At 38.7% G+C, this 102,849-nt stretch overlaps 5 protein-coding genes and 1 pseudogene across 6 annotated transcripts; 4 read left to right on the forward strand and 2 right to left on the reverse strand.

Annotated features, from left to right (window-relative positions):
* Positions 1-7,729: 7,729 nt before the first annotated feature.
* On the reverse strand, positions 7,730-41,661 carry LOC102236098 (calpain-5). The gene is made up of 13 exons (XM_005809312.2): positions 41,516-41,661; positions 34,492-34,665; positions 27,359-27,490; positions 19,635-19,843; positions 18,238-18,430; positions 16,991-17,184; positions 15,386-15,463; positions 14,431-14,626; positions 13,167-13,289; positions 12,873-13,069; positions 12,444-12,565; positions 10,342-10,478; positions 7,730-8,559 (listed from the first exon to the last, which is right to left on the reverse strand). The coding sequence occupies exons 2-13, from the start codon at positions 34,654-34,656 to the stop codon at positions 8,377-8,379; spliced, it is 1,929 nt and encodes a 642-aa protein (XP_005809369.1). The 5' UTR covers positions 34,657-34,665; positions 41,516-41,661; the 3' UTR covers positions 7,730-8,376.
* Positions 22,567-23,107, forward strand: LOC102235595 (olfactory marker protein). Its single transcript, XM_005809310.2, has one exon. It carries the CDS (start codon positions 22,631-22,633, stop codon positions 23,105-23,107), a length of 477 nt encoding a protein of 158 aa, XP_005809367.1. The 5' UTR covers positions 22,567-22,630.
* A 4,882-nt stretch (positions 41,662-46,543) lies between the features above and the next one.
* LOC102235845 (hepatocyte cell adhesion molecule-like) lies at positions 46,544-56,998 on the reverse strand. Its single transcript, XM_014472615.2, has 7 exons — positions 56,829-56,998; positions 54,792-55,133; positions 51,196-51,477; positions 49,854-49,947; positions 49,560-49,627; positions 49,417-49,490; positions 46,544-47,582 (listed from the first exon to the last, which is right to left on the reverse strand). Exons 1-7 carry the CDS (start codon positions 56,911-56,913, stop codon positions 47,433-47,435), a joined length of 1,095 nt encoding a protein of 364 aa, XP_014328101.1. The 5' UTR covers positions 56,914-56,998; the 3' UTR covers positions 46,544-47,432.
* A 1,045-nt stretch (positions 56,999-58,043) lies between these two features.
* Positions 58,044-62,800, forward strand: styxl1 (serine/threonine/tyrosine interacting like 1). Its single transcript, XM_005809304.2, has 8 exons — positions 58,044-58,264; positions 58,370-58,431; positions 58,965-59,067; positions 59,157-59,290; positions 60,663-60,811; positions 60,897-60,994; positions 61,275-61,387; positions 62,558-62,800. Exons 1-8 carry the CDS (start codon positions 58,162-58,164, stop codon positions 62,690-62,692), a joined length of 897 nt encoding a protein of 298 aa, XP_005809361.1. The 5' UTR covers positions 58,044-58,161; the 3' UTR covers positions 62,693-62,800.
* An 845-nt stretch (positions 62,801-63,645) lies between these two features.
* On the forward strand, positions 63,646-72,087 carry LOC102233610 (transmembrane protein 120A-like). 2 transcript variants are annotated; one of them, XM_005809303.3, is made up of 12 exons: positions 63,647-64,031; positions 65,116-65,234; positions 65,824-65,955; positions 66,562-66,621; positions 66,697-66,792; positions 66,908-66,997; positions 67,953-68,018; positions 68,140-68,201; positions 69,046-69,138; positions 70,449-70,513; positions 70,615-70,683; positions 71,418-72,087. In XM_005809303.3, exons 1-12 carry the CDS (start codon positions 63,954-63,956, stop codon positions 71,529-71,531), a joined length of 1,044 nt encoding a protein of 347 aa, XP_005809360.1. In that variant the 5' UTR covers positions 63,647-63,953; the 3' UTR covers positions 71,532-72,087. The 2 variants fall into 2 exon arrangements, with proteins under 2 accessions (XP_023197497.1, XP_005809360.1); XM_023341729.1 differs by lacking the exon at positions 65,824-65,955 and having other exon boundaries at positions 63,646-64,031.
* An 18,936-nt stretch (positions 72,088-91,023) lies between these two features.
* Positions 91,024-92,605, forward strand: LOC102219192 (annotated as a pseudogene).
* The last annotated feature ends 10,244 nt before the right edge of the window (positions 92,606-102,849 follow it).

Genomic DNA, 102,849 nt, shown 5'->3' on the forward strand with positions numbered 1-102,849 from the left:
GAACTGATCTGCAAATTCATGGCAATCAAAGTCGTGCAGAATTAGTCCCTTATAAAGTAAAATAGCTCCATATTTACCTCTTATGAGGAAATGCAAAGGCCATCATTGTTTCTTTAAATTGTATGTGTTAAGATCATCACGCCATCTCTTTTGATGGACTGGTTGCATTTAAGTTCAAATTCAGAGCCAATATGTGGCTGAGACACAGCTGATGAAATACTGATAAAAGATACTTAACTGAATCAACCTAAAGACTATTTTCTATCTGGTACCTTTACAAAATGTAAGTCGCTGAAACCATCAAATGTCATATGTGGGGTAACAGAGTCACCAAACCAAATCCATTTCAACTCCAGAAGCCTGGAAGTGAGTTCAACTAGTCGCCATTTCATTACATATCAAGGCAAGGATGATGGATGTTATATTTTTATCTATTTTTAAAAACGTGATTTAGCATTATTTTTCCAAAAAGGTGCAACAGGTAAAACGTTACACTAATAATTTTGCCCCAATCTCCATTAAAAAGGAAAAAATCTGCATTCAGTTCAGTGGAAGAAATCCCATGATTTAAGGTCCTAATAATTCACATTAACTAACACAAACTGTGGATGATTCACTTGTAACTATAAAGGACTGATATTAGTGTGAATCAGAACAAGGATCAAACCACCTATAGACTGAGTTGCTGCTACTTTTATATACATACTGCAAAATGCAGATTACTGCGTAGAAAATATTAGAAAACTGGATACTGTCTCAATGCATGCAAGTGTGCAACAAAGGCATTTAATTACACACAGCATGTTTATCAAAGTAGCAACAGCGAATTATGTTTGCCAACTGTCTGAAGGAAAATCATCAATCCTGTGATTCGAGGTGAAACAAGGAGATCTGAAAGCGTTTTCTTTGTCTTTTTTCTTTTTTTGCTACATGCATGGCCGCTTTTTGAGTCATATAAAAGTCACCACCGTTCAGAGAATTTGGGCTTCATTTAAAAACCTGCCTTGGAGTGACCATGCAGAAAATGCTTATATATGCAGAAGACTGAAGCAATATAGCAACTATCAAAAACCACACTCAAGGTCCAGACACTCCAGTCGAGCTTGGTTAGTAGCTGGACGGTTGGCGTGTGTGTGTGTGTGTTTGTGTGTGGGGGCGTGTGTGTGCGTGTGTGTGTGTGTAGTTAACAGTGAAAGCCGTAACACTTTTGGCAAAAAAGTTCATATTATGCAACAATTATAAAGAAGCATTGCAGTGAATAAACAAAGCAGGACACAATGGAGAGCAAAACATTTGATAAACATTTTTGTACCAAAAATTTGAGAACTCACAGTTCATAAGACACAACGCAGCGTAACGTAACAGGCCACATGTCTTTTTGGCACTGCTGTGGCACATGATCTTAAAGAAATATGCCTGAAGGTACTCTTATGATGACTGTGGTTTCTACTAGAGGTGCACCAATAAATCAGCCACAATTTCCTTCATTTTGGGAGATGAAAAACTGATGTTATCGTTCTGAAAATTAGCCTCTGTCTCCTTAAAGTATTAACAACAGTCACAGACTTAGCGACTTTGACACTATATTTACCGACTTTTCAAACAAAAAAAACGAAACGGGCAGGTCAGGATTTTTAAAGATCGTTGATTGGCCAGAAAAGTGCAATCGGTGCACCCCTAGTTGCTACAGAAGGAGAGAATATAAAGGCTTAGAAATGTATTTTCATGGCATTGTCTGAACATGAGCTGATAATTATCTCATTATCTCGAGATAACAAGGTGAAAACATATTTTACACACTTTGAAACTCTTCTTTTTCTTACATTTTCTTCCCATCAGAAGAAAACATCACTTCTCTTTTGCTTCTGACCAGACTAACTATTGTTGCTGCCTTTCAGCCTAGTCATTTCCCTTCTTTTCCTTCCATATAGAAAGTACACCTGGTCCAGTGTAACTTTCTGTTTTTTCCGTCTTGTTGTTCTGTCCTCTCAGCAACCAGCCAGACAGTTTTTCCTTTCCACTGTCACCTCATGCGTGTCTCTTGGTTGAGTGTCCTTAGATGTAAAACATATGATCAACTACATTTTGGATGATTGCTTTTTAAAATTTGGACTGAATTGGACTCAATTTAAAGGAATCTGCTGAATTGATTTAAACTGAATTTTGACCAAATTGAATCCGATATAACTGGAAATCATCTGTATTTTTAACTGGTTTGTCTTTTGGAGTAATATTGCTTAAACGTCTTTGGAAAAGCCTGTTACCTCAAGAAAATCAAGACTGCTTTTAGCTTCAGTAGTTAGTCTTTACATTTAATATTCAAATTAAACCAGTGAGGGATGGAGCAGCGACTTCCTGAGCACAAATCTGAAATATTAACACTGTTAGTGGTTCAAAAATGCTCATTATTAGTTTTTAATTTTATAAGTAACTCATTGATGATTAATCAGATGTTCTGAAAGTAAACAGATTCAAAGGCGTATTCTTATTTTTGTGATTTACAGAGTAAAAACTGTCCAGCTTGGTTTTAAGACCAGCTCGACTTGTTCACTGCCTCTGGTTTGTTTTTAAACGTCTTTGGCTTATTTTGGTGCTTTAACCTCAGTGAAACAAATTAATTAACCTAATTAAATGCTCAGCCAAATGAGTCCTGACTGATTTTACGGGATTTGGGGGTTGAATGTAGAGAGACAACATAAACAGGGGGAGCAACAGGGAGAAGACAGGGTTATGTTTAAGGCGTCCTAATTTGTGCTTCCTTCATATTTGTGATTGAGTCAGAAATCTGAACGTGCAGCTGCCTAATTTTCAAAACTTCAACCAGTTACATTTGAGGCATTTAAAGTATCTTCAGTTACTTTTTAACCCAGTTATGTCGCCACCTGACAACCATTCTCTTTCAGGACAACCTTAACGCAATATTCTGTTCAAAAATAAAAACAGAGCTGCAAGAAAACAGTTGAAATATTATTCAGGACCAGTTGGCTTAACCAGAGCAGAACATGGCAGCTTGAGAGGAACTTAAATCAAAAACTACCAGGTTCTGCTCCATAAACATATTTTTGTGCATTAAATGCTAAACTCTGTGAATAAAGATCAATTTGACATTTGGCACGACTGATTTCCCACTACACACTCTTCCTCCATCCCTATAGAAGTTATTAGCTGTTGGTTTTGAGGACAATGCAGTATTATGCTAACAAGGAGATGCTAACAATGTTCAAAGTGCTGTGAAAAAGCGTTCACCTTCTTAAATATTTCTCGTTTTTGTCATATCTATAAGTTTCAGATCATCAAATAAATGTCAATATCAGACAAATATAAAGTAAAGGTAAATAAACAATGTAGTTTTCAAATGATTGCAATAATTAAGTTGAGAGAAACTATTCAAAAATATAATTCCCTCTTGTTTTATCATGACTAACTCAATTATTTTGGGTCAATCTAACAAAACATAACCAGGCATGCCTTAACTATCTGACCTGTAGATAAAAAACAGAATCTGGTAAGGACTCAGGTGATCCTTGTCTGATATTATAATTTGCTTCATGATCAGAAGCATCTAAAACCTCTAAGGGGGCAAATCCTTTTCAGCCGCACCGTTCAGTGAGTTCAGGCTACCTCATACACTGAAATTTCAGCAGAACTTTATGAATGTGGGTTTTTCCGTGTTTTATCCTCGTCTTTGTGAATGAAATCTAAACCAATCGATAAGCGTTTGGTTCTACAGGTCCAAACGCTGGAACCGGCGCAGCTTCCACTTCCTGTCCGACTGAAAACAAGAAGGAGCACAGCGAAGAGAAGTAGCACCTAGAGAGAGGTCAACAGCTGCTGCTAATGTTCAGACGCTAGAGGCTTTATGAATGCATAACTGTAATAAGACATAGCTGCTGCTTCAAAGCCTTCCATGTGATCCGAACCGGACGAGGGTCATCGGATGTTGACATGCTGACTCCTCAAAAGCGAGCGTTTCCATGACGATCCAGATAGAAAGAATGAATAGATATCGTAACAGTTGAGCTGTACCGTACAAGGCCATGAACATATTGGAAAATAAGTCATGCACGACACGTTTATAGGGATGCTGTACACAAAACAGGATTCCTTCACATGGAAAATCTAAAATACTGTGGCAGGTTAAAACCTGCAGAAACCTCAGGCCGTTTATAACACTCGGTCTAAAATATCAAGATTCAACAGGAACTTATGATATTTATAGTGTGGGCTGTAAATATGAAACATGGAAAAAAAAAACAGAGTGGGGAAGGAAGGAAAGAAGAAAGAAAGAAACAAAGAAAGGATGGTAGGAAGAAAGAAAGAATGAAAGAGAAGAAGGAAGGAAGGAAAGAAAAAAGAAAACAAGGAAGGGATAGCTGACAAATTGGGAATAAAGTTTTATAAATGCAAATATTCTCTAATTTTCCCAGACTTTTCCACACTGTGCAGGAACCCTGACAATAACTGGACTGACCAGTTTAAATAACACCATGTGTGACCACTGCAGTGATAAAACAAAACAGAAAAACTGATGTGATAGTTTCTCACAAGAGACTAGCCTTACATTCAAAGGAAATGCATTGATGAAAGATTACAGTTTAAATCCTAACTTCTAACAACAAAAGAAATAAAATCCAGCAGTGCATAAAACTCAAGACTGCACTTTTGAGTCAACAAAACCAAAACAAAGTTCATCAGGAGCGAAAAGCTCACACCGTGTGGCCACTTGACCGATGCAGAAAGAGTCATGGTTAACAAGAGAGAGATCCGATCATCCATCCTGCCGAGACCGAGATGATGGCACAAGCTGATTGGCAGAAACGTCTCTGCTGATAAAAACTTCCTGTTTCTTTGTCTTTTAAGTTAAAGTGCAAGGTGTTCTGCTCACACCTTCCCACAGAAATATGTCTTCCAAATACAAACAGGATCAACAGATCTGCATTCACCCACATCTGAAGCAAGGCGGCAGGAAGCAAGACAAACACACAAGCTGCGTTTCCAACCACAAACTTTGACAATATTCCACTAATGTTGAAAAAAAACCCCACAATTTCATATTTGTTGTGTTTCCATTAAATAAGAAACATAATTAAGAATCTCACGTGAAGAAGTTTGTTAACGCGATAAGTCATTAAAAAACATGCCACGCAAATATCATCCAACTACTTCCTGTCGTCTTCTTAGTGGTTTGCACCACTGGCAACATCCGGTTGTTGACCATGTGATTCATGTGATGTGAAAGAAGTGTTTCCGTTGCAATTTTATGACTGAAAAACCAGCTCATCTTAGTGGAAAAACAAGTTTGGTTTTGTCTTTTAAATTGGTGTTTTCTGCTGCAGTATGTAACTTTTATAAAAAATATATTTTTTGCACATTTGTTGAATCTGTCGCTGTCGTGACAGTATGGTATGAGACAGATAATCTGAAAAAAAAAATACAGCTCCTCTACCTTCTACCAGCGCTAACCAGAAGCAGCCAATCAGAGCCAGGAGGGGGTTCTTAACGCTGTCAATCACCCTCAAGCTAGCTAGGTGATGCTGCTTAGCATAGCCCCCAAAGATGGCAGATAAACTGTTTTCTTGTAACACTAAGTTGTTTCTCCACCATTAGCACATTTAGCAGGGAGTACATGAGGTTGATTGACAGCGCTAAGATCCTCCTCGCTCCGCTTGTTTGTTTTTGGTCTAGAGCATTGCATTTCTTCAGACAGCAATAGTAGCTCAGGGAGGAAGTGGAGGAAATTGATCTTTCCACAGTTTGTTTGTCTCATATTATATTGTCACTACATGATAGTATGAACAAATATGAAAAATAAAACATAATTTTTTAAAAGTTACATACTGCATGCCAGTTTTGAAAATAATTGTTTTTTGATCAAAAGTTTGAAGTGGTTTTTTGGCTGTTTCTAAATGTGTTTATTTCACAAAACTGCAATAGAAACACGCATCAGACGAGTCACATGACCAACAACTGGAGTTTGTTACATACTGCAGGTTTAGGTTAATTTATGATCAATGGAAACGCAGCTGGCGTCTTCTCAGAAGCATGGCCGCTGTCTTCAGCGAGTCTTTCGGGTCGACCCGTCGGACTCTCGTCAACGGAAGCATCAGGCAGTGGTGTTGCCATTAAGAGATGAAGTGGCACACGGGGTGGTGGTTTGTGGCTAGGCCAGAAGGTTCTGAACGGGACATTAGAGAGCGAAGGGCCTGGCTCATCTTTGGTCCCATAAAGCACTTGGTTTATGTCAAGCTGAATCTTTGCACTCCAACGTCGGGGAAAACAGGGGAAACGATCAGGAGCCCCGGTTGCTAAGCTACGACTGGATATATGTGCAGCACAGGCAGAAACGTTTTCAAGCCATGCAGTTTGCAGATCGTCCAGAGCAACCGGCAGCGAGTTTAGAAGTGACGGGAGACGAGGGAGGCAAAGACTTTACACGTAAGCGCAGGAAAAGAAAGCTCCTGGTAGAGGGAGGAAATAGCTGCTGTTGGCTTTTCTTTGTAAAGTTCAGGCTGGATGCTCTCTGAAGCAGCTGCAACCTGACGAGGAGCTGAGGCGTCTAGGCAGGGGTATTGAGCTCTGACAGGAAGGGGGGCAGGTTGTAGATCAGACGGTGCTAACACTGAAAACAGTTTTCACAGAACTCCTCCCCCCGTCTCCTGAAACAGGAGAGACAGACTCAGCCTTAAGGCATTGCAGAGCCCTTGGAAAGATTGGCACATGCATGGAGAGTGCAGAAATGTGTGCATAATGTATTGTATGACGAGGGCAAACTCAGTTTGTAGCAAATAATTTTGGATAATTCATTTAAAGGTGACCTATTATGCTTCCATGAACAGGTTAAGTCTATGGCAGGGGGTGACCAAAACTGGCAAATTTAAACTACTGGAGGACCACAAAATTCAATAAATGAAAAATGCAAAAATTTGTTTTATGGGATCATAAAACAAAAACTATTGCTCAGCAATAGTTTTAGTGGTCTATGGGCTGTAAAAAACATGATAATTACAGTTTTTGCACTAAATCATTCTTAGATAATGAGATTTTAGTGTGGTCAGTTCAGATGTTTTAGGGCCTGTTGTGACTTTAAATGACAGGAAGGGGGGACAGGAGGCTGAAAAAACGCAAGCAGATGCACAATTATACAACTGTATATCTTTGAAAAGCAGAAGAGGATCCTTCCGCACAACAAACAAAAATGTGTTGCCACTGCACGGTCTGTTTCCGAAACACAATCCGTACCGCTGGCTAACTTGCGCATGCGCTGAAGAAAATACTTCTGGATCATTCTCAAAATATACATTAATATATTCATTTGTATTAATTAAAAAACTACTTATGCTATTTTTCTGGGCTATGTTATAATTCTCTTAATGAATAATACATTTTATAATTTGGTTCATAGATTATTATTCAGTAATTTTATAGGAAAGTAATAGGACTGAAGGAACTGTGAGATACTTATCCTGGACAAAAAGGGACCTTTACCTTCATAACAATCATATCTTTTATGAGATTAGCTAAAGGTGTTATCAATTGTACAAGACTATATCCCAATATTACTTCATCAAGGTTCAAACATTTGATTCACAGGTACAAACATTTACTGGAAGGTTTTTGTTTTTTTTAGAAAATAGTCTTTCAAAATCCAGTAATACTGTTTTTATTCTTATTTTTAGCTATTCTCTTTAAAACATGTACTATTTACTTTTATTATAGTTTATAATAACTATAAATATTTTTTATTATTGTATATTTATTTATATATAACATCTACAATAACTCTTTGAAAATGTTTGAATAAATAGCAGTTATAACAACATTTCCTTTCCCTGTGGGATCAATAGAGCCTTTTTGAATTGAATTAAATTGAATTTTTCTTTCTTGGAAGTATTTATTTTAGCACATGAGCAAATTAGTTGATAAATAGATCGTGGAGTAACAAGTCAACAAGAATAGACTTGTCTTTTCCAGCAGTGTTAAACCCAGAGGTTGGGAGGTTTTTGAAACTCATAAATTTAGTTCCAAAAAAAGTTTTTTAAAGCGCTTGTGCTGTTTTCAGAAACAGTTGAGACCCAAACAGAAGGAGAAAAATATGAAAAATGTGAATTTTGCATAATAGGTCCCCTTTAACTGAAGCTTTCCGGCATCAAAACCTGTAGAGTGGTCCAGTTTCAGATAATATTATGACAACAAATAACATTATCCATTCTATTCTAGCAGGAATTTGTTAAAACATAACCTTTATGGCACCTTTTACCTACATGTACGGACCAGGTATTTTGAAAAACTCCCCAAAAAGAAACAGCAGGGAAACAAAGTGAAGGACAGTGAGCTCAGAAAGATGGGTGAGCCTCCCCAGATTCGGTAACGAGCTCGTCAGATGTTGTTGAGTGTGGTGGAGGTTAAGAGGCGCACAGTGAGCATGCCCGGGATGTCGTTGTCCTGGCGACTGCCCTTGTCACGGAGGTGAAGCGTGTGCTGCTCCTGCCGCTCATTGGGCTCGCTGAACAGGACCACCTGTCCCAGGAAGGTGTCCATGATCATGTTCTTGTTGTAGATCTGAGCGCCACTCATGGGAAGCGAAGAGAAAGGTGGGAAACAGAAAAGGGTAAGAAGAGGGAAAAGAGAGAAGGAGACAGCAGATAGAAAGAAATGTAAGAAGAAGAAAGAGAGCTGCAGAGATTTGCAAATGAAAGCGTAGACCCAGAAGCTTTTTAAATTTGATTATGTGACAAACAAAATATTTTATTGGTACTTTATGTTATAGCCCAACACATAAGCAATAAAAAATCGCATGGTAAAGCTTCTCACTCTTTTCTACCAAAGACTGCATGACAAATATTTAAAATGTCTTCCAGTTTGAGTGTTTAATGTTCGTTAAAAATTAAAGTTTATTGATCCTTGAGAATGTGAATTGGCATTATGCCATTACTTTTATATTATTTGAAGATGGGCTCAAAACAGCAATATTATTGGTTATTGCAATAACTTCTGGAACAATTTCCAGCACAATTCATTATTGTGACAGGCCTACTAACACATACAGTTGAAACCAGAAGTTTACATGTATCTAATAAAAATACAAATGTTTTTTCTCTCTGTCTGAAGTTACATCATGTTTTTATTACTTAAATGCCATAATAATGGCAACCAGAATATGTCAGAAAAGTATTTGTTAATGTCAATATCAATATCACTTAACATACAGAATTATTACTATCTATCTAACAATTATGACATCATCTGAGACACCTCAGATGATGTCATCAGATACATCATCATCACTTGATGTCATCAACTATCAGAAGCTTTAAATGCTTCTGATAGGTTAACTGAGACATTTGATTTAATTGGACGTTCACCTGTGGATGTATTTTAAGGCGACTCCCCCACTCAGCTCCTTTAGACTAGTCAGCAGCAATTAGCAAATACGTGGTGGATCTGTACATCTGCTGAGCTCATCATACGAACTAGTATTCAGTTCAGTGATCTGTTATGTTGTTTACAACTACTGAGGATTGTTTTTATGACTTGCTGAAGGCAGTGTCAAAAAGAGCAGGAGCTTAAAGATGCCCAAATTCAAAGCATTAAATTGAGAAGTGTATTTTTGTTGCCATATTTGATATATACACATTTTTTATAACAACCAAGAGTACTGGTGATACTTGATCGTGCAATAAAATTACACTAGAAAATACACAAAACTGTCCCTTTAAATAAACTCAACCGATTTAAGTTGTTGGATATTTGTGCCCTTACTTACTGCAAAATAAAAAAGGAAAGCAAAGAGCATGATTATTAAAAGTTGAATACTTTGTGTTGTTTCTAAGATTTTACATTTTTAGATATTAATGTCTCAGTAAATTGTAATGTTCATTACAAGAAAAAAAACTTCAAGCACCTGTCCAAATCGGTACCATTCTTTGCAGTCGAGCGACGCAAAAACATCAGTTTAGGGGCAACAAATATCCCCAAGGCCGCATTTTAGACAAGTTGAAATTTGTTTTAATGTCTTTTTCAGTTTATTTTCAAAGATATGCTATCATGGGATAAATGTCAAAATTGTTCATAATTTTTTCTCTCCATACAACCCAGCTCTTATTCCCCATTTGACTGTTATTAAATGGTTAAATCAACAATGTCTTCTTTGTAAATATTAAACCTTTCAGTTCATGTTTTTTTTTTTGAAACAGCAGAAACAGTTTGTTTCTAAGTATTTAGAAACCGTTGAATATTTAGTGTCTAGGCCTTGAACTGCTCGTTGCTGCCGCAGACAAGCGGACTGACCTGCAGCTTTATTCTAAACCAGCCTGGGGTGCTGAATCAGCAGTGAGCACTCACCTCGATGTGGATAGCTTCCTTGGGCTTTTTGCGATAAAACAGGCCTTTGATGTCAAAGTTTGGGCAATGTGTGTCTTTCTGAACTGGTGAACGAACCCTCTCTCCTTCACAGGTGATTATCACGTAAGAATCCACAGCTGCAAGAAAAAAAGTCAGAAAATTGCATAAATATTTGGATACAGATAAAAGTTTGATTATGATCTTAACCTAGTCAAAAAAATACACTGACAATGCTAGATTAAAGAGGTTCAAATATGACTTGACAATTATTTATCTGTATTTGTTGTTACTATGTATTTTGTTCACAATTAATGAGTTAAGAGGTTTACAATGTAATTAAAATTGTGATAAATAAAAGTCCTAGAGATGATATTTGCATGAAATCTACTTGAGTTGCACAAGTCAGATTGCCAGAGACTGGAGCCAGTTTCTCCCGATCTGGCAGGGCAAGTACTGAAAAAAACTGCTTATTTCTTTGCTATTTATTAAATGCATCCAAACTATTCTCAGATATGTTATCTTTGAAAATAAATGGCATTCTAAGCCTTTTAGTATTTTAAAATGCCCCTATTTGATTCCAATTCAACCTGCATTAATTTTAAAGCATTTTAATAACAAGACAGTTGGCCAAAGTGCTGCACACCGACAACACAAAGAAACAATAAAGAATAAATAGAAGTAGCAGTAAGCCATTACTTCAAACTGAGTTACAATCCAGTAAAAAAATCACACATTTTAAGAGGAGACTTTAAAACCTGAGGAAACTCCAACAAGCGGATACAAGTGGCCGAAATGGGTTTTCTCCATAGGGTGTCTGGGCTCTCCCTTAGAGTTAGGGTGAGAAGCTCAGTCATCAGGGAGGGACTCAGAGTAGAGCCGCTGCTCCTTCACATTGAGAGGAGCCACCCGGGGAAGACCCAGGACCTGCTGGAGGGACTATGTCTCTCGGCTGGCCTGGGAACACTTCGGGATTCTCCCGGAAGAGCTGGAAGAAGTGGCCGGGGAGAGGGAAGTCTGGGCCTCCCTTCTGAAGCTGCTACCTCCATGACCCAACCCCGGATAAGCAGAAGAAAATGGATGGATGGAGACTCCAACTGTCTGATGTTAAAAAGTAAATAATTTCACAGTTTAGGTTAAAAGTTATTCTTAGGTTTTAAAGGTTGTTGACTCTTCAGTTATAAAATTCAAGAGGGGGATTCTTGGGGGATTCTTGTTGCAAAGTGATTCGTTCTTAAATGTTTCCAAGTTATTTCCAGTCTTTCATCACATTTTGACTGTACTGAAATAAACCGGATTAAAATAGACCATATTTGCCTTTTCTATGAAGCATTTTTTGTAAATAAAGCTCTTTAACTCCTTTAAGTAAACTGCAGATTTTAATAATGAAGTGGGCTTCAATTAAAAGGCTTAGTAAAGCTACTACTAAAATGAAATCAGTAAAAGAAAAAGTATAAGGAATGGCAGCCAGGAGGCGCTGTGGTACCTTTTGCTTCATCCTAAACACTGTAGCTTTGTTCAGGGGTTCCCAAGTATTTCCAGGCCACGATCCCCCAAAGAGCATTAACCTCTTGCTGGGGACGCCCTTTGCTAATCGACACACAATGCTACAAAATATGTAAAGAAACATCAACTGTTAGATGGCCCTGAGATCTGTGGCAGAAAATGTTTACTATCAGATAATATATTATGACTCTATCATCAAATAACACAAATTTTCATTAGAATATCCTCTCTTTCAATAAGAAAATATGTAATATTTTAGATTAATTCCATAAAATTTTATTTTCTCTCATTTTTTTCTCGTCAGAATATTTTAGATTTCTTGCTAGCGATGCTACCTTGAGAAGAGAAGCAGCTTGATGAATCTGACCAGCAGCCAATCAGAAAATGAGCATCAGAAATAATGTTCATATGATTTATTTTAACTTATTTTTATTAACAAAAAAAAACACACACACACAAAAGAAAACAAATATAACATGAAAAAAATTTATGGGATTAAATTGTTTTTTTTGCATTTTTTTCCTAATTTTCCCTCTAACTTTCTACGGTTTCCACAGCGCCCCCTTGAGGACCCCACTCAGACTACAGCTGCTGTTTACCTCCGTTGGTGTCCTGTCCCTGAAGCCCCTCAGCACTCACTACATGGACCTGAGTGACCAGCTGAGGGTAGCCACACATCCCTGTCCAACAGGTCTGAGGAGGATCGTCCAGAGTCAGCTCTCTGCAGAGAGAGTTTATTGAAACACTGAGATATTTCAACCTGAAGGTGTTTCTGCTGCTGCTTTCCAAAAAAGCAACAAGCACTTTCTATTAATTTTTAACACAAACAGAAAGTATAAGCATGCAAGGTTTATGACATTAGAAACAAAATGGATAAGCTCATTATTTCTGCATCTTTAATGAGTATTTTTGTAGAGATTTAATAGTTAAAATTTAAATGACCATAGAACCTGGCAAAGATCAAACCGTCTTTATAATGTCTCAAAGAGGTTGAATTACAAGCTTTCTTGGTCGCCCCTCATAATTACTTGCAATCTGAAGGCACATCAGTGAAGACCCGGAGTAGAAATTCTCCCTGCTGCCCGGGGTCAAAGGTGGTGGGGATGATGACGTATCGACCTTCCTTTAGCTCCTTCCTCAGGAAGACACAGCGCGAGTTGATGTAAATGGAACCGGCTACTTTCTGCTGGGCTGTGTGCATACGGTACTTTCGATTCAGTTCCACCTGCAGATTGACAAGATGTTGTAGCAGAAGTTTGGAAAAAATAGAAGCAGTCGTGTTTTTATTGGGGGGGTTTTCTTTCTTTTTGTGGTGTTTTTACCCGGTGAATATCGAAGCCGATAGCAAGATTTTCCCCTTTGCCTTCTTTGGGTGTGGCTCTCTTCTCTTTTTGCTGCAAGCAGATCAGCACCTCGTCCTCCACCTTCTTCACGTCAAACACATACTGGTAGGAACAAAACAAGAATCTGTTATTACCCTCTGCAGCTGGTGACCAGCGATGAGTTCAGCTTCTATGCACCTCAAATCTGGAACAAACTTCCAGAAAACTGCAAAACTGCTGAAACATTGAAACACTAAAACTAAAACCCACCAGTTCAGAGTTGCTTTTAAACCATAATAAATGGAACATTAATCAACATATTTGATTTGTAATTTTGATGGTGGCATTTGACAAAACGTAATGTTTGTAACGGACTGATTTACAATTGGTGACTGCATGATGTGTTTATGACAGATTTTAACTAGGAAAAAATGTCATTGTTGTTAAAAATGAATAAAAACAAAGTTAAAATGTAACTTAATTTAAACTTAATTAAAATTAAGTTATATTTTAATTTAATTTCAATTAATAAATTAATTAGGCAGAAAGGTATATTGTTTACAGTGCATTCAGGTTGAGCTTTTTTTTTAAACCAAGTAACTAAGTAAAGTAATAAAAACAATATTTTTGAAAATAAGTAATCAGTAAAGTAAACATATAACTGTCTTGGGGAATTAAACAGTAATTAGCAACTAATTACTATATACAAATAAGACTGGACATAATAAATTAATAACAATGTAAATCCCCACAGACATGCGGTCAGTATCAACAGATAGTACGTCTGATAGAATATTCAATAATTTCACTGAACTGCAAAGAATTCTGGGAAATGTAGGCAGAGGAAAGTTTTTAGCTGCTCAACTTCTCATGGCCAGGTAAGCTAGGTTGGTGACATCAGCTAACTCACTCACTCTTTGGTTACCTAGCAACAACCTGGTGAGTAACAAGTAGTTTCAAGTTCTCTCCAACTTCAGTTGCCTAGCAACAACCTGTTGCGCAAATTGCACAGCAGCAGTTTCAGGGTTTGCCACCGTGCCTCATAACTGCTTAAACATAAAAATCAGCAGCATGGAGAGAAAACTGGATGAAACAGGGAAGTTTGGCACCACCGGTTTGGCAGCATTTCTAATATTTAAAACAAAAAACTGATCAATAATTATCAATGTCAACTGATATAAACCCCTTATATCGTGATAGGTTTTGCAGCCATATAGTCCAGCCCTCTTTATAAGTAACTTGACCAACACTGCTGCTGACCGACCTGAGGGTTCTGCAGGAAGGTGGTCTTGTGGTTGATGCAGCCTCCGGATCGGTTCCGAAGAGGGTCTTGGCGGTGAATCCAGGACCCCCTCATCACCTCCTCCTCCCAGGTCTTGTGGATGCTCAGGTAGGAGGTGTTGATGAGGCGGCAGAGGATCAGGTCAGTGAAATACTGGCAGAAGTCATCAAAGTTCATCCTGCAGCAGTACAGGCAAAGAGGAGAAGATAGACCGGAGAGAGTCGAAACCGGCTGGAGGAAAAGAGGAAGTTCTTAAATGGGTTCAAAATGAAAGGAAATCAGAGCAAAGAGGAATGTTAACAGGTTACAACGAGCCTTTCAGCCTAAATGTTTTGGCTCATCAAACAAATATCAGCCAATGATAAACTAAAAAAGCAAAAAAAAGCTTTCTTTATAGGCTTAATTGGTTAAACAAAAAATCCATCCAGACCAACTTTGCTCTACTTAAAATAGCAATTGATTCCCTTGTTCAGTCATGAATTAACATTATTTTTTCACAAGCGAAAGCCTGATTTACAAACAAAAGATATGCTGCAGTTACTTTTAAGTTGGAATAAGTTTTCACTATATCGTCAACCAGAAATAAAAAAAAGCACAAATTATCATTTTTTTTGGAGGGAATTACAGTTCATATGAAAATCTAAATTGGCAGTACAGTAACTAATGTACCAAATAGTGCATCTAAAAATGCAAAAAAATAACATTTCAAGCTGATTTGATTCAGTAGTGTAATATAAATGAATATTTATCATTTTCCACAGTATTAATTTAACATTATCACTATCCAGAAAATCTTCACTTCTCTCTGCATTACACCTAGCAATATTAAAATCTTTTGTATTTAATAGTACTATTAGCAGTATTGTGTTGCAGGATCATCAGTTTAACCCATGATAGTCATATTGGTACAAAGTGTTAGAAATATTCTGGGTCTCACCAGAACTCGCCGTCATCCTGCACGGTGACGCCCAGCTTTTCTCTCTCACTCTTGCTCACCTTGTTCCACTCCTCAGAGCTGAAATCAGCAGGAACACATGCACCTCATTGAAGCAAACCTGCACTTTATTATTTCACACACAGTCTATCGCAAATATTACAACACCTTGTTTTTTCTTCTTTCAGAGTTGTACATTAAATGAAACTCAAAATAAATAAACTAAAAAGTAACATTTTACCGTATCTGACTTGCTTTAATACAAATTAGTTCTATTTATAAAGTGCATAGAGTTTTTGCCGACTCCTTTGTTTGTGTTTTTTCCAAATGTTACAAAATAGGTTCAAATTAAATGGGACAGGACGTTTTAAGATCAATAAATGATGAATAAAAGACATTTGATAGATTTTAATTGTTAAATGAAAAAAGTTACTGACTGTTTCAGACAAATTAGCATGAAAATGTTTTTGTTCAATATCTAATTGACCTAACTATCTAGATATCTACTACAACTACCACTTCTGCTACCAATAATACTAATACTACTGGTAGTAGTAGAGATAGCAGGTATACTACTACTGCTTCTACTGCTAAACTGATACCACTACTGCTGCTATTACTAATACTTCCATTACTACTATATCAACTACCACTGAAGCTACTATTAAACAAATAAATAAGTAAATGAATGAAAGCAAATAATGCATGAGTCACACATGATAACATAAAATGCTCCTGCTACTACTACCACTATTTATACTCTTACTGCTATTACATATAGTAAATAAATACAGTGAATCATTCACACGACACAATGAACTGCTTTAGTTTGCATAGCTCAAAGCTAAACCTGAATGTCTGCTGTGTGTTCACGGCTCTGGGGAATCATTATAACTTCTCTAAGTGTGTCTCTGTTTATGATCGACGGCTCCCTCCTAAAAGCCTTCCAGCCTCCACTCAGCAACAGGTTTGATCGAACCTCAGCTAAATAATTCAGCGACAGTCAGTGAATGAGATGATTCACGTTGCCTTAATGACATCTGTTTCTTTCACCCCCATCAATAATTCATATTCCATTATTACCCAGACTTACCACCTCCCTGCTTGGTTTCTGCAGAGGAAGGTCCTTCATGTGAGTGTTATCTGTTCCTCAGTGGAGCAGAGATGGACGAGTGAAGCAGAAATCCTGAAACCAGCCGTCTGAAAGGGCCGAATTCACTCCCTGTTGTTCCCTGGGAGGCCCATTAGCTTGATTGCATTTCCATTTTTCAGTGTCTGTGTGACATTTCCCACTGTGTTGCCCTCTTGTCTACAATGTGTGCATTATTTATGGGCTGATCTCTGTCCAGTCATCTGAGATTTGCTCATTCTTTTCATGCAGTCTCTTAGAAATTAGCGTGTCAAAGTCAGACTCAGAGGAACATCTCACTTTTGGAAATTAATTCAGAGAAAATGTTTAGACCGTTGCACAGCAAGGTCACATATTAAACGATATATTCATTGTTTCTCCTCCTTTAACAAACACAGACAATTCAGTTATATCAAATTATGACAGATGACAGCAGCTTCAAGAGTTTGAAAATGAAACATTTGCAGCATTGTGTTTACCTGTCACTCCACGGGCCGCTCCACTCCTTCTCCCCCCAGGGGTTCCTCATGCGGATCATGTGCAGCTTCTCCGATTTGAAGAAGGCCAGCAGTCCGTGACCGAGCCGCACCTTCCGAACGTCTGTCACGGCATAGGCGTGGCCTTTGACTAAACCGCAGTCCAGCCGAGCCTCCATGTCTTCCACTGTGGTCGCCTGGATGAACGAAAGAATCAGGATTCTGGAAGAACCAAAAAGCTAAAGACAACATGATCCTTTACTCTGTGAAATCCATAAGAAATAAACATCTGGGTCAGTGGGAAGATCTTTGTAAAGCTTCTATGTTGGAATGTTATTTTCTTTCTTTAAAATTTCTTTTCAACATTTAACATCAGTAATTGTCCGTTACTTAAAAGTAAAGGTAAATGTAACATTATTTATATAGCACATTTTCAGCAACAAGGCAATACAAAGTGCTTAGGGCTGCAACTAATAATAATTTTACAAAATTATTATTCTATTGATTAATCCCATAAGAAGAGTTTTTTTTTTATTATACTCAAATGCAAAATATATGTATCTTTTCATTCAGTTTTGGCTTAATTACTGCTGTGAGTATGTTGTTCTTTCAGCATTTGTATGTTCTAGTTAACAATTAATCGATTACTAAATTAGTTGACAGTTATTTCAATAATCAATGCATCATGATTAATCTTATTAATCGTTTGATGCTTACACTATATAACATATTTTATTACCCACCAAGATAAGCACTCTCTCACAAGTAGAAAACTACAGATGCTCCTGGATTCTGAAAGTATGATGTCATAAACTTTTAGTTCCTAGAAGTCTTAATGCCGGATATTTCGTACATTATATTACAGAATATTTCTACTAGGACAAAACGATTAATCGGAATAATCATGATGAATCAACAATTGAAATAATAGTCAACTAATTTAGTAAATGATTAATAGTTAACTGGAGTGTACATTCACAAAAAACACCATTTGATGAAAAATACTCAGAGCCACTCAGAGCCGTAAATAGGGAAAAAACTGAAAAAAAAAGTCAATATACAGTACTTATATTGTACTGTATATAAAGCTTAAATGAAAACTCTGGAGAATGTGCCAATTTTTTTACCCCATTAATCAATTAATCACTAGAATAATAGTTAGTTTTCTACAGAAGCAAGCTAAGCCAGATGTCTGATGTCAGATGGGTTCTGAAGCTTTGAGCGTTCAGTGAAAGACGTCGTTAGCTCACCCTGATGGAGCAGCTGATGAGGCCGTCTCTGTTGTGGACCTTGAGTACTCGTTCAAACAGCTGGTTACGAGACGCCTCATCTGTCGCCATCTGACCCTCTAGAAGGTCCACAGGCTCCGAAACACCACCTGTAAAATCCACCAGGGCGTCTGCTGTGTTTCCCCCATCCAAGGCCTCGTAGCAGCCGTAAACCCTGCAGGGAAAGAAGTTCAAGTTCAAGTTTATTTGTAGAACATTTCAGCAGCAAGGCAGTTTCAAAGTGCTTTCCATCATCAAAACATCATACAGTCACCAATTGTGAAACAAGCAACAAACATTATATTTTGTTAAATGCCATCATTAAAATCATCAAAAAATACACATCAAATATGGTGATCAAATATGTTGATCAAATATGGTGTTCCATTTGCTAGCTCTAAACTGGTGGGGTTAGCCTTGATTTAAAGGAACTCAGTGTTTCAGCTATTTTTGCAATGTTCTGGAAGGTTGTTTACTTATTTTTATTTAATTCAAATTCTTATTTACAAATTCAATCTTTGTTCCAAATTTGTGGTGCATAGATGCTGAAAGCTGCTTCTCCTCTTTTGGTTCTGGGGATGCAGAGCAGACCAGAACCAGAAGACCTGAGAGGTCTGGAAGGTTGATACAACAACAGCAGATCTTTAATGTATTGTGGTGCTAAGCCATTTAGCGATTTATAAACTAACAACAGTATTTTGAAGTCTATTCTCTGAGCTATAGGGAGCCAATGGAAGGACTTTAAAACTGTGTGATGTGATCTGTGTTCCTGGTTTTAGTCAGAACCTGAGCAGCAGCGATTTGGATCAGCTGCAGCTGGAGAATTTATTTTTTAGCCAGACCTGTTAAGACACTGTTGCAATAGTCAATGCAACTAAAGATAAATGCCTGGATGAGTTTCTCTAGATCTTGCTGGAACATTAGTTCTCTAACCCTGGAAATGTTCTTCAGGTGATAGAAGGCCGACTTTGTTACTGTCTTTATGTGGCTCTGAATGTCAGAGTTCATCACAACTCCCAGATTTAAGCCTGTGGTTTTTAGTTGTAATAACTGAAGCTGTGTGTTGACTCCCTATCATTCTTCTTTAGGTCCAAAGATAGTAAATTCAGTTTTGTTTTTGTTCTGATGAATGATAGTTATGGCACATCCACACATCGATTTGTTCTAAGGATCTGTTCAGTGTTTAGATGGGTTCAGAGTCACCTGATGTCATCGTAATATAGAACGGTGTTTCATCTGCATATTTATTGCAACTAATCTTATTTCTTCTTTCAGGTATGTCCCGGAGGACTTACAGCTTTTAATGTGTAAAACTACAACGTAAATCATCAGCATCTCGCCTCGTCTGAGGCTGAATATCTGCTGATACTGATACTGACTTGGCGTAGGCCTTTTCCACCAGGGCGCTCCAGAACTCGTTGCTGTCATTGGAGTGGCAGTAGACGAGCTGGTTGTCTACTGTTGGCAGCCGGTCGTCAATCACAACGTCCACCCACTCACCAAAGCGCCAGAAGCGGAAGTGGAAAATCCCAGCATACGAGTCAGGCTTTTCTGTGTCCCACTCCTGCTCCTTCCAGTCCGGAATGACCTGGAGCAAAACGAGGTGGAAGACACGGTGTGAGCAGAGGATTCAGTAAGATCACGTTCCGTCACTTCTGCTGATGCATTTAGAGTCGGTGAACTAATTTATACACTTACCTAAATTATCACACCACATCAATTTTGTAAATTGCGCTCATTTTATTTATTTCTTTTTTACAAAAAACCCTAACCCTAGAAAAAATGTTAACAGAGTAAACTGGAGTCCTAATTTGACATGCCAGAAGTAAAATGCTGTTATTATTAGACACGCACTGATCCGATATTAATATCTATATCTGTTCCAACATTGAAAAAATTCTAAATTGGGCCAGCTTATAAGGGCAGCATATTCAGTCTAATTGTCTGGTTTGTGCTCTTATTATTTATTCTACTTTATATTTACAATTCATAATCTCACTTTCTGAACCATTTGAAAGGTTTGTTGCAGTTTATTTTTTACCTTGTGTGACCAAGGTAGTCAACATATTGTTTTTGTCAGTTTCTTTATTTTTTCTTTGTTTTCTTTCTTTATTTTACATTGGTGGCTTGAATAAATTGCTTTTACATGCTGGAAGCATGTCTGACCAACAAACATGCTGGTACATTGAAGTGTGCTGTACTGGTTCAGAGTTCTGTAATAAATTTGTAATTTATGTCGGTTAACAAAAAGATATACGTTAAGTCAATTAAGCACTGTTTTTCTTTATTTGATCACTATCAGTAAGTGAACATATGAGCTATGCAGAAAGACAATGACGTCAAAAAATGGCTCAAAAAAGGCAGGGGAACTTTTCAAAAGGGTCATACTGGTTTAGACTTTTTTTCTCATCATTGAAAACAGTTTATTCTATATAATCAGGTTATCTTTGTCTGATATTAAAAAACAGAAAGAAAAGACATATTTAAGGGAGCAAATACGTTTTCCCCAGTTCTGTACAGACAGTGGTGGAACCTCCAACACTATGAACAGTGAACGACAGCAACATGTGAGCGAAGTGACAGGCCTCCAGCGGGTGTCCCTGGAGATGTCAAGATGAGCTAACTGAGCAGCAGCTCCTGTCAAACCTCTCTGCAGGAGGCAACTCTGTGCCGATGGAGAGAATCCGGCCCTCCGCTGCTCCAGAGCAGGAGGAGAGAGACGCATCACAGTCATTTGGTGACCCTTTGGATGGTTATCATTCATGTTTCTATTGCCCACTTTATCTATCTTGGCTTTCATCTGTTGTGCTGAAGCAACAGAACTCTGGGAGTGAGGTGACCTATTACTCTTCCTTGAACATGTTAGAATAGATCTTTAGGCTATACAAAATATATTCATTACATATTTTGCACAAAATCCTTATTTGATAATGAGATTTTAGTCTGCTCAGTTCTGCATATTTTGAACTGCTTCCAGAATGTGCTGTTTTAGGGCCTCTGTCACTTTAAATCCAAATAAACTGCTACTGGCCATTCCCCCCCCAATTCAACATTTACAATCACATGAAAAAATGACTTCAAAAAGATACACAAATGTACAACCATGCATCTTTGAAAAGCAGAAGTGGTACCTCCTGCACAACCAACAAGAATGCAGCAAGTTGCTTCTGGATGGTAGGTCAACAAGTAAACACTTGTCTTTTCTAGCAGCCATTGTACAAAGCACACAGCGGTAAAACCAGCTGACCAAACATGCAGGAACTCAGCATGGGTTGCTAGGCAACAGGGCTGTACTTGATTGGAGTTGCTATGTAACAGGGCTAGGCTTGCCAAGTAATCAAACCAAGCTAACTTTACTTGGGTTAGCTAAGTAATGGCGCAGTGCCCATTAAATGTAACTTAATCACAAGGTTTTTAAAGATATTAACTAAAAAACATTAACTTATTGCTAAAAAAATGCTTGATGGATTTTTTAAGGACTTGGGCAGTTCTTAGAAGCAGTAGTATGATGGCGTATTGTAGATAGAGAAAAAAAGGCACAAATGTCCAGCAAAAAACTTGGAAATTTTTAGATTAACCTCATAAATGTTCTTAGCAAAAACGTGGATATTTCAAAAGTTTCAAGAGTCAAAGATTTTTGAATTTTGAAACTCTGAAAAGCTCTGAAAAGCTTTTTTGCTAGAAATTTGCTAGAAAAAGGGAGCTTTTTCTAGCAAATTTTCAACTTTTCAAATTCAGAAATTTCCTCTTCCTTTTTCTCCCTCGATGATGGCACTAATATGCCATCAAATTACAGTAGTTGTACAGTAGGGAGCCAAATGGAAGCAGAAAAAAGTGCAAAATGGAGATTTTGTATAATAGGTCCCATTTAAGACTGAACAGAAGTACACAGTGATTTGCATTCCCCTGATATTTCTAAAGTCCCAAGAGGAATGAACTAAAGTTTTTTTCTCATCCTTTTCCTCTTGACCAAAATCAACACATCAGGTACTTACTGCCTTATTCATAACAAATATCTGCAAAGTGAATTATAAGTTTGCGCAATCCAGATGGAACTTTATGTTCTGGATGTGCTGCTGTAACCAAGCGAGCAAAGTCAAAAACAAACGTGTGACAAACAGTTCTAAGTACAGCTCCCAGCGGGCCGGTGCTGAGCTCTGCTTTGAAATGTAATTAGATCCTGTTTTCTCCTGGCTCATCCGTACCCTCCCTCTGTTCTTTAACACTGCTTAGGCGTGAAGTCATGCAAACTGTGGCAGTCAGCAGAAAGAGACGGAGATTAAGAGATAGTGGACAGAGAAAAAGTCCAGATTGGACACAGAAGCCGATTTTAATCCAGCCTGCAGTTGTTGTCGACCCCTAGTGCTGTGGGAGGATGTCTACAAAGACTGAACTGCATTTCCGGCTGGACAGCCAGCTGACAGAGGTGATGCGCCTGCGGGTCCAGTCCCTGCAGCAGCGCAGCCAGAAGCGGCAGGAGGGCGAGCGCTTGCTGAGGCCCAACGAGGCTGTGTACCGGCTGGACTTCTCCAAGCAGTCGCTCCGCTTCTCCCACTGGACGGTGCGGCTGGCGCAGCCAGGGCGCCTCACCATCACGGCCACCTCGCAGCTCTGGACGCCGGATCTCACCAACCTGATGACGCGCCAGCTGCTGGAGCCCGTCGGTGTGTTCTGGAGAACGGCTGCCGAGGACGCGCCCGCTCAGTGCTACGAGGCGGACGCGGCTGAGTTCGGGGAGAGGATCGCAGAACTGGCCAAGGTGAGGAAAGTGATGTACTTCCTGTTTGCTTTTGGAGAAGGATGCAGCCCTGAGAGTGTCGACTGCTCCATCACCTTCATGGTGGACACTTAAGACATGCGACGAACTGAAAGAACTCAAAGTTTTACCTTTCTTGTGTCATAAACTAGTCATGACACAATTTTATGAATTGTTATTTTGTGAATTCAAGAACATTTGGGACCAAATCTGTTGTTTGCTTTTTATCTCTGCAGCCATTAATGATGGGAATAAATACAGTTAAATCAAATAACAACTGTGTCCTGGTTTTATTTGAAGGGTTCATACACTTTTCCCACAGTAAAATTAAAGCACTTTACATTTTCAAGGTAAGTTTTCAAACTTCTCCAGTACCACACTTTGGAGATAATAAAACAATAAGAGCCCACTCTTATTGTTTACAAAGACTACAAAATATGATAAGGGCCACTTAAAAAAGTGAACTGACTTTTATTTTTAAACTTAGAATTTACTTTAATCTCAGAATTTTGACTTTTGTCCCCATAATTTTGACTTTAATTCTACCAATATTCTCAGAATTTTGATTTTAAACTCAGAATTTTCTTATATATATATATATACTATATATATATATATATACACATTTATATACATGTACTGTATATATACATGTATTCAAACCATATATACCTAACAGGTCCAAGACAAAAACACAAATTTAACAAAAACAAAATCCCTCAATTTCAATAACTTTGTTTAATGTATGAAATATAAGATGATCAGTAAGTCACTGAGTCTTTTGTAATAATTAATATAAATTACATTGAAACAATTTAACCAAATGGTGTTACGGTAAATGACGTAAAAGACAAACAAAGAAAGTTAAAATAATTTTGGTAATGCCAACTGACCTAAAACAAGTCAGATTTAACTTCAGACAGTAAGAAAACATTTATCTGTGTCTTTTTATTAGATGTATAAAAAAATTTGGTTTCAGCTGTAAATAACATTTCCAAACTTAGGCTTTTAATGAATCAGTACATTGCACTTTGTTACAAAACTGTTCAGTTTGAAAATTAAGCTTTATACAGAAATAAAGCACTTTTCAAACATTGAAAGCACCTAGTAGAAATTTGAGAATTTTCCAGGCTTTCAGATGCCTGTCTGATCCCTGTATTTGTCATTTCGTGGGTTGAGAGCTGAACCAAAATGTTCCTGTCTGATAAACATTCAGCCCGGAAGGGTTTCCCTCAGCCCGGTCCCACATGAGGAAATGCACAGAGACAGAGTGAGTATTCCCCAGCAGATGAGCAAACCGCCACATAATGGTGACCCTGACAAACAGGAGGAAGAAGGAAGCTCTCTCCCTTCTCCTCCTCCCTAAGGCTCACAATGGCTTCTACAAAACGCCTCCGGCTCTGCTCAGGAACTGTGCTCGAGAGGCGCCTGAGAACATGTGAACGTGTCACAGATCAGGTGAATCTCAGCTCATTTCTTGTCAGCGATTGATTTTGTTGAAGCACAAGAGGCTGAGGCTGGTTTCACCCAAAAAATGTCAGCGCGCTCTCAGGAGTCCCAATTAAAACCATCCCGCCTGCAGCCTCTGAATCCATGAATATGGATTATAGTTCGGTCTCCTCATTGCTATGCATCGTTCTGCTCATTCTTGCATGTCACTTGTTGACCAAAACACAAATTGGACCGAGCAGGACTGTATTTTAGCGGTGGCTGTTTTTTAGTTCGATGAGCCTAACAATGACCAGGAGAATGCTGCTTAAGTTTTCATCAGTGACAATTAGTTTAGTAGAGCATCAAAATATTCAACATAGCAAATTATTAATGTCTGATTTAGGAGAAAAATATTTATTGAAAGAATAGTTCAAAGATGTAAGCTAATAAATCCTCTTTATAGGTTTTCTGTGGCTCCAACGTGAGTTATATTTGTATATTCACACTTTAATGACTAGATTGGCTAGAATTTATGATTATTAATAAGAGTAAGAACAATACAATGTATACAATATAATTATTATTTATTTTATAACAAAGTTTTTTTTTATTCTACTATGTCTACTGCTATTGGAATGCTATAAATAATAATGTTGATAACAAGAATGATGTTGATATAATTTATATTAATATAAAGTTAAAAATAATATACTTACAATAAATAATTACTATGTTATTTGCTTGTTTCACAATAGCTGGCTGTATGTTTTCATGATGTATCTCTTTGAATGGCCTTGTTACTGAAATGTTCGACACAAATAAACTTAAAATAAATACATTTTATTGTGATTACATTTTTAATACTACTATTATAATTATTCTAATAAATATAATGATAATAATAGCTGTAATAATAATTGCAATTATTGCATAGAATAATTATTATTCTGATTAATGACAATGTGTATACAATTATCTATTACTACTACTATTTATTATTACTATCATTATATTCCTGACAGCACATTGGCTGGAACACATTATCTCTATTATTTCTAAAAGGACTACATCATGTTTAATTGCCTTCTGCTTCCTTTCTATGTTAACATTATTAAACATTTTCGCCCTTTAGCGTTTAGTTGTGTCCAAACCAAGTGAGTAAAGATACAAAGCAGTGCTATCAACAGTTGCGACTGGGATTCTGTCATCTGTTTCTAAAACAAACAAAAACGTCTCTCAGGTTCTTTCTCTTCATGCAGTTTTGTCACGAGACAACCAACAGCGGAACAGTTTTATTCCGGCTTCAGACGAGAGTTTCAGCACCTCCTCGGAGGGCGTGAATGAGTTGAAAGTCAAATGACAGTTTGTCAGAGCGCAGAAGAAACTAGATGTGCGTCTAACAGAATCTCCTCATGAAGGTTTGTGCTTCTTTTAATTTCACACATTAAAAGCACATTAATGTGCTGATTTCACATTAAAATTGAAATCAGCTAAAACATAAGACATGGCCAGTTATTAATCCAGCCTACGCTAATCTGTCTGCAGCTAATTCAGAGTTTCACAGGGTTCATCGATCCATCTGTCACAATGCATCGTCACTCTTTCTCCATCCACTTGTACTGGCTGCTAGTCAGAGCAGTGTAAACAATCATCTGCAGGTTACACCCTGATAAAAATCACATTTAGCCTGAGAGCTTCCAGTTTGTCCTCAGAGACTCCACACTAGGCAAACCAGGGAGGCGCTTTATTGCTCTGATCTTTACATTGTCAAATAATGGTTGCTAATGGATACAAGCATTCATTAGAGGATAATTAAAACTGCACTTTAGCAAAGTATTGAGTTCATATATTGTACATCTTCAGAAATGTTTTCCCTCAATGTGATCATCATTAATGGAAAGAGACAGACATGGGATTATATCTACTTTTAGATATAGATACTTTGATCCACGAGGATAAACTTTGATAACCTTTTAAAATGTTGATATTCAGGTTCCTGATGGATCTCTGAGGTTTTTTAAAGATGATTTTCAAAGATACTACTTTGATATTTAACTTATTTTTTTGTTGATCTGCACTTGTTCATTTTTAAAGTCACACTATGGTGGCCCAGAAGGGTCAACAAAGTGCAAAAGCCAAAATGCAACATCTTACGCCTCAATGGAAGATATGTTAAAAAGGAAGTTACTGTAACTCCATTTTAGTAAACTTTGTTGTAGCTCTCTTTTCCTATGTTGTTTCTGCTTGCTGATGCACTGTGGCTTTTGTTTTTGCTTGTTGTTGTGTTTGTAGCTCTGTTGCTTTTGTTGTTGTGTTTGTTCCATTTGTTGTTGCTTTTGTTGTTGGGCTGTGGCTTGGCCACTGTTTCACAAATGAAAATGTGTTGTTATAGTCACAATGGCGCAGTTTGTAGCTGCATGGAGTTTGCGTGTTCTTCCTGTGCATGGGTTCTGTGGTGGGTTCTCTCCAGGTACTCGGGCTTCCTCCCACAGTCCAAAAACTGTCAATTCTCTCTAAATTCTCCCTAGGTGTGTGTGCATGATTTGGTTTGCCCTGTCTGTCTCTGTGATGGACTGCCAACCTGTCCAGGGTGACCCCGCCTCTCGCCTGTTGACAGCTAGGCACCAGCACCCCTCCCAACCCCAGTGGGATAAGGGTGTAAGAAAATGGATGGATGGATGTTATAGTCACAACTAAGAAACGGACAGGAAATGATTGAAGCACTACAAAAAGTCCAAAGAAGAAGTTTGGGATATTTTGAAAACCTGTTTATAGATACAACTTTACAAGACAACCTTGCTCCAGAAAAGTATAAATACATTTTTGCATTAATTTAGTTAAGTTTAGCTTCATCCATTGTCATTTGAAGACAACCAAAACAGCATGAAGTTAAAGCCCGCATTCAGAGACACTTACTTTTTGCCACAGAGACTCTCTGGATGCCAGGCTGGAACAAGCTGCAACAAACCAGCAGTTGCCCAACTGTCCCTGATGTAGATCATGTGCACTGATGCCATCCACAAACAGGTGAGGGTCCTCACACAGTTCCTAAACACAACAGAAAACACTCAATAATTGCTCCATTTATTCATGGAAAAAAGCTTTCAGCATTTCTGAATCTATTTTAATGACAGAAAACATTTCTCAAAAATGAAGAAACATCAGGTAATTAAAACAGATGATCAAAAGTTACACAATTCAATACATCAATAAGCTTTTACATAAATATTCACATGTGATAATATAAATAAGTGTACAGTAGTTAACTGTTCATTTAATAGATGAATGCATTTTCTAAGATTTTTTTCTAAAACAAAAATTAATTAAAAAATTAAAAAAATATATTTAGGGTTCCAATGTTTTCAAATAAATATTTTTTGAATATAATACCAACAAATACATTTCTTATAAGTTAAAAGAAATATAATTAATAATTTTTTCATCTATGTTATTATTTCATATTTCTGTTTAGCAGCATATCAACTCATTCTATCTGTGAGCCTTAGTGGGCGTGGTTAACACTGCTCTGGGCAACATGATTGGTCTGCAGCTCAGATGGTTAACCAATCGGGTAACGTATTAGCATTTTGGTGAATGACGGTTAAGTGATTAAGTTATTTTAAGACAAACTATCGGGTGGAAATTGAGAAATGTTAGATAAAATACTGAAATACCCGATTTTAAACATGTAATAAAATAAAATCTCACATAATTCTTTCAACATTTAAATATTTTATTGTGTTTTTAATAAACTTAATAAACATTTTAATAAATGACTGATACATGTGATACACACTGGTAGTTTCCCCCCCAGTACACCAGCCTAATATTTAACATTTTTAAGTATTTAAGTGTTAAAATAACACCAAAAGAAGATCAATGTATGATTTTGGTTTTTGTTTGATTCAGAGCTGTAATGATAAAAGCATAAAAATAGATTATTGAGGCCAGTTGATAAATCAGAGACAGACCATCTGTCCTCATGCACCGTCCTGTCACACTGCTGACCTTTTCCACAGGAGTAGAAGCTCAGATTTGCATTTGTGAAATCACATTTCCTGCTGCTTCTGTGACAAGGTTCATTTTTCAACAACAATACGCAACGACTGAGAGCCCTGAAGACGCACTTAATAAGCTGCTGGACGCTTACACCTACCCACACTCAGAAAATATAAAGTATAAAGCAGAAAATATAACCCACACATACACACACACAATCACACTCCCCATGGTTCCTGTGATAGTGTGTGGGATGGTTAGCTACTACAGGAAGTGAGCCGCCAGCAGCCTCTCAGACATACAAACTCACAGTTCTTCACCGTTTTGTTTAAAAAAAACCCAAAAAACATGTTTTAAGATAAATGTAAAAAAAACCACTGCAATGTCCTGGAGGGACTGGTTTATACAGTCAGAAGAAAAAAAGTTATTAACTGAACTGCTGCTCAATAAGACAAAAGTACTTGTGGGAATTGGAGGTAGAAACTGTGCACTGTGCACCGTGTTTCTCTTCTTCTCCATCCCTGCCAGTAGTAATTTCAACAAAACTATGCATCATGATGGCAGCAGCACTGCATGCTAATTGGGAGCTTTCCACTTGCTAAATAGAGCCAATTATTGTCCTGGTTTCTGCAAAACTTTGTTCTGGCAAGGCGTGCAGAGACCCTGAGAGACATGCAGAGGCCTTAGCGGCCCAACCTCCTCACAGAAATGTTTTATTGTGCCATAAACGGAAGAGATGTCTGTCTTTTACTTTCTGGAAAAATACTCCTGTTCCGTTGCAGTAAACTGCAACCCAAAACAACACCTGAAAAACGAAGAAAGTTGGTTGTGCAGAAGGCTTTACTAATGCTTTTCAAAGATGTATGGTTGCATATTTGTGCATCTTTTTGAAGCTATTTTCAAGTGCAAGTGTAAATGTAGAGTTGGGAGGCAAAGTCAGCAGCAGCTTATTTGGCTTTAAAGTGACAGAGACAATAAACAGCCCATTCTGAAAGGAGCTCAAAATGGGCAGAACTGGGCAGACTAAAATCCCATTATCTAGGAATTATTTTGTGCAACTAAATATAACAAATATAACAATATAACAGGTCTATGTTGTCCATAGACCTAACTGGTTCAAGGAAACATAATAGGTCACCTTTAAGCCCAGTGTGCAGCTTTACTATTAAATACCAGCACTTGTACTAATGTATAATGTCATGTGTATACACACAAAGGGCTAGCACCACACATTCACAACTTATACAGGATGCAAGCAAGGTCAGCCATTTGCTGACTCTGCAAAGCTGAATTCTGCCAAAGCTAAGTTTTAATCAGAAGCAGAGGCCACTGCAGTGAGGTCTCGACTGACTCCCTCATCCCACGTTACATTCAGTAAAGCTGGGTTACACTGAGGGTACAGCGAGTAGGAGTGACGTATGGCCACCTTACATCTGAGTTAAGTTATCGAGGCACGTTTCTTCTTCCTGTCCGCAGCAGCATTGATTCCCAGAGACTGAGCAGCAGTGAGAGCTCCCTGTGGTGGCCCGCCGTCCACAGACAGATGCAGGTGGAAGAGTAATAGGGTATCGATCAGCGCCCGGCCCTGTAGACACTAAAGTGATGTGAATACTGTGGCTGAGCGCAGCCTTGTCAAACACCCTGCCACTAAAGACTTTCTAACCAGTTTCAGAGCCTTTTTGGCGCCATTCATCAGCCGAGCCCAGGGGGGAAAGGATCCATCAGCCTCATGCAACGGTTCTGTGCAACCAACCCGCTCTATTTTTTTCATCTTTTATCTGTTTCTGTCTCTCCTCCTCTCATTGAATATTTATCTCTCTGGAATAGGGCTGGGCGATATGGCTTGAAATGAAATCTCAGATTTTTTTCATACCAGATCTGATTTTTGATTTTTATCAATTATTGTTCTCACTTTCTTTTCTAAAAAAGAAATTACAAATAACATAGTTGGGGGTTTTTTTAAGTGACTTTTATTTCAATCAACCCTTCCATTAGTTGTTCAACGACATGTTGGGCGCCACGACATTACTCTGAAATATGGCAACCCATTGATGGAAAAAAAATCCAGATCTTCCAAATATTAAATCTTCAAAAGCTAAAAATCAATTTATCGATAAAATCGATTGATCGCCCAGCCATACTCTGTAAATATCCTGCTGCTTTTTGGGGACAAATGTGCAAATTAACTCGAAGAACAGCAGCCCAGAACCTTGTGAAGATTTTAAAACAGAGTCATCATCCACAGTGAAACATGTCTTGTACCGACATGGGCTGAATGGCTACTCAGCGAGGATGGAGCCAAAAGACACATGATGGCATCAGGAGGAAAGAACATATTGAAGTAACAGGAAGTTAAAGCTTTGGCTCAGATTGATCTTCCAGATGGACAATAACCCTCAGCATACAGCTAAAGTGATTGCAAAGCGGCTTCAGGACAACAAAATCAATGTTTTTTCCATCACAAAGCCCTGATTTCAAGCCTATAGAGACTTTGTGTGGCCTACAAACCTGATCCAGGTCACCCGGTTCTATCAGGACGAATGGGCCAGAACTCCAGCAAACTATTGAGCGAAACTTGTGGAGGAAAGTTCGGAGGCAACGCTAACAAATACTGAGAAAATGTATGTAAGCTTCTGATTATGAATAAATAAATATCTGACATGATGTGAATTTTAAACAGAAGGGACAGATCCTAAGTTGAATTAAAACAAAGCCTAATCCTTAATCTTCCCAGCTTATTTTCTGAGTTTTTGTGGCCCCACCTGACCTTAACGTCCAGCCAGAGTTGAAATGCACTTCAGGCTAAGTCTGAGGGCGGGTGTGGAGTGTTTAAAACAAGCTTTTCCCAAAACCTTCATTAAATTTTGATGGTTCTGAGCATTTCAGTCCCTCAAAGGCACTCTTTCCTTAAGTAGTTTAATGTCTAACTTCATTATCATGCACTCCCCACTGAATAATACAGTACATCCAGAATGAGCTTTTAGTGCCCGTTGGGAAGAACAGCAGAGCAATCCAAGATCTGTTTTTGCGTTCACTGCACTAGTATCAGTAAGTTAAGGAGCCCAAATTAGTCAACTTTATTGGGTTATAATGCTACATCAGGGACTGTGCCCTAGACTAGCATCTCTTATTGGTGTGTGATCTTTCCTGAAAATGAAGGCCGCCTGTCAAGGTTAGTGTCTCTTTTGAGAAGGTTTTACCCGTCATACAGACCCACTTCTGCATAAAGACCTTTGCCCACATTAGCACATGAAGAGATGGCAACTTAAATCAGCAGGAAGCAAGCATAAGCAAGAGAAATGAATATTTACGAATGCAGTAAGGCTGCTCGCTGCAGAAAGTTAGGAAAGAAGTAAATACTGGTTGTAGCAGTATATTCCAAAACAGACAAAGGGGTTATGGAGGCAGATAATGAAACACCACATGCATGAATTTAAACTATGTGGGATCCTATCTGTCCACAATTTTTCCTTCAGCTGAATTTTCCTTTGCTGTGCTTGGATATGAAACTCAACGAAGAACTTTCGTAGCTTGCCCTCCTTGTGGAGGGTTTTCATTAACTGGTAGCCATATTCAACTCAAATTCAAAAAAATACTTTATAACCTTTTTTTACATATTTGTCAAAACTGGCACCATGTTGTGACGGCCCTGCGGTGCGGTCCTGTGTGTGTGCTGTGTAGTGCAAGCTGTTTATCAATTAGGTCCTTGATTGTGGGAGGTGCCTCCAGACACCGGGATGGTATATAAAGAGCGCCGTTCCATTAATCAGGGTTGTGGCTGGCCGACAACAGAACCAGGCGCAGACGAGATCCGGATCTGAGGCGGTGCTGGCACATCTTGTGTTTTTAATAAATGCCTCTGAAGGGGTAAAAACTGTTGCTGGTTGCTGTGTCCTCCCTACTTTTTGTTGCGGCCATCCGAGCCGGGCCGTAACAATGTCGTGACAGTACAAGACAAACAGTGTGAAAAAAAAATTAAATCAATCTCTGCTGCCTTCCCCCAGTGTTAACTAAAAACAACCAATCAAAGCCAGGAGGAGGGTCTTAGCGCTGTCAATCACCTTGTGTAGTGCCGCTCTTCCCCCTCTCACACCTTCCCTCCTTGCTCTCTGCTATGCTACAGCTTCTTCCTGATAGAGTCTGGAATGGTAAGCTAGACAGCATAGCCACTGTTGACAATGGATAAATAATGTTCCTGTAACAATAAGTTGTTATTGTGCCTACTTGAGGATGACATCACGACATGGTGATGTAAAACCATTTTTTTAAAAATATAAAAGTTACATTCTGCAGATTTAATCCCAAAGGGAAATTAAATGTATTCAGGGAAAAATGCTTTGTGAGTAATAAAGAAATATTTTTCCAAATATGTTAATGAGGTCAAAATAATCTAAGTCAATTGACCACTGAAAAAAACAAAACAGCAAAAAGTTATTTTTGCTGTTTTGTTTTTTTTATTCTCCTAAAACAGTAAATGCTATTTTTTATGAAAAAATCATAAACTTTGGACCTTTACACCAACAAACACAACAGAGTAAGTGACGACACAAATCATCTCCCACTGAAAACGGAAAGAAATCCTCCTCCTCCCGTGCTCTCTCCCTTCTTCCAGTTTTACGTCTGCATGACTGACATCAGCAGCACAGACCAAAACATGTAATCTGTGTGACCCAGTTTCCATGGCGATGCACGTTGGCAGAAGGAGGTTACACCATCCAGAACCACGGCCTGCTGCGCGAGGGGGATAACAGCGGCAGGGGACTCGGCTTGCAGAGTCCTGAGGCCCTGCATCTCATATCATCCACAGCTCCAATACATCACCGGCTTATACACAAGGAGAGTGCAGTGGAGCAATTACTGATTACTGCTGAAGTTAGCGGGGAATCAAAAATGATTAGTCATACTGTAGGGTTAATAATCTCCAATCCTGCAGGGACCTTAAGTACTGATAGCTGACTCATTTTGATGCTTTTAAGAGGCAAAAATACTTCTCAGAATTTATTGCAGGTTGCATCATCAGGAGACCCACACATGCATCACATTTTGTTTTTTATAGAGTAATAGTAAGTCTTGCTACACTGGGTGCAAAATTCAACTGAAGGTGTTTGATAGCTGTGAAGATGTCTTTGCATTTTCAGAACACAAGAAAAACCTCTATTTCAATCATAGAGTGTCATATGAAAGACTTATTCACCAGGAGACAGAATACTTCCAGCCATTTTCACATAATTAACAAATGAATTTTACATTTCCTATCAACGGAACATAGAAACACATTTATGATCTGCAGAAAAGACTAAAACAATACATACATAATGCATATGCATATAAAGCTCTCTGTACTTACTAACTTCCTTTAAGCAACCATTATCGCAGCATATCTCAAGCTTGTAAAGATGTTAAAGCCTGCATTTAAAAAGAACCCTGAATATGTAAGTCGGATTACATGTTTGAGGAAGAAGAAACGTGAAATTCCTCTCTTATTACTCCTTCCTGTATGCATACAAATACAACATTTATTGCTAGATAAAGAAATATTCCGCGCCGGGGATCAGCGTTACTTGCTAAATTACTGGGATTTAACAAATCACAAAAAATATTTACAATTGTGTGAAGAAATTCTGACACTCTGCCTGAAACATTCGGTTATATGGAAATTTGATATCAACTTCAGAAATACTGAAAAATTAACTAACAAATCAAAACAAAACTTGAAATCAGCAGTACACTTGGTCTGTTTCCACTGTAATCAGTGCAATCCCAGAATTCAGAAACAAAGTTAACATTCTTGTGCTAACAAAGGTTAGCATAAGAATGCCAACATTTTAAGTTATGTTCAGAAATCTAAGATTAAAGTTTAAAAAAAATTCCAGTAGTCCTAATACTCTGTTGTAAATTTGTCATCAAAATTTTTATGCTAACAAAAGTTGCCACTGGAATGTCAAATTCATACCATTCTTGAACTACAGTCAGCTGGGCCACAAAAAACTGTTCAAAAGGGCCACAAATGGCCCCCCGGGCCACACTTTGGACACCCCAGACCAACTCACCTGAGGCCTCTTCCAGACCACACGTCCAATCCTGTTGCCCTGGTGAAAGAGCGAGTCGTCAGTGGCGGGGAAGCGGGGGTCTTCAAACAGGAGGCCACTCTGCAGGCACTGCCTCTTCAGGGTGGAGTACTGCTGCCCCTCAAAGGCCTTCACCGAGGTAAACATCCTTCAGCCCTGAGGGGAATCACACAGGTGACAAGGTCAGATCATTTCCTCTACACTGTAATATATACAGATGCTGCTTTTCCATCCTCTACATTCACCTAAATGCGCAACATGTCATCATCTCTGCAGCAGTCTGAAATACCTTCACAGTGGAAACAAAAACTCAATGAGCTCTGCTGCCCTGAGCGCAGCCTCGATTCACCGGGTTAAACTGATTAATCTGTCGATTCAATGATATCCTCTGGGATCTCATTACCGCTGCTGAGCATCGAAGGAGCTGAGTAGACATTGATCAGCTCAGGGCATGCAGAGGGATAAAGAGGATAATCAATACGGAGCCACTGGATGAATGGTTCCATCACTACCTACATTTATAGGTCAATACACAAAGGTAAAGGCCTTCTTTTACTCCCTCTAGGGGGCGCCACAGCAGGTGTCACACCAGCCATCATCCATGAACATTGTCTATGCTCTTCTTCTTCTCCAGCCTCATATTCAGCGTCTGTCCGAAACATTAATAATAAACATTTGCGAGGCCCATCGGCTCAAGGAACAAAACTGTGTAGCATTGACACAGACAACTTAGTTTGGATCGTCAGGTACTTTGTTACTGAGAACCTGTAATAAAGAAACAGTTGTAAGGAGTAATCGATAGCGATTTGAAATGTTTTAACCAAAGTAAACAGGAATGTTAGGAAATATCATGTATCCAGTTTGCTTTTTAGGTTTTATTTTAAAATGTTGGCACTTGGGATTGAAACATTAAGTAAAGAAAGGACCACGTGTGGATATCAACCAGAAAGCAGTCCTTATTGTTAGCAATAACAGCTGCCATCAGTATGATCAATGTTTCACTTTAATATCATGAAAGTCTAGTTCACCTAGCTAACAAGCTAGGTGACTTTTTGAGCAAGTGATAAAGTCAATTCCTGGGGGAGTGGGAGGTTGCAGTTGGAAGCTAAATCTGACAGATGGCCTTACTGTCTTGGCTCACGGCTGCGTTGGGGGAAACCATGCTGTCATCTGGCCACTGTGGAGAGCCAACAGCATTACCTGCAGAGAATGAACCCTCAGAGTCTACCGGGCCAAACACAACAACAACCACCTCTGCTGCAACCCGAGAGTAAAGGATGAACTGTCAGTCGATACTGTAATTAACACAGCCATGCTAATGAATCTTTGTGTCTCAGATCTTCTAAACCTTCAGTAGTAACCAGTAGAGCTGCAGCCAAACAGCAGGAATCTGGAAGCACTAATATAAAACAAAACATGTTTCCCCTTTAGCTACAGATGCACCGCTTTTTTCACTACCGACACTGATATCTGAGGTTTGTATTGGCCGATACCAATTCAATATAAAAAAACAGTGCTAAATTGACTTGAAAATAACATCAATATCGGTTGATATTAGTCATTTTTTTAACATATCGGTATCGGCCAGATAAATAAATAGGCGATATTTATTTTTATTTTGTTGCTGTGTTTCTGGTTGTTGTTTTCCCCAAAAGTGTCAAAACTGCAGTGAAATATATACAATGTCAGTAAATATCGATTATTGGTCACAACTGCAATATTAACATCAGATATCAATGTCAGTCCAAATTTTAATATCGGTGCACCCCTACTAAAAATCTTTCTTTTTTTTAAACACAGACATAAATGTACAGAATTACAAATGTAATAATTACTCTGCACCAATACAGCAGATTTAAATGCACCAATAGCTTCACAAGCTTAGTCAAACATGTAAAAACAACTTTTATTTCTTCACAGTGCAATAAGGAATATAACAAATAAACATTTAAGAAACTGACAAAAACCAAAGGTTGACTACCTCGGTCAAACACATAAAGATAAACTGCAACAAATCTTCTTTCAAAAGTTCAGAAAGTGCAATTACAAATTCTAAATATAATGTAAAGTAAATAATAAAGCATGATGTCAATCAAAGCACAACGCACAGAGTTAGAGTGAATATGCAGCTGGAGTGGAGACAGATGTTGGGTAATATTTGATCCATGATGATTTAGACTTTTGACTTCAAGGGAAAATAAAAGGAGATGGGAGAAAATTTCATGGGAAGTTGGTAAAAAATAAATGGCTCCACTTTAAGCCTAACAGGACTTCAGCAACCGGTTTGATGTCCGACACATTTATATTGTCTAAACTCGACAAAATGAATCCTTGCTGGTCTGGTCCTGCAAAGAAAGATAACAGACAATAAAGAACAGTTTGAAAGACAGTTTGGCTGAAAATACAGCACTAAAACTAGGTGCTATTACTGCAAACTGTTGATCTCTGACAACAAAACTCTCACAATTGGAAGGTAAAACCCACTTGTCCACTTTCATTCCCCCTATTACTTACTAAACTGCATGAGAAAAATGTCCTCTCGTGAGGTGAGGGAGTCCAATGCAGAGACTGCTGCAGCTCTCGTCAACCAGCTGCCCACCTAGACAGAGCAATGTTCTGCTCTGACACAGACTCACAAACATAAAAACTGAACACGAACGCTAAAACCGGCAACAAATGGCCGCCGCTTGGTTGGTTCCAGGCTGTTGGTCAGTAAATGTCCACACTGATCTTATTTAAGTGCCTCATTCTGGCAGAAGTGTCACACAGAAGGGATAATGGTGTAACTGAACCACTAACATGGTGAATACAGACATAAACAACTGTAGTGCCTTCTAAAAGTAGCCATGCCTCTTGAACTTGTTGACACATTACAACCAGGACCTTAACATATTAATTTTGATTAATTCATCACATATGTTTTAAGGTGTTAAAAACGTTTACACAGACAATCACTTTTTCTTTTAAACATACAATGTTTCCAGTTGGAATCTTCATATCTGCGTGTTTCTGGCACTCCCAAAAATCTGATGCACAAGCGACATTGGCAAACAACCATCCACTGGGGTTTAATTTTTGCTTAGAAAATGATCTGATTTGACACTGGAAAAGACTATTGTTGTGTTAAAGTTTTGCTAAAACAGTTAGCCTATCAGCAAAGCCATTCTTAAAATTTTTAATCCAGTCCCACCACTAATTTTATTATACTACACCACAAAGGCGCAGTACAATATTCACTTCATAATGTGAAGAAGAAAAGTCACACATAAATTGGTGCCGACAAGCTTAACATTCTGAAACTGATTGAAGATTGGGTAGTTTTGAGTAATTTTAAAGTTCATTTATGAAAAAAACAGGAAATACATTGATCTGTTATGAGTCAAGAACAACAATCATCAGCATTCATAAGGAGACATTTAACTTTAGGAGCCCAGTTTAAACTTTGCAATTATAAAAACAACTCTTTGCAAGAAAAGAAAAAAATGCAATGGTTCAACTTTCTGATACATCTTAGCCACAAGATGGCACCAATGAGTCATCTGAGCAAATCATTGTCAAAAGAAAAAAGTAGCCCAAACACCAGAGCGGCCTGGGCAGCACCATGGACAGCTCCTGTGGGATTCCTGAGCCCCAGTGGCTCTAAGGAGCCAACCTCGACAATCCACCACTTACAAATCACACAAAAATATTTACTGTACATCTGAACTCTCCATCCCCTCCCTGAAATATGGTGTTGGCAGTATCAGACTGTGGCAGGAACAGGAACCTGGTCAGTGTCGGTTTATCACATCAAATCCCAAAAGTGTAAACACCGTACTGTAGATTCTACTCTGTTCTGCACAAATTTTATAACATATGGAAATTTGAAACAAAAGCTTTTAGTTATTAAACATTTTGAGATAATAAATTTAAAAAATGGGTTAAGCCAAAGACATTATTAGCACACAAGAAAAACCTCTGTGTATTTTCTTCTGATGTGGATGAACCATAATTAAGAATCTAATTTGTGCCAGTAAAGGTACATAATTAGGTGGAAAAGTAATTATATTCAAATCAAATTCTAGACTTTTTAAGAATTCACTCGGATATTATTTGCTGAGATGTATCTTAAATATACTGTACATATACTTCAAATAGAAATATTAAACTCATAGCATCAGATTGTAGCTATGGTGACACAACTATCAAACTATGAAGATGATTCTTTGCACTTTTACAAAGTAAACTTGCTAATTAAATAATAAATTTAAATGTTAAACAATTTAGGATATTCTCACTATCTCTACTGAAAATGTGAAGTGAAATTTAAAAGGGTGGTACAATGTGTTTGCAACGTCAGTTGTTATAACGTGCTATATACGTCAAACATAACTTAAGAAATTTTACTTTGAAAAGTGACACCTTGAAATTGCTGTCTGTCTCTTTAAGAAGCTCCTGCTCTTTCCGACACGCCACCTTTAACACGTCATCACAACAAATCTCCTCCATGAAGCTGTTTACAACCATTCTTTGAAGCATTCTACTAGTAGTTCCTATAATGAGCTCAGCAGATGCTGAAGGAACTCAAGACTAGCCAGGAGGAGCTGCGTCTCAAAGGCGGGGCTAGGTCCACCCAGGCATTTTCCACAGCCAAATGGTTGCCATGGGGATTAAAGGATTTTTTCAGACATGCATGAAAGAATCAAGGCAACACTGCAGGTTTGTTTTTGATGAGGGCATAACATCATAACATGATGTAACGCTCAAAAAAGTCAATTTTATTAATATTGAAAATGTAACTTTACTATTGTACAACATATTAATAATAATATGCATTTATCACACTGTGCTACACTTCCTTTGATGATTGTGATGGTTTTTGCCAAAATAAAACTGGTGATAAAAAGAGTAATTTGATCTCCTGAAAAGAAGCAAAGTCTGGATATGACACAGCAGATGCAGCTGGACCTCAGTGGTTCCCCACAGTGGGAGCTTGTTGCTTTAACTGTTTTATTCTGGGTACAATGTGGCCATGCTGTTGCTAGTGACTTCAGGCAACTCTCTGAAGAGACAGCCTCAGCACTGATGTACAGCGAACATAAAGAACTGAATCCATAAGCCTTTTTTCATCTTTAGAGCCACGATGCATAACTCACACTGATAAACACAAAGAGCAGAACTAATAGGAATGATCTGTATGTTTTGTTGCTGAACTGCAGGTGAGATGGCACAAAGAAAACTGAACTTCAATGTAAAATAAGAGACCATGGAATGGCTCAATAATAGTACACAGGATTCCTATGGATTAATGGATGTTTTGGACAATAAGAAAAGAAATTAAATATGTAATTATTTTTTTATATAATGATCCTATATTAAAAGATACTGATCTTTTAATATAGAGTATATAGTTAGCATATAACTATATACGCTAGTTATACACTAACTAGCGATTAATAAGCGATTAGTCGATTTAGTAAGCGATTAATCGATTACTAAATTAGTTGACAGTTATTTCAATAATCGATTCATCACGTTTAATTTGATTAATCGTTTCAGCCCTACTCAATTTTATGTCCAAACTTTTCCATTAATCAAATTTCCATATGCTTCCTGACATTTCCCGACTCTGTAGGAAACCTGGATGAATAAGAAAGAAAAAAGAAAGAAAGAAAGAAAGAAAGAAAGGAACAAAGAAAGAAAGGAAGAAAAACATGTCTGCCACACTCTGTGTCACTTGTTGTCAAGACAAAACATACTTTCCCTGTGAGAAACAATGACTACAACTGTTGACAGAACGGATGCAGGCAGCAGGAGGCAGCTGACTGTGGCAACATTCTGGTCAGAAATCAGAAAGGAGAGTGTGTTCTTGTGTTAGTGCTGGGGTGACTTATTGAGTCTGCTGCTGCTGACAGACTGATTACACTCAGAAGTGAACAGGGAGCAGTAATGCACCAGTATATACCACGGACAGGGAGGGAGGAAGGGATGGGTGCGCCACACCATCCCTGATCCAAACCAACGCAGCCACTGCCTCCGCCACCACCAGCCCAACCCCACTCCCCTTCTGCATCAGAGAGGAGGGCTATCCCAGCTTCCAACCCTCCCAGCATCGTGATCTCCCCTCTGCAGTATCTCCTCATGTCAGCTACCAGGGTTTGGCCCTGGCCAGGTCCACTTTGGTAACTTATCTAACTTTAACTGCTATTATTCATACATTTTTTCTGGCTCCAAAATACCACAAATAACTATGTAATCGTCATTTTTGTTTCCTAACCAACAATCTTCAGACATGTTATTTCTTAATATTTACATGGATTTAGTAGGGGGTTTATAGGTTTTCAGCAGTTCATAAAGGACATAACATCAATAAATTCCTCTAAGAACTGAGGCATGAACATTACTTCTCAGTACTGCAGAATAATGACTCTAAGAAATATTAATCAATTACTCCGTTTTTCTGCAGGATACAGGTTCCTCACCATCATATATAAAGTTCCACTTTGAAGGCAGAACTAATGAGGTGTTTTTGTTCTCTCAGAGAATTACCAATATTATAAAATTGCTTCTGCAAATAAATAGCTGTAGCAACGGTGGATTTGTTTTGGTAGAGAACTGTGCTGCTGAAATATTCGGAGCTGCAGTTAAACCATCATCACACGCCTGCGTATGACACAGAATACAAAAACAAGCAAAGAATCTCACAAGGAAAAGCAGAAGAGGAGGACTAGGGGGTCCTGCTATCCAGGATGCATAATATGTGCCGCTATTTTGCGCATCGAGGCGCACCGATCCTTTCACGCCGGTGAAATGTGGTGCTAAAATAAAGCCGACCCCTAACCTGCCCCTTCAGTTTTGGCATAGCAACCCTTGTGCAGAGAGTGTATAAATCAGACTGCTACAGGATGTCAGGTCTGCAGAGGTTCGTGCGGCTCACCGACCGCCGCCTCTCCATCTCCAGTAGCCCTTTGGAAAGCACCTGGCTGCCCGGGAAAAGCAGCACGAACCGCAAGCACTGAACGGTTACCTGAACCGAGGCCTCTCCCGTGGCAACGTGGTTCTCTCTCGGGACCTCCTCCGGGGGCAGGGGGAGGGGGTCCAGCCGGTCCGGCTCGCACTCTCCGGGGGGGCTGCTGGGATTCCTCACCACGCTCTCTCTGGTCCTCTGACGGAGCTCCACTCCAGCGACAAGCCGCTGCGCCGCAACAGGAAGTCCATCTACCCAGATTTCAAAATAAGACACACTTTGTTGCCTTTATCATCATTTTAGTCGTCAAAACCAGTTTTAAATAGTAAATAATGTCGGTGACATCGACAAAAAATGTTAAAATAAAACACTAAACACTAAAACTAGCTATCTTTCTAATTATAAAATGTATCTCTTTTGATTTTCAAGCAGCACTTTGAGACACAACTCTATAAAAAAGGGCTTTTTCAAAATTGCCGTTACCTTTACACTCAATTATTTTAATTTTAAGAGTTTATTAATAGATAAAATGCAGCAAAAACAACAAATATTTACCAAGCAGGAGCGGTTGGCAGCTAACCTAGCTTCAGAGCGACAACCTACACTAATTTTGGTGCGTTCAATTCCTACACAGATATTAGATTTTCCGAGTTCCATGTTATAAAAAGTTAGATAGGAAGAATTCCACTTTATTAAGCCCGACATTTTTTTTTTCAATCATTGCTTATCATATTTCAAAATTCAATAAAGGTTCCTCTCAATATATCAGAATTATTTCAATAGTTTATTTCAAAAAGAGAAACTCATACATTGCCTAGACTGATTCAAACACACAGAGAGACATATTTCAAGGGTTTATTTGGATCATTATGACTTATTGCCGATAAAAAGCCAAAATTGCGGAGGTTCTCAAAGGAAGTCTTCTGTGTGATCTGCCTGAACTTGACGGAGGTCTTCATTTCAACCGGAGAGGAGGTTGCGCTGGGGGGGTGTTTAAATGATGATGTAGGATGCTTACAGCGCATGCGCAGACCTTACAGGCCTGCTGTAATCCCCTCTGTCACAAACGACCAGAGGATGCAATATGCTGTAATTAAAGAAATAAAGTATCCGACTAATTACAGTCTTCCACGTGGTTTACCTCTGTCTGTGTGTAACATCCGGGCGCAAATAAAAAATTTAAAATGGATGGTAAATCACAGCATATTTTTTTATTTCTGCTTAAAAAAAAAAAACTAACAAAAAAATGGCAGTAACTAAGACATGAAAGCCAAATATAGTGGCGGATCAGTGTGACCAGGTTACAAGGAATTCCAATTTTAATCTGAAAAAATGTTTATTTTTCATCTCTACACGAATCCGTTGAATATTATTGTTTAAAGCAAAAATTGAGGCTCAGAAATGAATGTAAAACATCTCACATCTGAGTTGTTTATAAGGAGTGATCTTAAACCAACAGACAAACCAATGCAAACAAACATTTCTAGGTGTATCACTAATTATAAGATTGATTTGGCATGTCATTTAACTGTTTTTAAAGACTTTTACTGTGAAACCTTTTCAGTTTGTAAGAATTTTCTTTTCAGTGACTTTGATTGCACTGCAAAATTTCAGGTGGTCTTCAGCTATTTAAGTAATTCAGTATTTTTATTTACTTTTTTTTTTTACCAAGTCAAGTTAAGCTTCAGAAGCTCCTGAGATCAGTTCTGAATGTGATACTCAGTACAAACCCATTCAATAAATTAGGATATTATTGAAAAATTGATTTATTTATGTAAGTCCATCACCTAGTGAAAAACATTATATAAATGAACAAGACAAAGATTGATGTTTTAGCACCTTTATTTGTCCTAATGAGGATGATTGTATGATTAAATGTGTTATAAATTCATAAATCAAAAGGCGTTTCTAAACATGTTTTCACTTGGCTGTCTTGTGTTGTTGTTGGTTTTTTCTCTCTCTTTCTTTTCTTTTTTTTTTAAAGAAAACTCTTTTAACATTGGCTTAGAAATAAGTTTGTAAATGATCCTGATTCTGCTGGGTTTGTTTATTGCTGTATAAAACCTAAATTTAGGCATATATACGGTTTCTAATTGTTAGAAATTGACATTTTGGTGCAAATTTGGTCAGAAGTGAAAGTATCTGGATGAGTTAAAGAGTGGTTCACATCTTGAAAGGACTGGAGCGAAACCAATAACTGGATATTTTCTACCCTGAAATATCTGAGTTGTGAAACGAGCTGTGAAAATGGCTTCAGGCGCCACCATGTGGTACATCATGAAAGTCATTTCCACAACTAAATCAGGAACGCTTGTATTATCATGTCATGCCACTCTAACCTAAATAATTGTGCTTGCCTCTCCAGACTGAACCAATGACAGCATGTGAAAATGAAGCATGTGGAATCGATTCAGCCACTTATAACTGTGTTTGACCCTGAAAAGAAATGACTGATGCCTTACTTTGAACGCCAGCAAATATTTCTAGATAAATTCTGGAATAATTTTAGTGTGTTGCTCCAAAGCCTCAATTTATTTGTCAATTTCGTTAATAATTGGAATTAGAAATTAAGTTTCTTTCATAAACCCAAACAAGTTATGTTATTTCAAAACATATCGGAGCAATTATTTTACTTCCACCTTCAGATCTTAATGCTTTCTGCTTTTTCCCCAGTAATAATTTATCCTCCTCTGCTGATGCTCATCATCAAAGGATAATTGTGAGACTTCAGTGCATTTTCTGTCAATCATAAAAAAGTTGAGAAACATCAAAAATAAATATATAGTGCAATAATTACCATTTCAATTCTATATATTACAAGAAACATACCTAAGAAATGCCCCGTTTTGTTCCCCATTCTTATGATTTCCAACAGTGTGATGATTTGCTTCACTTTTTTATTTTTTCAGTCAGCAATACAGAGTTATAACTTAAAAGGCAGAAATGTCCTCTGATCATTTGCTGTCTTTTTTGTTCTCATTTATATGAATGCCTCGTTCATATAATACCAATTTAGAAGAGTATGGGAGAGAAAGAAAGAAAAAAAACTTGTGCATAGCAGTAAATAGATGTGTATTGTTAAGGAATGGGGGGGATAGAAAACAAAACAAAAACACACACAAAAAGGCTGATTAATACATTTGATTCACTTTTTAAAAAAATAAAAGAAATCACAACAACCTGAAGTAGATTTAAAAGAAATTCAGTTCATAAAAAGAGAGAAATAATACAGAATATAATACAAAAATACAATTCTCTTTTAAATTCAGTTTTAATTAACCATCTTTAAAATTCAAATTGAAGGTCATGTGAAAACATATGAATATTTAATATAAATTTTAACAACACTGGGAAATTTAAGCAATATAAATTAAAAAAAGTGAAGAGAATACCTTTTAATTTGTTCTATAAAATGTAGTAAAAAAAAAAAAAATCAGTTTTTGTCTGGGAAGAAATCAGGACACGATAAGATTCACTCTAACTTAGACCTTGACCCAGACTAGGTCAAAACTTTGACCTAGTCAAAGCCCTGATCTCTATCCTTTTGTGTGGTGTCCTAACTTTTTCACAACCATTCATTGCTTCGCATATTTCTAAATTTCCATTAACACAAAAGACACTACAAAGTTTTGAATTTCCTCATACACAACATGATATGTCACACATGCTAGAGAAGTGTAAACAATAAATGTCTTTATCTTACTGACCACTCTGCACCTTTATGGAGATGGATGATGGGAATGTTAGAACTGGTCAAATGTAATTCTGAAATCTGCTGAAATGTGTAATTTTCCTGTTGTCTGAGCTTTTTACTGCAGTTTTCCAGGAACTAGTAATAAGGAAAACCTGAAGGATACAATTCAAAGATGAGCCATAAACGTAGAAGTATTCATACAATTTAAACTTTTTCACATAATGGTCATCGCTTTATGACCACTAACTTCAACCTATTTTTGTGCATTTTATGTGATAGAGAAACACAAAGTAGTGCATAATTTGGACACACATGAAAGGTGAATAATTAAAAAAACCAAAAAAACCATGAGCAACCAATTAAAGGCACCTTAATAGTAAACAGATGGAGCTGTTATGTTTCTGGACTCAGAAGTTTTTTTTTAGAGAACTTAAGAGATAAACCATGTAGACCAAAGTTTAAAAGCAGAGTTAGGTTCCAAATCGAGCTTTGAACATCTCCCAGTTTCCCAGCAACTTCTCAGTTGCCAGTACGTTTGTGCATCATGCAAGTGAATGTGCACAATTCTCTGCTTTTTCCCACATTTTGAGTTGCTTATGCCATGTTGACCAAAATGAACTCCACGGGTCAATTTTGACATTTAAGCATAAGTTGGTCATATGAGCCTCAACGTGGAAAATGTTTGAACACGTTGTGATAATATGCTAAGTATATTATATTTATTTAGGTTTTCCTATATTGGGTCAAACTCTGTGCTCATTGCCATGTATATTCATTTATGATCTTCTTGTGTTCTGTTCTATGGATTTCGGTTTATCCTCTAGTTCAGTGTTAATATGTCCCTCCCTTGGTTTTTAGCTTAATTGTTTGTTAATTATACACCATTCCAACATTTCCTCTGTATACAGCCTCACTGGCTGTAAGTTTTTATATTATTTTCACCTTTTTATTATTGTGGTTGTATCTTTGACTAGCACTTATTTAATTTTGTTGTGTATTTATTTATTTTACTTTGTACAGAACTTTGGTCAATGCAAGGAGCTGTTGGAAGGTGCTGTATAAATAAAGTGTATTATTATTATTTTATTATTAATAGGTTAATCTGCCTGTTTTTCTGGTGCAAGTTCTGTAGGTTTTCTGTTTTAATGATTAGACTTTCATTATGCTTACCACAAGTTCCTGCCTGCAACTTTGGTCCTACTTTCAACATTTAAAAACATGTACATGCACCACTCTTAACCCATGATGAAACACAGTGGTGGCAGCATCATGCTGTGGGGATATATATATATATATATATGTATATATATATATATATATATATATATATATATATATATATATATATATATATATATATATATATATATATATATATATATATTGTTGGCAGGGACAGGAAAACTGGTCTGAATTGATGGGAAATGTACCGTAACTAAATAAAGAAAATCCTGGAAGAAAGCCTGTTCGAAGCTGCAGAAAATTTGAGATATAATTTAGATCAAAGCATATTTATGTGTTAAGCGGCCTAATCAAAGCCCAAATCCATGGCAAAACTTGTAAGTTAGTGTTTACTGTTGCTCTCCATCATATTTGACAGAACCTGGGACTGTATTTGAAGAATAATGCCAAAAATGCAATTTCTCAATATACTAGAAGTTGTTCAGAGACGTACCCCAGACGACCTGCAGCTTTAATTAGTCAATTACAGGACAGGAGTGCCCAAAGTATGGCCAAATTATTTTGTTTGTCCCTGTACTTTAAGTCAAGAATGTTCAAAATTTGGCCAACAAAATAGAAAACAACTGATGTCCCCCAAAAAATGTGGAAATCAGCTCTTTCTTTTAATAGTGCAACAGTCCTAAACCTTTTTTCTTTTTTTTATCTTTAATAATATACAGATTTCATAAGTATTTTGTTCATTATTGAGCAGGTCAATCTAAGCACATAATAATAAACACATTTTTGCACTCTTTATTTATTGAAATTTGCGAGCTTTGGCCGCCTGGGCGAAAAGTTTGGACACCACTGGTCTTTGTGTTGGTCTGTTACATAAAATCTCAATAAAACACCCTAAAGTTTCTAACTGCGACACTGCAAAATGTAAAAAAAAATCTCCACCAGTGCAAATACTTTTGCAAGATGCTGAGTAACAGATCTTTAAAAAAAAAATGCTTACATTTTTTAATTGAGTTCACAAAAACTCAAAGTTAAAGTTTTGCACGAAGGCAGGCACCAAATGACCTGCTCCTTCATCTGGTATGATGAACAGTTTATGAAGTTTCAGACACACTTTGGGAAGGAGCCGGCTTGAGTTCCACCTGACCGCACAAGGGAGTTTGTGTAGTTGGGGAAAGTTGTGTAGGATGGAGGGCTGTCCAGTTCAGAAGGAGACCCAATGCTGTTGCTGGACGAGTCGTCCACTGAGGGTTCCTACAAAACAAGAGCTTAGTGGTTCATCTGCAAGTAATGTAGACGAATCTGATGAACCAGATACTTGCAGATGAGTGAGATTTTTAAACACTTTCAGATATGAACGAAAGCGTTACTGTATTTTCACTATTTATTATTTACTAAATAAACTGAGTTGACAAAAATACAAAAAATGTGTTAGCTGGTGATTTGGGAACACATTAGCATTGTCCATTATTAAACTTTCACAAATCAAATAAAGGTTTCACAAATCTAAACTAGGTTTTAAATATTCTGCTTTTAGTGAAGAGTACCAGTTCAGGGACAATATGGCTAAAAAATGTATCATTATACTTTCCACAAGTTATCAGTCAAGACACATAGATACGTTTTTTTTTGTTTTAAATATCTGAAATATTTCTAAACTGGTGGTGTGGTCTTGTTTTATCCACAATTTTCACTTCATGCCGTTTTCTACTTTTAAGCAGTTATGCCGAACGGTGGCAAAACCTTAAATTGCAGCAGCGCAAATTAGCTAGTTGTTGCTGGTAACCAAAGAGTGAGTGAGTTAAGTTGAAGCCAGGGGCCATTTGTGGCTCCTTTTTTTGTGTCCCCCAACTGCACTTGAAAAATGTGCATTTGGGGGACATTCTAGAAAGTTCATTGAACTTTCTATTTTTACTAAAGGTAAAATTACGACTGACATATGGCAACGGAAAATTTTAAGTATGACACAAAGTATTCATATTTTTATACCCAAGCTTGTATAATAAATAAAACAATTTCTATCCAGGGACTTTTACTAAAAAGCCAACTTTGCCACAACTAATTCAGCTGTTATTTAATTATCAGCTAAATTTAGGAAGCGAAAAGAAAAGAAAGTGACCCAAATCCTGCTTTTATAACTGAGAATAAATTTGTTCAACAGAGTTTAAAAGAATTTGAAAACTAGATGTGTTTCTTTTAATACATTTTTGACTTGACAAATTTGGTCAACATGACAAAAATTTTGAACACCCTGATCGAGTCAATGTTTGAAAAGTATGAGTACTGAAGCTCTTAATCTACAGCAATTTAAAGATGCTCAAGGTAAATTAGGTGGAAAAGCCCTTTAGCCATCTGACGAATCGGAAGTTAACTTAATCTCCGTAAGTTACAATATATTTATCCATGGTGTAATGTTGGATTAAGGTATACTCTGTCAAAAGAACACTTGTAAATCCATCTAACGTATATTACTTTCAGGTATTGTAAATGCTATTTACTTTTCTTGATAAAAGAAACGCTTCTTTAAAAAAAACACAAAGTACGAGTCAAAGGTCACCATCTAGGTGTGCTGTTAGCCTATCCAAGGCTAATGCTAGCCTATCATTGCTAGTTTATAATTAATTTCTGAAGTTACATCTCCGTCCAGTTGATGGCGGTAATGCACAAAGTCTGTAAACTGCCATAAAATGCAACAGAAGAAGAAGCTCGCTAGTTTATAAGCAAAGCAAGTACGCTAGCTGTTAGCCTCGTTTTTTTTTTTGTTTTTTGTTTTAAGTTGCGTCCTGATCCACACTCCATACCAGTAGGTGGCGGTAATGCACACCATTAAGTTGCTTGCCAACCGCCATTAAAAAAAAAAAAAAAAAAAAAGAAGAAGAAGCTGTTAGCCTCTCTACAGCAAATGAGTAGCCGTTTTCTCATTTGATAGCTATTCATAAATAATTCCTATTTTTATGCAATACATTTCAGTGCCTGTTAGCATAGTTATATTTAATTTTCAATCTCCCCCATCACAAAAAGATAGTTTTACAAAAATCGTTCTGTAGTCTAAAACAGTAAATAAGCAGAATGCTGAGAAGAGTCATACCTTTTGTTGGAGGACGTAAAGGGAAGTTACTGCTTTTATCCCATTATGCTCCGTCATTTTGGGAAGCACATCATCTGTAAAGGAAAACACATCTTACACAAGACGTCAATTTTAGCTGCAGTCTCCAGAAATGTTATATTTACCTTTCTGTTTAAGCTGTGTATGACGAGAATGACCATACATCCTGGACTTTCTAGTTTCCTGTCTTGACCTTAGATTAAAAAACAAACAAAAAAAAAACATTGGTAAATATGCAGTGGACGTACATTTGCATTTTTACAGTTGATGGTCTATGGAGCTCAATTGGGGTCATAAAGTTTGTTCAAAAGAAAAAAAAAACAGTTTGAAATTAAAAAAAGGAGATTTTTTTTCTTTTTAACAAACTTTATGACCCCAATTTAGCTCCATAATGGTTAATTAACAGTATCACAGTTTACTTTTTAGAAGGAGTCCAGCATGCACACACTGTCACCAGGGTGATGAGGATGAAGATTCCTCCTGTGGAAAGCATGATGTAGACTGAGCTTCTTCCTGGTGACAAACGAGAGCTACTGAATAAATATTTACATAAATGAGACTTGTTTACTTTAATATTTTAACATCTAACCCAAAATCTGACAGTAAAGCTGCTTTTACTACGATGCATGCTCTGTCTGTGATATGTAATCCTGAAAAATGGGGACATTTCCATGCCAACCTCTCCAGTAGAGGGCACCAAAAGCTTGTCAAAGGTTTTGGTGCAACATCCCGATTCTGGTTTGAAAATATTTGATTCCAGTGATTTTCCCTCACAATGTGTGTAAGTTGTAGTTCTAAGGATTCTTTTATTGAACAACTGCAGAGCTTTCAGCCCATCTTTCTCTCACGTTGGTTTCTTGTGACCATGTTTGCTACTTGCAACAAGATCTTTAATGGTTCTGGCATCGATGATCCAAGTTGCAGCCCTCTTCCTATCTCAAAATTTGCAAGAAAAATTCTGAGATTTTGAGATTAATGTCTGAAATTTTCCAGAAAAACAAGGAAACTTCTGAGCTCCAAAAGTCCAAAAATTGGGGAGAAGAAACCAAAGAATTTTCAGCTTTCTGACCTCAGAAATTTCCCCCAATTTAAAAAAAAATATTTCTGAGATTAATCTCAAACTTTCTGAGTTTATCATTGCCAGTTTTTGACTTTTGGAGCTCACAAATTTCCATGTTTTTCTAGAAAATTCCAGAGATTTATCTCAAAATTTCTGTCTTTACTGTAGAACATTTTTGGACATTTCGAGCTCAAACATTAAAAAAAAAAAAAAAAATTCCTAGAAAATTTCTAAGATTAATCTCAAAATGTGGGGGAAATTTACTCTTCATTTCTTTCTTGTCTACAACAGCCCTAGTACACCATATACTATATTCACATCTATCTATCTATCTGTCTGTCTGTCTGTCTGTCTGTCTGTCGATATAGATATACAGTATGTATGCTCATATATACACCCCCTGTAGGGAGTGGAAGTGATGAACAACTTGGGTAATGTATCTTTTGCAGTGTCCCTGTAAAAAACAATGTATATATTGCATTTGTATGACTTTTCGGAGTCAATTAAATCTCCTTTTTTGGCAAAATGCTCCCTTACCTAATAATTGTGATTTCACAAAGTAAATTTGGAGGAGTTTACTCTGTGAATCGTTTCTGGGTTTTTCAGTTGAACCATTTGTGTCCCTGTAAAAAAGAATCATACTGGCCATGTCAGCATGTCTAGCATACAGGCATAACTGACAAAAGTATGTTGTTACTTACTGTACACGGCCAGTCTGATTGGCAGGCTGGTCATGTTACCCAGTGGGTTCTCCACGGCGCAGCTGTAGATATCCTCATCAGTCATCAACACTCGACTGATGGTCAGGCACTTCTGATCAGGTGACAGGACAAATCGTGTTTCATTGGCCAGGGGTTTCCCACCTTTAAACCACTTGTAAGTGGTTCTGGTCCCGTTGTCATGAGAACAGTTAAGGACAAAGTTTTCGCTGAGCTCCAGGACGGATGAGGCCTCCATGTGGATGTATGGCCTGGATATAGGCTCTGGGTGAGGGTGAGAGCAAACACCAACATTCATTAATATAAACATGTATGGAAATGTAAGCATTTAACTTTCTCAATATTCTGCTAATGTCGAAAAAACACAATTTTGCAATCACAGTGTTTCCATTAATTAACAAACGCAATTAAATTACCATGTGAATGAGTTTGTAAGTCATTAAAAAACACGCAGTTCCATCAACCTCCAACTACTTCCTGTCTTCTTCTTTGTCTTTTCCACCAGTAGTAACATCCTGTTGTTGATTATGTGACTTGTGTGATGTGAAAACAAAGTCTCCTTTGCTGTTTTGTGAAATAAACCAATTTTGATACAGCCAAAAAACCCACCGCATGCGAGCGCCAAAACTTTTTATCAAAAAACAAAAGTTTTTATTAAGCAAATTTATTTTCATAATTAAAATTTACGCATTTATGCGGTCAATGGAAACTCGGGATACAACATGTGCTAACAGTGATGGTTAGCTGGCAATTAATCAGTGTTTCTCTACCATTTTCTGCTTGTTCCATGCTTGTCAAAAAATTGAATTGAGGTGGTCGTTGCATTTACAAAAAAATAACATGTTTGAGACAGGAAAATAATTTCCTGTCTCAAAGGCAAACATGACAAAATCATGTCAGATAAACATAAAATTCAACAACCTAGCGTTAATAAAATGCATTCAAGTTGAGATAATGTGATTCAATTTAGTCAGACTGATCTCCCGCCGAAGAGGGTCCAGCGAGATCAGGAGATCACGCGAGATTACGGAAGATTACGTGACACAACTGTCGTGCGCCTGGGAAAACTTCATGGCGGCTTTTCAAGAGAAGCAGGGAGATTCCTGGCGTGCATCTAGTGAATTTGAGAATTAACACAGACAGGTCCTTGGTGGACCTTAGTTGTTGGAAGTATTTTACCATGAGTCAGCCAAACTATTTTAATGTAAATCTTTTATTTAATGAAATGTGAAATCCCCCCCCAATACTCCACCCTATTTCTCATAGGACGTTGATCAAGGTGCACAAATGGCCATAGCTGAGACTGTGTTGGGAATCTTCGTTATTCGACCAAAGGGTGCAGAGCCTGCTGATGCCCATGTGGATGTTGGGATTGTCCTGGAGGGGGTGGAAGTGATGAACAATTTGGGCAATGTATCTTTTGCGGTGGTGATGTTGCTGGGTCTTATCTATGCACTTATCTAACCCTTACCCTAACCCTTATACTTTTGAAGTTCTGCAGAAAATTGTTCTGGAATTGGATGAAAACAAGCTATCCAACAAAGCACAGGTTCTCAAAACGCAACTCTCCTGCTGAGAAACTTGCTACATGATTCTCCAAAGTTCAGGAAAGCGTCATAAGACCAATCAGTCTTTAAAGACTGCAGTCGAAAACGAGATTTAAATTGTTACAGTTCTCAAAAGTTGAAGAGCAAATTTACTGACACTTTTTATTTTGTCAGGAATTTGATTTCTATGCTCAACAGTGATCAACACAGCCCAGTTTTGGCTGGAAAAACAAAACTTCAACCTTTTGTTGTTTTTTAGTTACACATTAAACTACAGATGTTTGTACAAATCTAGGAATGTGAGCATTTCCATCATCAATGTTCAAACTCAGCTGTTTTTTTTGTGCTGTGTTATTTGTTTTTCTCTGCACAGCACTTAAGAGCTGTGGTAACTGAACTATTTTGAAGTTTCTTGTTACTAATTAAACACTGACTCTAAAGGTTTTGTTTAAACTATTCATTTAAACTAGCTTAAATGCATGTTCAAGCGGGTTATCGTATGGCAAGAGTTTATACCTTTTGTAGTAAAGTGCCTGCAGTGCACATGTAAAATAAAATTGATAACAATTTTGAAAATACAGTTCTGTTGCACCTTTTCTAATTGTTGAGTGTTCTTTCTACCCTTTCACAAAGTCCTGTCTTAAAACACTTCATTTAATAGCACTTAAAAGAATTTACATAATTCAATCATGGAAAGGATTTCCACACAATTCAATAGCTTTCTTTTAGCATGAAGCATGTTTGTTGAGCTAACTTAATTTTCATGAGTTGGATCAAATTAATGAAGTAGTGTGAAGGTACCACTGTAACATAAGTTGGTTTCAACTAGATTTACATTAATCTTAATCAAGTAAAGTCAATTATTTGGTCCAAAACATTGCAAAATAGTTGGGCTGGCTCTTTTAAATTACATTGGGTCCAACTATAGTAAATGAGTTGAATCAACCTTAATAAATTAAGTTTACCTAACACATTTGCTTTAAATTGGAGTAGCAGAATTACATAGCGCTGAAATAAAGCAATCAGGTGGAAATCCTTTCCATGATTTTTTTATGTTCGTCCAAAGAGTAATTTTTTTGAGCGATAAATGTAGGTTTAGATACTAGCAGATAACTTCCTCTTTGAATTAATGCGTCTCAAGCAGCTTGTTCTGTCTCTCATGAAACAAACATGTCATTAATGGAGTTCAGTGAACTCCCAGCATTCCCAGCATAGCGTATCCCACCTACAGTAAGACCAGAGCCAAAAACAGAATATACCTCAATGGACATTCAGAACATTTAAACATCTCCAGTTGGAATGAAAACTTTAGAAACTGAAGATTTTGTTTCAATGCAGTAAGTTTGGGAACTCGGAAAGATTGCAACATTTTATTAATTCTCAGTGTCATATTTGAAGAATACTTAGCAGAAGAAAATACATTCGACTTATGTCCAGAGTTGAGCATAATGGTTCCGGTCCAGCCATGTTTCTCATTTTCCTCTAAGGAAACATAAATGGCATGGAGATAAATTGGGGCCATAGGGTTTGTTCAAAAGAAGAAAAACAGATTTGATACCAAAAAAAGCTTGAAACTGAACAAAAAAATTGTTTTAAGTTCAATTCAATTCAAAAATATTTTATTGATCCCAAAGGGAAATCACCCAACATTAATTGAGTTACTAATATTAATTGTAACTAATATTAATTCAGATTCTTCAAAGAGTTATTGTGGATAGTGATGCGCTATTGGCAGGAAATATCTCTTGTAGCAGTCTGTATTACGGAGAACTGTAAGAAGCCTCTGACTGAAGGCACTCTGTCACAACTGAAAAGAAGTGTTGAAACTAGAAACATTTCCAAAAATACTTTTCAGATTCCAGTTTCTTTTTCACAGTTTCAAAATATTTCTTAGCTTCAAATCTTTTTTTTTTTTTTTTTCAGTTTTAAATTCTTTTTTCTGTTGAACAAATTTTATGGCCCGAATTTAGCTCCAAAGCTAGAACCGTGAGTAAGTGATCAGCAGCCACACGAAGCTGTTTCCGACCCTACCGTCCACAGTGAGTGTGATGCTTCCCTCTCCAGTAAAGATGTCGTCTGTGATGGAGATCTCCACGTCGTAAGTCCCGTCATCAGACAGTCTGAGGTTGTGGAGAAGCAGGGTCCCGTTCTCAAACACCAGAATCCGGTCTTGATACTCAGGCCTCAGGGTCCCAATGATGTCGGTTCCGATGGACTGGACCACGGTGACCGCCTTCTCCCTCTGGAGCTGCCACTTGATAACCGGCAGGTCGAGGCTGAAGCTGCTGTAGCGGACCGACAGGAGGGCCTCCCCCCCGACCGCTCCTCTGATCAGAGCGTTAGGGATGGTCGTGTTCACGGCTCCCACCTCACCTGCAGAACAGCATGGAGGGTTTCACTGCGCATTAGAAACAGCATAGTGGACGATGCCTTAAAATTGAAATTAGAACAAATAGCTTCTAAAAAATACGAAGTTGTTATTGTCTAAAATTTTGCTGGACATTAAATTACGCCAAAAGTTATTGCGATAAACGACAATATTGTTATTTTGAGACAGTCTTCAAGTAATGTAATGGTAATGACATAATAACGCAAGGACACGTTCTCAAAGATCAATAAACTTTCAATTCTAATGAACATTTAACACTCGTCTTCCAGTTTTTGGTAGAAAGAGAAAAATAATAAGTCATGCAAATGGAAATCGTTGATCTTGTTTTAATTTGTCATTGATTTGTTGATTTATTGCGACAGACATCGTTATAGTCGGTTTTATTTCTTGCTCAAACGAGTAAGCATCACTTCAGTATTTATTTTCTAGTTCTGGCAGTTAAATGCTTCCGTACCAACAATGCCTTGGTTGGCCTGTGATTTCTATGAAATCCAAACGAATGCACTGTTATTGAAAGCACAACACATTTGTAATGGTTTTCAAAACCTAAAACACGGGAAAACGGGTAGGATTTATCCAACAGCTGGACGGAGCCATACAGCTGTGTCACTCCGAAGCCAGAGCCTCATCGCTACGGTAACAGCTGTTAGACTATGGGATGGGCCCACATGGAGCAACAAAAGTTGGCATTGTTTGTTCAAATTTCCCTCTTGGCAGTCCATGAAAAGGCCAATCCAGACACCAGGCTAGTGCTGCAGAAACAGAGCAGCTTAGTGACCCACAATAACATAATAACACATAAACACAGCTGAAAAAACCCTGACACTGCCACTTCTGATACGGACTGTGGAGAGAAAAAAACAAGCAGTCGGATACGATCCAGCATCCCAACAAATACTGACATTGTGACGAGGTAAAGTAACTCAACAGGGTGTGGTGGAGGAACAAACTGGACATCTGTTGCTATTTTCGTCATGTTCTTAGTGTTTTATAAATGTCAAAATTGAAAAGATTTTAGATTTGTTCTCCCTGCATCATAAAACTCTTCCCTGTAGTCGCTGCTTAAGGTAAGGCTGTGAAAGTAAATATGCTCTCATGCAACAGACTAAAAATGAGCAATGCAAACATGCACTTAATATTTAATCATTGCCTTTTCAACATATTATGGTTCTGACGCAGTAAGTAGTAAATCATCGTATGGCAAATTAAAACAAACTCAATAATTTCCATTTGCATGATTTAACTTTTTTTTTTTCCTCGTCTCTCTTTCTACCAAAAATTCCATGATAAAAGTCTTCAGTCTTGAGTTTTGGCCTCAATTATAACTTGTTTTGAACGACAGCTCCACAGAGACCTCATAATTCATTTTATTTGTTGCTTCTGTTGTATTGTTTATTTATTTTGGATATTTCAAATGTCTTCCAGTTCCAGTGTGAAATGTCCATTAGAATTTAACGCTTATTGATCTTTGAGGATGCGTTCTTGCGTTACTATGCCGTTGCTATTATGTTACTTGAAAATGGTCTCAAAGCAACAATATTGCCATTTATCGCAAAAAAAAACAAAAAAAAAAACATCTGGGACAATTTATCATCCAGCAAAATTTGTCATCGTGACAGGCCCAGTAGTTCAGTTGTGCTGCAAATCTCCAAGTTGTTTATCTTGACAGCGTTTCTTACCTGAGTTTAAGAAGCCAAAGACGACGAGTGAAAAAATGTGGTAGATCTTTTTTCCGTTGGAAGGAGCGTCCTTCTCTGTCTGCATCTTGAGGAAGAAGCTTTGTTTTTCTCACAGACTGTCAGCATGATTCATGGCTCTGGGCAGGACGGAGGACACAGTCACTCATTCAGGCCGGCCTGGAACTGAGTACGTGTTGTTCTCCAAACGCCACTGTATAAGCAGAACAAAAGTGTGTGTGTGTGTGTGTGTGTGTGTGTGTGTGTGTGTGTGTGTGTGTGTGTGTGTGTGTGTGTGTGTGTGTGTGCGTGTGTGTGTGTGTGTGTGTGTGTAAAAGCGTCAGGGTTCAGTCAGTCTTGTGATAATAAAACAAAACTGTGTTTAATTCATGCAAGCCCCATTATGATAGGAATCAAACTGTGAGTTAAGAGAGAAGGGTGAGTTTAAAAAAAACAAACAAACTAGAGGGTCGCGACAAATATTAAAGACAATTGCACCTCGGTTGGAGTCGGGTGTGTAATGATTGTTGTGAGAAGTTCAAACTGTGTTTTTTGAGCAATTATAAAATCACTTGCAGAACAAATACAATCAGGCTGGACTATGATTGCTTATTTTCTGTTACGAGTTTATCTACAGACGGAGGTGGAATTGTTTGGAAACATGTTTTAGAAAAATATCCAGGAAAATTTCTGCTCTTTTGATTTTGATGATGCTGTTAGTATGAGAAAGTGGAAGTAGAGTAAGCTTATGCTAAAAAATACACCTTCTTTCAGTCTACACTCTGGAATTTAATTATTGGTTATCTATTTCTATATTAGTTTTGTCTAGTTTTTCTTTTTTTTTTTTTGCACTAACTTGTTTTGTTTGCACACAATTTATTAAAGTCCCGCAGTTAAAATTAGGTCGTAGCCTTTTAGCTTAAGGACAAAATAAACAAGCAGAGCAGCTTATTCTGATAGAAAAGTTTTATCCTCATATCAGATTGATAAATATAAAAACTAATTAAAGACCATCTCTTTTTTTTTAAAGCACTAGTTTAGTAGGAGTAGCTATCGCTTAGACACATTTTGAACCTTTTATGTGTAACATTGAACAAGCACTGGATAAAACTCCAATTTTACAATATCAAATTTGAATTTGAGACTTCCGGGTTGCATCATCACCAGCAACCAATGAGAGGGAATTCCGTGTTGCTTGGCAACAGGAAGCAGTCAAACAGAAAAAGCTTCCCCGGTGAAGACAACATGCCCACTTGTTGATGTTGGGGTTTCTCTGGACTATAACCACATCCTGCGGCTCTTTGTTCTGATTGGTTCCTGGTCCGTCTCTCCCAGCATGGCGGAGCTCGCCCTGTGTGAACCTGTGGAGCTCTACAACCTCCTCAACCAGACCCGGACCGTGCCGAGGCTGGCCGAGATCAACTACCTCTGTCTGATTGGTGAGATTTCGGCTGCAGTTGCCTGGTGTCTGATGGTTTTATTCTCTTGCTCCCGTTGCTTCATTGAAACTTCAGTTATGAAGAACTTTTCTGTTTCTTTTCTAGATGCCCAGGAAACCCATCACTTCTTGACAGGTCATATTATCACAGCCAGACATGTGAAAACGGTACGGCATCATGTTTCTGTCTGTCTGCCTACAAAAATGTAGTTTACAGCTAAAAAAAAAAAACCCAAACATATTTTGTTTAGATTTTTAAATTAGAGAAACATTTTGGTTTTCATGTTTAATACACTTTCTGCAATGATACATTTGGATCTTATTAAAAATTACATCAGAAAAACCTACAGAAAATGACCTCATTAAAAAGGATATTCCTTACATTATTAGTGTCAGTTTTGGTGGAAACATTACGGCTACATTGTTTGAAAACATGACAGTGTATTAAAGCCTTTGTAGAGAAAATTTCTGCCAAACAACATCTAACAAAATTTCTAGAAAAAAATAAAAAGAAAAGTTTGGAGTTTAAAAAATTGTAATATTTTGACTTTTGAAATGCAGAAATGTTCAAGTTTTTTTCTTGAAAATATGGAAAAAATTCTTTATAAAAGTTACACACTGAAGACGATCTGATTGTTCAATATGAAGACTTTTCTGTGTGACTGATTCGATCTTCCACTTCACATGGTGACGAGCTGCAGGCTGGAGATGGTACGTTCTACCTGCCAGATGCAGTGAAGCTCGACACCATGCAGAACGTTGTGATCTATGATTCCACCACAAGCAGTTTAGAAGAAGAAAACGGTAATAACACTGGAACATCAGCAGCCATGTAACGGTACAACTTCCTCCCACACAGCAGCAGATATTAACCCTCCTCGCTGTGATTTCAGGTAGGGCCATTGATTGTGCCCGAGAGCTGGGAAAATCCTGCTACCGTCCAATTCAAATACTGGCAGGAGGCTACAGGCTGTTCTCAGCTATTTACCCATTTCTAAGGACTGAGAAGACCCTTTACACCATCTGGGTAAAACTCACTAACACAGACTGCTTTATTTTTACACATCAATCTATGTATCTATCCAGTCCAAAGGTCACAAAATCAAATTCAATGCAGCTCACTGCCTTCAAAATCCACTTAAAGTCACAAACATTTGAGCTTCGAGTTTAGTTGAATATTTTTGGTTGCTTTGCTCCGTCTTGCGCTTCATTTTGCTTTTGTTGGTGTTGCTTTTACCTCACTACTTCAGTTTCTTGCTCTTCCACGCCCGTTTTCCATCTGCTTGCTTGCTATTATGGAAGACCAGAACTGACGTAATTAAACGTAAAAGTATATAACTGCCCAAATAAATAAATCGGTGCTCTTAAAACGCAAAAAAAAAAAAAAGGAGAACTTTATTTCAGGTTTTATAACTTAATTTATTATTTTTTTCAGTCTATTTCCAAATGACTATATGCTTCTGCACATACTGTTTTTAAAAATAGTTTTTAATATTTTTCCTTTTACTCAAAGATGCATTACGTCTAAAGTGGCTGGCAAACTGATTGTACCAACCAACCAACCAACAGGCAGGAACTCAAGTCCTCCTCATTTGCATAATGAGGCAGAAATGCATATGGTAAAATGAAAAGATGAGACAGAAAAATGCAAAAAGAACAGATGGCAATGAAAAAAACCTTGGGAAAAAGAAGATAAAAAAAGTTCAAGAATTTAAATGCAAATATACATTTAACTTTAAAGGGAGAACGCAAAACAATAATTAAAAAAAACTGTAAAACGTATATTACGTGCTTATATATATAAGCTTAAAACTAAAATTAAATAAATAAATAAAGTATGACGGTCAAGCAAATTATAAAACATAAGGGAAACTTCTCAGTTTTTAAATTAATTGGTGCATGTTAGGTGTACTGATTAATGTATTTCTGCTTTTATTTTTAAAATTGTCCGTTTTTGATCCTCCATGCTGTCTATATCTATATAGATTATCTATATCTCTATATATTAGAAAAAACTTGTGGTCGTAACTGTAATAATAGGTGGTTTTATGTAGATTCAACCCAGAAAGGACTCAGTGCATGTCTGCGTTCAGACTTACTCTTAGTAATTTGATTTCATTTAAATATTTCACTTCACATTATGCACAATTTTGTGTTGATCTGCGACATAAATTCTTTATAAACACACTGAAACCCGTGAGCGTAATATGATCAAATGTGAAAAAGCCTAAATGAGTATGAATGATGAACATGATCTTATTTATAGAATATGCAGTATGCAGAACATACCAACCATCCCTCCACCTTTAGATTTCTCTGTAACTTTTACAATGAGAAACGATAAGATTTCAGCTGCATCCAGACCATCACAGTCAAATATATGTGTGGGTTCGTCTCAGGAGCTTGAAAGCTTGAGGCTTTATCCTTTGGAGGTTATACCTGGACTGCTGTATATGGGAGACCTGAAACAAAGCCAGGGCTCCCTGTGGAACCTGAAAATCCGTGCAATCGTCAGCATCTCGCAGTTCACTCAGAGCGACTTTTCAAAGTAAGACCAGTTCGAACTCGCAAATGTTTCGAAATCCTTCATGAGTTCCTTTTCTGTTTTTGTAAACGCAATTGTTAACTTCCAGGGCTGAAAAAGAAACCCGGGTGATCCTTGACATCCCGCTGGCTGACAAGGTGGAGTCGGATTTATATTCAAACTTCGAAACCACATGCAGTTTTATTAGTGAGTGTCGGACATGTTTCTGTTGAACAAGTTGAAGTTAAAGTGGCATGGATGTTAGCACATAAGAGTGTAATCTTAAACTATTATGTTTCACGCGAATGAGACAAAAAGAGTTAAATTCTTCAACTACGACGGCGCATTAGCAAAAACTTTTAGATTAATCTCTGAATGTTTCCAGACATTTTTGGAAATTTCTGAGTTTAAAAAGTCGCAAATTTGTTAGAAAAACACCTGGAGCAGATGTGTTTTTTAATCAAATGGTAACTTCTTTGTTGTTCAGGTTCTCACATTGATGAAGGATCTCGTGTCCTGATAGTTTCCAGGGAGGGAACAAGCCGCTGCAGCGCCGTGGTACTCGCATTCCTCATACACTACTTCAGATACACACTGGAGGCAAGTATAAATTATACAGGACGGCATGTACACAAATCATCAAAGTAAAAACAAAGGCATCATTTTGTATCCAAGTAACAATTTGGCCAATGGCTTCAACTTTGCTCTTCATTTTGGAAATAGTAAAATGACAAAAATTATTCACAGAGAGAAAGCGAAAACGTTTGCCTGTTTTCTCATATTCTGATATCTTCATATTAACTGCAGATGATCGATTGAAGTACAAGTTCCCTAAAAAAATTATCAAAATATCTCTTTCATCAAGCATTAAATCACTTTTAACATCAGATACCAGGTTAGCCACCATTAATGTGGAACCATGTCTTCTTAGAGTGTTCACACTGACTCAACTTAAATATAATTCATGTAACATTTATTCAGAGTATGACTTTAAACTAACCTTTATTTATTTTTTGGCATTGAGACATGTTGCCGGTTTTAAGTGTCACAACGTGTGTCCCTGTGATTTCATAGTCCGTAAATGGAATGACTGTTTTCAGCTTTGCGTTCGCGCCTGCGAAAAAGACTTTTACCCAAACTAAGTAAAAAAATTGCAATCATTGTTGATTTTTTTTTTTTAGTGGTGAAAAAAAAAGTAAAACAGCGTATTATATTATCATAATATATTATATATTATTTTGTACATATTATCACTCCTCAAAAAACAGACACGTCAAGTGTCGTCAAGTAAAAAGCACTTGAAGGTCAAAAAAATCGGATTTTTAAAAAAAATATGTATTTTATATTTAAAAAATAAACGTATAGTTAATATATGGTAAGTTCTTTGAGGTGTGGTGATGAAATGGTGCCTACTAAACTCACAACATGCAGTCCCATTCATATCTCTCAGTGTGTACGTGACATTGTTTCAAACTTGAGTTCATCAACAATTATTGTACGTCTGCTAACAACAACATAACTCAAAACATGTGGAATTAACGTTTTGTTATGTCACATATCAAATAAACTCAATAAATGAATAAATAAAAATAGGGCAACCCCTCGAGACAACATGATATGTCCTCTGGGGGGGAGTTTGAAACGATGTTATTTGGACTTTCAAGACAAACATCAAGTTATTTTAAAGATGACACTTGTCTTGAATTTTGAAAGGCTGCAAAATTCAAGCATGCATAATAATGCATTATTTTGTTGATCTGCCTTTTGTAGGAATCCTGGAGCTACATTATTAAATGTAAACCCACCATGAGGCCCAACACAGGATTTCTGCAGCAGTTGTGTGAGTGGGAGGTTCTCACCATTGGAAAGACGGACACGGATTTGTCAAAACCTCCATTTTTATGAACGATAATACATGTTGCAGTCAGTCTGTCATGTATGTTCTTATGTTTGACCAATTCTTGGACATTTATTTTAAAAGGCAACGTTCAACATTCCCTTAATAAATCCATGTTTGTGGAAGAGTATGAATTTTATGATGTATTTTTTTTAAAATTCCTGAACCAAAACGTATCAACACACTGACAGCTTCATGCACACATTAATTCAAATCATTAATTGTTAGAATTCCAAACACAAACTTCTTCTTCTTCTTCTTCTTTGTCTCCTTCTTCTTCCAGAATTTCCAAAAAAAAAACTTTTATTATTATTATTTTTTTATATTTATTTCTGTCTCTTAGATCACCATTCCATGTGCTAAAAGGGCATATTGTATTATCATAATATATTATATATTATTTTGTACATATTATCACTGCTCAAAAAACACACATCAGCGGTAGTTGATTATAATTTTTATTATTTATTTATCTTTATTATTCAGAAGACCCTGCTTTCAAAGATGCTTTAGTACTTTTTGTTGCCTGGGTGACGCCTGAGGCTCTCAGTCCTTTTGTCACCTGGGTCAAAATTGTCAAGTAAAAAACACTTGAAGGCCAAAAAAATCTGATTTTAAAAAAAGTATATTTAAAAAATAAACATATAGTTAATATATGGTTAATTCTTTTCATTGAGAAGCATTATATTTTAATTGTTTAATAATTAATCAATTTATTAAATTTGTATTAATTTAAGATCAAATAAATAAATAATTTGAACACCCCTGCTTTAGAAGAATGTGGATATTGCCAGTCACAATATGGCGGACGCGCTGACGTAAAGTTCCTTACGGCGTGAATGCGAGGTGGCGTCATAATGCGCTGACGCTGATTGGCTGAGAATTCATAACGGAATCGCGAGGATATGTTCTGATTGGACGAACTAGTAAGAAAACTTCCTCAAAATTACAATAGGAACAATACTAGCGACATACCGGATGTGGTTCTAAAAAATAAAAATGCTTAACCTTCAGAAAGGAGAGGCGAGCAAGGATTTTAAAGTAATAAATGAAAATGTAGCAGCTGTGGCAGCAGAAACCAGCCTTTTTCAAAGCACGTTCATAGTCGCTTTGTTTTTCCCGAGGCTCTTCAGCGTGACGCTTTTACAGAGAAAGGCATCAGCTGGACGCGGGTGTCGTCCGCTGATGCTGCGTTGACGGTTACAACTGTTGCAAAGGAGCGTTCGACTGTTTCACAATTCCTCCAGATTTCTAAGCAACGGGGGATAAATGTTGTTCGGTCCAACGGATTTATCCGAATGTTGTCGGGAATGGGAGGATTTGGAGAAAGAGCACCAGAATATTCAGGTTTGTTTAGTTATTGTGTCCATCTATAGTAAACAATTTAAACACTTGCTGCCCCGATAAGCTAACAGACGGTGTGTGTGTGTGTGTGTGGAGACTGGAGGGTGGAATCCACCTTCAGCAGATAAGCTTCAATTATGATTATCAGGAACATTTAAATGCATTTTAACAGGCCGGTTCTTATAAGGCAGATTTGATCACATGTTATTTTACTTGCAGCTACTTGTCTGTTAAAAGGTCAGAATTAGCTTTAATATATTTCACAATAATCCTATTTCATCACGGTATGTAGTAAGCAAAAGGAGCCCAGACCCTACAAACCTGAGATTTATGTTTAAAACCATTTTTTTTTTATTTTCTTTGAGCCAAATTCATCAAAAATAACAACTCGATATGAATAATGGATGTTTAAAATACACTGGTTTCACTTTCTGAAATGACCAAAAATATTGACTTTATTAACATTTTTTTAGATGTTTTTATTAGCCCATCATTGTGTCCATTCTGCATCTTTCTAAAAAAAATAATAGGCTAAATCATTTTTTTGCCATTTTCCCTCCAAAGCATCTGGTGGTGATTTATTTATTTATATATTTATATTTTCAAAAATCACTTTCGGCAAATCCGGCAGCATTTAAAATGACTTGAGTGTTTTACAGCTCTGTTCTTTTTTTTTTATTGCAACATAACAATAAAGAAAATAAAAATATGTATATACACCTACACAACTCTGTTCTATTTACTGAATAGAGTAGAATAGAATAGAAACAGCCTTTATTGTTCTGCAAAGAGGAAAATGTATGTGTAGCAGCAGCATCAGATATAAATGTTAACACAAATAGTGTAAGATATATACTGTACATTAAAAAAAACAAAACAAGATTAACCATAACAATAACGATAATAAAAATATCAAGCTAGCAATCCAAGGGATGCGCAGCGGCGTCAGATCATCACTTTTCCAAAACATTGAAAAAGACAGACTACTTACAATACAGTATATCAGTAGAGAAACAAACGTGCAACAGCAGCAGAGAAGTTATTTAAAAATGAGTAAGAACGCCTCGTCAATCTACTCCACCTGCAGGAAACCCATCGACTGTATAAACAGAAGCTTGAAGAAATGACAAGACTGCAGAGCAGCTTCTCCAACGCCATAGCACGGCAGAGGAAGAAACTGAAGGAGTTCAGTCTTCGGCTGAGGAAGTGAGTGTCAACAGGAAATGGGTTTAACTCAACAGAAAATGATATATATATATATATATATATATATATATATATATATATATATATATATATATATATATATATATATATATATATATATATATATATACAGTACAGACCAAAAGTTTGGACACACCTTTTAATTAATTGAGTTTCCTTTATTTTCATGACTATTGACATTGTAGATTCACACTGAAGGCATCAAAACTATGAATAACACATGTGGAAATATGCACTAAACAAAAAAGTGTAAAACAACTGAAAATAGCCCTTATATTCTAGTTTCTTCAAAGTAGCAACATTTTGCTGTGATCACTGCTTTACACACACTCTGCATTTTCTGGATGAGCTTCAAGAGGTCGTCACCTGAAATGGTTTTCACTTCACAGGTCAACCTGCCCTGTCAGGTTAATAAGTGGGATTTCTTGCCTTATAAATAGTCATGAGAATAAAGAAAACCCATTGAATTAGAAAGGTGTGTCCAAACTTTTGGTCTGTACTGTATATATATATATATATATATATATATATATTTTTTTACGTTTGTCAAAAACTTTTTCTCCATCAGACGCAAAGAAAATCATCGGACGTGCATGCTGAGCCCAGAGCTGATGAGTTGCGTCTCTAAGATAGAAGAGTCCATCAAAGAAAAAACGAATGCTTTCTTTGAGATGGAAGCGTTTCTGCCAAAGAAGAACGGGTAGAAAGACATTGGAGTGGAGTTTTATTATGATATTTTGTGGGAATGTTGTGTCACTTAAAACTGTACTACTCTTTTAGATCATTTTATAGCTGTGACTGCATAGCATGGCATTTTTTCAATACGTTCCTTTAGGACACCCGTCACAAAAACACTGTGATTTGCATCACTAACACAGCAACTGCATTTAATCATATGTTTGAAGTACGAAAAAACTAAAACTACTACTACAACAAATAAAACCTAAGCTGAAACTAAACAACATTTAACTAATAAAAACTAGCCAATACACTCTAGAAACTAATTTAAACTAACTGAATTAGACCAACAAAATGTCACTATGAAATAAAACTAAACCAGAATGAACAACCCAAAACTATTATAACCCTGGTTCACATTTGTTTTGATTTATTGATACGGCTTTATAGAACACACAGTGGGGAAAAGTAGCAAAAATGATATCATTAATGTGAATTTATTGTGACAGCAATAAATCCAAATCTTATTGTGATTCAAAATTTATTGTGATAAATGATACACTATGTGATAAATACCCACCTCTAGTTTGAAGTGTAGAGCACTGATTTCTGCGTCTTCCCTGTTCAGGCTGTACCTCTCGCTGGTTCTGGGAAACATTAATGTAACGCTCCTGAACAAACAGGAAAAGTAAGTTGCACATTCTCAGTGCAGGCGCTTCAGAGCCGCTTCACCAACCGTCTCCTTGTGTTTCTCCCCACCCAGGTTTGCATATAAAAGTGAATATGAGAAGTTCAAGCTGGTCCTGACCTTCATCCTGTTCGTGTTCTCCTTCACATGTCGCTTTTTGTTCAGCTACAGGTAGGAATGGCTCAGATTGGACTCAGTTGGTGGATTTTAAAAGCTGCAAGGCAGCAGGAGATTTGGGTTGTGTGATGACGCGACGCATCCCTGATTGTTTTTGCTCCTGTGTCAGAGTCCTGGACGCTCTGTTCAACTTCCTGCTGGTGTGGTATTACTGCACACTCACCATCCGGGAGAGCATCCTCATCAGCAACGGCTCAAGGTCTGTACCTGGTTTCATCCCATGTTGGGCAAGAGGCTCCGTGAGAGATCTAAAAGTCTAAAACGCGTCCAGCGTTGGGATTCAGCCTAAAGATTTTCTCAGATTTTCTATTTGCATATTTGAAATAAATGCCTGAACTTGATAAATTAGTAGCTAATGCTTCAAATGTACTTGTATCCACATTTTGTATTGCTCAAAAAATACAGAAAAAATATTAATAGTTCTGCATGTTATAGTGCAAAACAGGACTGTGGGACAGATGTCAGTGGCCAGGAACCTTCATCAAAAAGACATTGTATGGAGCTCTGGTAGTGCCAAAAAGAAGTATAAGTACTTATACTTATAAGTACTTATACTTATAAGTACTTATAAGTACTTATACTTATAAGTACTTATAAGTAACCCCTCTTTTACCTGTAAGTAAGAGGTGGTTTTACTTTTTTGTCAGTAAAATGTGTATAGTAGTGCATAAATACCTACTGAATGGAAAATGGATTTATTTTATGAAAGTTTTTTTTTTTTTTTCAAATTAAATGAGAAATTGTTCTCCTAATAAGTGAACATAGTCAGCTGCTACACCACAAAAACACAAAATTTTACCAATAATTTTTGGCATAGTCTATAGTACAAATATCTTAGTATACCTGAAATAAGATCAAACTGATTAGTAACAGCAAGAAACAGGAGCTTGTTTTAATTCATGTTTGTTTAATTAATGTATTGCATGCTTAGTTTATTGTTGAGTAGGTAAAAGAAACTTTGTTCTTTGACCCGTACGTCCTTCTGACTCGACAAAAAGTTTAAACGCATTTGGTTTGGATTGAAGCGTATTCAGGTGTTTGAATGAATTTGAGCGATTTCGCAAGGATCCGCTCCAGATCCGATCGACACAATGCGAAAAGTATTCAGGGAAGGAAGACGTTTTGCCAGCTCTGAGCATCTTTTGCTGTTTCAGGATCAAAGGTTGGTGGGTTTTCCATCACTACGTGTCAGCCTTCCTGTCTGGAGTCATGCTGACTTGGTAAGACCTGATCTGCACTCCGACCCATCCTCCACAGTTCGTAACATAACGAGCCGTATTATTACTTATTGATCCGCTCAATCTCATCACCTCCCTCACCTGGTGTGACCTTTGTTCGCAGGCCTGACGGCGCCCTCTACCAGATGTTCAGAAATCAGTTTCTGTCCTACAATCTCTATCAGAGTAAGTCTGTCTGGGCCAGTTTCACATTAAATAATGGGTCAAAACGAACATCTTCCCATGTTTCAACCTGTTATGAATTGATTATTGAAATAATTGTCAAGTAATTTAGTAACTGACTAATTATTAATTAAAGTATACAGACTCTAAAAATGGCCAGTTGCTGAAAGAAGAACAGTCGGAGCAGATATTAAGCCAAAATTGTACAAAAAATATTTACGTTTTGCATTTAAGATGAAAAACCTTCTTTGTCTGCAAGTATATTCAACCCAGAACTCTTCAAATTCTGTAAAAAAATTAAAAAAATCTTTTGATAGCTAACTATTAATTTAAAACAACAACAATAAATGGATTAGTGGTGTATAGCTTTTAGCTGCAGATTCATCCTTTGGTATGAATGATCAGCTGTACACAAAAAAAATGCTGCTATTGTGTTTTAGGCAACAAAATCTTTATTATTTTAAAAAGGAATTGGAACATTTTAATATATTGATAATATTGTGTAAATATGCGCAAGTCATTAAATGAAAAGTCTATTGAATGTGCCAATTTTTTATGCGATAAATCATCAGAATAATCGATAGACTAATTGATAACTAAAATAATCTAGTGTAAATACACAAATGCTTGTTTAAAGGAAGATATTTTCAAACGTTAGTCTTTTTATATCATATTTTAATAGTTTAAAAAAGGCTAAAGTGGTATAAGAGTTTGCAAAGTTTTTAAATTGAATATTAGAAGATTCAGCGGAAAGGCGTAAAGTTACTGTTTATTAATTTTTTTCAGAATTAAATTTGTTGCCGAACATAGAAGTGATCCATTGTGATGTTTTGTTTCCTTTTTGCAGGTTTTGTTCAGTTCCTGCAGTACTACTACCAGAGTGGCTGTTTGTACCGACTCAAAGCGCTGGGGGAGAGACACAACATGGACCTCACAGTCGGTGAGTGAAGGCAACACGTTTACACTTTAAGCAACGTCACGACACAACAAAAATACCTGCAATATGTAGAGATGGGCGTTATATCTGCATTAAAATTGGCAGCTATATTGGCCGATTTCCTTGTAGCATATCGGTTTTGGTCCGATAAATAAAACTGGGCTGATATTAACGACCAATGTTCATTGCCAACTTGTTGCCATTTCTGTTTCTGGAGAAAACAAAAACAACCTATTATCTTAGCTAAAACACCACATATACCTTTATATGCATTAGTATTAATGTTGGGACTCAATTAAAATGTTTAATCATAAAGTTAATTGCAGGTTCTGTAATTAACTATTATCAAAATTAATCATATTTTATTCAAAACCAATTGACAAAATAAGCAAAATTTTCTGTCCAAAAATGTTCAGTTTTGCTGCTAGATTATTGAATAAATAAATTCAACAGCAAAGGTATTTATTGCATTTATTTTATTCAGTTTATTCGACCATGAGGTTGATTTATTCTCTAGAAATGTGGACCGTGGATGCTGACATTAGCTTTGCGGATGCTGCTACATGTTAGCGTTGAGATGCTATTTTAGGTTTGAATAGCTTTGCTGATAAGCCTTTTAGCACAACTTGAACATAGCAATTGTCAAACAAAAATTTCTGACTAATTACGTAAAAAAATTTAATATGCTAAAAATACATGTAATTAATTAATTGAAATTAGCGCATTAAAGTCCCAGACTTAATCAACACGCATAGTGGAAACCGTCTTAGCACTACCACAGAAGCTAATATATCTTGTTAGCTTCGGTGCTAGCAAAAGAGCACAGAAGCTATTGGCGTTTCAGCCTATCAGAGCCTAGGAAAATCAATGGTGCTTTTGGATTGGTTGCTTTGCAAACATCAACCAATAGTGTGTCAAGTTGCATTTCAGCTTTCAAAGCTGCATTTAAAAAAAATTATATCTTTATGCTCGATTAAATAATCCACGCATTTTCTGTGAATAATTAGGAACCACATTTTCTAGAAAAAATTCCAGAATAGCTCAACGAATAACGTGTAATATCAGTTATTAGCACGTAATAACATCTATATTCATAATGGTCCACATTTTCTAATCTGTGACATTCTCCCCATTTAATAAACATCATGGCAAAACAAGACAATTACAGAATGAGAACGTTATGAGCAGGAGTTTCTGTTGCTCTGTTAGAACAGTTTTCCGGTCTCTGCTGTAAAATGTTTCAATTCAGCCTTTGTAGCAGCAGGACGTCTGTCTGAGGTCAGCTCAGTTTACTGTCCTCTCTGGGTGTTTAGAGGGCTTCCAGTCCTGGATGTGGAGAGGCCTGACCTTCCTGCTTCCCTTCTTGTTCTTCGGCCAAGTATGTAGCCTCCGTTTTAAAAGTGACATCATTCAATAAATCAGATTTATATTTTTCTTCCTGAGTTGTCTTGTTGAGCTTGATTTTTTTTTTTGTTCCAGTTTTGGCAGCTGTACAACAGCATGACGCTTTTCAAGATGTCCCAGCTCCCAAAGTGCAAAGAGTGGCAGGTTAGTTTCCCCCTAGAAAAACGTCATTCTCTTCTCATCAGTTGGAAAAAAATCCAAAGTATTCGCATACCTTGAACCTTTCCACATTTGTCGCATGCCGCATGAGGTGGCCACATTGGGCATGTAAAAGATGCTCAGACGACGTAACAACTGATTTTTTTTCAGACGGCTGGACGGTTCATTTGGCCTTTTTCTTGTCAGAAACTTTCCCATTTCTTGTTTGCTTTTGTTTTATGCTAGTGTGAGGAGCAAAACAGCTTGATGAGTTTGACAGGCAGCCAATCAGAAAATGAGCATCAGAAATAACATTTAGATAAATGATTTTAACTTAGATTTTATATAAAAACAGCATGATTGAATAACAGATAAATTAAAGAAGAAAAAAAAGATGGGATTCAATTTGTTTCATTTTTGACATTTTTCTCATCTTCCCTACAACTTTCTGAGGCCCCCGCAGCGCCCCCTGGTGGTCCACACTTGGACAAACACCGCTATAAGCTATTGACTCAGGAGGCCTGAATACAAATGTATGCCACACTAATCAGATTTTTATGTTTAAGAATAGCTGAAAAGCAATTAGATTTTCTTTCCACTTTACAAATCTGTTGGTTCTGCCACACAAAACCCAAATCACATACATGTACATAGAGTTTGGTTTTAGTGTGCCGGAATATGTTAGTCTGTTGAAATAAAATGAATTTCATTTGTTTTTGCCGTTTTATTTTGCCGTGCAGGTGTTGATGTGTGGCTGCTCCTACCTGACGCTCTTCATGGGAAACCTGTTCACCACGCTGCGGGTGGTTTACCAGAAATATGTAAACAAGGCAAACAAGCCCAAGAAAGCATGAGCACGCCGCAACCAGAACGGACCGCCAACATGGCCTCTCGGAACCAAACAGAAACCGTGGCAGAGTTCTGGGCCATGACGTTTGTTCAAAAGGAGAAAAAAAAAAATTAACTAAACAAAAAAGATGTGAAACTGAAAAATATGTTGAAAACTGCTTTTCAGACTCAATGTCTTTCTTTTGTTTTCCCAGTTTCAGTTTTTATTTTCTCTTGAGCAAACTTTCTGGCCCCCATTTAACTCCGTAGAGTTCCTCTGTCCTCGTGGACCATTTACTCACTTCGCTGCTCGAATGTGATTTGAGGTTCCTGCATTTCACGTTTGTCTAAATTGAAATCAAATTAACTTTATTATTATATTGATTATTCTTTAAAAAAAAATCAAGCAGTTTCTTCACAGCTTTCTTTTTCGTGCAGTAGGAATGACCGTCCATTTCAGAGATTGTGAAAGTTTGAAGGGATGGGTTCATTTGAATAATATTTATTTAAAACTTTGTGACTTTGCTCAGGAGCTGCTCTGTTATAATAAAGAGCTCTGCAAAATAAAAGTCTCTGAACCGTTTTGTTGAATCTTTTCATGTATGGAAAATGAATTCATCTAGTTTTAGAGGCAGCTGGAAGGATTTTTGCTTGGACTTTCCTTATTTCTTTTACTTTAGAACAGTTGTTATGTGTAACCATGGCAATAAAGTATTGTTTTCACAACTAGGAGCAGCTTATAAGTGTAAAAACTCAAAATATTCCCTGAGTTATGACCTCAAATCTTAGAGGAGTTGAAAAGGTCCAGGGACTGCCACACAGCACCAGTCTTTAGTGAGAGGCCTCTTCAGAGTTGCTGCGAGACTGACTGCTACTGGACTTTTCAGTATAGTAACACTTGTTTATGGAACTCTGATAGTTTAATGGCCAATTTATGTATATTGAAATAAGCTAGAAGTACAAGTTTTAGACCACCTATTTTGTTAAATATGTAGTTATGGGACAGAATACCAAAATAACTGAGAATTTTTAATCCAGGATTTCAACCAATTAATTTTAAGGGTTCCGTTAAGACATTCAAAGTCAATTACTTTCAGACCGCCATCTTTGATTTCTTTGACCATATCACTTTTCCATAGGTAGTGTAGCCCGTTTCTCCAAATAAAGTTCATGTTCATTTTGTTAATAGTCTTAGTTAAGCTATTTGGGACAGCAGTGCTACAAGTTGAATAAATCAATCTTGACAAACTTTCCATTTTTGATAAGTAAATTCGTCTTAAAATACAAAGGTCTCGTTGGAGCCATGAGTTAAGTTTGGATTTACGTTCTTTAATCTTGTTTTCAATAGTTAAGGTTGATTCTTGGTTTTTGGTTATAACAGTTCCCAAGTATTTCATTTCAGATTTAATTGGAATGCTAGATATTTCTTTTAGGGGAGTGTCGTGAATGGCTATAAGCTCACTTTTTTTTTTAAACTTAGCATTGGTCCTGAAAAAAGTTTAATTTTATCAATTACAATTGGAACTTGCTTGTGATTTTTTAAGAAAATGGTGGTGTCATCTGCTAACTGGCTAATGATTAATTCTGTACCGAAAACGTCTCATTTCTCAATGTCTGCACAGTTTTTAAGATAGCTTGCGTTATCTGCAACCTATCTTAGGTTGCAGATAACTCTATGCAAATTAGAGAGCATATCTCTAATTTGCTGCAACCAAATTAGAGATATGGGGAAAATGGGACACCCTGGAGGAATTCCAACATTAATGTTAAATCTAGCTGTGGTGCCGTTGGGTAGTATTACACAACTATTAATGTTTTGATATAGACCTCTAATTAAGTTAAAGTTTGCTCCAAAACCTAAATGTTCAAGAACTGAACATAACATAACATTAGCATCATCTCTGTAGCTTTGTCCACGGAAGATAATTCAGTTCAAACATTAATTACCGAACACCTGGATTCTTCGCTCATGTGGCCATGGAGTCGTCTTCTCCAGCAGGTCTCGGCTCAAAAAATGTCCTTCTCTTCCGTTTTACCAGTTAGGGTGCCACGGTACATAAACGAGATGTTTTCTACTTCCGGTAATTTTAGACCTCTCTGTAACAACAGCACCACATGCTGACAAAAACAAGAATTACAACCAGTCGGTGAAATAAAAGCAAAACATGGTTTACAAAATACATTTTTGATATGTACCCATTTTTCTCCTGTTTACGTATACATGTGTAGTTCACATGTGTAGTTAATATTCAGCCATATTCATGTTTCAGGTTTGATGTATAGCTCTTCACATAAGCGTATATTTTTGAGTTCCTGTAAGATTGTTGTTATGAGGGGCCGTTTAGGACTAAAACTATGTTTTGTCTCACACACTCTACTAAAGACTCATACACACACACAAAATACTAAAATTACACATATACACTATTAAAATATCACACACACATAGGATACAGACATACTATTCTGAATGATAGGTCGATGTATGTGTGTGTGTGAACTAACACTAGGCTGGATGAATGAATGGGGATGGGACTTGTATTTCTCTGTATGAAAGACTCATTTTTTGTATGTGTTGCCACGGAAGAGGCGGTTGTTACCACAGTGACGTTAGCTTCAAGTGCTAACCTTCAAGGGCGGGGCTTAGATGACGTCAGACTATGACGATATAGGATCATCAGGCATCCAATCAGGATCATTCTTGCCAAGTTTGATGCAGCTCAGTCGAAACATGTGGAATCTAGAGCCAAACATATGGCAATGGCGTTACAGGTCACTTCGCCACGCCGCCACGCTCCATCGAAACCAGTCAGGGTTGGAATACACAACCACTTATACCACAGCAGGTACGGAAAACCACAAAATTCAATCATGTAGAAATCGACTGTTAATCTCTTCATGTTAAATAAAAAATATTACTTAATATTTAAGTACTTAGTCATTATTTCAGCTTGACTCATTCAAAACTGTTCTGATCGTTTCCATAGCAACGATCAGAAGCAAGACCTCCCCCAGAAGTCCAGTGAGCTCACTGATGAGGTCATAGATGACATCATGTACATCACAATAGATCAAAGAAGTTCTAAAGATTTAATGTGTTGCGCTCCAACATTGAGCCCAAACAGTTTTCAGAGACCAGAAGCCAACATGAAGATCAGTGATCATTTCAGAGCATTTTTGGACAACTTTCATTTTCACCGTGAGACAACTGAGGACAGCGAGGACGGATTAAACCCCATAAAGATGACCCAGAACATGAGACGCTTTGAGAAAGACATGAGACCTGTGGAACACTTTTTTAGAAACCTGTCTGCTTTGTCCAGCTGGCGCTCTGTGCACATGACTGCCTGTTTTTTCTTCATCTACATGTGCACAGTGTGGCATGGCTGGACCTTTTCTTTCGTCGTGCTCTTCATGATTCTCCAGCTTTCTGTAAATTATTTAATTTCCAAAGGCTGGAGGATCGAGTGGAGCATCATACCCGACATGGGTGAGCCAGTGGAACATCTACAAGAGAACCTAAATATGGTTCAGATGTTCCACTGGGTTGCCAAAACTGCTCAGAAAACCCAGAAGCTTTTTGGAAACACGGCCGACATGCTTGAGAAGATAAAAAACCTCTGCATGTGGGCTCGGCCAGAGCTCACTGTTAAGATCTATGTGATACTGTGGCTGTTTTTTATCTTCTCATGCATGTTACCATTCCAGCTGCTGGGTTTTATCCTAGGTGTTTCTGTAGGGATCAAGATTTTTATCATCGACTTGATCTTTGAAAGGTTCCCAAAGCTGCGGCAGCAGTTTGACGTCCCCTACAACCTCTGGGCTGATTTACCCACTGACCTGCAGCTGAGGGACCCCAGAAACACCTTGCTGAGCAGGTGGATGGCCAAAGCAAAGGCCCGATGGAGCACGGCCCGAAGGAGCATTTCCAATGCTCTTCTCGGTGCCAGAAGGAGGCTCGTTTTCCCTCCACGCTCCCGCTTCATCGGGACCTTGCATGCATGGCGACGTCGGGTATGGCGACGATAGCGGACCAAAGTGTGTCCCAGGTCTCGCAGGATGACGGGAGCAACTGCTTTTGGAAAAGCGTTTCATGTTCAAGGAACAACCAACGGATGTCTGTGGGAAAAGGTAAGAAATGAAGTCACACCTGACGTTACGGTTTCTCCAGCCCCTCCTCTTGACCATGATTAAGGAACTTTTGGAGAGGAGCTAAAAATAACAAATTCGGAAGATGAAAAAATCCCCAGAACCAAATTATTATTGACCATTTTGAGGCTGGAGAAATCTGACTGGGACTGAACATGTGTCCTGATGTGTTCAGTTAAATGAAATTATGGGATTAAAAGGTAAAAAGATTTGACAGGTTTCCTGTTTGCAGGTTTCTCTCCGGGTGCTCCGGCTTCCTGCCACAGTCTGAAATTAAGACTGTTTAGTTAATTGGCCTCTAAATTGTGCTCAGGTGTGATTAAAACATTTCTTTTCTTTTCCTTGACTAAACCGTTTGCCTGGGTCTGAATTCCTGCCTGGGTTCTTCTGTCTTTATGGGGTTTGCATTTCCTCCTAGTGCATTAGTGGGTTCTCTCCGGCTTCCTCCCAGAGTCCAAAGAAATGATTGTTGATTTATTTGGCTTGTCTAGTTGACCTTTGCCCCATGTCTTCTTCCCTCTCTTTTGCTAAAAGTAGTTTTGGCCAAAACTACTTTCAGCAAATGTCAAACATACATTTTTGTGATTACATTTCATAAATATCAAAAAGTAGTTTCCTGTTTGCAGGTTTCTCTCCGGGTACTCCGGCTTCCTGCCACAGTCTAAAATCACGACTGTTTAGTTAACTGGTCTCTGAATTCTGCTACGGTGTGATTAAAACATTTCTTTTATTTTCTGAAATGTTTGCCTGGGTCATCTTGCTGTGGATTGCCACATGACTGCCCCTTGCTGTGGCAATCCATCTGCTCAGGAAGGTGTTTCTGGTTCAGCTGCAGGTCGGTGGGTAAATTAGCCCAGAAGGTGTAGGGGGCGTCAAACCGCTGCCGCAGCTTCGAGAACCCAGCCTGGGCTCTTCTGTCTTCATGGAGATTGAATGTTCTCCAAGTGGGGCCAAAACTATCCATCCATCCACCAAGGGGGCAACTTCGTTGGCGCAGGAGCCGAATCCCTGGAGGCGGGTCCGGCGGACAATGTCGGCACAGGGGCCGGACCACCTGGAGGCGACGAGGGAGCCCTGGGACCACCTGGAGTCGACGAGGGAGCCCTGGGACCACCTGGAGGCGACGAGGGAGCCCTGGGACCACCTGGAGGCATCGAGGGAGCTCTGGGACCACCTGGAGTCGACGAGGGAGCCCTGGGACCACCTGGAGGCGACGAGGGAGCCCTGGGACCACCTGGAGGCGACGAGGGAGCTCTGGGACCACCTGGAGGCGACGAGGGAGCTCTGGGACTGTGGCTGGCCTTTATCTTCTCATGCGTGTTTCCATTCCAGCTGCTGGGCTTTATCATAGGTGTTTTTGTAGGTGTCTCATAGGTGAGAGACAGTGAGAGGCGTCGGGCAGGAGTGGGCATACTTGTTGCTCCCCATCTCGGCGCCTGTATGTTGGGGTTTACCCCGGTGAACGAGATGGTAGCTTCCCTCCGCCTACGGGTGGGGCGGCGGGTCCTGACTGTTGTTTGTGCTTACAGGCCGAACGACGGTTCAGATTACCCACTCCTCTTGGAGTCCTTAGAAGAGGTACTGGAGAGTGTCCCTCCTGGGGACTTCCTTGTTCTGCTGGGGGACTTCAACGTTCACGTGGGCATTGACAGTGAGACCCGGAGGGGTGTAGTTGGGAGGAACTTGTGCTTTACATCACAAGTCATAGAAATAAACAACAAAGATGTTTATCATTTTTAATCTGTTCTTCAGGTTTCAAAATGTTTTTCTATCCGTTTATCTTCGCAATTTCATGGAGTTTCTGTAGAAATGTGATTATAAATGCTAACATTAGCATTAGCTGCTACATGTTTAGCATTGAGGCTATTTTAGGCTAGCATAGATTCTGACAGGCTAACTGCTTTTAGCACAACTTGAACACACTGGTGTCTCCCAGCATCCAATCAGATCGTTGGCTTTTTGCTGCGGTTCTAATTATTGCTACAATATTTTGTCTGATGTTTATTTCATGAACTCTAATTGGGCCGAATCTTCCTTTAACACTTGAGGTTCTGCAATAAGTTCTATTTACAGTCGTGAACCTCCAGCCCAGATCCTGTCAGCAGCAGCTTTAACCTGCCTGATAGAAACGTTAAGGAGAAGCAGAGCGAACAGAGAGCAGGTGGTACCAGGTGGTACCAGGTGGTACCGGGGCTTTGATCTGCATTGCGACTCGTGGTGACAGTCGGTACCGTGTCTTATATCAGGATGTCTGATATAAATCAGATATTCTTTCTATCTGTCGGTGGACCGACTCAAGCTGCCTGTAGTGAACCGGGCTTTTAGCAGAATGATGAAGTTAAAGTCAGAAGTTTCTCTGCAGCCAAAACATTTCTGTGTTTATGGGCGAGGCGGGTTTTGTCCCGCTATAGCGAGGACGATTATAAAAATATAAATAGAAACAGTTTTTCTAACGTCAGACCTACGTTTTTATTCACAAACCAGTGTATGAAAAAATATTCTTGCCCATAATTTGATAGAGGACACAGATCCTGAATGGGCCAAAGTGTCAGGAAAAACTCCTGAACGAGCCGAACTGTCAGGAATAACTCCTGAACGGGCTGAAAACGGGCCGAACCATCAGGAGAAACTCCCCAACGGGCCGAACCGTCAGGAGAATCTCCTGAACGGGCCGAACCGTCAGGAAAATCTGAACGGGCTGAAAACGGGCCGAACCGTCAGGAGAAGCTCCTGAACGGGCCAAAGTGTCAGGAAAAACTCCTGAACGGACCGAACCGTCAGGAAAAACTCTTGAACGGGCCGAACCGTCAGTAGAAACTCCTGAACGAGCCGAACTGTCAGGAATAACTCCTGAACGGGCCGAAAACGGACCAAAACGTCAGGAGAAACTCCTGAACGAACCGAACTGTCAGGAATAACGCCTGAACGGGCCGAACCGACCAGGGCAAACTCCTGAACGGGCCGAACTGTCAGGAAAAACTGCTGAACGAGCTGAAAACGGGCCGAACCGTCAGGAAAATCTGAATGGGCCGAATCGGTCAAGGCAAACTTCTGAAAGGGCCGAACCGTCAGGAGAAACTCCTGAACGGGCTGAAAACGGGCCAAACCGTCAGGAAAATCTGAACGGGCTGAAAACGGGTGTGTGACACCCCTATAATTGGAGCACACACTTCGGTCCCCCTTTTTGAACAGGGGGACCACCACCCCAATCTGCCAATCCAGGGGACCTGCCCCCGATGTCCATGCAATATTGCAGAGTCATGTCAGCCAACACGACCCTACAACATCCAGAGCCTTAAGGAACTCCGGGCGAATCTCATCCACCCCCAGGGCCCTGCCACCGAGGAGCTTTTTAACCACCTCGGCGACCTCGTCCCCAGAGATTGAAGAGCCCAACCCAGAGTCCCCAGGCTCAGCTTCCTCAATGGAAGGCATGTTGGAGGGATTGAGGAGGTCTTCGAAGTATTCTGCCCACCGGCCCACAATCGTCCCAAGTCGAGGTCAACAGCACACCATCCTCACTATAAACAGTGTTGGTGCTGTACTGCTTCTCCCTTCTGAGACACTGGATGGTGGACCAGAATCGCCTCAAAGCCGTGCGGAAGTCTTTCTCCATGGCCTCTCCAAACTGCTCCCATGCCTGAGTTTTTGCCTCAGTAACCACCTGAGCCGCATGTCGCTTCGCCCGCCGGTACCCATCAGCTGCTTCCGTAGTCTCACAAGCCAAAAAAGGCTTGATAGGACTCCTTCCTCAGCATGACAGCATCCCTCACCTAAGGTGTCCACCAACGGGTTCGAGGGTTGCCACTGCGACAGGCACCGACAACCTTGCGGCCACAGCTCCGATAAGCCGCCTCGACAATGGAGGCACGGAACATGGTTCACTTGGACTCAATGTCCCCCACCTCCTCCAGAACGTGTTCAAAGTTCTGCCAGAGATGGGATCGGTCTCAGGGGATTCCGCCAGACGTTCCCAGCAGACCCTCACAACACGTCTGGGCCTGCCAGGTCTGACCGGCATCCTCCCCCACCCACCACCAGAGCCAACTCACCACCGGGTAGTGATCAGTGGACAGCTCTGCACCTCTCTTCACCCGAGTGTCCAAGACGTACGGCTGCAGAATAAACGACGACAAAGTCGATCATCGAACTGTGGCCTAGGGTGTCCTGGTGCCAAGTGCACATCCTTATGCCTGAACATGTTGTTAGTTATGGAACAACAGAACACCACTAGAGTTCAGATTGGGGGGGCAATTCCTCCCAGCCTAGTGTTAGTTCACACACACACATACATCGACCTATCATTCAGAACAGTATGTCTATATCCTATGTGTGTGTGATATTTTAATAGTGTATATGTGTAATTTTAGTATTTTGTGTGTGCGTATGAGTCTTTAGTAGAGTGTGTGAGACAAAACATAGTTTTAGTCCTAAACGGCCCCTCATAACAACAATCTTACAGGAACTCAAAAATATACGCTTATGTGAAGAGCTATACATCAAACCTGAAACATGAATATGGCTGAATATTAACTACACATGTGAACTACACATGTATACGTAAACAGGAGAAAAATGGGTACATATCAAAAATGTATTTTGTAAACCATGTTTTGCTTTTATTTCACCGACTGGTTGTAATTCTTGTTTTTGTCAGCATGTGGTGCTGTTGTTACAGAGAGGTCTAAAATTACCGGAAGTAGAAAACATCTCGTTTATGTACCGTGGCACCCTAACTGGTAAAACGGAAGAGAAGGACATTTTTTGAGCCGAGACCTGCTGGAGAAGACGACTCCATGGCCACATGAGCGAAGAATCCAGGTGTTCGGTAATTAATGTTTGAACTGAATTATCTTCCGTGGACAAAGCTACAGAGATGATGCTAATGTTATGTTATGTTCAGTTCTTGAACATTTAGGTTTTGGAGCAAACTTTAACTTAATTAGAGGTCTATATCAAAACATTAATAGTTGTGTAATACTACCCAACGGCACCACAGCTAGATTTAACATTAATGTTGGAATTCCTCCAGGGTGTCCCATTTTCCCCATATCTCTAATTTGGTTGCAGCAATGTTAGCAAGCTATCTTAAAAACTGTGCAGACATTGAGAAATGAGACGTTTTCGGTACAGAATTAATCATTAGCCAGTTAGCAGATGACACCACCATTTTCTTAAAAAATCACAAGCAAGTTCCAATTGTAATTGATAAAATTAAACTTTTTTCAGGACCAATGCTAAGTTTAAAAAAAAAGTGAGCTTATAGCCATTCACGACACTCCCCTAAAAGAAATATCTAGCATTCCAATTAAATCTGAAATGAAATACTTGGGAACTGTTATAACCAAAAACCAAGAATCAACCTTAACTATTGAAAACAAGATTAAAGAACGTAATCCAAACTTAACTCATGGCTCCAACGAGACCTTTGTATTTTAGCACTGTGGTGGAAAAATCTATTTCCAAGCACTGTTCAGGTAAAATCACTCAATCAGGTTTATTCATGAATTGCGCACAAGTCAGAGAGCGTGTAGGACAGTCAATAATGGAGCAAGTCTGAACGGAAAGCTCTGCCAGGCAGAGACAACACATGCGTTTTATACAAAAGGGATCCACAGCATAGGAAACAGACTGGTTCCCATGCAGCTGAGAAAAACAGTGTCCAACCTTGTACATGTAACCCAAATAGCTTTATCTTTTTGGGACTATTTAGAAACTTAGAATAAACATAAAGCAATACAACTAGCAGGTGTGACCTTGTTGTAATTTTTCCACATCATTTCCCCCCCTTTTGATTATAAGTAAATATAATATTTAATATTAATCATCATTTCCCTCTTTGGCTAAAAGATATAACATAACACTATCTTGGAAGATGTGACAAAAAGAAAAAAACAACAACAAAAAAAAACATATACGCAAGATACGAAAAACCTACCGGCATTCACTTATTGAACCCTGTAACAATATGACTGTCAGGTAGGAAAAGTTATCCTGCAACCCCTCCTTGCCAGGGAGACGGTCCTGTATATGTTTGTCCAGGAAAATTGTGGAGGTATCACACCAATGATTGAAGACATGAAAAAATCAAAAAACACACACAAAAAATTTAACACAAAAGCTAAAACCAAAAGTTAAAAGAACAAACAAAAAAAAAACAAGAAATAATAAAATCAGTAGTAAAAAAAAAACAAAAATCAGTGTCGAACAAAAATTCAAGCTTAATAGAAAACCTTCCCGATAAGTAGCTAGAAATACAATTTGTACTGAATCACATTGAGCAATTTAAAACCAATGCCACAACAATTCTTAAAAGGAAACTCCAACTAAAACTTAAAAGGAAAAAAACTAAAAAGAAAAAAAACTAACATATTTCCAGATCAAATGAAATGTAAAATCAAAATATAAAATGCATATTCAGAACATGCAGAAAGGACAGGCATTTGTTTTTGTGAAACATAGACATTTCTGTAATGTGCAAAGCAGGATAGGAAAGCTAAGCTAGGATACTAGCTTGAAAATATCAATGATTAACTATTTAAAGACAAAAAAGCCAAACATTACACATTAACCTCCTCATCACTGGAGGACAAAAAGTCCAAGTCATCAGATTCATCACTCAGGTAGGTAGGGTTACGGAACTGATTGGTTTTGTGAGTAAGGAAAGTGTACTTCAGGAGATGAACGTTAATGACATTTTCTACTATCCTTTTAAGTAGGGGAATCACATAGCAAGATAAGATCACTAATATCCCCAATACAATAAACACAGGTGTGAGAAGTTTTATTAGGAGTTGTCTCCAACCGTTACCTGAAAATCACGACAACCAATCGGACGGAGAAGCATGGTCATCATTAAGAGCGTTCTTTAGAGCTGTCAGGTTAGACAGTGCATGAGCAACAGCACCACCATCTTCATCATCAGCTGGAATAAAAGTACAAGAAGAAGCACCCACCATCACACAACCCCCCTGTAGAAGCTGCTAGTTGATCTAGAACCATTCTATTTTGAAGAGCCATTAGGCTTAACGCAGTTAATTCGACTTTAGCTGCTCCAAGACCAACCAAAATATCATTAACAAATGACTCAAACCTGTAACTCAAAGTCTCCACACGAAGCATAACTTTACCAATACCTAAGGAAGGAAGGATAGAACAGCCCTCTGACCCCGAGTCCACAACTTGCCATCCTCTGAGACATTTGAACCCCAAATCGGGTCATGCGGGTCTATGGGTTTTTTTATACTGCCAACAACATAAGAATGCTTTGCTATAACTGGGGCACACCTACCGGCCCAATATGCTGGGAGAGCCAGGTAAAGGGAATATCCACAGAGCCAGAACATATCAATTCGGGGCAAAGTGCCAAGGGCATCTGGCACCTGGTAATAAGGGGAACAGATAGTTCCTGGAGGAGCTCGAGAGTAATTAAGAGAAGCATTGTTAGCATACGGAGCGCAAGGAACAAGTACAGATTTGCAATATGAATGGGGTATATTGTCCGTAAATGTAGGAGTGTGACCTATCAGTTCAACTTTGGAATTCAAAAAACAGTCAAATCCTACTTCAGGTGGAATGTGAACAGGGCCAATGAAAGGTTCCTCAAAGAATGCGTTGGTGACCTGAAAGAGCTTTGTGGAACCATTAAGAGCTGGAAGTGGAGGAGAATTCAAAATGTCTGGAAACAAGTCAGAGATGTTTGGATAAGGCTGTGGAATCACCATTGGGGAGTGGGCAGCTAAAGGCATGTGTGAGCAAACATAGCAATTTGACCTGTTCAATATGGAAACCAGTGTGCTGCAATATACTTAGCATAGTGGTACCACAAATTCAAGGCGTAAGGAGTGGAATGTTTAAGTTGCAAATCAATGGTAGACAGCCATTTAATATCTCGCAATTCATGTAGAGGAAAATTTTCCACCTTATCAGAGGGAAATAAACCCCACCACCTGAGTGATACAAACAAACAACAAAAAATTAAAAATAGCCAACACAAATAATTGCAATTGGAACAAGATGAAAGGGTGATCGCCGTCATGATGAACTCCCTTTTTCTTTCTTTCTCTCAGGAACTCTTTTAATATTTATTTTAATCTTCGATCCCCACTTCGACCATTCGCCAGTGGACCAGCAATAGTTCTTTGGTTGGGGAGCCTTTTGATGTACAAAACAACCAATGTTCGTTGATGTGTTTGTCCCTTCTGTATTCCTTTGTGTCGTCTCTTTTCTTTTCCCGAATGATGGGTGTCAGAGGTTACTAGCACTTAACACCAAAATGAAGGTATTCAGCGATGCAAGAAATGAAACATGGCTGTCTGCGGTGTCAGAGGTTACTAGCACTTAACACCAGCAGCAGTAAGGTCATTTATCCTCATTCAGAAAGTTGCGTGTCGTCCTCCTTGGTATGTTGTTCTGTCGACTGCTGGACGAATTCCTCCCCGTCAGGATGAGTGTCCTCTCAAGGCTCCGGTACCCGTTTACACTGGCTGGTGTGAATCCACGTTGCCCGCTCTGCAACCTTAACAGCCGTAACTGTGACGAGTAGCACTTGAAACAGTCCCTACCAGCGTTTGGAGTTCCAATGCGTCCTCCGAAAGTCTTTCACCATGACCCAATCACCGGGTTTGATGGCATGTAGTGGAGTCTCGGCAGGACATGGCAATGCGTCTTTCACCGTCTGAAAAACTTGAGAAATCACATTCGACAGGTTTTGACAGTAAGACAACTTTGCATCATCACGGACAGAAGTGGAAGGAAGGACCTTTCTCTGAGGCCGTAAACCCAAGTTAGGAGATCTGCCAAACAGGATTTCAAATGGACTGAGGTTAATCCTGGCTCTTCTTTGCATCCTCATATAAGTCAAAACGATTGGTAGGGCTTTAACCCATGACAGACCTGTTTCCTCACAGCATTTAGCTAGTTTGGTCTTTAAAATGCACTCTGTGGGTAATACCCGCAGTGAGTTTTTAGAGTCGTACCTAAAACTTTCCCACTTCAGTTAATGCAGCATTAACAAAGTGTGTGCCATTGTCACTGCTAATCCTGTCAGGAATACCCCATCGTGGAATCATTTCAGTCAGCAGAGCTTTAGTTACGGTGTGACTGTCCACATGCTTTGATGGTAAAGCTTCCACCCATTTGCTAAACATGTACAAGCAAAAATTTCTTCCCCTCAGCAGGGGAAGGTTCAATAAAGTCCATCATCAAATAGTTAAAAGGTCTGTCAGGTGGAGGCTGTGCAGCCTGAGATGCGCTCGCACCTCTCCCTGTATTGTGTGTTGCACAAATCATGCATGTTTTACAGTGTCTTTGTGCAAAAGAACTGAATCCTTTTGTAAACCAGTGTGCTGTAAGTGCAGCAATCATTCCAGACTTTGAAACATGGTCAAAACCATGAGTCAGTTTTGAGAAGTGTGGGAAAATATGTTTAGGAAGGCACGGCTTGCCATTTGGACCCATCCATATTCCATTTTCATAAACAGCCCCTGAGGATTTCCATTCTTGACGTTCCCCAGGGATCTTTGCCTTTTTTTACAGGACATATTGGTGAGCGAACTGGAGAGTTATTACAGGGAACAATGATGCCGGCTTTTTGTAGAGCTTCAAAAAGACGTTTTATGCCTTCAACAGCTTCAGGTTTGAGGGGATTTCAGGGTAATAACTTGTTCACACCCTTTAATTAGACCTACATCATATTTGCTTTTAGCCCAAAAGTCATCAGGAACTTTAGACAGCGCTTTTGGTAGTGAAGACAGATCTGTGTGAGATAAAAAGCATGTTCCAAAATTTAGGTCTGTGGTAGGAATCAATTCCACAGTTTTTTGACAGTGCACTGCACAATGAAACAATTTTTTGAATGCCGACATGCGTTCAGAAAACATTACATTTGGGTCAGCAGGTGAAATAATCCAATCAGTCTCATTTTTACACGCATGAATAAATTATCCTACATCACTCTATTCCAATTCTTGCAATTTTGCCACAAAAAAAACGGTCTCTGCTCAGCTGAGAGAGAGACAGCCAAACCTGCTGTGTGTGTTTTCCAAAACAAAGCAGATGTTGACAGTTTTCAGAAGGAGCTCGGAAACATCGCTTCTCATAATCACAATCAGCTCCCAATGAAACATTAGAAATGCAGCTTAATTCATCATGCTGTTTAATATCGGAAAAAAAGAGATATTAAAGTTTTTACTTCTGCAAGAAGTTGTTCTGAAAGAATTGAATTTGGAAGCTTCCATTTATATACATAGTTAAGAGCAGACGAGTCAAATTTCACAGCTGTGTGAGTCCAATCAGGCCGCGATGCAACTTTTACGCCCTCCGGTGTCGAGACAAGATGAATCCCTAATCGGCACATCAGATCTCGCCCTATAACATTTACTGGGCACATATCTGACAACAAAAATGAATGTTTGAAAGAGAATCCTTGAGGAGTTTTACATGCAATAGGGGTAGTAATTATCTCCTTTACTACCTGACCTCAGGCAAACAGACAGTGACTAGACAATTCCCACTAAGTTTTGGTGGAATACTAAATTCTTTTTTTCTCACAATTGAAGATGTTGCTCCGGAGTCAACCATAAAGGACACCTTTTTCCCTGAAATAGTCAAATCAAAAGTCGGGACGGCCTTTTATGCATGAGATGCAAAATGAGCATAAGTTTGCTTTTTAAGGCCAAATTTCTCTTCTAAGTCAGAAATTGCATTTAGAATTTTGTCAAATGTGTCACTGTCAGCAAGCAGCTCTTCTTTGCCAGAAACAGGAAAAACAGGAGACTCATTCAAATCCTCACAGTCAGCAAGCAGCTTTTCATTGCAAGGAGCAGGATCACTGACATTCACACAATTTGCTTGTATAGGTGTGTGTGTGCATTACGTTACACTCGGTTGAGTGCACCCCCTGAGCCGATCCGTCCTTGCTCGCCCCTTCTAGTCAATCTGCCATGTTCCTGTAATTCCTGGGACAGTGCCGGCGGTAATGACCAGGCTCCCCGCAACTGTGACAAACATCAGCATCTCTGTTGTGAGGAGCGTAGCCTCGTCCTCGCCGGCCACGGCCTTGTCCTCTGGGTTGTCCTCTTTCTCTCCTCGATTGATCATAGTACATTGTAACAGCAGCCAAATGAAGTTCTTTTTCCACCTTGTCCTTTTGCTCTCTGATGCGGCTGTCCACTTGCTGCTGTGCATGTCTGGCATAACGTCTGACATCTTCCAAATGGGGTTGCTCAGCCCAACCCACATAGCTCTGTTTCAGTTTCTTTGAGATGTCTGGTAGCAATCCTTTAATTATGGCATCACAGGTAATACTTTCCCAAGGGCCAGGTGGAGCTTGATTGTTGAAAGTATCTGGCCTGGCATGGCCTCCGTATGTTGTAATGGTGTCCATAAGGCAATGAATGAAGTCATCAGTACTCCCATTTGGTTGTTGTTTTCTTTTTTATGTATAGATGGAGGCCATGTCTATTCGGACTGGAAACGTAATATTTATGGTATTTGCAAGTCCAGTGAGAATCGTTTTATAATTGTCATTGTCACTGTCATCCCAGTCAATGTTCTTTAATTGGTCCTCAGGTATGGTCAAAAAGACATGAATTTTTGCCAAATCAGTGGGTTCAAATTTTCTGGCCAGAAGTCTCCACAGTTCTGCTCCCGTAGGCCGGAATTCACGGCAGAATTCACCGAGCTGGTCAGCAAAGACAGTTCCAGAATGGAGGGGATTAGTTAGATTTTTTGCAGGTCCTCAATGTCCTGGGTGGTCCAAGATCGAAAGACGACATCTGGTCCATCAGACCCATAACCTCAACCATGGGTGCATTCAACTCAGTAGCCACGCTTGGCTTCGAAGATTGTCCTTTGTTCCTGTCTCTAGATCTGAGATCATCTTCTCTCCTACCCTTTTTTTAACATCTTCAGTTGAAAACTTGTATTGGACGCGCCATCTTTTCATCCTCTTCATCACTGAACAGTTCTTCATCCTCAGGCACAAGAATTTCTGCCACCTCCTTAGAAGGAGCGGCAGCTGCTGCTGCAGCCGTTGTTGTTGTTGAAGGTTGAGGGACCCCAGCTGTTGGTGCAGGTACCGCTTGTCGTAGTGGTGGAATCGGGTAGGCGTTGAGGTCCGGATCCAACACAGAGAGAGCACTCAAGTCCGGGTACAGATGTGTGGGAAGAGAAGAAGAAGAAGAATTGTAAGGTGCGGGCTTAACTCCCTTTGTTTCAGATGCAGTCACAGAAGCAGAAACATTTTCAGATTTAATCATAGAAATAGAAGCATTGTCATGTCGCCCTGCTATTTTCCCAGAATCATCCTTGCATTAAACCATTTGTTCAGCATTTTTCTGTTGTTCCCTACAGTCATTTTCCATGTAGAAAATGACTGGACTATGTAGAAGTAGTAGTGATAGTTTGTGGACTCATTTTACGCGATAAAAGATGAAACTAAAAGAAAAGGCGTTTGATAAAAGACGGCGGGAGCAGCCACTCTATTTGCTGCACTATGATTTGGAGATGAGTTATGTTTTTTTGTAGTTAACATTTTTAACTGAATAAACATTACCACATATAGTAAATATATATAAAAATGACATTTACATATAGTAATAAACATTTCCACATATTACCTCTGATGTCCACCAGACTCTCAGTTGCCATGTCAACAGTTTGGGATTCCCTCCGTTCTTATGTCACCGCGCTTTCTGATTGGCTACCTGTCTCATTCAACAGGCTGCGTTCTCGCTCCCAGTCAGGGAAAAACCCCACAGGCTGTGATAATCGGGCCAAGACAATGTTGAATATGCCCGATTTTCAAACGGGCATATTCAACACACCACACACTGCAGGACGTTGTAAGATTGTCGTAAAGAAAAAATCAGGGCAAAAAAAAAAAAAAAAAAGCTTCAGCAGGAACACCAACATGCAGAAGCATTATCTGACGGTTCACCCGCCGGGCTGCAGCAAAACTGCCAAGTCTTGACAGGTCGTAATAAAAAGGTTGGGGACCACTGCTTTACTATTTTAGAATTTGTAAAATTTCATTCATGTCACTTATATATGAATCAAAGTGTAAAAGTAAGACATCCAGTATATTAGATGGACTTCGGACAAGATGGTGGAGGGAATAGGAGTATAGTCAGTTAGCTCTCCAGAGTCGGGTAAAAATGCCCACAACAAAGTTGGAACTCGACAGATAAATCTAAAGCATAAGTGGGATAAGCAAGAGAAGAAGCCGGAAAAACTATAAAAAGCTTGGGGCTTAATGGCATTAAGCCCCATCAAGATAACAAACAACATGAGACGCTTTGAGAAAGACATGAGACCTGTGGAACACTTTTTTAGAAACCTGTCTGCTTTGTCCAGCTGGCGCTCTGTGCACATGACTGCCTGTTTTTTCTTCATCTACATGTGCACAGTGTGGCATGGCTGGACCTTTTCTTTCGTCCTGCTCTTCATGATTCTCCAGCTTTCTGTAAATTATCTAATTTCCAAAGGCTGGAGGATCGAGTGGAGCATCATACCCGACATGGGTGAGCCAGTGAAACATCTACAAGAGAACCTAAATATGGTTCAGATGTTCCACTGGATTGTCAACAGAGGTGGGGACTCGAGTCGTTAAAATCACGACTTGAGACTTGACTTGAAAAAATGCTCAAAGACTCAGACTTGACTTTGACTTTCATGCCATTGACTTGGGACTTGACTCGACTTGAAGCTGTTTACTTGAAAAGACTTGATATCTTTTACTCAAAGTCTTAAAATTTAAAACACATATTTATAAAGTTTTATAAAAACTGTTTTAGAGCTTTTTTGGACAACTTCCATTTCCACCAGGGGGCGATTGAGGAGAGAGAGGACGGATTAAACCCCATGAAGATGACCCACAACATGAGACGCTTTGAGAAAGACATGAGACCTGTGGAACACTTTTTTAGAAACCTGTCTGCTTTGTCCAGCTGGCGCTCTGTGCACATGACTGCCTGTTTTTTCTTCGTCCTGCTCTTCATGATTCTCCAGCTTTCTGTAAATTATCTAATTTCCAAAGCCTGGAGGATCGAGTGGAGCATCATACCCGACATGGGTGAGCCAGTGGAACATCTACAAGAGAACCTAAATATCGTTCAGATGTTCCACTGGATTGTCAAAACTGCTCAGAAAACTCAGAAGCTTTTTGGAAACACGGCCGACATGCTTGAGAAGATAAAAAACCTCTGCATGTGGGCCCGGCCAGAGCTCACTGTTAAGATCTACGTGGGACTTTGGCTGTTTTTTATCTTCTCATGCATGTTTCCATTCCAGCTGCTGGGTTTTGTCATAGGTGTTTCTGTAGGGATCAAGATTTTTATCATTGACTTGATCTTTGAAAGGTTCCCAAAGCTGCGGCAGCAGTTTGACGTCCCCTACAACCTCTGGGCTGATTTACCCACTGACCTGCAGCTGAGGGACCCCAGAAACACCTTGCTGAGCAGGTGGATGGCCAAAGCAAAGGCCCGATGGAGCATGGCCCGAAGGAGCATTTCCAATGCTCTTCTCGGTGCCAGAAGGAGGCGCGTTTTCCCTCCACGCTCCCGCTTCATCGGGACCTTTCATGCATGGCGACGTCGGGTATGGCGACGATAGCGGACCAAAGTGTGTCCCAGGTCTCGCAGGATGACGGGAGCAACTGCTTTTGGAAAAGCGTTTCATGTTCAAGGAACAACCAACGGATGTCTGTGGGAAAAGGTAAGAAATGAAGTCACACTTGACGTTACGGTTTCTCCAGCCCCTCCTCTTGAACATGATTAAGGAACTTTTGGAGAGGAGCTAAAAATAACAAATTCGGAAGATGAAAAAATCCCAGAACAAATCATTATTGACCATTTCGAGTCTGGAGAAATCTGATTGGGACTGAACATGTGTCCTGATGTGTTCAGTTAAATAAAATTATGGGATTGAAAGGTAAAAAGATTTGACAGGTTTCCTGTTTGCAGGTTTCTCTCCGGCTTCCTGCCACAGTCTGAAATAAAGGCTGTTTAGTTAATTGGTCTCTAAATTGTGCTTAGGTGTGATTAAAACATTTCTTTTCTTTGAATAAACCGTTTGCCTGGGTCTGAATTCCAGCCTGGGTTCTTCTGTCTTCATGGGGTTTGCATTTTCTCCTAGTGCATTAGTGGGTTCTCTCCGGCTTCCTCCCAGAGTCCAAAAAAATGATTGTTGATTTATTTTGCTTGTCTAGTTGACCTTTGCTCCATGTCTTCTCCCCTCTCTTTTGTTTAAAGCAGTTTTGACCAAAACTACTTTTAGCAAATGTCAAACATACATTTTTGTGATTACATTTAGTCATTATTTCAGCTTGACTCATGCAGAACTGCTCTGATCGTTTCCATAGCGCCCAAAATGCTGAGGTGTTTTGACAAAATCCAGTTTTGGTTCCAAAGACGGGACAACTTCCTTGACTCGCCCAGCACATCGGACACAGAAAGCAGCGACGACGTCGTGACGAAAACGCGCTTCTTGCCCAGAGAGGAGGAAAAGCCAAAGAGTGATTTGAATGAGGTTAAAGGACTTCTAGAATCGCTTTACAGAAAGAGCTGAAGAAACTGAAAGATGAGCCCCTCATAGATTCACTTAAATACAAACTGGAGAAAGAACGATCCAAAAGCATTGAGCTGGAACAGAAAGTCATAAAATTAGAAGTTCAGGATTCTCCATCTCAGTCATCAAAACCTCCATCCCCTTAACCAACAGAAAAACCTAACGAGAGCTTTGTGAATTGGCTTCACAATCGTTTCGGAGTTTACATGGAATACTTCTGTTTCCAGCCAGAGGAGACGATTGTGGAGAGAGAGGACCCATTACGTCCCAGGAAGCTAACTGACAACATTAGACGCCTTGAACAAGATTTCAGACCTGTGGCATACTTCATGAGCAACCTGTCTGCCTTATCCAACTGGTACTCTGTGTACACGACTGCCATTGTCTTCATTGTGTACATGTACGCAGCGTGGCATGGCTGGACCATCCCCATCTTCCTGCTCCTGTTGATTCTCCGCCTTTCCCTAAAGTATCTAATTTCCAGAGGCTGGAGGATCCAGTGGAGCATCGTACCTGACGTGTGTGAGCCACTGGAACATCCAAAAGACAACCTAAATGTCTTTCAGATGGTCCACTTGGCTCTCATTGCTGCTCAGAAAGCTCAGAAGCTTTTTGGAAACATGGCCAACATCCTTGAGAAGATAAAAAATCTGTGCATGTGGGTCCGGCCAGAGCTCACCCTAAAGATCTATGTGGGACTGTGGCTGGCCTTCATCTTCTCATGCATGTTTCCATACCAGCTGCTGGGCTTTATCATAGGTGTTTTTGTAGGGATCAAGTTATTCATTATTGACTTGATCTTTAAAAGGTGCCCCAAGCTACGGCAGCGCTTTGACGCCCCCTACACCGCCTGGACCAACTTACCCACCGACCTGCAGCTGAAGGAGCATGGCAACACCGCCCTGAGCAGATGGATTGCCACAGCAAGGGCCTGAAGGAGCATTTGTAATGCTGCTCTTCTCAGTCCCAGACGAGAAGAAAGTGGCGGCTGATACCACAGCACAAAGAGAGGAGCTTTTCACGAGGCTTTCAACCTTCCGGAGAGTGAGCGCCCTCTGCCAAGTGTGTGAGAACGGCTGGCCTGCTGCCTGATAGAGACAGGAAGACCCCAAAAAAGTACATAAGTCCCAGAGTCCTGTACGTTACAGAGAACTACTTGTGTATTGAGAGCTACAGGAATAAGAGAAATATAGCCATCAAACTTAATGACATCACTGAAGTCAAGAAGCATAAGGCTTTCTCAGTGCTACCTGGTTCTGGGATGGGGATTTCAGTAGCAATGCCTACCACCAAAAAGCCCATGTTGTTTACTGCCATGACGCACAGAGATGAGGCGTTTGATGCCATCTTCTCCCAGCACACAAAGATGGTTGAAAAGGCTTGAGCCAAAGATCCAGAGACATACAGTAGTGTTAGATCGTTCTCAACATACTGTTAAGGATCTGCGTTGCTGTCCTTCACACCATGTTTTCAAAGTAACTTAAAGTAGCTACTTTGGAGTACTGTGGAGTGAGTTCCCTGCAGTTCTTGGACATTCAGATTTGTGCAGAGTAACAATGTTTAGCGTTACGAAGACGCTCGTTCCCTTCATTATCCCACTTGGTTGGGGCCTTGGATACGTGGCGACCACGGGTATGGAGAAGATAATGGACTATTACTTTCCTGGGAAGGAGTTGGACACAGTTGTCTCTCAGTTCTCTCAGGATGATGAGAGCGACTGGTTTTGGAAAGGTGTTTCAACTGATTGAGTGCCGCTCCCTTGTTGTAGAACTCCCTTGTTCTGCTGGGGGACTTCAACGCTCACGTGGGCAATGACAGTGAGACCTGGAGGGCTGTGGTTGGGAGGAACGCTTCCCCCCTCCCCCGATCTGAACTTGAGTGGTGTTCTGTTGTTGGACTTCTGTGCTCGTCATGGATTGTCCATAACGAACACCATGTTCAGACATAAGGGTGTCCATATGTGCACTTGGCACCAGTTTGATGATCGACTGTGTCGTCGTTTCATTGGATCTCCGGCCGTACGTCTTGGACACTCGGGTGAAGAGAGGTGCAGAGCTGTCCACTGACCACTACCTGGTGGTAAGTCGGCTCCGGTGGTGGGGGAGGATGCCGGTCAGACCTGGCAGGCCCAAACGTGTTGTGAGGGTCTGCTGGGAACGTCTGGTGGAATCCCCTGTGAGACAGAGCTTTAACTCCCATCTCCAGCAGAACTTTGAACAAGTTCCGGGGGAGGTGGAGGACATTGAGTCTGAGTGGGCCATGTTTCATGCTTCCATTGTCGAGGCGGCTTATCGGAGCTGTGGCCACAAAGTTGTAAGTGCCTGTCGCGGTGGCAACCCTCAAACCCGTTGGTGGACACCTTCGGTGAGGGATGCTGTCAGGCTGAAGAAGAAGTCCTATCAGGCCTTTGTGGCCTGTGGGACTCCGGAAGCAGCTGATGGGTACCAGCGGGCGAAGTGGCATGCGGCTCAGGTGGTTACTGAGGCAAAAACTCAGGCGTGGGAGCAGTTTGGAGAGGCCATGGAGAAAGACTTCCGCACGGCTTTGAGGCAATTCTGGTCCACCATCCGGCATCTAAGGAGGGGGAAGCAGTACAGCACCAACGCTGTTTATAGTGGGGATGGTGTGCTGCTGACCTCTACTCGGGACATTGTGGGCCGGTGGGCAGAATACTTCGAAGACCTCCTCAATCCCACCAACATGAAAAAATTAAATAAAATAAATAACCCAGTCTTTTCGATGTGTCTGTCAAACGTTCATTCAATGTTTGTTTAGTCTTTTCAATGTGTGTGTCAAATGTTCATTCAATGTCTCACAGCTAGTGACCAGTCGGGTCACCATATACCAGTTCACTTGGACCTCTGGGCTGGGACTCGCCATCCCAAGTTCTGGAGAGGATGATCTTGACCTGGAACAAGGCCAAAGTAAAGCATCTTAAAATACAGGATGCTAATATCAATAAAGCTTAAGCTACAATTCAAAAAGATCTTTCATCATTTCTCAAGTTTTTTCCATGTTGTACAACAATATTCAAGTTATCAGAGTTCAATATTACCAACACATCAGTAAAACTAAAGAAATTAGCTTTCTATCTATCTATATATTCAGATATATTTATATGAATATATTATATGTATATATAATAAATATTTTTAAATTAAATATAGTATATATTATATCTGAATATATATATATGTATATATATATATTCAGATTCAGAATTTCGCACAAGACCTCTTTTAATACAGTACACGGAGCTTCAAATAAAAGGGGTTCTTTAATTTAGAAAAAAAAAAAAAAAATTTCCCTCTGAGTTGCAAAAAATGAAAAGAATGAGGTTCAATATATGGAAAAAATATATATATATATTTCTATCTATAACACTATATTTAACATCAGAATGTGGATTAGAACCTCACATTAGCTCTGACCTACTCAGAACAGAAAGTTCCCAAGCAATGCCAACAGAAAAGCACATTACAGCACCATGAACCATGAATTAGCACCGTTGAAATATTGGAACATGTGCTAATAGAAAAATAAGTGCAACTACATAGAAAAAACACAACATACACAATAATAATAAAATCTTACAATACAATTTTATTTTTATTAAATTTGATCAGTTACTCGGTATTTTATCCAATTTTCAGCGAATTTACTGAGCCAACTGCCAAGCGCGTGCTTGGCAGTTGGCTCCGATGCTACACGACGCTACAAGGGGATTTTTCTGGGCTTCAGCCGCTCACAAGGGAAGCTTTCTGAGATTTAATATAAACGGATTTACTATTTTGAATTATATATTTTGCTAAACTATCTTAACGTTGTTTTTTCTTACAGATTTCCAAGAGTCTGTCAAATTTGACAAGATCTCCAGGCTATTAGCGGAAACAACCGTTAGCGCTGAGCTCTCAAGCGTGTCTGACGTAGTCTGAGCAAAATCTCAGCACATCAGTTAAAGAGGCGGGACAATCAACCTCATTGGCTGATGTGAAATCACACTGTGCCAGCTATTGGTTGTTTAATCTGTCACTAAAAGCAATCACTAAAAGCATGTCAAAGTTTTTAAAGATTTTTAGAACTTTTTATCTATATTTATGAACATATTTATTAACTTATTTTTTTAACTTTATTACTTTTAACTCTTACTGTATAATAAGACATGAAATCTATTTATACTTTTTAATCTTGTAGAAGAAGACATTAAATCAACATCTATTAATTATTTACTTGTGTTTTTAACACTGGGTTACAGTTGGGATTCCCCCCTGGAGGAGTTGGAACAAGTGGCTGGGGAGAGGGAAGTCTGGGCCACCCTTTTTAAACTGCCACCCCCACGACCCAACCCTGGATAAAGTGGAAGAAAATGGATGGATGGAGTAAAAATATTGTAGCGATAGTAAAAATAAGTAGTAAATTCAAGTCTAGGATTCCCGTACAAACCCTGTTTTATGGCACATTTCAGCAACAAGGTAGCTCTTGGTGCAGGCCCAGGTAGAGCAGCCTGCTAAGCTCCACATTCCTACTCTTCCTCACTCACACATGGATCAGATTTTCTCATTTAATCTGGTGATAAAATAATTTAAACCTATAATTTAAACTGTTCGGCTACCTGACGGGCTGCCGCGTCAGCGAGGCGTGCCAACTCGCCCAGAGGGAAGGTGAGAGGAGCAGACAGAACCTCGGGTTCTGATGGAGACCGGCAGAACCTGATAGTGAATTTAAACTGGAGCTATAAACAGTGTTTGGCAATGTGTGTGTGTAACCATGGTGATGTGTGTGTTTAGGCGACCACGGCCTGGCCCTGCTGCTGTCACAGGCCTCAGGGGTCACGGTTCTGCCGCCAGCTGTTGGACCTGCAGCTGGCCGACTGGAGCCGGACGCAGACTGACCTCCATCTGAGCGAAGAGCGGTTGCGGATCTTCGCCCTGCCGGTTCTGGTTCTGAACTGCTCCGTGTCTGCAGGTGTGGCAGTCGTCCGGGTCAGCGGTGAACGTCTGCTCGGTGAACGAGCAGACGTGAACGAGTTGGAAGTTTTTAGATGTGCCACAGGTACAAAACACTGGAATGAAATGGCTTAATTATCTCCTCCTTGTGTAGATCAGTTCTCCAGAGCCTTAATGACCTAATTATTCCATTCAGGTATGGTGCAGCAGAGGCACAACTAAAGGTTGCAGGACACCGGCCCTTGAGGACTGGAGTTTGACACCTGTGCTCTACAGCGACAGGTAAACCTGAGGCACCAGAACCGGTTCCAACTCACTTCACTGAACCAGACAGTCAGTAGAACCAGATGAATCAGGTTCCACCTTTTCCTTTTAAACAGTTTAAAGTCGATCCTTTAAAAAACGATCTGTGTTCCTCAGATCATCTAATCTGTTTGACCTGCAGTTCGTACCACAGCCTCTTTTTTGGAAACTTTTTTTAAGAGTTCTCCAAAAAGACATCCCCAAAATGAATTCCATACATCTCAGGAACTACAAGGTGTATTTGACTGGTTCAGGTATCAAAATAACGGTAATATTCCTGAGAATACTCTAGAAGTCTAAAAATCAACACTTGTATTACTGAGAAATAACAAATACATATGGTACACAGTGAAAAAATACTAAATAAAAATAATAAATTCTAATAGAATACATTACGTAATGTGGATTTTCCTTAAAAGCATGCAGTGGAAACATAGAACCTCTAGCAATTCACAATACAGGTTCTGACCAATTACTGGACCAAATTTCATTCCAGAAAACTGAAGCATAGACATTTTAGAAAGGTATTGGTTAATAAAATTCTAGGCAAACATTCCAAATGTGCCATTTTTGGACATTTTGACACTAATTACAAAATTCTCTCTCTTTTTAAAATTTATTTATTTTTTCCTATATCTTGCTATAAATATTATTTGCAATTAATAACAGTGATTTTTTGTAAACAATATAATAGTGAATTACTACTAAAAAGCACAGTCCTGGGCGCTCTGGTTATAGAAGCATTGAGTCAGAAAACCAAACATACAGGGGAGATTTTATGCAGCCCATTGGTTGATTTGGGTGACTGACACATCTAACAGCCAATAGAATCAGGTTGATAACAAAATCCCATAGCAACATCATTCACCAATCATAAACGAGCTGAAACGCATTTGCGTAAACCACCGGAAGGCTCCAGCTAACAAAGAAAGTCGTTTGAGTATATAGGCGGTATCCATGGAGACAGATAAGTTGAAAATGGTGAGAAATCACATCAGTGTGACACAAAAACAGATTACAGTACCTGAGTGTAAATATTTACTCTAACATGGATTATGACCACAAATTCAGATTTTCGCACAAGACCTCTTTCAATACAGTACACGGAGCTTCAAATAAAAGGGGTTCTTTAATTAAAAAAAAAAAAAAAAAACTTTTCCCTCTGAGTTGCAAAAAATGAAAAGAATGAGGTTCAATATATGGAAAACTGAATGACCCGTATTGTATCAGTAGAAAACCTTAGCTTCAGTGAAATGGCGGGCTAACAACCCTATTAGCACTCAATAGAGTAGCAACGCAGCTTCACATAAAAGCTGAAATCTTAACAACGGCAGTGGCACCTCTAAAAGAGGACAAACAGAAAAACATAACATTAGCATCATCTCTGTAGCTTTGTCCACGGAAGATAATTCAGTTCAAACATTAATTACCGAACACCTGGATTCTTCGCTCATGTGGCCATGGAGTCGTCTTCTCCAGCAGGTCTCGGCTCAAAAAATGTCCTTCTCTTCCGTTTTACCAGTTAGGGTGCCACGGTACATAAACGAGATGTTTTCTACTTCCGGTAATTTTAGACCTCTCTGTAACAACAGCACCACATGCTGACAAAAACAAGAATTACAACCAGTCGGTGAAATAAAAGCAAAACATGGTTTACAAAATACATTTTTGATATGTACCCATTTTTCTCCTGGTTACGTATACATGTGTAGTTCACATGTGTAGTTAATATTCAGCCATATTCATGTTTCAGGTTTGATGTATAGCTCTTCACATAAGCGTATATTTTAGAGGTCCTGTAAGATTGTTGTTATGAGGGGCCGTTTAGGACTAAAACTATGTTTTGTCTCACACACTCTACTAAAGACTCATACACACACACAAAATACTAAAATTACACATATACACTATTAAAATATCACACACACATAGGATACAGACATACTATTCTGAATGATAGGTCGATGTATGTGTGTGTGTGAACTAACACTAGGCTGAATGAATGAATGAATGAATGGATGAATGAATGAATTGGACTTGTATTTCTCTGTGTGAAAGACTCATTTTTTGTATGTGTGAGTTGTCACGGAAGAGGGGGGGCATAATTTGGAGATCAGATCACGCATGCGTTGTTACCACAGTGACGTTAGCTTCAAGTTAGATATTGGCGCTCCACGGAGTAAGCGGCGTTTAGCTCAAGGTTGATCCGATTTATGAACGCTAATTTCGGCCAGCCGTTCTCTACTGCTCCCTCCTCAAATGCTCGTTGGTTCCCTCAGGGCTCTAATGCCACTCACTCCGGCGTTAGAGCCCTACGTCCTCCGAGTCCTTGATAAGTATATTTTAATATGCGCAATCTTAGTCTTTAGTGTATGCATGAGAGAGAAAAATTGTATGTGTAAGTGTGACATTTTAATAGTATATACGTGCAATTTTAATATTTTGTGTGTGTGTGTATGAGTCTTTAGTAGTGTGTGTAAGGCAAAACATAATTTTTGTCCTGAACGGCCCCTCAGATTTTTTCTCTATCAGTCTGAATAGATAATAATAAAACTGCACTTATGGGGAAATTAAACACTTTATATTTTATATTCCCAAGCAGGCATGGGATTGCACTTTATGTGAGTGAGAGGTGGTGTAATCCCGGTCATGTTAACGTGAAGTTAACAGATTGTAGCCCGGACATTGAACTTCTGGCTGTGGGAATGCGGCCGTATTAATTGCCGAGGGAGTTTACGTCCGCTGTGGCCTGTGACGTCATCAGCTCTACCACAGCCAAACTCCAGACTCAACACCCGGACATTGTTATTGTGTCTTGTCTCTTGTCTTGTCTTGTCTCTATGCTGTAACTGCGAAGTAATTTCCCTGCTGGGATGAATAAAATACTTCTATTCTATTCTATAGAATGCAAACATTACAAAGTTATGAAATCCTGCTGTCAAATTGAAAATGGAAACATTTTATTTTCAGGATATAATTCCTGCATATGAATATTTGATCATATGAACACATTAAATATATAATTTGAATAATGAACTAGGATGATTTTCTGATCTCACCACCTTATTCCTGCAGTTCAAATAGTTGAGATGTTTTGATTTAGTAGATCTTTATACTGCTTTATAAAGACACTAAAATATATATTACCTATTAATATTTAAAAGCTCTTTATAGAAAGAGAACGGCGTTGCAACCTGACGGGCCGGTAACTTTAAGATCCAAGCTGTGAGAACTACTAGGAAGGTTTGTGTGTGAATACAGTAAGTTTTCCAGGACATTATGTTTATTTTATTTCTATTTTCAAGCGTGAACATTGCATAATATAGTGCTGTACGTGACTTCTTATACTCTTATACCCACACGTCAGGAGTTTTACTGTGTGAACGTTGGTAGTTTTAGACTGGGCGAAAGACGCGGTTGATCTTAAAGATTGGAGAAAGAACGTGGGCATGTCGTTCCAACGTAGGGACGCTGTGACACTTCCTGATTGTGCTGACTCTGGAAAACCGTTCCTCTGCAGTATTGGTTGAATGAGGAGTCAAACAAATTCAGAGGGTCTGGCCTCCCGTATAAAACCGCTGCTACAGCGGACCGGAGCGCGATGCTGGTAGGACATGAATCAGAACCAGAGGAACCTGACGGCAGCTAGGAGGGTCCATGGGGGTTTGATGGGGCTCAGCGGTAACAATAATAATTACATTTTATTTGCTGTATTACAGAAGATTGGACCGGGATTGTTTACAGAATCCATCAGGTGATTTGTTGTTTGGTATTTTAAGATGTGATTTATGAAGCTCATCTGCTGGGAGACGACGGTCCAAGTCACTCATTATCTGTGAATTTGGTAGAATTAAATCAACACTTTATTTGGTCCTTCTCAGAATTGGTGTTAATTATTATATATAAGTTGTTATAAGTGATTGAGTAATTCTAACACTCGAAAGAGTTTAAACTACTCTACTTTATAAATATATATTGGATGAACTGAATATTTTATGCAATAAACTTGATACAACGTTGTTTGGTATTGTATGCTGATGAATTAAAATGGCTGCATTGGTTACACTCGAGGTTTTATACTCATGAATCCAAAAGATGGGTTTCCTGTAAAAACCATGTCTGCTTTCATATTTTCCAGGTGAGTAATTATAATTGTTATTGTTTTTGCGCTGATTTTAAAGCCACACATTCCAAGAACCAGTTAACATTTCTGCACATTTATTTTTAAACTTCTTCACTTGAGGATAAATCCAGAATTGATTTTTGAGGATAAATCCTCAAGTGATTTGTACATCAACATGTCACTTCATTTATTGTGTTTGGATGAATGAAGTGACATGTGGATGTACATGTTCGTTCATTTATTGCAATTAAGAAGAAGAAAAACCCCGTTGTTACAAATAAAGAGAAAAGCAGAAAAGAAATAAAATAAAAACAACAAAATTATTACCGGTAGTAAGGGTCTATGAACCGATTCAGACTTACAGAAGGTTATAAAAATGTAAATGTAAAACAAGAGTCATAAAATAAGTGTCATGTTGCAAAAAACGATGAATCAATTAATTGTATGATCAGTTAAAACAAACTCAATAATTTCCATTTGCCTGATTTATTGTTTTTCTATTTCTGCCTAAATCTGGATGATGAAAGTTTTCAGTCTGGAGTTTTGGTCTCAACCAGATCTTTTTTTGAAGGATAATTTAGTTTATAGAGACTTAATAATCCTTTTTATTTGTTGTTTCTGTTGTTTTATTTATTTTGGTTATTTAAAAGGTCTTCCAGTTCCAGTGTTGAATCTTCATAAGAATTTAAAGTTTATTGACAAATGAGAATCTGTTCTTGCATTGTTATACCATTGCCATTGTACAACAATATTATCGTTTATCACAATAACTTCTGGGACAATTTATTGTCCTGTAACATTTGTTGTTGTGACCAGGGGCACAACTACGTACTTTCTGAGGTGTATGCGAACATGTCATCGCATGTCATAATTTAATATAAAAAAAATAAAAAAAATAAAGGGAACACTTAAACAGGTGTTTAACACTTAAAGTGTTCCCTTTATTTTTTTGAGCAGTATATATTTGAGCCAAAGAGCCACTTCTGTTAGACTGTGTCTGAGGCTTTTTGTTAGCATGTTTTCTATCATTCTTATAGCTTGATAGGAAGCCTGATCCAAACTGGCAACCCACATTAATAAAATGGTGAAATAATATTGACCACAAAACACTGTATTTATAAAAGATATCAACATTTTTCCTACACTATCCTAACAAACATTTTTAATGTTGAAAAAATAAACGGTTTCTCTTCACAATATTTATTTATTTACTATTAATCTATTTGTATGATTTGTTCATTAAATCGCCATTTATATTATTTTTAGGTCTCAGGAAATGACTGAGGGATGAAGAGACTGATGTCTGGTTCTTTAGGTTCTGACGGGTCTGCTGTTCCTCTCCTGACCCATTCTGTCTGATATCAAACAACCCACTGTGCGCCACTGAATATCACCGACACATTTTTTAATGCCCCTATTAAACTTCACTCTGGTTGTTTACCCTGGAATGTGTGTCTTCCTACTACCGTCTGTGTTTTTGCCAGAGGTTTTGCTTCTAAGGACGGTGTTTTATCGGGTGGACATTTTAAAAAGACGCGGGTTGATAGCAGCACACCGCGCCTGCGTAGCAACCGTCTCTAGGTAACCATGACAACAGCGTCAGTTCGTGGGGAGGCGAGGAGGAGGTTCGTATTTAGGTCCCGCAACGACAATTTAGCTGACCTTAATATTTCCTCTGTTCTGTTTTGGTCATTATTATTACACTTATTGTCGAGATGTGTGTGATAGGTGTGTCTATCAGACATTTATAGCAATACGGAATAAATCGCGTCCCGTATTGGACAACAACAACCGCCTGTCATTTTAGCCTAGCTTAAGCTAACCTGAATATTTACAACTCTCTTGTTGATAGACGGACATTACTTACCTTCTGTCTTTCAACCACTTTGAAAAAATTTTCTTCATCTCTCTAACATCTTTATTCCTCCCCTCTTCCGTTTTCTGTTTTGTGCCCTGGTGTTTTTTCTGCCGCCCCATCTTTAGCTCCCTGTAGTCGAGCGCATTACTACAATTCAAATTTAAAAGAAAAAAAAAAACGCGCCTCAGCTCATTCTCGAAGGGCCGCTGCTCGAGCTACATGGGAGGGGAGAGCGGCTGGCAGGAGGGGAGGGCCGCCTGATCAGTGCTGTTCCTCTGTTATTGATCATTTCATACACAAACTGCTGTTAAGTACATAAAATGCTGACTAGAAAAAAAAATTCCCCACATCGTTTTTGCGCCCCGTCTAGTGCAGCGCCCCCTATGCGTTGCATACAC

This window comes from Xiphophorus maculatus, chromosome 11 (genome assembly GCF_002775205.1).
Source record: "Xiphophorus maculatus strain JP 163 A chromosome 11, X_maculatus-5.0-male, whole genome shotgun sequence".
NCBI classification, from domain to species: Eukaryota; Metazoa; Chordata; class Actinopteri; order Cyprinodontiformes; family Poeciliidae; genus Xiphophorus; species Xiphophorus maculatus.

Excerpts from the sequence above, each read along its gene's own strand:
- LOC102235595 (XM_005809310.2), top strand. The coding sequence starts at position 22,631 with ATGTCTACAAAGACTGAACTGCATTTCCGGCTGGACAGCCAGCTGACA.
- styxl1 (XM_005809304.2), top strand. The coding sequence starts at position 58,162 with ATGGCGGAGCTCGCCCTGTGTGAACCTGTGGAGCTCTACAACCTCCTC. Across the intron at positions 58,432-58,964 it reads CAGCCAGACATGTGAAAACG|GCTGGAGATGGTACGTTCTA; the intron begins GTACGGCATCAT and ends GACGAGCTGCAG. Across the intron at positions 59,068-59,156 it reads CAGTTTAGAAGAAGAAAACG|GTAGGGCCATTGATTGTGCC; the intron begins GTAATAACACTG and ends CTGTGATTTCAG.
- LOC102235845 (XM_014472615.2), bottom strand. The coding sequence starts at position 56,913 with ATGCAGACAGAGAAGGACGCTCCTTCCAACGGAAAAAAGATCTACCAC. Across the intron at positions 49,948-51,195 it reads AATCAGACTGGCCGTGTACA|GAAGAAGCTCAGTCTACATC; the intron begins GTAAGTAACAAC and ends GTTTGTCACCAG. Across the intron at positions 49,628-49,853 it reads TGCTGGACTCCTTCTAAAAA|GTCAAGACAGGAAACTAGAA; the intron begins GTAAACTGTGAT and ends TTTTAATCTAAG.
- LOC102233610 (XM_005809303.3), top strand. The coding sequence starts at position 63,954 with ATGTTGTTCGGTCCAACGGATTTATCCGAATGTTGTCGGGAATGGGAG. Across the intron at positions 64,032-65,115 it reads AAGAGCACCAGAATATTCAG|GAAACCCATCGACTGTATAA; the intron begins GTTTGTTTAGTT and ends CTCCACCTGCAG. Across the intron at positions 68,202-69,045 it reads GTCCTACAATCTCTATCAGA|GTTTTGTTCAGTTCCTGCAG; the intron begins GTAAGTCTGTCT and ends TCCTTTTTGCAG.
- LOC102236098 (XM_005809312.2), bottom strand. The coding sequence starts at position 34,656 with ATGTTTACCTCGGTGAAGGCCTTTGAGGGGCAGCAGTACTCCACCCTG. Across the intron at positions 18,431-19,634 it reads GTGGAAAAGGCCTACGCCAA|GGTTTACGGCTGCTACGAGG; the intron begins GTCAGTATCAGT and ends CTTTCCCTGCAG. Across the intron at positions 13,070-13,166 it reads TCGGCTTCGATATTCACCGG|GTGGAACTGAATCGAAAGTA; the intron begins GTAAAAACACCA and ends GTCAATCTGCAG.